At 42.6% G+C, this 144,179-nt stretch overlaps 3 protein-coding genes across 8 annotated transcripts in view; 2 read left to right on the forward strand and 1 right to left on the reverse strand.

Annotated features, from left to right (window-relative positions):
* Positions 1-13,336: 13,336 nt before the first annotated feature.
* On the forward strand, positions 13,337-64,958 carry LOC133460129 (junctional adhesion molecule 3B-like). Its single transcript, XM_061740676.1, has 10 exons — positions 13,337-13,453; positions 51,865-51,930; positions 52,050-52,163; positions 54,002-54,154; positions 55,020-55,128; positions 55,572-55,665; positions 59,968-60,067; positions 60,208-60,337; positions 62,095-62,149; positions 63,267-64,958. Exons 1-10 carry the CDS (start codon positions 13,372-13,374, stop codon positions 63,300-63,302), a joined length of 939 nt encoding a protein of 312 aa, XP_061596660.1. The 5' UTR covers positions 13,337-13,371; the 3' UTR covers positions 63,303-64,958.
* A 25,799-nt stretch (positions 64,959-90,757) lies between these two features.
* LOC133459407 (interferon-induced very large GTPase 1-like) lies at positions 90,758-99,996 on the forward strand. Its single transcript, XM_061739302.1, has 3 exons — positions 90,758-90,827; positions 91,630-91,857; positions 95,218-99,996. The coding sequence occupies exons 1-3, from the start codon at positions 90,758-90,760 to the stop codon at positions 99,936-99,938; spliced, it is 5,019 nt and encodes a 1,672-aa protein (XP_061595286.1). The 3' UTR covers positions 99,939-99,996.
* Positions 99,997-112,841: 12,845 nt separating this feature from the next.
* The window catches only part of arhgap32b (Rho GTPase activating protein 32b), a 69,147-nt gene continuing 37,809 nt past the window's right edge, over positions 112,842-144,179 (reverse strand). For 5 of the 6 annotated variants that reach the window (XM_061740653.1, XM_061740652.1, XM_061740654.1 and 2 more), the window contains 11 exons: positions 140,955-141,057; positions 140,700-140,844; positions 139,755-139,837; positions 135,406-135,513; positions 134,730-134,872; positions 126,751-126,952; positions 123,913-124,061; positions 122,590-122,664; positions 121,904-122,509; positions 117,532-118,244; positions 112,842-115,943 (listed from right to left, as the gene is read on the reverse strand). In XM_061740653.1, coding sequence (XP_061596637.1) covers positions 113,697-115,943; positions 117,532-118,244; positions 121,904-122,509; positions 122,590-122,664; positions 123,913-124,061; positions 126,751-126,952; positions 134,730-134,872; positions 135,406-135,513; positions 139,755-139,837; positions 140,700-140,844; positions 140,955-141,057 — 4,574 coding nt within the window. In that variant the 3' untranslated portion in view covers positions 112,842-113,696. The remainder of the gene's footprint in view (positions 115,944-117,531; positions 118,245-121,903; positions 122,510-122,589; positions 122,665-123,912; positions 124,062-126,750; positions 126,953-134,729; positions 134,873-135,405; positions 135,514-139,754; positions 139,838-140,699; positions 140,845-140,954; positions 141,058-144,179) is intronic. The other variant, XM_061740651.1, reaches the window with a different exon arrangement.

A 144,179-nucleotide genomic window follows, 5' to 3' on the forward strand; every position in this document is an offset into this window, starting at 1 on the left:
GCTACCTGCTAGTCCTGCTACCTGTAGCTGCTAGTCCTGCTAGCTGCTAGTCCTGCTAGCTGCTAGCTGCTAGTCCTGCTAGCTGCTAGCTGCTAGTCCTGCTAGCTGCTAGTCCTGCTACCTGCTAGTCTTGCTAGCTGCTAGTCCTGCTAGTCCTGCTACCTGCTAGTCCTGCTAGTCCTGCTAGCTGCTAGCTGCTAGTCCTGCTAGCTGCTAGTCCAGCTACCTGCTAGTCCTGCTAGCTGCTAGTCCTGCTAGCTGCTAGTCCTGCTAGCTGCTACCTGCTAGTCCTGCTACCTGTAGCTGCTAGTCCTGCTAGCTGCTAGTCCTGCTAGCTGCTAGTCCTGCTAGCTGCTAGCTGCCTCTCCATCAGGGCCCAAACATTAGGAGATTCATCCTGGCTTTACGTTTGACCTCAGGTTTATTAAACCCTTCATGAAAAAGTGTTAACATGGAACAAAAACCAGAAGTTTAAGAGTTTGTTCGGTTCCAAACGGATCAGATCAAATGTAGTTAGCACATATCTCCTGAGGGACGTTAGCAGACTGTTAGCAGGCTGTTAGCAGACTGTTAGCAGGCTGTTAGCAGACTGTTAGCAGGCTGTTAGAAGACTGTTAGCAGGCTGTTAGCACGGTGTTAGCAGACTGTTAGCAGACTGTTAGCAGGCTGTTAGCAGAATGTTTCTGCTCATCCAGAGTTTTCATCCAGACAGTAACCGTGAGTTAGCTGCAGGTTGCTAACAGAACTCTGCTCCAAACTCAGGGTGTAAATAATTGTATGTATTTATTTCAAGTTTACTTTTGTTTTTCAGTGACCCTCTAACACAGACGTTGAAGTCAAAACACAGAAGTTTAAGTTTCATTCTACAACCGGTCAAGGGCGTAAATAGCTTTCTTTTGTTCTGTACTAACTTTCTGTTTGATGTTAATAACACCGAGTGTTTGGGTGAAACGTTAATTTGCATAACAATAGTTCGGTTGCATTTCATTACTGTGCAGCTAGGTATTTTGCATTATAGGCTATTGACACATTAGCACATAAGCCACTTTAAATGCTAATTGATCACTACTTGAGAAGTTTTGGTTTGTTCATTATTCACTACAAGAGTTGAATTTCACTGCAATTGATATATTGAGCTAACCGTGTATACAGTATGTTTACAATTTGAATTCTTACTGCTTACTAGGACATTTGTATTTTATAGTTTGGAAAGGAGTAACAGGTTTTAGGATTTACATTTTTAACTAAAGAAAGTAATGTTTAGAGGTTAATGTAGCCTAATTGAGTTTCATTTATTTGAATATGTATAAATCTGCCGTCTGTCATGACAAATATTCATTGAGATTTTATTTATGATAATGTACACTCAGAATTTCAGAATAAACAAAGAATTTCAGAATAAAGCAACTAACTAAAACTGACTTCCTTCCTTACTCCGTTGTAAAATGGGAAACATCAGATATCTTTGGCTGATTGATTTCTTTTCTTTTCCTCTTTGTGACATCACTTTTAAACATAAGAGACATTTATGTCACTTTAGTATTAACCAGGTTGGGTTTAATCAAAGCTGATTGATTAAACTGGTTTTTGAAGGTAAAAGTCACTTTGAGACTAATCGTTTTGACGACCTCAACTTTCACATATTGTAGTAAAAAACTTGAATATGTTAATCATTTAACTTTAAGCACCAGAATCCGTTTAAGCAGAGACTAATAGAAATGTAAAGTAGGACTAGAGCGTTAACTGGACCAGTGTTTCCCAACCCTGCTCCTCCAACACTGTCCTGCATGTTTTAGATGTTTCCCTTCATCGTCACACCTGATTCTAATTAATGGTCCTAATTAGCTCGTCATCCAGGTCTGGACAGTTCTGTTGATGACACACGGTGTGCTGAAGCAGGAAACATCTCAAACATGCAGGACAGTGGATCGAGGAGGGTTGGGAAACACTGAACTACAGGAATGTTTCCGGAGCAGATTCCAGGCCACGCCCGCCGGGTCACCCGGCTCCACGTCTTTATTTACCAGCATCGTTGGCTGCTGCCGCGGCGCTGCGGCATGCTAACATCCCACAACCACCTGCTGCAGCAGAAAAGCCTCAGTATACCATCATCTCTTCTGCCGGAGCTTCAGATTTCTGAGTTTCTGTCTTTCCTGGTTTGAAACTTCACTCACTGCAAAACCTCAAAATCTTACCAGTAATATTTGTCTTGTTTCTAGTTAAAATGTCTCATTTTTAGTCAAAGAAATGTCATTACACTTAAAACAAGACTCATCACTGGAAAAAACAACAATTTTCACCTGTTTCAAGTAGATTTTGGGGCAAGATAAATCTTGCCCCACTGGAAGATTTTTCTACTTAATTTACTTGAAACAGGTGAAAATTGTCAAATAACTAATAGTTATTTTTCTGGTAATGAGTCTTGTTTTAAGTGTAATGAGATTTTCTGAATTTGGACTAGAATTTGAACTAAGAAATAAGACAAATATTCCTGGTAAGATATTGAGTTTTTGCAGTGTAGTTATGGGGACTGTTGGTCAACAGTGCTGGATCTTCTGAAAATGGAGAAATGCTTGTCATGGGTGCTCAACCTGCTCCTTCCTTGACCTGGCAACCCATGGAGGGCTTTACCCACTTACTGCCATGGCCGTTCCCATGGAAAATCCAGCCTTACCATCCAAACTACCTCAACTATTCAAATAAACTCCTGTTTAGTTTTAGTTTTTTCTGCTGTGGTGCATCTGTAGCGTGAAAGTGTCCCTGGTTCCACACAACTATGGCTGGACTGCATGTTTGTCCTCCAGGACGGCTGGCGTCCTGCCGGATGCAGCTGAAGGATATCGCCGTCCTCCGGCCACGTACCGAACCTCCTTCACTAACTGCCCCACTTGAAACTCTTTAGTAGTTAGTCTACATACAAACAATACAAAAAACAATATAGAGAAGAAGGAATCAGAATAATTCCAGGCGATGTGTTGGCGGTGACGCGGTACGAGTGCTAACCAGCTCACAGGAAAACTACGTTAGGAGGAAACAGAGAAGAAACACTTAAACTGTATCGTGGTGTTTCTCCGTAGGAGTATGGGTCAAATCTGCAGGTAGTAATAATTATAATAATAATAATAATAATTAAAGCTGCAAGCAGCGATGAACAGGCCCTCACGCCCTGGCTGACTTCCTGTTGGGTTTGGGCCATGGCACCAAGGACTTTTCTTTAAGTTGTGACATGATACAGGTTTGTACCGATTTTCGTGCATGCACGTCAAACCGTATTGTGGTGCTTGAGGCACAAAGTTTTCTAGGGGGCGCTGTTGAGCCGTTAGGCCACGCCCATTAATGCAAACCATCAAATATCACCAGGCCTGGCTTGGTGCAAAATTTGGTGACTTTTGGGGCACGTTTAGGGGGAAAAAAGGCCCTCATTTAGTCAGAAGGAAAATTAGGAAAAAAATTCCTACAGATACAATAGGGCCTTCGCACTGTCAGTGCTCGGGCCCTAATAATACTAAATAATAAAATAATAATTTTATTTGGAGGTGCCTTTTCAAGTAAATCAAGGTCACGTTACAAAGAATACAAGCTTAACATACAAGCATATAATGACAACAAAAAGCATTATTAAACCAAACAACATCAGCTGAAAAATATAGCCATAATATTATACTTATGGTTTTGTATAAGTTTTAAAAACAATTATTTTAGTATTCATTTCTTGTAAATTGTCTCATGTTCCTATGTTGTTTTATGTATTTGTGTCCAGCACCTTGTTTCAGTTGTGTTAAAGTGCTTTATAAATAAAGTTTAGTAAATGGCTGTTTGGAAAGTAAAACTCAACAAAGCCAGACTGAGTTTTTATACCAACAAACTGAGATGTTTCCTGCTCAGACACCGGTGTTGACGGCGTCTCGGCCGTGATTCTGAGCAGATCGTTACCCAGAAAACACTCCAGCCGAGCCAACGACGCGAGAGCAAAAGCCAACGGATAAAATTAGCAAACAGCCTGCAGCAGAAATAAGAAACAAACACGTGAACGAGGACAGAAGCAGAACCAGGAAGAGGAAGCTGGTGGAACTGCAGAACTGGGGGCTTGAAGAGATCGACTACGTTTCCATCAGTACAAATTGGGGTTCAGGTCAATATTCCGGTTCCTGAAACATTGACTGTGTTTCCATCATCAATAACCCTTTTAAAACCAGAATATTAGCAATAACCTGAATTTGCACGGCCATGTAAACATCAATAACCCCTTTGAATAACCAGAATTTGCTCATATTCCGGTTTTTAAAAACCCCAATATGAGCCCTGGGTTACTCCTTTTCTAACCTGAATATTGGGTCATGTAAACGTAACAGAATATCCCCATCAAACGGAACAGGAAGTTGTTTTCTGCACATGCTCTGTTCACAAGGAATCCTGGTCTTTTGAGTCCAGGAAGTTCTTCTAAACACGGAGAAACCAAGACCAGGAGGAGACTAATCACTTCATAAATGTAATGAAGGATATGAACATTTCTGCATTTGTAGACGGTAGAAAGTACCGGGATAGAAGATTTACAAGAAGGAGAGAGAAAAGTTGAAGCAGCATTTGTTTTGAATTTGGATCCAGGAAGAAGAAGCAGAAATGACGGGAATTGTGTCATCACGTTCTCCGTGCGTCGCTGGTTTGATCCAGATATCCTGAATGATTAATTACCATGGAAACGGAATATTCACAATGTTTCAGTAACCGGAATATTAGCAATAACCCCAATTTAGACTGCATGTGAACGTAGTCAATGGGAATATTCCGTTTCCATGCTGAGCTAACAGGGTTATCCCTGTAAACATGGTGATCAATCATTTATCTGGATTTAAACCAGCGACGCACGGAGAACGTCATGGCGCAATTACCGTCATTTCTACTTCAAAATCCTACAAATCCTGCTTCAACTTTTAGCTCACCTTTTAGTAAATCTGGCTATCCCGGTACTTTCTACCATCTACAAATGCAGAAATATTCATATATTTAATTCCATTTATCAAGTGATTGGACCTGGACTAAACTGGACTAAACTGGACTAAATTAAACCTGGACTAAACTGAGGAAAACCAGACAAGACGCAACAAAAATGCTGGTCATGTGACGATAACGATGATTAAATATATAATGCATTATTGTAGAGGAATAAAAAACCAGACTAAAATGTAGATTACAAAATAGAAACTGCTAAAATGTGTCTTCATTTTCGTTGACCAAAACGAGACGAAATGTTCTACCAAAGATCCTTAATGTCCAACTTTTCTCTCACCTTCTTGTAAATCTTCTATCCCGGTACTTTCTACCGTCTACAAATGCAGAAATGTTCATATCCTTCATTACATTTATGAAGTGATTAGTCTCCTCCTGGTCTTGGTTTCTCCGTGTTTAGAAGAACTTCCTGGACTCAAAAGACCAGGATTCCTTGAGAAAAGAAGAGAAAACAGATTCCTGTTCCTTCTGATGGGAAACCCCGTTAGACTAAACATGACCAAATATTCAGTTAGAAAAGGAGTAACCCAGGGGTCATTTACAGGTTTTTAAAAACAGGAATATGAGAAATTCCGGTTATTCAAAGGGGTTATTGGCAGGGGTGGCTGGAGGAGCCAAAAATTGTACTCAAGTAAAAGTACTGTTACTTCAGAATAATATGACTCAAGTAGAAGTAAAAAGTAGTCACCCAAATAATTACTTGAGTAAAAGTAAAAAAGTACTTGGTGAAAAAACTACTCAAGTACTGAGTAACTGTTGAGTAACGTCTGATTTATTTTTTTAACACAACCATTCAAACAGACAAAAGTACAAAATAATCATCTTCAGGCAAATTAAATCAATAAGATAATGAAATAAATTAAAATTAATAAAAAACCAAAAATAGCTTAAATTAAAATAATCAAGTACTTTAATAAATAATAAAATAAAGAAAATAATAACAGAATAAAAAAATAAATTAAGCACATTTAACAATTATATATTTAAAATATCTTTACACAAATGTGTGTATCATGCCCTTAAACTACTATGTACACTCTTATTTTAGTATTAACAACCTCCATTTCTGTGAAAAAAAACAATATTAGCTAAGAACTACATTTACCTAGAGTCATGCTATACAGCTTTATGCTAATCAGCGCCATATTTGTAGTCACATTGGTTTGGTTAACCCTAACGTATAAAAACGTTTTAAAAAACATATCAATTGAATATATCTATTATGTAGTGCATCTGAAATAGTAACTACATTTTATAGAGATGATGTATGTTAAGGAATTGTAAATATGTTTGTTTATTTAGGATACTTTATTTACTGTAACGTCATGTAACTGACTGATGTATTCACAGTGATTCAATATAAGTTGTAAATGTACCTGTGTACGGTTTATTTTAATATTTACTGTTCAAAAGCACAATATATTTAACGGTTTACTTCCTTTTTTTTGTATGACACTTTATTTCAAAACTGTTTACTTCCACGTCCATAGCAAGAGTAATCAATGACCACAGATCCGCGATCGGGGCACTCGTCATGTGATCAGGATCTCTGCTCGTCACTCTATGACGTAGCGGGGATGCCCAGGGAATTCCCTGTGGTTGACGAAATGGGAGAATGTTTTTTTTAATTTAAATATCGCCTGTCTCTACTTCCTGGTTCAAAAGCAATTAAAAATGATATTTTGTGGCTGGACGACACTCTGGTTAAGGTCTGGTTAGGTTAATGCACCACTTATGATTGGTTAGAAGTAGGAAACGCTTGTGATTTTTGCTAAAAATAATAATTTCACATCACTTACGCCACCTCCGTCGTCATGGCGACTGCAAACAACATGGTTAAATACTCAAATTTACGTTAAATACTAGAAAACACAGTTAAATACTCGCCGTCAAAATACTGTTAAAAATCATCAAAACACCATTAAAACACTGTTAAAACAGCGTTAAAAACATGCTTTTACAAACTGAGAGTAACAAACAGTAACTTAAAAACTCAAAACTTAGCCATTATAATAAAGAATAATATATAAATAATAATAATGTAATAATCCGTGTATATATCACGACAACGGATCCCATTGACTTCGCATAGTACAATATCCGTGGTGCTCACACAGAATTATACCAATCACCCAGTGATGTCATGAGATTGACGCGTACGTGGATAAAAGGGATAAAAGAAAAGTAACAGCTCAACGTAGCCTAATGTAGCGGAGTAAGAGGAACAGTTTCTGCTTCACAAATCTACTCAAGTAAAAGTAATGGAGTAAATGTAACTCGTTACTACGCACCTCTGGTTATTGGTGTTTACATGGCCATGAACAGACGTCTGAATTCAAGACTTCAAAATGTTGAATGACTTCTGTTGTGGAACGTAAACGTTGGTCTAAAGCCAGAGACTTGAACTCAACAAGTAAAGAACGCTGGATCTGTTCTGGATCACTCCAATCCTCCAGACCTCTACACAAACTGGAACCCAAATATAATATATATGTATATATTATGGTCTGTTAGAGACGACATCATTCACCGCTGCAGAGAAACAGCCCTTTGCCAGTTACACGTGCTGCTTTCTGTCAGTTTTTTAACCTTTTTAACCTAACACTCTCTTACCTTAACTTACTAGCTCTAATTATGTTGTGAAATCTTTTGGTTAAATTCCCAAAGTGACACCCGGATGACTTTGTGTAAAATCTGCAGTAAAGATCATATTTGAGCAGCGACTGCGGTTTATTTCTGACCCGGTGTTTGCTGAGTCAGCAGTAATCGGAGCTTAACGGCTGCAGAGTTCGTTGACAGAATCACATCTTTGTCTGTCGTTTCTTCCTTTTATTCTTTCCCATGATGCTCTGCTTCTACTCGCTCATGTCAGGTTCATCTCTTCACCTCCTGTCAGGTTCATGTCTTCACTTCCTGTCAGGTTCATGTCTTCACCTCCTGTCAGGTTCATGTCTTCACCTCCTGCTCATCCAGTCCTGCATCTGTTCTTGTCAAAGCTCCGTCTGTCTGGGTTTGTTTCTGCTGACTCGTCTTTCTCTGTGTTTTAACCGGGTTGTTTTGTTTCTGCAGCTTCCGAGTCACTTTATTCCTCCTGTGGTTTGCATTTGTGTCTTTTCATATAAAAACATCTTTGCTTTCAGCCGTCGTTCCTGAGCAAAGTCACAACTGGAGTTTCTGCTGTTGCTGTGAACGAAAGTGTCTCTTGGTTTGCAGGGAAACAATCAGCATTGAGAAGCAAACTATAACTATACATGGTTTGAATTTGTTGAAGTTATAAAATTTATGAATATGTATTGTTTTTATTTATATTTAAATTTTAAACAGAATTACTTTTATTTTTTTCTTTATTAGTAGTACTATTAGTAGTAGAAAGTAGGAACTATCAAATATGGACCAATCAGATGAAGGGTGGGCACGCTTTTTGGCGTCTAGCGTCGCCACGGTAATGCATTTGACTGAGCAGCAGCACAAGTACTGACAGGAATTAGCAGGAGAGACCACGTCTCTCCAGTGTTAGCGTCGCTCCATTGGTTACCCGTAAAATTCAGAATCCAATTTAAAATTTTATTACTTGCGTATAAAGCCCAAAACGGCTTAGCTCCGCAGTATTTACAAGACTTGATAGTGCCTTATGTTCCTGGCAGAGCTCTCCGCTCTCAGAGTGCAGGTTTACTCGTAGTTCCTAGAGTATCTAAATGTAGATTTGGAGGGCGGGCGTTCTGCTATCAGGCACCACTACTATGGAACCAACTTCCAATCTGGGTTAAGGAGGCTGACACCACCTCCACCTTTAAAACTAAACTTAAAACCTTTCTGTTTAGTAAAGCCTATAGTTAGTGTTTAGTAAACCTCTAGCTGGTGTTGGTAAATCTCTAGTTAGTGTAAACTCTAGTGTGTTAGAGTCAGTAGTCATAGTTGCAGCTATAGAACAAGACTATAATAGTTAGTCTCAAATATAGCTTGGTGGTAGATATGCTGCTATAGGCCTATGCTGCAGGGGGGACCGACATGATCCAAAACGTACGAAAAAACGTACAAAAAAACGTACGAAAAAACGTACGAAAAGACGTATGAAAAAACGCATGCTATCAGGCACCATTACTATGGAACCAACTTCCAATCTGGGTTAAGGAGGCTGACACCACCTCCACCTTTAAAACTAAACTTAAAACCTTTCTGTTTAGTAAAGCCTATAGTTAGTGTTTAGTAAACCTCTAGCTGGTGTTGGTAAATCTCTAGGTAGTGTAAACTCTAGTGTGTTAGAGTCGCTCCTGTAGTTTCTTGTGCTGGCCCCCTTTTCTTCTCTTTTTTCTCTTTTGTTCATGGTGCAGCATCCTCTGCCGGTGGCGAAGAGCATCTCTGAATGCACAACACCGGATCCTGCAGTGTGGGAAAGACACGATTAATTTAAAATGGCCGACTTCCTGTTGGGTTTCGGCCATGACCCCAAGAGACTTTTCTTTAAGTTGTGACATGATACAGGTGTGTAGCGATTTTCGTGCATGTACGTCAAACCGTATTGTGGGGCTTGAGGCACAAAGTATTCTAGGGGGCGCTGTTGAGCCGTTAGGCCACGCCCATTAATGCAAACCATTAAATATCACATTTTTCACCAGGCCTGGCTTGGTGAAAAATTTGGTGACTTTTGGGTCACGTTTAGGGGAAAAAAGACCCTCATTTCGTCAGAAGAAAGAAAGAAAAATAATAAAGAAAAAAAAAATTCCTACAGATACAATAAGGCCTTCGCATTGTAAGTGCTTGGGCCCTAACTATAAACTATAAAGTGATTAAACAGCTTAATACGATGTAAATGCTTGTTTTTTCTTCTTTCCATTGTGCTGTAAACTAAGAGGTTTGTAGGGCAGGATTAAGTCGGGATGACAGAAGATTCCACTGGGACGTCGTGAGACTTTAACATCTGCCTGGATGATCCACGGACAAATAAATATGAAGCAATAAACCAACCATGCAGGAGATTTGGAGAAAAACATCCCATCGTTCAGCTGAACGTAGAAGCTGAGAGGGAAAAAGCATTTCAAGGTGTTTCTGTCACGTAAAGTAAAAGCTGAGTCAGACCTGACGACTGAAGAACAAATAGTTTCTTGATGAATCCGACTCGACGTCGTCCACGATTCACTGGAACTGAGAGAAACCGTCTCCTGATGTGTGTAATTCCCCCTGAAGCCGAGAGAGAGAACAGCAACGCCCTCCGGTCTGGTTCTGTTTCTGAAACAACAAAACACTCCCAGAATCAGAGTTATCTCCAACAGAGAAACGGCACAGAAACAGCAGAGAAACGGCAGAGAAACAACAGAGAAACAACAGAGAAACGGCAGAAAATCAGCAGAAAAACAACAGAGAAACAGCAGAAAAAGAGCAGAGAAACGGCAGGGAAACGTCAGAAAAACGTCAGAAAAACGGCCGAGAAACGGCCGAGAAACAACAGAGAAACAACAGAGAAACGGCAGAAAAACAGCAGAGAAACAACAGAGAAACGGCAGAAAATCAGCAGAAAAACAACAGAGAAACAGCAGAAAAAGAGCAGAGAAACGGCAGGGAAACGTCAGAAAAACGTCAGAAAAACGGCCGAGAAACGGCCGAGAAACAACAGAGAAACAACAGAGAAACGGCAGAAAAACGACAGAAAAAGAGCAGAGAAACAGCAGAGAAATGGCAGAAAAACAGCAGAGAAACAACAGAGAAACGGCAGAAAAACAGCAGAGAAACAACAGAGAAACAACAGAGAAACAGCAGAAAAAGAGCAGAGAAACAGCAGAGAAATGGCAGAGAAATGGCAGAAAAACGACAGAGAAACAGCAGAGAAACAGCAGAGAAACAACAGAGAAACGGCAGAAAAACAGCAGAGAAACAGCAGAGAAACAGCAGAGAAACAACAGAAAAAGAGCAGAGAAACAACAGAGAAACGGCAGAAAAACAGCAGAGAAACAGCAGAGAAACAACAGAAAAAGAGCAGAGAAACAACAGAGAAACGGCAGAAAAACAGCAGAGAAACAACAGAGAAACAACAGAGAAACAGCAGAAAAAGAGCAGAGAAACAACAGAGAAACAACAGAAAAAGAGCAGAGAAACAGCAGAGAAACAACAGAGAAACGGCAGAAAAACAACAGAGAAACAACAGAAAAAGAGCAGAGAAACAGCAGAGAAACGGCAGAGAAACGGCAGAAAAACGGCAGAAAAACAACAGAGAAACGGCAGAGAAACGGCAGAAAAACAACAGAAAAACGGCAGAAAAACGGCAGAAAAAGAGCAGAGAAACAACAGAAAAAGAGCAGAGAAACAGCAGAGAAACAACAGAGAAACAACAGAGAAACAACAGAGAAACAACAGAAAAAGAGCAGAGAAACGGCAGGGAAACAACACAGAAACGGCAGAAAAACAGCAGAAAAACAGCAGAGAAACAGCAGAAAAACGGCAGAGAAACGGCAGAGAAACGGCAGAAAAACAACAGAAAAACGGCAGAAAAACAGCAGAGAAACGGCAGAAAAACGGCAGAGAAACGGCAGAGAAACGGCCGAGAAATGGCTGAGAAACGGCAGAAAAACAACAGAAAAATGGCAGAAAAACGGCAGAAAAACGGCAGAGAAACAGCAGAGAAACGGCCGAGAAATGGCCGAGAAACGGCAGAGAAACGGCAGAAAAACAACAGAAAAACCGCAGAAAAACGGCAGAGAAACGGCAGAGAAACGGCCGAGAAACGGCAGAGAAACGGCCGAGAAATGGCTGAGAAACGGCAGAGAAACGGCCGAGAAATGGCTGAGAAACGGCAGAAAAACAACAGAAAAATGGCAGAAAAACGGCAGAAAAACGGCAGAGAAACAGCAGAGAAACGGCCGAGAAATGGCCGAGAAACAGCAGAAAAACAACAGAAAAACAGCAGAAAAACAGCAGAGAAACAGCAGAGAAACAACAGAGAAACGGCAGAAAAACGGCAGAGAAACAGCAGAGAAACAACAGAGAAACGGCAGAGAAACAGCAGAGAAACGGCCGAGAAATGGCCGAGAAACGGCAGAAAAACAACAGAAAAATGGCAGAAAAACGGCAGAGAAACAGCAGAGAAACAACAGAAAAACAGCAGAGAAACAGCAGAGAAACAACAGAGAAACGGCAGAAAAACAACAGAGAAACGGCAGAAAAACGGCCGAGAAACAACAGAGAAACGGCAGAAAAACGGCAGAACAACAGCAGAAAAACAGCAGAGAAACGGCAGAGAAACGGCAGAGAAACGGCCGAGAAATGGCCGAGAAACGGCAGAAAAACAACAGAAAAATGGCAGAAAAACAGCAGAAAAACAGCCGAGAAACAGCAGAAAAACAGCAGAGAAACGGCAGAAAAACAGCAGAAAAACAGCAGAGAAACGGCAGAGAAACGACAGAGAAACGACAGAAAAACAGCACATAGATAGTCAGTTAGTCAGTTAGATAATTAGTTAGTTGTTGGTCAGTTATTTAGATAGGTAGATAGTTTGTCAGTTAATTAGGTAGTATGTTAGTTAATTAGTTGGAAAGATAGATAGTTGAGCTCAGCATGACCCATTTTTGCCAAACGTGTGTAAACTGAACTAAAGTGTAATCTTATCTTAAATCTTCACATTCAAGTCTTTAATGAGGTGATGTCATCAGTGATGTCATCAGTGATGTCATCAGTGTTGTCCGCATGTTTCTCGTCACGTGACTGGAGTAAAATCCAACGTTACTAATAAAGTTAAAGACGTTTTCATGTTTTATTGTTCACATTAAAGTCAATTGTGTCTGGATCTTCTCTCTCCTCCTTATGTAACATCATATCTGTGGTTTAACTGTAACTGTAAAGTCTGTTGTTGTAACTTTACATCAGCCCTGAATTCCTGTCCTATTAGTTAGTTAGTTAGTTAGTTAGTTAGTTATTTAGTTAGTTAGTTAGTTAGTTAGTTAGTTAGTTAGTTAGTTAGTTAGTCAAACACGTCTGGATCTTCTCTCTTCTCCTTATGTAACTGCATATCTGTGGTTTAGTAACTGTAAAGTCTGTTGTAACTTTTTTAGTTTTTCTTTTTTCTTAATTTAGTTTAGTTTATTTCGGTCATGACATCACAAAAAAGAATAAAACAATAAAAAAAACTTTACATCACACCCCCCCCCCCCCCCCGCCCTGAATTCCTGTCCTGTGAGTGATGCTCCCGGTTACCATGGAGACGGTTACCCTGCCCCCCCTCTAAATACCCCCCCTCCCTCTAATACCCCCCCTCTCTAAATACCCCCCCTCCTTCTCTAACTGCCCCCCCCCCCCCCCAGCCAGGTCTCTCCAAAGCTTCACTTTTGTGCGCATGTCCCGCTGCAGTTTCGGAGCAGCAGCCGCTTCAGCAGCAAGATGGCGAGATCCCGTCCTGCTTTCCCTCTCCTCCCTCCTGCTGGTCCTCTCCTGGCCCTACTGGCTCTGATCTCAGCCCTGTGTGAGTGTCCCGACCCCCGGGTCCCAGCCCGGGCCGACCCGGGCCAGAGTTCCGCCCGGATCCGCCTGGAAACCCGGTGGAAACGCGCAGAGAGCCGCCGCGCCGCGACGCGCAGAGCGAGGGTTTATGGTTCTGCGTTAAACCGACGGCGTAGCCTACGGCGTAGGGTTACGCGTCGACGCGTACCTACGCCGTAGGCTCTGCGTCGGTGTGACGCAGAACCATAAATCAACTCAACTCCGGAGCTTCTCTCCCCGAGCAGAACTCGGTTCGGTCCAGTCGGATCTTTGTTTTTCTAAATGTTCTGGTGTTTCAGGGCCGAACTGGACCGGTTCGGGTCAGAACCGGACCGGTTCGGTGTGTTAAAGGGCAGAAAGAACCGGGTTTTTTAGTTTGGAGCGTGTTTTTTATGTTTTTTATTCCATCTATCGGTAGTTTGAGCTTCTCTCCCCGAGCTGAACTCGGTTCGGTCCAGTCGGACCTTTGTTTTTCTGAATGTTCTGTTTGTTCAGGGCAGAACTGGACCGGCTCGGCTCAGAACTGGACCGGACCGGAGTGTTAATTAAGGGCAGAAAGAACCGGACCGGTGCGGGTATTTTAGTTTGGAGCGTGTTTTTTATGTTTTTTATTCCATCTATCGATTGTTTTTTATTGGATCGAGTCGGTTCCGAGTGAACGGAACCAGAACCGCGTGGTTTTCCTCACAGAACCGGGCCAGCTGGGTGATTTATGGACTTTAGTTCGGGTCGGTTCGGGTCGGTTCGGAGCGGCCACGTTGCGTGTTTGAGCGTCTGCGCGTGTTTTTGTGTTTGTCCTCGATCTGAGGGAGAAAAAGTTTCTTTTTGAGTTCGGACCCGGTCTGGTACTGGGTGTTGGGTCTAGTCCCGGGTTCTGGACCAGGTCCTGGTTCTGGACCGGGTCTGGACCGGGTCTGGATGAGGTGATGCGGATAACGGACTTTTCCAGGAGGAGCCAACGGTCATGCGGACAGAAACAGAAACTCCCCCTTTTACACTGTAAAACCTACAAATGTCTCATTTTAGTAAAAAAAATCTCATTCCACTTAAAACAAGACTCATCACTGGAAAAAACAACAATTTTCACCTGTTTCAGGTACATTTTCACTTGAAATAAGTAGAAAAATCTGCCAGTGGAACAATACTTTGCTTGTAATGAGAAGATAAATCTTGTTCCACTGGCAGATTTTTCTACTTATTTCAAGTGAAAATTGACTTGAAACAGGTGAAAATTGTCAAATAACAAGTTATTTTTCTGGTGATGACTCTTGTTTTAAGTGTAATGAGATTTTTTGACTAAAAATGAGACATTTGAACTAGAAATAAGACAAATATTCCTGGTAAGATGTTTAGTTTTTTCAGTGTGATCAAACATCAACAATCCAGTAAATTATCTAATGTTTAAATGAGAAAAAAGATAAAATAAAAATACAATAAACCAAAAAAATAGAAATAAACAGTGATCATCTTGGAACATAATCATCATCCTGGACCTCATGAAGGTTTTGCTGCAAAAACCCCAAATACCACCAGGAATATTTGTCTTATTTCTAGTTAAAATGTCTAATTTTTAGTAAAAGAAAATCTCATTACCAGAAAAATAACTTGTTATTTGACAATTTCCAACTGTTTCAAGTCAATTTTCACTTGAAATAAGTAGAAAAATCTGCCAGTGGAACAAGATTTATCTTTATTTGAGAGAGATTTATCAAAACGTTGAGCCAGAGTTGTTTCATCGTCTCCAACATCGCCCTGTAAAGATTTTATTCTTGGGGAACAAGATTTTTTTGCTTGTAATGAGATTTTTCTACTTATTTCAAGTGAAAATTGACTTGAAACAGGTGAAAACTCCAAATCTGACCAGGATTATTTGTCTTATTTCTAGTTAAAATGTCTTATTTTTAGTCAAACATTCCTGGTTTACATTCCTGCTCTCGCCGGCTCAAACTATTCCGGTCTGAGTTGATCTTCCCTCACACGTGTCGTCTCTGGAAGTTTGTAGAAGTTTGTAGAAGTTTGTAGAAGTTTGTAGATGTTTAGTTCATGCTGGAAGGAAAGAATGTCTGTTCACTGCAAAAACTCAAAATCTTAACAAGAATATTTGTCTTATTTCTAGTTTCTAGTTTCTAGTATTTCTAGTTCAAATGTCTCATTTTTAATTAAAAAATCTCATTACACTTAAAACAAGACTCATTACCAGAAAAATAACTTGTTATTTGACAATTTCCACCTGTTTCAAGTAAATTTTCACTTGAAATAAGTAGAAAAATCTGCCAGTGGAACAAGATTTATCTTCTTATTACAAGTAAATAAATCTTGTTCCACTGGCAGATTTTTCTACTTATTTTAAGTGAAAATCTACTTGAAACAGGTGAAAATTGTTGTTTTTTCCAGTGATGAGTCTTGTTTTAAGTGGAATGAGATTTTTTATTTACTAAAAATGAGACATTTTAACTAGAAATAAGACAAATATTCTAGTTAAGATTGAGTTTTTGCAGTGTAAACCCCTCTCTTCTTCTCCTCCTCTTCTGCTGCTCAGCCGTTTTTTCCTGAATCAGAAACAGAAACGTGGCTCTTTATTTATTTATTTACTGTTTCAGCCTCGACCTGCCGGAGGGCGGAGGTCACATGACCCCCCCGGGTCACATGACCCCCCTCCCGGGTCACGTGACCGCGGGGGGTCATGTGACCGCGGGGGGTCATGTGACCCGCGTTTGTCCCTCAGGTGGACCGGTAGATTCATGTTCCTCAGGTGGAACCAGAAAGGTTTTTATTCCTCTTTTCTTTCCTTAGTTGCTGTTTTCAATTCTTTTATTCTCTTTTCTGCCATGTCTTGACTTTTTATCTCTTTTATCTCTTATCTTGATTTTATTTCTGTTTCCTTTTAATTATCAACTATCAACATATCAATTATTATTAGTAGTTTTATCTCCCCCAGGTGGAACCAGAAAGGTTTTTAGTCCTCTTTAAAAAGTCCTCTTTTTAACCCCCACCCCCTCCGTCTCTTCTGCTGCTCAGCCGATTCTCCTGAATCATGAAAAGAAACTCTTTATTTATTTATTTACTGTTTCAGCAGCGTCATGTGACCCGGGGGGTCATGTGACCCGGGGGGTCATGTGACCCGGGGGGTCATGTGACCTGTAGGAGCGCCCGGGTCACATGACTGCGGGGGGTCATGTGACCTGCGTGTTTTGTCCCTCAGGTGGACCGGTAAATTAATGTTTGAACCGGTTAGGGCTGTGCGATGAATCGATTTTAAATCTAAATCGGATTTATTAAGACGATGTTAAAAAAAGGAAAATCGGAAAATCGATTTTTTTACTTTGTTTGGTCAAGAAGATCTTTAATCACTTTACTAAACTCACAGAGGATTTAAAGTTTTTTTCAGTTTCACTTCATTCCCAATACGGACATTTCTTTATTTTTCTTTCAAAATTAAGATAAAATATTTGAAACAATTTATTCCTTTGTCTTTTGTAGTTTTACCAAAAAAAATCGAAATCAAAATTGAAAATCGGGTTGACAGGAAAAAAAATCGTGATTTTATTTTTGTCCAAAATCGCCCAGAACCGGTAGTTTATGATGAAACCGGTAGGAACCAGTAAGAACATGTCAGGTATTGATGAAGACTGATCATAAACATTGATCCATGTATTGATCACAGTAATAATGTCCTGGTGGTGAATGTATCAGTTATTGATGACGGTAATTCTCACATGTATCAGTTATTGATGACGGTAATTCTCACATGTATCAGTTATTGACGGTTTATCTAGTTATTCCTGGACTTTCATGGATGTCTGTTGTATTTTATGTGATTGATTGATTGATTTATTTATTTATTTATTTATTTATTTATTTATTTATTTATTTATTTATTTTATTTTATTTTATTTTGTGCATGTAAAACACAACAATTAGTTTATGTCCCTCAGGTGGAACTGGATCATTTATCAATATGTCTCTCTGGTGAGTCCGGACCCGCGTCGGTGGTCCCGGTGGACCCGGTCTGGTGAACCCGGGTCGGTGGTCCCGGGTTGGTGGACCCGCTGGACCTGGTGGTCCCGCTGGACCCGGGTTCACCTCCAGACCTCCAGGCTCCACTGATCCTGATGATGTTAATCATTAACATCAGTGTCTGTAATTAGAGAGATGTTTGAAAAGCTCTGGTCCAGATTTACAGTTGGTGCTGGTGAGAAGGATTCTGGGGGGGGTTCTCGTTCTGGTTCTGGTTCTGGTGAGGGGGTTCTCCCCCCCGGTCCGTCCGTCAAACGTCGTCACGGCAACAGATACGGCCTCTCGTCTGATCATCAGAATCACCTGACGGAGACGCATCCATCCGGGCCTTTACCCAGAACCAGAACCAGCAGAACCAGAACCAGCAGAACCAGAACCAGCAGAACCAGAACCAGCAGAACCAGAACCAGCAGAACCAGAACCAGCAGAACCAGCAGAACCAGAACCAGCAGAACCAGAACCAGCAGAACCAGCAGAACCAGAACCAGCAGAACCAGAACCAGCAGAGGTTTGTGGAAGTTCTGGAGCCCCCCCCCGTATCTGCATGGAGGAGATTAGCATGAAGCTGCTGCAGAAACCATGCCGAGAGTGCTGGTACTGGGGATGGGCGGTATGGACTAAAATATTTATCCCGATAATTTCTGACATTTATCCCGATAACGATAAAAATTAGGATAAAAAAATACCAATTCAACTCCATCTTTGTAACTATAAATCTATCTCCACATTCAGTCTTTGGAGCCAAAACACTGCTGTAAAAGATACTAAATACTAAACTACACCAATTACATTGAATTAATAAAAACCAATTAAACGAGTTCCTTTCTTTCTTTCTTTCTTTCTTTCTTTCTTTCTTTCTTTCTTTCTTTCTTTCTTTCTTTCTTTCTTTCATATATTATTAATGTATTAATATAATATAATTATATAATATATATTAATATAATATATTAATTAATGTATATTATTACATGTATAGTATTACATATATTATTAATGTATTAATATAATATAATTACATCATATATATTAATATAAACATCCGTGGAATGCACGGACACGGCTGTGACGTCAGCCGTGACGTCACGCCCAGAAAGAGACTTTTCTTTGACTTTTCTGGCCGTTATAAAACATTTTTGACAGATATAAAGTCCATGACTTAAAAATATAGAATACAAAGATTAGTATTAGCCGGTGATTACAGCTGGAGGTTCCTGTGAACAGTTTTAGAGGACGATCTTTTACTATTGCGGTCTATGGGAAAAAAGGGATTTTCTGTTGCAGTACCGCGGCTGGACACTGGGGGAAACCGGCGCTGCTGAGTGGAGACCGGGGGGCTGGTCCAGATAGACTAGCGTCCTATCTGGGGGTGGTTACCATGGTGACCACCTGTTACCGCTACAGAAACCGGAGATAAACACGGGCTCTTTGGGCCACGAGGCTCGGATCGGACATACTTCTGGTGGCCCCGCCCCCTGAGCCGGGGGGGCGGGGTCGGGGGGGCGGGGCCTGCGTGGCGTTACAGGCGGGTCCAGAACCCCCCCCCCCCTGATCCCCCACCGGGCTCCTTCATGTGGAGAACAGGTGATGGTGATTGTTATTCTGATCTCCAGGTTTGTGTTTCTGCTGCACGTGTTTCCCATCTGGAGTCTGGAATCTGGAACCTGGAATGTTGCATTTGCTGCCACGCCGCCAGATCAGGGGGGGGGGGGCAGGCCTACAGACGAGGGTGTGGTGGTTTGTGTTTTTAACACGGAGAAGAATCCACCGCCGTCACGTTTGGTGCCGCAGAGCTTTAACTGGAGACTCAGACTCAGGATCAGACTCAGAGCAGCTTCCTGTATCATGACCAGACTCAGGACCAGATTCAGGACCAGTTTCAGGATCAGGATCAGTTTCAGACTCAGACTTCAGAGAACCAGAGCAGCTTCCTGTACCATGACCCCTCCCCCCGTGTGATCAGCTGATCAGCTGATCAATAGGTCAAAGCCGCACGGCATTGATCAGCTGGTGTCAGCGAGGGTCGGTAGGGTTGGGAGGGGGTCGTTATCGTTTGGCTTTTACCCTCCTCTACTCCAACACAAGAGCAATTAGTGTCTAAAAATATCTGCAGGGCTTTAATCTGCCGTCCCAGGTCCTGGTTTTGGTTCTGGTCCTGGTTCTCCTGGTTCTGGTCCTGGTTCTGGTTCTGATTCTGGTTCTGGTTCTGATTGTGGTTCTGGTCCTGGTTCTGGTTCTGATTCTGAGTGGTGACTGCAACATGGAGTGGTGACTGCAACATGGAGTGGTGACTGCAACATGGAGTGGTGACTGCAACATGGAGTGGTGACTGCATCATGGAGTGGTGACTGCATCATGGAGTGGTGACTGCAACATGGAGTGGTGACTGCATCATGGAGTGGTGACTGCAACATGGAGTGGTGACTGCAACATGGAGTGGTGACTGCATCATGGAGTGGTGACTGCAACATGGAGTGGTGACTGCAACATGGAGTGGTGACTGCAACATGGAGTGGTGACTGCAACATGGAGTGGTGACTGCATCATGGAGTGGTGACTGCAACATGGAGTGGTGACTGCAACATGGAGTGGTGACTGCAACATGGAGTGGTGACTGCAACATGGAGTGGTGACTGCAACATGGAGTGGTGACTGCATCATGGAGTGGTGACTGCAACATGGAGTGGTGACTGCAACATGGAGTGGTGACTGCAACATGGAGTGGTGACTGCAACATGGAGTGGTGACTGCAACATGGAGTGGTGACTGCAACATGGAGTGGTGACTGCAACATGGAGTGGTGACTGCAACATGGAGTGGTGACTGCAACATGGAGTGGTGACTGCAACATGGAGTGGTGACTGCAACATGGAGTGGTGACTGCATCATGGAGTGGTGACTGCAACATGGAGTGGTGACTGCAACATGGAGTGGTGACTGCAACATGGAGTGGTGACTGCATCATGGAGTGGTGACTGCAACACGGCTGGGGAACTGATGTTCCACCAGCAACTGCCCGTGTCGTGCAGACATCAGAATGTCTGCAGATGAAGTTCTTCCTGCAGGAGCTGCCAGATATATATATTTATATAAATGTAAATAAACTGCTACTCTTCTAACAGACAGGAAGTCCAACCGTCCTGAACTCTGCTGTTAAACTGTTTAACCAAAACAGACAAATGTGTTTAAGTCATGTTTATATCCAGAGTCCAGAAGCTGCGTCGTAGCTGCGATTGATACCTGATCAATACCTGATCGATACGTGATCGATACCTGATCAATACCTGATTTATACCTGATTGATACCTGATCGATACCTGATCGATACCTGATCGATACCTCCCAGAAGCCTCCAGTGCTGACAGCCTTGCCCCCCCACGGGACAGGCTAGCAGGCTGTTAGCAGGCTGTTAGCAGGCTGTTAGCCCCCCCCCCACATGCCAGGACCCCCAGGCTCGCTGGTAAACAGGTTGACGTGAGACGCCCCCCTGTCCCGGGTTCCTGCCGGACCTACCGGGTCGCTGAGAGCCTCGGATGTTTGTCCGGATGCCAGACATTCGCAGAGAGCTGGTACCGGGGGGTTGGTTGGAGTCGGGGCTCCCAGGGAAGTGAACATGCGGTTCTGGATCGAGCTGATCCAGAACCGCTGAAACCCACCGCTGAGGCGAAGATGGATATTTGTAACTGAGCCCGTCTTGCATTGACATTCTTTGGCGTGCTGCTTTCACCACTTGGTGGGATTTTCAAGTTAAGTTTCTTTCAAGTCCAGCACCCACCGCCCACTTCACTGGCAGCAATCAGAGGAAGCGCTGCCGTCTTCTCCTACGTTGTAAACAATATATTACAATTATCCAATTAGGCAGTTTATCATTCCTGCATTTAGTGTAGTGTATTAATGTGGACGTACAAGAGAGTGAACTGTCAGATTCCCAGATATTTATGGAGTACTGATCCGTCCAGGGAGGAGGTTTGAAAGGTCATACGTATAGGGCTGGGCGATTTTGGACAAAAATAAAATCCCAATTTTTTTTCTCTGAAAACCCGATTTTCGACTTCGATTTCGATTTTTTTGGTAAAACTACAAAAGACAATGGAATAAATTGTTTCAAATATTTTATTTTTATTTTTAAAGAAAAATAGCAAACAAATTTCCCTATTGGGAATGAAGTGCAATTGAAAGATCCTGTAAATCCTCCTTGAGTTTTAGTAAAGTGACAACATTTACAAAGACGACTAGACGAGCTCCGTCTGTAATGCAGCTGCAGAAAAGGAAAATCCATTTTCCCATTTTCCTTTTTTTAACATCGTCTTGATTAATAAATCCGATTTAGATTTAAAATCGATTAATCGCACAGCCCTACGTGGTAGATTCCGGTTGAATATCATCCCTGTGTTTCGTTGGTGTTTAAGTGACGGTTGGAGGAAGTTTGTTGGAAATCGTTGACGTTAGTTTACTAGGAAGTCCAGTCATCGTCCAGGGAGGGACTGGTGTGAACAAGATGGTATCGTCGGCGTAGAGATGGATATGTAGATGGATGTGGGAACCGCCTGCAGCAGAAACAACGTTGTTTATGTAGATTTAAAACAGGGTTGGACCAGAACGGATCCCTGAGGAGCCGGTTACACCTTCAAAGTCAAAGTGGTGAATATATTTATAAACCATTAAGAGACTCAAATCCTTCCAGAACTTCCTGTAGCCGTCGTGCAGCCAGACGACGGCATGTTTTAAAATGTTTGTTTATTCTCTACATCCTCGCGTTAAACGGCCGTGTGACGGATTAAAACCAGAGCTGGTGGTTAAAGAATCTGCTATTTATAAAATACCCTTGGTACATGACAGAGTTATCGGGACGACTGTATGAATGCTTGTATGTATTTGTACGTTTGATTGTCTGTGTTGTAATGTCTACTGTTTTCATATTCCTCACGGTACCACATTGCATTGTAAACTTAATTTTTCATCCCAAAGCTTTCAATATCTTGCTTTGGGGAATTCATCCATTCATACATCCCAAAGGACCATTATAGACGTGATTGGTCTCAATTGTATACGTTTATCTTAATGGCTATGAATCAACTAAACTTGAAACTTGAGGGGTCCCGCCTCACTGCAAAAACTCCAAATCTTACCAGGAATATTGTCTCATTTCTAGTTAAAATGTCTCATTTTTAGTTAAAAGAAAATCTCATTACACTTAAAACAAGATTCATCCCTGGAAAAAACAACAATTTTCACCTGTTTCAAGTAGATTTTCACTTGAAATAAGTAGAAAAATCTGCCAGTGGAACAAGATTTTTTTGCTTGTAATAAGAAGATAAATCTTGTTCCACTGGCAGATTTTTCTACTTATTTGAAGTGAAAATCTACAGGTGAAAATTGTTATTTTGCTGGTAATGACTCTTGTTTTAAGTGTAATGAGATTTTTTGACTAAAAATGAGACATTTTAACTAGAAATAAGACAAATATTCATGTTAAGATTTTGAGTTTTTGCAGTGCAAGTTTCAAGTCGATGCCAGACGAGAGAGAAGACGACGACTAACCGTTGCTCCGACACGTCTGACCTTGTTTTCCGGTTGTCTTCAGGTTGTTTTCAGGTTGTTTTCTGGTTGGTTTCAGGTTGTTTTCAGGTTGTTTGTGACTTCAGATTGTTGTTTATCCTGCAGAGTGAATCTCGAGAAACCTGGAACACTGAGAGCACAAACCAACGGCTGCTAAAATATTCAGGGAACAAAAGAACGAGCCAACAAATAATTCATCAAGAAAATCTAAAATAACAACAGCAGAACAAAAGCTGGCGGGATAAAAGGTTTTCACTTCCAATAATGGCTTTTGTCTCGTGTCGGGGGGCGTGTTCTCCTGCGTTTTGTTCGTTCGTTTACACGAAAACGAAGCTCAAAGTCTCCAAAAACCATCATTTCTGAAATCTCCGGCCAAAGTGTAGATTTTTAAAACCTCCGTCTTCACGTTTGCTTGTAAACGGAGAGAAACGGACATTTATTCTTCAGAACGTCACATTATGAGACAGAAACGTCACCAGCGTCATGAGTGACACCTGTGGTTACAATTAGTTTGTAACCGTCAATATTTTCTTGTATTTTACCTGTTTTATATTCTAACGTCACACTTAAAAGTAACTCCACTTCTCTGTCACTCCAAACCAAAGACTCTGGTTCATCTTGGAAGTAACTGGAAGTTACTCCGCCGGTGTTCTGTCGATTTCTGCTGCTTTGTCCAAAAATGCTACCTAATGGTTTTCTACCTTTGCAGATCTACAATGTTACCGGGATTTACTCCCTAAACCACTTCCTTTACCGTGTTTTACTCCCTAAACCACTTCTTTACTGTGTTTTACTCCCTAAACCACTTCCTTTACTGCGTTTTACTTCCTAAACCACTTCCTTTACTGCGTTTTACTTCCTAAACCACTTCCTTTACTGTGTTTTACTCCCTAAACCACTTCCTTTACCGTGTTTTACTCACTAAACCACTTCTTTCCCCCATATGGGTGCTTGTCATTGTAAATAGAAACTGTTTCTGATCCTTCCTGTTGACTCAGAGATGTTTGATTCCGGCGGCGTTGGCCCATTAGCACCGGTCTTATCAGGGCGGGTCTCCGTGGTCTCCAGACCCCCGGGGGCCGGTGGGACCCGGGGGGCCCAAACCCCCCCCGGGGTCCCGGTGGGGCCAGACCAGACCAGGCCCGGCGGTTCCCAGGCTGCTTTATCTCGTTTGTTCTTCCTGAAACCATTTAAATGTAGAAAATAAGGTGCTTCCTTTGTCAAGCCCCCCGTTGCTAGGAAAGCCCCGCCCCCGTTGCTAGGAAAGCCCCACCCCCGTTGCTAGGAAAGCCCCGCCCCCGTTGCTAGGAAAGCCCCGCCCCCGTTGCTAGGAAAGCCCCACCCCCGTTGCTAGGAAAGCCCCGCCCCCGTTGCTAGGCAAGCCCCACCCCCATTGCTAGGAAAGCCCCGCCCCCGTTGCACGTTTGTTTATTTACTGTTGCTACTTTTAAATCTGGATACAGAGAGCGAAATAACCAGTCAAACTCCTTGTCGGACCAATGTTCAAACTTGGCCAATAAAACTGATTCTGATGCTGATATTGATGCTGATATTGATATTGGTATTGATGCTGATATTGGTATTGGTGTTGATGCTGATATTGATGCTGATATTGATGCTGATGCTGATATTGATGCTGATATTGGTATTGATGCTGATATTGATGCTGATATTGGTGTTGATGCTGATATTGATGCTGATATTGGTATTGATGCTGATATTGATGCTGATATTGATGCTGATGCTGATATTGATGCTGATGCTGATATTGATGCTGATATTGATGCTGATGCTGATATTGATGCTGATATTGATGCTGATGCTGATATTGATGTTGATGCTGATACTGGTATTGGTGCTGATAGTATTGATGTTAATGCTGCTGATGCTGATATTAATTCTGGTTCTGATGCTGATATTGATGCTGATGCTGATATTGATGCTGATGCTGGTTCTGATGCTAATTGTGGTTCTGATGCTGATGCTGTATCTCATGCTGATGCTGATATTGATGCTGATGCTGATATTGATGCTGATGCTGATATTGATGCTGATGCTGATATTGATGCTGATATTGATGTTGATGCTGATACTGGTATTGGTGCTGATAGTATTGATGTTAATGCTGCTGATGCTGATATTAATTCTGGTTCTGATGCTGATATTGATGCTGATGTTGGTATTGATGCTGATGCTGGTTCTGATGCTGATTCTGGTTCTGATGCTAATTGTGGTTCTGATGCTGATGCTGCTGATGCTGGGTCTGGTTTTGGTACTGATGCTGATTCTGGTTCTGATGCTGATGCTGATATTGGTATTGATGCTGATGCTGATGCTGGATCTGATGCTGATGCTGATATTGGTATTGATGCTGATGCTGGATCTGATGCTGATGCTGATATTGGTATTGATGCTGATGCTGATGCTGGATCTGATGCTGATGCTGATATTGGTATTGATGCTGATGCTGATGCTGGATCTGATGCTGATATTGGTATTGATGCTGATGCTGGATCTGATGCTGATATTGGTATTGATGCTGATGCTGATTCTGGTTCTGATGCTAATTGTGGTTCTGATGCTGATGCTGTATCTCATGCTGATGCTGATATTGGTATTGATGCTGATGCTGATATTGGTATTGATGCTGATATTGGTATTGATGCTGATATTGGTATTGATGCTGATGCTGATATTGGTATTGATGCTGATATTGGTATTGATGCTGATATTGGTATTGATGCTGATATTGGTATTGATGCTGATGCTGATATTGGTATTGATGCTGATATTGGTATTGATGCTGATATTGGTATTGATGCTGATGCAGATATTAGTATTGATGCTGATGCTGATATTGATGCTGATGCTGATTGTTTGGGTTGTGGCGACCAATCTACGTTATCTTTCTCTCCAGGCGATCGGAGGCCTGATGATGCTGCATGTTAACTCAATAAAATCCATATTCTATACTTTATCTATCAAGACGTTCTTCCAATCAAAAAAGTTGAAATGTCGAAATTAACGTTGAAATACAATTTCAAGAATAAAGTCGAAATTTCATCTTTTTTCCTCAACATTTCAACTTTATTCACGACATTTCAACCTTTTTCTTGACATTTCAACTTTTTTCTTGAAGTGCATAATGAAAAAAAAATCTTCCTCCTCTAAAATATTATTTTTAATTTTCTCCTGCCCTGATACTCTTCCGTAGAAAACTGTCCCTTTGTTTCCTGTCTAGTGGCGTATGCAGACGACTCTATATTGTATCTGATTGTACTGATATATAATGGAGTTTTGATTGTAAAACCTTCTATATTGAAAACAGAAGTGCAGCAACATTCATTCATTCATTCATTCATACATTCATTCTGTCCTCAACTTTTAACCATCGTAGACAGAAGTTCAGCTATTGATACTGGTGTTATATGGTGTTATATGGTATTATATTGTGTTATATATGGTGTTATATGGTGTTATATGGTGTTATATGGTGTTAAATGGTATTATATGGTGTTAAATGGTATTATATGGTATTATATGGTGTTAAATGGTATAATATGGTGTTATATGGTGTTATATGGTGTTAAATGGTGTTATGGTGTTATATGGTGTTATATGGTGTTAAATGGTGTTATGGTGTTATATGGTGTTATATGGTGTTATATGGAGTTATATGGAGTTATATGGTGTTATATGGTGTTATATGGTGTTATATGGTGTTATATGGTGTTAAATGGTGTTATGGTGTTATATGGTGTTATATGGTGTTATATGGTGTTATATGGTGTTATATGGTGTTATATGGTGTTATATGGAGTTATATGGTGTTATATGGTGTTATATGGTGTTATATGGTGTTAAATGGTGTTATGGTGTTATATGGTGTTATATGGTGTTTATGGTGTTTATGGTGTTATATGGTGTTATATGGTATAATATGGTATTATATGGTGTTATATATGGTGTTATATTGTGTTAAATGGTATTATATGGTGTTATATGGTATTATATTGTGTTATATATGGTGTTATATGGTATTATATGGTGTTATATGGAGTTATATGGTGTTATATGGTGTTATATGGTGTTATATGGTGTTATATGGTGTTATATGGAGTTATATGGTGTTATATGGTGTTAAATGGTGTTATGGTGTTATATGGTGTTATATGGTGTTTATGGTGTTATATGGTGTTATATGGTATAATATGGTGTTATATGGTGTTATATGGTGTTATTTGGTATAATATGGTGTTATATGGTGTTATATGGTGTTATATGGTGTTATTTGGTATAATATGGTGTTATATGGTGTTATATGGTATTATATGGTGTTATATGGTGTTAAATGGTGTTATGGTGTTATATGGTGTTATATGGAGTTATATGGTATTATATGGTGTTATATGGTGTTATATGGTGTTATATGGAGTTATATGGTGTTATATGGTGTTATATGGTGTTATATGGTGTTATATGGTGTTATATGGTATAATATGGTGTTATGGTGTTATATGGTGTTATATGGTATAATATGGTGTTATATGGTGTTATATGGTGTTATATGGTGTTATATGGACACTGGAGAACAAGGCCTTGTTCTGAACCAGCTGGAGTTTATTTACATCTCTTTTAGTAGCATTCGTCCATAGAGACATCCATGTAGCAGGTTGTGTGTGTCATGATGGTAAACATGCTCAGAACGTAAGTGGTTGTTTCCTGCACCTGAGCGGAGGCTAGGCTAACGTCCACCTCCCCCAACGTGGAGCCGGGCTGGTATTTCCCCCGGACCAGGGGATTCCTCCCCAGCAGGTGATGGTGTAGCGGGTCGGCGGCTCGGGGGGTCGTCGGGTCGTTTGGGGGCTCAGACGGTTTCCCCGTCAGCTGCTGCTTCAGCAACATTCCTGCTTTACATTCCTGCTCTCGCCGGCACAAACTATTCAGGTCTGAGTTGATCTTCCCTCACATGTGTCGTCTGCAGCCGCTCGTCTGTGGACGTTTGGTTCCTGCTGGACGCCTGAACCGTTGTGATGTTCAGGAAGGAATGTTCTCAGGGGGGTTACCACGGCAGATACCCCCCCTTTAATAGAGATGCCCATCAGGATTTTGAGGCCAATCAACAATCTCCAAAAGCAGTATCTGATCCCGATATCACCGATCACAGCGTTAAATCCATAAATTCTTCAATATTATTGTCTCGTGTAAAACACTGACATCGTATTATTAGGTATAAATATTAGGAGGTGAGAAAGTATCATAAATTGTCTGTTTTATTGCAGACTGATGTGTAATATTTCCCTCTAGAGACTCTTAGAGACTCTGAGGCCACGTTTCCACGTAGCCGGGCATTTACAAAAGCTGATACTTCCCCCTCTACGTTTAGAAAAATCCCATCATTTCCAGGAACCTGCATAAATATCTGTTAAGGTGCTATGAGCAGCCAAACCTACAGGGGGCAGTGTAACGAGAAGATAAAGTCATGCTAGCCAATCAGAATCCTGGAAAGAAACATCAACAAATGACACGAGTAACTTCCAGTTACTTCCAAGATGAACCAGAGTCTTTGGTTTGGAGTGACAGAGAAGTGGAGTTACTTTTAAGTGTGACTTTAGAATATAAAACAGGTAAAATACAAGAAAATATTGACGGTTACAAACTAATTGTAACCACAGGTGTCACTCATGACGCTGGTGACGTTTCTGTCTCATAATGTGACGTTCTGAAGCCTAAATGTCCGTTTCTCTCCGTTTACAAGCAAACGTGAAGACGGAGGTTTTAAAAATCTCCACTTTGGCCGGAGTTTTCAGGAATGATGGTTTTTGGAGACTTTGAGCTTCGTTTTCGTGTAAACGAACGAACAAAACGCATGAAAACACCAGCGTTTCTGCTACGTGGAAACGGTGCTTTAGGAGATGATTTAGACTCGTGTAGTTTATTAGCTTCAGCTTCCTGTGGTAATAATTATGTACAACATGTGCAGCAACACAGACAACAGCAGACATCACTCTGTTAAAGTTGATACAAGACGTCCAGCCAGTCCCCTGAACTTGCTTGTCAGTTTTCCTGAAGGGTCACACGGTCGTCCTCTTGGTTTACTCGGTTTACTTGGTGCTAACGGTGGTGCTAATGGTGCTAACGGTGGTGAAACGGTGCTAACGGTGGTGAAAGGCTTGAATACCTTCCCACACGATTCTCCAACGAGGCCAGCTGTCGTACTGAAAGCAGTTGCTGCGAAGGAAATCTTCATCAGAGAGAAGGATCGTAGCCTACTAGCATGATTAGCACTGAAGAATGTGCTCGTGTTTATTGACCTTTCCCCTTTCTGCCACAAAGTCAGTCGGCATCTCCATCTTCTCGCACCGTTTGAGCTACGATCGAACGTTTGGTTCCACTTCCAAGTCCTTGGACGGAATTTGGAGTTTATCAGTGACGACTTTTAACATCGTTTACGAAGATCGCCGTGTTCTTTTGGTTATAAAAGCTCGTAAGATCTTTCCCGGAGCGCGGAAGCAGCTTTCACCGGCCTCAGTATAAATAATACAAGTCTGACTAATCTTTTGAAAGAGCAGAAACAGTTTACGTTGTACTTGGAACGGTGGCAACGCAGTTCTTTCCAGTAAATGGAAGAAATAAATGATGTTACTGTGTCTCTCCCCGATCAAACATGAGTTCCGTCTGGCTGCTGCGTTTCTCTTCCTGCGTTCATTCTCCCCCGCCACAACCACGGCTTTTGTTCGGGAGCGAAGACAAAGGCCGGTTAATAGCCCGGGCTGTGGGAAGCTTTTGTAGCAGCAGTAGACTTTAGAAATAATGGGATTTTGTGCCGGACCTCTTGTTTCCGAGTCGATAGCATCTTGATGACTGAGCTGAACCGGAGCGGCGAGGCCCCCGTTGAAAAAAGGACATTGCAAGCTTTCTGCTTCCATTTCACCATTCCTCTACCCCTCTACAACCCTTCCTATAACCCTAACCCTTCCTCTAACTTTAAACCTTCCTCTATCCCCCCTCTAACTCCCCCTCTACCCCTTCCTATAACTCTTTCTCTAACCACAACTCTTCCTCTACCCCCCGTAACCATTACTCCCCCAACCGTTCCTCCAACCTTAACCCTTCCTTTTAACCCCTTCCTATAACCCTAACCCTTCCTCTAACTTTAAACCTTCCTCTATCCCCCCTCTAACTCCCCCTCTACCCCTTCCTATAACTCTTTCTCTAAACACAACTCTTCCTCTACCCCCCGTAACCATTACTCCCCCAACCGTTCCTCCAACCTTAACCCTTCCTTTAACCCCAACACTTCCTTTAACTTCCTCTAACCCCAACCTTTCCCCCAACCCCAAACTTTCCTCTAACCCTTTTTTCTAACCCTAACCCTTCCTCTAACCCTTCCTCTTCCACAACAATTTGCAGGAAATATTTTAAAATGTTCAAAAGCCACTAACAGTTTTTATCAAATCATGAACTCTGAACCATGTTTGTACAAATGATCAGTCATGTAAGATTTAACAAAAGTTGACTCCTTTTAAAATAAATGTTGTTGTACTGAAGTGTCTCCACGTTGAGCCGCTTAGCCGTCGACACAGTCGCAAATGAGACACACAGTTTTCTTTCACGTTAGTGAAAAAGAACTCTCTCTCTCCCGTTCACTGTGAAAATTATACGTTTTCGTCCTTTTTCCTGCCATGTTTTTGTCGGTAGAAACCACTTCCGTCTCCTCGTCTTTGCAGCATCTCAGCAGAGCTTTGGTTGGTCATGAAACTAGACCGACCTCTGACCCCAGACCACGTCAGCGTTTGGATATGAAACCTTTTTCATGATTTATATATATATATATATATATATATATATATATATATATTTTTTTTTTAACGTTTTGATGAATTCGTTTTTTAATTTACATCACTGTGAATGTAATTTAAAAAGAAAAGCAACACAATTGAATACAGTTTTAGACAGAGCTAGATCGTGATTAGTGCTATTTTTAGAACTGGCCTGCGGGCGACCTGGTGGCCACGGGTTGGTGACCCATGATCTAACCCTTCCTCTAACCCCAACCCTTCCTCTAACCCTAACCCTGCCCAGCATGGTATAAATCAAGTCACGGACGCAAACTGGACCCTGTCCTCAACGAGACCTGCAGGATAGTGACTGGATGCATCACAACATCCCCCAACACCTCCATCTCTGCATCACAACAACCCCCAACACCTCCATCTCTGCATCACAACAACCCCCAACACCTCCATCTCCGCATCACAACAACCCCCACACACCTCCACCTCTGCATCACAACAACCCCCAACACCTCCATCTCTGCATCACAACAACCCCCAACACCTCCATCTCCGCATCACAACAACCCCCACACACCTCCACCTCTGCATCACAACAACCCTCACACACCTCCACCTCCACAAGCAGAGCAGCAAGCAGGCCCATGACAACCTGCACTCACTGCACCAACACCTCGCCCCCCAGAAACGGCTCACGTCCAGAAGCAGCTTCCTGGATACCACTCCAGAACTGGAGCAGCTTCCTGGATACCACTCCAGAACTGGGAGCAGCTTCCTGGATACCAGTCCAGAACTGGGGACCATCTGTCGCCAGGACCACTGAGTGGCAGAACCAGGGGAACAGCCTGGGCAGCCAGACAACCCAATGGACAGAGAGAGGCATCATCCCAGATGAATGTCTTGCAACTGGCCATGACCAACCATGGGCTATCTGGAAAACCCTAAACCGTTTGCGGGTCGGTGAAGGTGCTGCAAGGCGTCCATGAAAAAATGGAAACTAACATGCTCTGATGCATGAATGCGAGTGTGGGGAACCACAAACCCTGGACCACATCATGAGATGCATATCTGCCCCACAATGCACTGGAGAGGACCTGGCCGAACCCAACGCCGCTACACTCACCTGCGCCCCTATTGGAAGGACATGGTATAGAGGACGGCCAGACACGAAGAAGAAGACCCCAACCCTTCCTATAACTTCCTCTAACCCCAACCCTTCCTCTAACCTTAACCCTTCCTAGCTTTGTGGTTTTCTTTTGTTCAGACAAGGATAAGAGGTCTTACCTTAAAACTTTTCTGACAGTTTTGGCAGAGCTTCCGCCTTCCTCAGAGAGTGTCACTCAACGTGAGATACAAAAGAAAACCACAAAGCTATCAACACTGAAGACCTAATGAACACAATACAACTTAACCCTTCCTCTAACCCCAACCTTTCCTCTAACCCCAACCTTTCCTGTAACCCCAACCTTTCCTCTAACCCTAACATTATACACCAGACTTCACACAGCAGCAGAACCTTTGCAGATTCAGATATGACCCTGTGTTTAAGTCACTGTTAAACATTGTTGTGGCATTAATGCCGGTTATTGTTATTCAGTTTGTTCAGTTAAAGAGAAACTGGATGAGATTATTCACTTTACCCCCCCAAAAAAGCATAAAGCTAAACAGCCCTATCTGTTTGTAGAGGTGTGTAGTAAGATTGTGTGTGTATAAAAGTCAGCCGGGTTATAAAAGCCGTGCGGCGCCTGAGGGCTGAACTGCATTGTGGGTATCTTGGTGCCTGCAGGCGCCTGAGGGCTGAACTGCATTGTGGGTATCTTGGTGCCTGCAGGTGCCTGAGGGCTGAACTGCATTGTGGGTATTCTTGGATCCTCCAGAGAGGCAGAGCCGACCTTTGGGTTCTGCTAACGCTAAGTCCACATGTTTCTGCTGTGTTGGTTCGTGCTTTTGTTGGATTGTCAGTTTAGCTAACTCTTCACTGCTAGCTCGGATCTCCGGCGTCAACAAAGAGATTATCTGCTAAGCTAGTGGGCCGACCCGCTAACGCTAACGCTGCCCCGACCGCCGGGCAAGGCACGTCAGTTCAAAGAGCTTTACAGACATTAAAACATCATCGTATGGTATTAATATTTGTAATGTTACTGAACTGTTAAAATGTATTATTTTTGCAGATGATACAAATATGTTACTGTTGTGGGAAAAATGTAAAGAAACTTCTGTCCTCAATTGAAAGGGATTAAAAATTCTTAAAACTTGGTTTGACGTCAGTAGGTTGTCACTTAACATTAAAAAAACAAAGTTTATGGTTTTTGGAAACCAAAAAGAAATGTATGGGGATATTACATTAAAAATATGGGATTCTGAAATTGAAAGAGTATCTGATATAGAATTGTTAGGGGTTGTTATTGATTGTAAATTAACATGGAAACAACATATTAGATACATAAAAGGAAAGATTGCAAAGTCAATAGCAATCCTGTATAAGTCCAGAAATATATTGAATCATAAAGCACTACATTTAATGTATTGTTCACTAATATTACCTTATATATGGTATCGTGTGGGAGTGTGGGGCTCCACGTATAAGACAACAGTAAATGCTATAGTCCTCTTACAAAAACCAGCCATACGTATTATTAATAGGGTGGGAAACTATGAACATACAAATCCATTGTTTATAAAATCCCATGTTATGAAATTTTATGATTTGGTTTATTATAAAATAATGCAAATAATGTATAAAGCTAAATTAAAGTTACTCCCTGTCTGTGTACAACGCTTTTTCCCAATACATGAGTCAAAATATAATTTGCGTGATGTTTGTAAATTTGTTGTAGAGAAAGCTAAAATGTTACAATGTTTGTGTTGATAATGTTTGTAGTGAAATGTGACTGAATAAATAATTTCAAACAAAAACAAACAAACAATCATATGGTAGAAAAAAAGACAAATGAAAAGAATGATGCCAATTTTAAACAGAAAGAAAGAAAAAGAAGAACTGATAGAAACAGTAGTTTTGAAACTGGACCTTAAAGGCATCAGTGCAGATTCTAAACTTTATCCAGAGAACAGAACTGGAAATCCAGCATCCAGATTACATGTTTCTGGATCTGTGTATCTCGTAGGAACTTATTGGTTTAAAGTGCTGATGTGTGTTTTCTAGATCTGAGTATCTTGTAGGAACTTATTGGTTTAAAGTGCTGATTATCAGCGGGTTAATGAGCATAAATGCATTAGCTACAAGTCAAACTGATTCCTGTCCCCAGTTGGACTGGAATTTAATCTCCCATGGAGTATTTGTGTTTGTCGCGGCTGAAAAGGGCCGGGCTGGGAATTGCATTCCTAATTAGGATTAAGGACGGGCTTCGGCAGCCGGACAGAAATGTGAAGCATCTGAGCGTCGAAGCATCTGTGAGCTGGAGCTAATTCTGGAGCGAGTGTGGGACGATTTCAGACTCTGGAAACACTTCAGCTCAAACATGCGATGACGACTCCGTCCTGGACAAAAACTCTGCTGTTTCACGTTGAATTTACCACAAACCTCGGCTTTTAGTGTCGGATATAAAGCGGTTTCAGAGTCCTGGATCCGGCCTGGGACTGAAAAAAATCACTTTTCCGATTCTAAATCGATTCTTATATTAATTCCTGAAAATCGATTCGTATGTCCAAAGATCAATTAAAAAAAAAAAAAATGTTATTATTATTTTATTTTTTTATTTTTTTCTTCTTCATTAGCAGCCTTTTCTTTTTTTATTTTATTTTATTAACATACAGTACAAACAGCGACAAAAGACGACATCAAGTTACAATGATATGTATCTAGATGTGTGTGTGTGTGTGTGTGTGTGTGTGTGTGTGTGTGTGTGTGTGTGTGTGTGTGTGTGTGTGTGTGTGTGTGTAAATAATATAATGAAAGTAGATAAATAGATTAAGAATATTAATTTGAAAATAAATTAATAAATAAACAAATAAATAATTATCATTTAGAGTGATGTAATATAAATGTATGTAATACTACAATAGCATATAATAATATAATAATATCCTAATATAACATAATAATTTTTAAAATATTATATTATATTATATTTTTTTCATTATTACATTTTTGCCCGGTGAACTTTAATCCCGGTACTCACGTCATTTAATTCACGCATGCGCTGTTGAGCTGTAGCAATTTCCTTCTCTTTTTGCACTTTAAATGGATATTGAAAGGCATATTTGAGTTGTTTATTTCTTAGTTATTTATTTCATACAAATAACTTTTGGAATTTTTGTTGTTTTTGCCCAAAAAAGGAACGTTTTGTTGGACACGAGAATAACTAGTGCCATGTTTTTACCTTTTGAATATGTTTAAAGGTATGAAAACACTAATGTTTTCAGTTATAATTGCATAAATTGTCTATATTGTATTACTTTATATACTTTATTGGGCTTATACATGAGCTGATTGGTCCTTACAGCATCATTAGCTGCTAATACTTGCTGTTGAATCTCAGACTCGATGGAAACGGTTCCGGCTCAAACTTTCTGACTCTCGTCCGGGACAGAAACTCTGTTGTGCCCACATGGGTTTAGATGTGCTTTAGGCTGACGCCGCGGAGTCGCCGATGACCTACGACCCTCTCCCGGTGTATTTGGACATGCTACACGTTTAGCCTGACGGATTGTTCACATAGCAGGAATGCTGAGCCAGACGAGGCTCAGCCTCCCGCCCTTCAGCTCCGTCTGTTTGGACCAGGTTTTCCCCCTCAGGAGGCCGACCTTGGCCGGATTAAGTAAAGACAGTTATTTCATCATAAAGAATAAAGAAAGAAAGCTCAAAGTTGCCTGAAAGAAAGAGTTTCCCCCGCTAGTAAACTGCAGGTCTTCTGTTGGCGTCTCACGACTAAAAATAGTGTGTGAGCATTTTTTCACGAACCCATTAGTTAAGAAAACACCACGAGTGTCGGATGCTGCTGGGGGTTGTTTCACTCACTTTACTTACGTACTTACTTTACCAACGTTGTTATTGCTGCATCTACATCCAGCAGATCTCAGTTTGAAACCCCAAGAACGTAAATGTATTGAATTTGCTGTATTTGCAGGCAAAAAGGATTATTGCTTGCTCAATTCAATTTTCAATTCAGTTTTATTTATATAGCGTTTAATACAACAAAAGTCTCCAGACGCTTTCCAGAGACCAGAACCAGAACATAACCATAAACATAAACCCCCGAGCAGTTATTACATAAACAATGGCAGGTAAAAACTCCCCTAGTGGGAGAAAAACCTTAAGCCAAACAGTGGCAAGGAAAACTCCCCTTTAGGAGGAAGAAACCTGGACCAGGACCAGGCTCATAAGGGGGGACCCTCCTGCCGAGGGCCAGACTGGTGGGTCAGGGACGTCAGCAGCACAGCAGGCAGGTGGAAGCAGCAGCGGGATGACCAGGGGTGGGGACCGCAGGCCAGCATGCAGCTCCCGAAGCTCCGGCCCAATCAGCAAGTCCCAATTTGGGGTGCAGGGTCAGGAAAAGGTTGAGAAGGGACAGGGCCAGGGAGAGGAGTCTTGCTGACTTGCTAACAGCCCTGGGAGTAACAGTCATGGTCAGACTAGGTGCTAGTAGGTACTAGTAGGTGCTAGTAGATGCTAGTAGGAGCTAGTAGGTGCTAGTATGTACTAGTAGGTGCTAGTAGGAGCTAGTAGATGCTAGTAGGTGCTAGTAGGAGCTAGTAGGTGCTAGTAGGTGCTAGTAGGTGCTAGTAGATGCTAGTAGGTGCTAGTAGGAGCTAGTAGATGCTAGTAGGAGCTAGTAGGTAATAGTAGGTGCTAGTAGGTGCTAGTAGGTGCTAGTAGGTGCTAGTAGGTGCTAGTAGGTGCTAGTAGGTACTAGTAGATGCTAGTAGGAGCTAGTAGGTGCTAGTAGGTACTAGTAGATGCTAGTAGGTGCTAGTAGGTGATAGTAGGTGATAGTAGGTGCTAGTAGGTGATAGTAGGCGCTAGTAGATGCTAATAGATGCTAGTAGGTGCTAGTGGAAAAGCTCCATTAGTGAATCAGAGTCCAGTGAGATTAAATGCTGTCAGCGTTAGCAACAACCAGAGTAGCAACCACCTCCCTCCTCGGTAGTTCGGTCCGGTGAGCTAGTCATGCTTAGCTCCAGGTTAAAGTGAGAGCAGCCAGACGCTAACGCTGACACAACGTGACAAGGGCGTTCAATGACGCCGTCGGCTCCTCTTCCACCCCGACTCCCTCCATCTTCTCAGCGGTTGTGGTTTCTGACGCACCTCCATCAGAGCGTTAGCGGTGGAGAGGCACGTTAGCGGCCCGGGGCTAACCGGTCAGGGCTGCAGCAACAGAATATTTAAATCCAGAATATTTAAACTCAGGGAGGCCTGGAGGGCAGAGCCTAGCTTAGCCTAGCCTAGCGTGAGACACCTGGACATCAACTGGTTTTGTTGGTTTCTTTAGCATCTTAATATTATTATTATTATTATTATTATTATTATTATTATTATTATTATTATTTTGTGTAGCCTCATGATACTTAATTGGTTCTTTTTGCATAATCTATTATGTTAAAAGGCAAGATAATCTTTCTGCTTCAAGCCCAGACCTTTTCGGTCAAAATAATCACCATGTTGACCAAAGAAAAACCTGTAAATGTGTATTATCTTGCTTATTGACTTTCCTGCTTGTAATTGACTGAAATAATAGCAGGGTTGCTGGTCTGATTCCCCTCCACGTGTCACGGAATCAGATGCATGTTTCACATTCACTCATAGTTAGCTGTGTGTTGGAGCGTAGCGTTGCTCCAGAGGCTCCAGCGAGGGTTTAAGGCTACGCCTGGCTCTAGCGGGCTAGTTAGCCTTGTGTTTGCTCTCTTGGTTTTCCTTCCAACACTTCTACTTATGCCGCCTCCTCGTCGGTGTTGTGATCCACGAGGAGCCGCGTAGCTCCTTATGAATCCTGGGATGTTGTAGGAACGAGACGACTCTGCTGTAAAACTGATCTCACACGAAACTTCAATTCTTTTGTGATTAACATTTTTTATTTCCATTATTCCAACAATACAATAACAACATCTACCACTGAGCTCCTTCATTTACAGCTAATACAGGTTCACTGTTTGTATTAATGTAGACTTAACAACATAACTATACACGAATCCGGCGACCGGTTTGTGTGTGTCTCCATCTTGCAGCGGCGCCATCGCTGCGGTGACAGGTGTCAATCAATCATGATGCTGTTATTGTAACCTGACGCTCTACAGCATCATTATAGCTGGATTGATGATGTTAGACAGTCCTCCCATAACTAATGAAGGTTTCTTAAATTAATGCTGATGTTCATTTATAAATAATGATTTGTTTGAGCGATAAGCAGGAAAGAATAGAGGAATAGGGAGATAAGGGAGTGTATGATTAAACACTGTAATATAGCATACGTTACGTGTGACGTTAGCAGCGCGAAATGTAATCATTATGGAAAGGCTACGTGATTTAAAAAAACAACAACAACAACACCTGTTTATGTTTTGTTTTATTTTAGGTATCCAAGAATATTTTAATGATCGCCTGGCGTCCGATGACCAAAAAAAACGCAATTACAGGTCTCTAAATGAAGGGCAGAACTATCTCAGCTCCGGATGGGTCGGGCAAATTCTGCACCACCATTTAGATGAGAATCGTGTCATTTTGAGGGATCAGTGAGACACTCGCAGCCTCACTGTCTCCATGATGTGGACGGAACAGTGAGAAGGGAGGAAGTTAGTTGTGACTGCATGGCGAGCAGAGGGCGCTGCTGCAGCCACACCGCAGCTCATTTTGACATGGAGAGAATGACAATTTGTAAATACTTACCGTACTGTTTTTATTTGGGACAAAGTCCTTTCTGTGGATGTTTTGTATCCACCTCTGGCGAACACCTTGGTCCTCGGCACGCCCAGGAAATCGCTGTAATCCGTACGGTCTGGCACAAGGACAGTCTTCATTTGGTAATGGACTGTGTGTTTTGCATAACGTCCTTTTTCCAGATTTGTAATTTCCCACTGCTGTTTGAAGAGCCAAGAACGGCACAAGTCCTCCCCGAATTCCGAGACATTTTAAACTTAAAGCACTCCACTTTTGGGGACCCTTTCATTCAAAAGCGCTGAAATACAAATACATTAAGAGCCTGGCAGGGAGCCGCCACCGCAGTAATGGCGGCCACTCGACCTCCGGTTTTTGCTGGATTCGTGTATAACAAAGATTGACAGAGAAAATAAATCCTATCAAAGTCAATACATCAAATACGTAAAGTAAGCGCTACATCAAAGAGATAAATGGTTCACAGGAAATAAATAGAAACTTCAATTTTTAACCAATCGTGTCGTCTGTAGGTGAAGTTATCTGGACAGGAAGTAGTTAAAACAAGGACGTACAGAACAAACAGCAAAACAAAGCTCTGAGAATGAAAACACAGAGCTGCTGCGTCTCACGCCGCCGTCGTCCTCCAACCGCTAGAAATAGCCGGGGGGGGATGGATGGAATCTTATCCAGCGCTTAAGGCCTCATGTAAAAACCTTTCAGATTTGCACCTTGACAGCCTGGACGTCCCTAACGTTGTAAAATCAAACACACTCCTGGATATAAGGTGTAATAAGTGATTTTTAGACAGTTATCTAAAGTCGTACCTTGATTTAAACGGCTCCAGGTGAAGGTCTGAGGTAGAAGCATCAATAGAAATAAGGTGCGTTTGAACAGGTAACATTTGTTAGCATCAGTAAAGCATTGACTAGCACTAACTAGCTAGTTTCCATCCACCACCAGTTCCTCCCCAGCATGTTCTTTAGTTTGTTTACATACGTTCCCCAACATTGAACTGGAAGCTTCTGGACGTCAGGCCGGTTATTCATATACCGTTAGCTATGTAGCATGCGGCGTATGTTAGCTATGTAGCATGTGGCTCCTCATGTGGGTTCAGCTCTGCTGAGCTAACGGGGAGAGTTTAAAACACATGAAGGTTTCTACAATGCTATATTACACTGCAAAAACTCAAAATCTTACCAGGAATATTTGTCTTATTTCTAGTTAAAATGTCTCATTTTTAGTCAAAAAATCTCATTACACTTAAAACAAGAGTCTTTACCAGTTTTCACCTGTTTTAAGTAAATTTTCACTTGAAATAAGTAGAAAAATCTGCCAGTGGAACAAGATTTATCTTCTCATTACAAGCAAAAAAATCTTGTTCCACTGGCAGATTTTTCTACTTATTTTAAGTGAAAATCTACTTGAAACAGGTGAAAATTGTTGTTTTTTCCAGTGATGAGTCTTGTTTTAAGTGAAATTAGATTTTTTTTTTCTAAAAATGAGACATTTTAACTAGAAATAAGACAAATATTCTTGTTAAGATTTTGAGTTTTTTGCAGTGTAATAATCCTCTCAAAATGTAATAACTTATTACATAATGCGGCAACATTTATTACAAGATGCTTTTGGGCAGTTTATGTGGCTCAACCAGTCCTGACGTCCAGTAATATTCCTCTGTGCCGAGTATTTATTCAGTCGTAAAAGGAGAGTTGTATGTATTCTCATAAACGGAGAGTTGGATTTATTCTCGTAAACGGAGAGTTGGGTTTATTCCCATAAACGGAGAGTTGGGTTTATTCCCATAAACAGAGAGTTGGGTTTTTTCAGTCGTAAACGGAGAGTTGGGTTTATTCCCATAAACGGAGAGTTGGGTTTATTCTCATAAACAGAGAGTTGGGTTTATTCCCATAAACGGAGAGTTGGGTTTATTCTCATAAACAGAGAGTTGGGTTTATTCCCATAAACAGAGAGTTGGGTTTATTCTCGTAAACGGAGAGTTGGGTTTTTTCAGTCGTAAACGGAGAGTTGGGTTTATTCCCATAAACGGAGAGTTGGGTTTATTCTCATAAACAGAGAGTTGGGTTTATTCCCGTAAACAGAGAGTTGGGTTTATTCTCATAAACAGAGAGTTGGGTTTATTCCCGTAAACGGAGAGTTGGGTTTATTCCCATAAACAGAGAGTTGGGTTTATTCTCATAAACGGAGAGTTGGGTTTATTCCCATAAACGGAGAGTTGGGTTTATTCCCATAAACAGAGAGTTGGGTTTATTCCCATAAACAGAGAGTTGGGTTTATTCTCATAAACAGAGAGTTGGGTTTATTCCCGTAAACGGAGAGTTGGGTTTATTCCCATAAACGGAGAGTTGGGTTTATTCTCGTAAACAGAGAGTTGGGTTTATTCCCGTAAACGGAGAGTTGGGTTTATTCCCATAAACGGAGAGTTGGGTTTATTCTCATAAACGGAGAGTTGGGTTTATTCCCATAAACGGAGAGTTGGGTTTATTCTCATAAACGGAGAGTTGGGTTTATTCCCGTAAACGGAGAGTTGGGTTTTTTCAGTCGTAAACGGAGAGTTGGGTTTATTCTCATAAACGGAGAGTTGGGTTTATTCTCATAAACGGAGAGTTGGGTTTATTCTCGTAAACGGAGAGTTGGGTTTTTTCAGTCGTAAACGGAGAGTTGGGTTTTTTCAGTCGTAAACGGAGAGTTGGGTTTATTCCCGTAAACGGAGAGTTGGGTTTTTTCAGTCGTAAACGGAGAGTTGGGTTTATTCTCATAAACGGAGAGTTGGGTTTATTCTTGTAAACAGAGAGTTGGATTTATTCTCGTAAACGGAGAGTTGGGTTTATTCTCATAAACGGAGAGTTGGGTTTATTCCCATAAATGGAGAGTTGGATTTATTCTCGTAAACGGAGTTTGGGTTATGAAGGAATTACACCAAGATTACTAGAATAGCCTGAGCCATGGCAGGAACAAAGAGGAAGATTAAAACAATGCTTTAATGCAGATTTACAGATTTACAGATTACCACGTCACATCTGGGTCCTTTCAAGGAGGAAAAGTTTATGTAGGTCGATGTGTTTTAACGTCTAATTATCTACGTCTCACTATAGATCAGGGTCTGCAACCTTTTTATCCCTTGGATGAGAGAAAAACAGAGCAGGAAAAATCTGCTTTAATTCTGATTTTTTACCTTCTTTTTTAATGTATGAAGTTTTAAGCCTGGTTTATAATGACTTTTGAATGTGTTTTATTCTGCTTATTTCACCTTATTAACCAATTCCTGACTGGGTTATTAGCCTACATGTGTTAATTGATAAAATTAAATTAATTGATTGAATTAAATTAATTGATTGAATTAAATTAATTAATTACTTAATTCATTAAATGAGTAAACCGAATTTTATGATTTGACCGTTCTACCTTTTGAAGATAAAGAGCTTCTTTTGTCCTCCGGCTGAGTTCTTGTGATTTCCTCTAACGGACAGTTTCCTCCACCAGAGAGGTTTCGTGCTGTTGCTACAACCGAACGTTGTGTCAGTTTACGTCACGTCTGGTTTCATGCATTATTTACTTTGCATTATTCGTCCAGCAAGTCTGTTTTCACTTAAGAAGGACATAAACTGTTCTCTGCAGTTTAATGCGGGGGGATTAACGTTCGTATGATCCTGCAAAACGGGCAGGAAAAGATAATCCACACGACAAATAAGTTCCCTTTGGTCATCAGTGGATTTAGACGATTTTCAAGTCTTTTCACTTGTGTTGCTGTTTTAAAACAGAGGCAGGTCAAAGACGTGTTGTAATTTGAAATTAAAGCTGCAAGCAGTGATGAACGGGCCCTCGCGCTTGCAATTTCCACCAATAAAAGCCAAGGGTTAAAAACCGAGTCCGATGACTCCACCATGACTCTTTATGTCAAACCATTCAAAAGTTATGGCAGAAAGAAGGAACTATCAAATATGGACCAATCAGATGAAGGGGGGGCACTTTTTGGCGTCTAGCGTCGCCACGGTAACACTTTTGACAGAGAAAAGTAATGCGCGTAGTCGCAGGATGGAGACGCACATTTTGATGTATAACACACCTGGGGGCACGTTACGGTTCGGGCGAAGAAGCGGCCGAAGAAATGGCATAAATTATGCCAAAATGACAAGATTATGAAAATGGCCGACTTCCTGTTTGGTTTGGGCCATGGCGCCAAGAGACTTTTCTTTAAGTTGTGACATGATACAGGTGTGTACCGATTTTCCTTCATGTACGTCAAACCGTATTGTGGGGCTTGAGGCACAAAGTTTTCTAGGGGGCGCTGTTGAGCCGTTAGGCCACGCCCATTAATGCAAACCATTAAATATCACATTTTTCACCAGGCCAAACAAAAACGAGAATGAGAACAATTCCTACAGATACAATAAGGCCTTCGCACTTTCAGTGCTCGGGCCCTAAATATTGAAATTAAAGGTGATAATTAAACTGAAGGTGACGTGTTGTCTCTGGTTGGTCGGGGTTTAGGCTGTAGAAGAGGAACTTTCCTGGACGGTTGTTTCCACAACAGTCGTCTCAGGTTGTTTTTCTCTAATCTGCAGTTCAGCATCAGTTCTGCGTCTAATCTGCTTAAATATTGGCTGAATAACGGAGGGTACAGACTTAGGGGCTCTCTAGCCTCAGCAGATAAACAGAAACTCATGGCAGCTAATTGACTCTAGAATAGTTTATTTTTAACTATTTTGACGGAGATTGAGCTGCCGGCGTTGAGGTCACGTGACGCTGCGGTTCACGGTTCAGACGACACAATCCTGCAGAACAAACCTCTGTCAGAGAACTTAGTTCAACTATTTATCAGGTCAGCAGATATTAAAGAGACCTACTTTACACTTCTCTCTCTCTATATATATATATCCTTTATTTAACCAGGTAAAAAAACTCTTTTCCAAGAGTAACCTGGCCAAAGAGGCAGCATAAAAACAATAAAACAATACTTACAAACACAGACAGTCAGTCACACATTCGGGGGAAACAATAGTAAAACAATAGTAAAATTTACACAACGGGGCAGACACAAGAACCGAGAGAGATAATTTCTCTGTCTTTTAAAATTGATTTGAATTCACCCAAGGATACAAGCAGTTTCAAGTCCTTCTCTCATCATTCAGGTTGACGGGGCAGAAAACTGGAACGCCTTTTTACCCAGTTCAGTTCTGGCTCTCGGGACCTGCAGTTTAATAAAGTTCTGTGAGCGCAGGTTCATAACGGCCAACGTTTCTACACATGTGCACGCACAAATATGTAGGGAGACGTCCCAAAATGGATTTGTAAATAAGAGTCAGCCAGTGGGAGAGTCTGCTGACAGCGCGATCGGACACGGTTTGTCGGGCCGTTCAACCAAGCCGTCGGCAGGACTTGGAGCTCTCCAGTCTCCCGACGGCTCTGGTTGGACGGCCCGACAAACCGTGTCCGATCGCGCTGTTTTCTTTACCGAGATCACAAGAAAAGCAGAACAGTGATCTCCTCTTCATCCCGTATTGCTGTCTTGTTTATTTATTTTCTATCCATCAATTTGAAATATTGAATCACTTTTCTAAGCGAACGGCGCTAAACCAGTTCAAACAGCAGGTGTATCCGCCCCTTTAATCTGATTGGTTTAGAGTAAATCTTCCCCCACGTGGGGTCCGCTCTTATGATTGGCTGGAACAAAGGAAGACATCTGATTGGTTGCAGATCCTTCCGTGTTAAAAAAAAACGTATTTGTGGATCGAGTTTGAGTTTGAGTTTATTTTATTTATAACAGGGACAATACATATTAATGAACATATACATGTAAATATGCAAGATTATAGCCAATGGCTAATTTTCATCTTTAGTCCCTTCGGCAGGTTAATGTCAACAACATAAAATAATAAAATCAATAAAACAACAGTAACGACAAGTAGAACTAGTCACGTCAGGAGAGTCTCAAAAGTCCCACGCAAATCCAGCGCAGCTCACAGACAAAAAAACATTTGTAAATCAGGTTATATTTGTGTGTGCATCAAAAATACATTTGTGTATCTTGTTCTGTGCATTTGTGAAACTTGTCCTGTGCATTTGTGAATCGGTGTGTGCATTTGTGAATTATGAGACTGTTCTAGCTCCTTACAGAACTGTTACTCCTGCCCTCAAGGTGTTAATGACATCATTGAGGCCATTGACTGTAAAAACATTTGTGTTGCACTATTCATTGACCTGTCAAAAGCATTTGATACAGTTGATCATAGCAGACTGATTGATCATAGCATACTGATTGATCATAGCATACTGATTGATCATAGCAGACTGATTGATCATAGCAGACTGATTGATTATCGCATACTGATTGATCTGCTGCACCACATCGGTGTGTCTAGGCAGCAGCATCTTGGTTTGCCAACTATTTGTCTGCTAGAACACAATGTGTTCAGATGTTACGATCTACCTCTTCCCTTTTGACTGTATGAAAGGGCGTTCCCCAGGGTTCTGTGTTAGGACCTGTACTGTTTTCCATTTATGTCAATAACCTCTACGAAAATGTATCAAATGCTATGTATTGCTTTTATGCTGACGGTACTATTATTTATCGTTGTGCGTCATCTATTGTACAGGCCTTTGACTTTTTACAATCTGCGTTTGACGTTTTACAGTCTGCAGTCTGCAGAAGCTAAAATTGGTTTTAAACTCAGACAAAAACCAAATTCATGCTGCTTTCGAATGCAAGTGAGCTGCCACTAAATCTTCCTAACATCTGAACTTTTCAAGGAAAATAAGTTGAATCAGTGTCAAGTTATAAGTTATAAGTACTTGGGCTTTCTTCTTGATCGCCAACTATCCTTCAAATCCCACATTGCAAATCTGGTCTCCGAGCTCAGGGTGAAGTTAGGATTCTTCTTTGGAAATAAAGCTGCTTCTCCCTCAACGCTAGGAAGTTTCTGGTAACATCAACATTCCTGCCTCTGCTGGATTATGGTGATGTGTTGATGAATTATGGTGATGTGTTGTACATGAATGATCTGCTGGATTATGGTGATGTGTTGATGAATGATCTGCTGGATTATGGTGATGTGTTGTATATGAATGATCTGCTGGATTATGGTGATGTGTTGTATATGAATGATCTGCTGGATTATGGTGATGTGTTGATGAATGATCTGCTGGATTATGGTGATGTACATGAATGATCTGCTGGATTATGGTGATGTGTTGTACATGAATGATCTGCTGGATTATGGTGATGTGTTGTACATGAATGATCTGCTGGATTATGGTGATGTACATGAATGATCTGCTGGATTATGGTGATGTGTATGAATGATCTGATGGATTATGGTGATGTGTTGATGAATGATCTGCTGGATTATGGTGATGTGTTGTACATGAATGATCTGCTGGATTATGGTGATGTGTTGTACATGAATGATCTGCTGGATTATGGTGATGTGTTGTACATGAATGATCTGCTGGATTATGGTGATGTGTTGTACATGAATGATCTGCTGGATTATGGTGATGTGTTGTACATGAATGATCTGATGGATTATGGTGATGTGTTGCTGGATTATGGTGATGTGTTGATGAATGATCTGCTGGATTATGGTGATGTGTTGTACATGAATGATCTGCTGGATTATGGTGATGTGTTGATGAATGATCTGCTGGATTATGGTGATGTGTTGATGAATGATCTGCTGGATTATGGTGATGTGTTGATGAATGATCTGCTGGATTATGGTGATGTGTTGTACATGAATGATCTGCTGGATTATGGTGATGTGTTGATGATCTGCTGGATTATGGTGATGTGTTGATGATCTGCTGGATTATGGTGATGTGTTGATGATCTGCTGGATTACGGTGATGTGTTGATGATCTGCTGGATTATGGTGATGTGTTGATGAATGATCTGCTGGATTACGGTGATGTGTTGATGATCTGCTGGATTATGGTGATGTGTTGTACATGAATGATCTGCTGGATTACGGTGATGTGTTGATGATCTGCTGGATTATGGTGATGTGTTGATGAATGATCTGCTGGATTACGGTGATGTGTTGATGATCTGCTGGATTATGGTGATGTGTTGTACATGAATAATCGGCTGGATTATGGTGTTGTGTTGTATATGAATGATCTGGATTACGGTGATGTATTAATGATCTGCTGGATTATGGTGATGTGTTGTACATGAAGCATCAGTGTCTGCGGTCGCTTCAAACTCTATCATTGTGCCTACAGATTTGTTTCTGGCTGTAAACATCTTACTCACCACTTGAACTCGTAGGCCAAATCCACTCTGCCATCTTTATACGTACGAAGGCGTTTGCATTGGTTGCGTATTATTTATAAAACCGTTCCCTGATTGGTCTCTGCTACCTATGTTCATATCTCCATAGAAGCCAAAGCCATTACGACCTGCGCTCCCATGATGCTTTGCACTTCATTGTTCCGCGTGTTCGCACTGAGCTGGAAAAAGAGCTTTTAAATTCCCCCTTTGCTTGGAAAACCTTTCAGAAAGACTTAAACTGACGGAGCTGAAATGTTTCTTGACGGAGGGACTAGAGCGTGGAAGCTTTAGTGTCTCTGTACCTGATGGTAGTTCTGTCTCCTAAACATCTTTATATGATTGATGTGATTATGTACTGGTAACTGGCTGTGACTCCTAAACATCTGCACTTTATAAGATGTGGTTTTATCATTTTACTGCTACTTTGTCTTTTAACCTTGTGATTTTATTAGTTTTGACGTGCTGCTCCTTCCTGGCCAGGTCACCCTGGTGAAGGAGATCCTTGATTTGACAATTTGTTGGTTTTAAACCATTTGGAGATTTTTTTCCATTTCCTCATTAACAACTTTCATAATTACATTAGGATTTCTGTTTGAGTAAAACAAACTAGTATCATCAGCAAATAAAATGTTAGATAGCTAATCTGATACGTTGGGCAAATCATTAATATATAACTCACAGCTGACGACTGTTAGTGTTAGCGTGGGCGGGGCTTGAATGTTAGTGTGGGCGTGGCTTAGATGTTAGGGTGGGCGTGGCTTGGGTGGGTGTGGCTTGTGGAGGCCTTTCAGCTCAGTAAGGGGAATGGATGAGCTGAGCTTGGTGGACGTGAGCAGCTCCTGACATCCATCCATGCTAAAGCTGTCAGCAGCTAGGCTAAGCTAGAGCCTGTATCTGGTCCTGATCTCCAGAAATCCCTGGTAGCCTGATGAGCTGATGAGTTTACTGACGCCACCTGCTGCAGCAGGTGACGCCGCTACGCCGGGTCCAGATGGCCGTGGGGGGGTTAGCTTATCTCCTTAAACCTCTAACCGCTAATTCAGACGCCACTGTCCACCCTGTCGTTGGCCGGTGCTGAAAACAGGGTGGACTAGAGCTGAGGGGGGGTGTAGCTCCTATAATGTAATAACTTCACCAATAATGTAATAAAATATCCTGACGGATATTGTGATAACATTTTTACCAATAATGTAATACCTTATTATTTTATTTGGAATTTATTACATTTGCAGGTGGGTCTTTTTTTTCCAAAACTGATAATGTAATACTTGACAAATAATGTAATTTATATGTTCATTTTCAGTCCGGAGTTCTAAGTATCTAAGAATGTTTTATACGCTGGATTTGAAACACCAGAATGAATATTGGGTTAAATTGCAGACTTTGAGTTCCATGTAATAAATTACCAATTCTGTGCAAAATTTGGTGACTTTTGGGGCAAAAAGTCCCTCATTTCATCGGAAAAATAAAAATTAAAAACAAGGGAAAAAAAATAAATAAAAAATATCATCAATATATATATATATTGATATATTGATGGTTACCATCAACCCCCACTCAGTAAACCCACCGTAACCAAGGTAACCATCAACCCCCCCCTCAGTAACCCTCCTTGCAGACTTTAGCCAGGTCAGCAGTTCTGGGGCCTCATTTATCTACAGATTAAACTCCAAACTTGTGATAAGATTGAGTTTCCACCAGAGAAGCTAAACCCCCCCCAGACGTGTTGATGTTCCTGGTCCTGGCTCCTGGTCAGGAGGAGGCCCCGCCCCCGTCCATAGGCCCCGCCCCCATGCTCAGGCCCCGCCCCTCAGATCTTTCAGCACTGCAAAAACTCAAAATCTTACCAGGAATATTGGTCTTATTTCCAGTTAAAATGTCTAATTTTTAGTCAAAAAATCTCATTACACTTAAAAAAAGAGTCAGTACCAGAAAAATAACTTGTTATTTGACAATTTTCACCTGTTTCAAGTAAATTTTCACTTGAAATAAGTAGAAAAATCTGCCAGTGGAACAAGATTTATCTTCTTATTACAAGCAAAAAAATCTTGTTCCACTGGCAGATTTTTCTACTTATTTTAAGTGAAAATCTACTTGAAACAGGTGAAAATTGTTGTTTTTTCCAGTTATAAGTCTTGTTTTAATTGTAATGAGATTTTCTTGACTAAAAATGAGACATTTTAACTAGAAATAAGACAAATATTCTTGTTAAGATTGTGAGTTTTTGCAGTGTGGGCTCCTTCTGCATCATTAGTCCAGAGAAAGGGGGGACTGAAATACCGGCCTGGGAACTGGCGCTGAAAAGGCCCATGATGCATCGCTGCACAATTACCCCCTGAACAAAGAAACCCCCCCCTTAAACCCCCATTAAAAGAAACACCCCCCCTAAACCCCCAGAATGGTTTAATCAGCTCAGGCTGCAGCTTCACAGATGGAGCTTCAGGTCCTCACTAGGCCTGTGTTGATTCTCATATTCATTCCTAAAAATCCATTCGTATGTCTAAAGATCGATTTTCATTCATCATTACAACTTTTGGTATTTTTTTGTTTTTGCCCAAAAAAGAAATGTTTTGTTGGAAACGAAGGGCATTTGTTTGTGACATTTTTGTGAAGATTAGCCTTTTTGAGGATGATAATTTGAAGGACAGAAAGTTGAATGCTTGAGAAGAAAAAAAATCTGTTATCAACTAGGCCTGTGTTGAAAAAAAAACGATTTTCCGATTCTAAATCGATTCTCAGATTAATTCCTAAAAATCGATTCATATGTCTAAAGATCGATTTTTTTTTTTTTTTTTTTTTTTTTCCATCATTACAACTTTTGGTATTTTTTTGTTTTTGCCCAAAAAAGAAATGTTTTGTTGGAAACGAAAATAACTAGTGCCATGTTTTTGCCTTTAAATCTGTTTAAAAGATATGAAAACATTAAAGTTTTCAGTTATAATTGCATAAGTGTCTATGTCTTTGCTTTATATACTTTCTTGGAGTTACATTTGCATAAAACGCTAAAAAAACAAACTCTCCAAATTCTCCCTGGGAGCTGATTGGTCCTTACAGCATCATTAGCTGCAATACTTGCTGTTGAATCTCAATATAATACTAGTAGTAATATGTTGCAGAACTACAGTCATATAATTCATGCAACAGCTGAAAAAACAGTTTTATTAACACTAACCCAAATCAATATCGGATCAAAGCGTGATAATCGATTCTGAATCTTAAGAATCGGAATCTGAATTCGACCAACAAATAATATTTGTGCTTTGGCGTAATGTAATTTACTGAAGAAAATCAGTGCATTATTATAACCGTCCCTCGTCTTTTACCAACGGTTCTAGGTGTTTTTTTTATTTTGCTTGTATGTTTGGAATACTTTGTATATACATTGTATATACATTATGAGTACTCTGTTCATTCTCTAGTGGATACATAAACTTTCTGTGGATTTCATGGTAAATGGTGGAGGAAATTAGCATTGTTGGTGTCGTCATGAATTGTCCATCTTCTGCTGTGTTTTGTTTTTTCTGTTTTATTTTTTTTTCTGTTTTATTAGGGCCAGATTTTATCTGTAGCAATTGTTGTATTTATTTTTTTTTTGTTTACCATTTTTTTTTTTCCAACGAAATGAGGGTCTTTTTTCCCCTAAACGTTCCCCAAAAGTCACCAAATTCTGCACCAAGCCAGGCCTGGTGAAAAATTTGATATTTAATGGCTCAACGGCGCCCCCTAGAAAACTTTGTGCCTCAAGCCCCACAATACGGTTTGACGTACATGCACGAAAATCGGTACACACCTGTATCATGTCACAACTTAAAGAAAAGTCTCTTGGCGCCATGGCCCAAACCCAACAGGAAGTCGGCCATTTTCATAAGCTTGTAATTTTGGCACAATTTATGCCATTTCTTCAGCAATTAATACGGCCCGAACCGTAACGTGCACCTAGGTGTGTTATAGATCAAAATGTGCGTCTCCATCCTGCAACATTACTTTTCTCAGTCAAAAGCGTTACCGTGGCGACGATATTTGCCAAAAAGCGTGCGCCCCCTTTCATCTGATTGGTTTGAACTTTTGAATGGTTTGATACTGAGCTTACTCACTCATTTTAAAGAATATCTGAATAAAATTGATTGTCAGAATCTGCCGGGTTCTGTGTTTCTCAAGATCTTTTTGTTTTTCTGGTACGAGCTACGGTTTTCTCACAAATCAGAGTTATTTGAGACCTTGTCAGAAGCCAAAATCTGGGTTTTTCTCACAACCAAACCGGAAGGTTCTGAAGTCGAGGTTCTTGTTTCAATGGCAACCGGAAGTCACTGCTGACTGATTGACTGAGCCAGAACTGGTCACATGACTCAGTCACTAAAGCCTTCATGTACTTTAACCTGTAAAATGGAGACGCCTCAAAGAATTCTGGGAAATCTGACCCCTGACCTTTGACCTTAGCCGACCCCCAGTCCTGCAGCCTCTATAACTTATATGCTATATATATATATATATATATATATATATATATATATATATATATATATATATATATATATATCATGTCATCGGACTCGGTATTGAGTCCTTGACCTTCATTGGCATCATTTAGCCCCGCCCCTTCTTCTGATTGGTTGATATTTGATACACCCTATTTTTTGGCATAACTTTTACATGGTTTGATAAAGTCGTGGGTGGTGTCATCATACTTAGTTTTGAGTCCTTCACCTTTATTGTTGAAAAATGCAGCAATGTACACAAATGGGCAGCAGCCCGCCGTGGCACTCTCGAAATTTCTGCGAGGAAATTTTTCTAGTTAATGTTGTTATAGTTCTTATTTTTTGTTGTGTTTTATTTTCATTTCCTTTTTTGTTTTCTTTAATATAAGAGGTGGTGCTGAGGGTTTAATTCTTTCCTTGTGGTTGTTTCAGGCTGCTGCAGCGTCTCCGTGGTGCTGAGAACCAGCGACGAGTCGCCCTGGACGGACGAGTTCGACAGTAAGGAACATTAATCCATCGAACCTGCAGCCCTGAAGCCGAGCTTCTCACCAGACGTGTGTTTGCTCTGCAGACGTCTTTATTCTTTATTTATGTATTTATTTTGTCTTTATCTGCAGACGTGGAGTTGACGTGTCTCATCGAGTCCATCTCCACCAAAACCCCCCGGATCGAGTGGAAGAAGCTGACGAGAGACGGACCGAGCTACGTCTTCTTCGACGGAAAGATCTCAGGTACGACGGCGACGTCTCAGTCAGGAGTTCTCTGCTGCCGCTCCACTTTCATTTGATTTTGATTGGATTTTTATCTGTGTCAAACATGCACAAGCATAAAACCAGGCAGGTGGAAGCACTAACGGGATGACCAGGGGGGGTGGGCGCAGGCAGGTGGAAGCAGCACGCATCTCCTGAAGCTCCGGCCTGCAAACATGCACAAAAGAGAAAAAAGGGGGGCCGGCACAAGAAACTACAGGAACGATGGACAAAAATGATAGCTATGAGATATTTATAATAAATAAAAATGGTAATGGAGAAGAGAGGAAGGGAAGAGGAGAGGAGAAGAAGGGTGAGAGGCACCGCCCAGCGGATCATGTCGGTGCCCCCCTGCAGCATAAGCCTATAGCAGCATATCTACCACCAAGCTATATTTGAGACTAACTATTTCTTGAGCTTCTTGAGTTAAGGCCGAAATATGGTTCTGCGTCAAAACTGCGCCGTGCCTACGGCGTGTGGTTTTCGTGCACGCAGACCACACGCCGTCACTGACGTCACCTCCCGAAAATTGTAACTACGCGTCGAGCGACGCAGACCACACTCAGACGGAGAGGGCTGTGATTGGTTCGCTTGGGAGCAACGCCTTTCCGGTTTCCAGTTTGAAGCAGCCGTGAACTTTCAGCCTCTTTTCTTCGTTTATGTGTGATTTTTTTTTATTTTGGTTTTTTGCACAATAGTGGTCCTTATCTCTTTGATTCACTGTGACTGGAAAAAGTTGGATAAACCATTCAGAAAAAGATCGCGTTGGTGTGACGCAGAAGCTTAATTCAGCCTTTAAGCTGTTTAAAATTACGATTCCCTCCTAAACTGTATGTTCCCCCTCTAACCACGGCCGTTATCTGGATGTTGCCTGGTGACCATTGATCCCAGACTTTACCCTGATCCCTCCAGGTAAACATTGATCCCAGACTTTACCCTGATCCCTCCAGGTAAACATTGATCCCAGACTTTACCCTGATCCCTCCAGGTAAACATTGATCCCAGACTTTAACCTTATCTAGGGCTGGGCGATTTTGGACAAAAAATAAAATCCAGATTTTTTTTTTCTGAAAACCCGATTTTCGATTTCGATTTTTTTGGTAAAACTACAAAAGACAATGGAATAAATTGTTTCGAATATTTTATCTTTATTTTTAAAGAAAAATAGCAAACAAATGTCCCTATTGGGAATGAAGTGCAATTGAAAGATCCTGTAAATCCTCCTTGAGTTTAGTAAAGTGACAACATTTACAAAGACGACCAGACGAGCTCTGTCTGTAATGCAGCTGCAGAAAAGGAACATCCATTTTCCCATTTTCCTTTTTTTAACATCGTCTTGATTAATAAATCCGATTTAGATTTAAAATCGATTAATCGCACAGCCCTACCCTGATCCCTCCAGGTAAACATTGATCCCAGACTTTACCCTGATCCCTCCAGGTAAACACTGATCCCAGACTTTACCCTGATCCCTCCAGGTAAACATTGATCCCAGACTTTACCCTGATCCCTCCAGGTAAACATTGATCCCACACTTTACCCTGATCCCTCCAGGTAAACACTGATCCCAGACTTTACCCTGATCCCTCCAGGTAAACATTGATCCCAGACTTTACCCTGATCCCTCCAGGTAAACATTGATCCCAGACTTTACCCTGATCCCTCCAGGTAAACATTGATCCCAGACTTTACCCTGATCCCTCCAGGTAAACATTGATCCCAGACTTTACCCTGATCCCTCCAGGTAAACATTGATCCCAGACTTTACCCTGATCCCTCCAGGTAAACATTGATCCCAGACTTTACCCTGATCCCTCCAGGTGACCTGGAGCAGCGAGCCGTCATCAGGGACCCGGCCACACTCTTCATCACCAACGCCACGCGCTCCGACACGGCGCGCTACCGCTGCGAGGTGACGGCGGCCGACGACCTCAAGTCCTTTGACGAGATCGTCATCGACCTGGTGGTGAGAGGTAATCAGTCTGATTGATCACCTACCAGTGGATGCTATGGAACCATTACGGCCCAGAAACCAGTCGTAATCGTGCCCTCCAAGGCCTGACATTGTTAGCGCGCCGCAGGGCGGATGCTGTAAACTGAAACCGGCCCTTTGGCACGCGAGGATGTTGTGACCCGAACTGCAGGCGTGAGCGGCTAAAAGAGGAAACTCCGAGCATCTGCTCCGAACCGCCGGCTAAAGAAAGCAGCGCTGCGTGTTCTGGTGGCATTTTCTGGCACCGACCAAAACCCGTGTTCTTACGTGCTTAACGTTCTTACGTGTTCTTAACTTTTATATGTATCTGTTCAAGAGATGTTTCTTTACTAACTATTTGAATCCTTTTATGTTAATAGTTTAGAGAGTTTGGGAAGTGTGTTCCATTTAGACGAAGCTTCTTTTACCATCTTTATTTTTGTCAGTAAAGTTTCCTCTGAGAGCACGTCTTCTGCTGTTACTAGGATTTTCTGAACTGCAACATAATCTTTTGTATAGAACTTGCAGGGTTTTTGATATGGACACATTACTTACAAATATTAATAACGAATAAAGTAATCTTTTCTTACCATTAACCAGCTGAGAAAATTCCCTGCATTTTAAATACATTTGTTCTGGAATCCCAACCCAGGACCAAGCGATCTGCTCTATGATAATGAAATAGAGTTTAGGGGGTAGGATTTAATACGTTTTTACTTCTTCCTGCTCCTTTTCGAGCATCTTAATTATGATGGATGCATGTTTCTATTTATTTTTTTTTTTTTCTTATTTACATTTATTTATTATTGATTATTATTGCTTTGTTTTGTTTTGTTTTCACTACCGTTCCATGTTTGTGTTTCCAGTGAAGCCGGTGGCTCCAAAGTGCAGCGTTCCCAAGTCGGTGCCGTTCGGGAAATCAGCGGAACTTCGATGTTTGGAGGAGGAAGGATTTCCCAAGTCCCAGTACACATGGTTAGTTAGTTAGTTAGTTAGTTAGTTAGTTAGTTAGTTAGTTAGTTAGTTAGTTAGTTAGTTAGTTAGTTAGTTAGTTAGTTAGTTAGTTAGTTAGTTAGTTAGTTAGTTAGTTAGTTAGTTAGTTAGTTAGTTAGTTAGTTAATCTTTGTTTCGGTCAATTATAAGCATGAAAATCAAAAACCTAGATAATAAACCTTTACAGGTTTTTCTTTGGTCAATATGGTGATTATTTTGACCGAAAAGGGCTTGAAGCATAAAGCTGAACTTGCACATTTTAACTAATTTAGATCAAGTTTTAGTAATGACTCTTGTTTTAAGTATAATGAGATTTTTTTACTAAAATGAGACATTTTAACTAGAAATAAGACAAATATTCTTGTTAAGATTTATAGTTTTTGCAGTGTAATGTTTGTTTGTTCTAATGTGATGTTATTGATCAGGTTCAAGGACCGGGAGGAAGTCCCCGACGACCCGAGGGCCAACCCGCGGTTCCTGAACGCCTCGTACTCGCTGAGCGCCGACACCGGGACGCTGGTCAGTAAACGCAGCATTAGGGTTTCCACCTTTCAGAAATAGAAATAAGGGACGCCCCGATTTCAGCAGCTCAGGCGACAAAAAAAGGGACATCCCCAAAACTTCTAAACAGCATAGAAATGTATTTATTTTATATGAAAAAACAAAATTCTTTGATTTAAAGTTTACAGTGCTTTAATAGCATTGAACTTTCATGACTGTACAAACAGACAACCATGTAGCAACTGAATTAGCCTCCTATGCTACGTACGTCCACATCAGCCCAGGTGTATAATATTGCTACAGGTGAAGAATATGGTGTAAAAGTTAATTTATTTCAATATTTCAATGCAGAGAAAGAATTTCCCCATTGTGGGATTACTAAGGGAATTTTTTTATTTATTTATTTATTTATTTATTATTAAAAGGTGAAACTAATAATATAACATAGTCTCATTACATGCAAAGCAAGATATTTTAAGCCTTTATTTGTTATAATTTTGATGATTGAATTGTTTATTGATTTCATAATATAGAGATTTTTTATTTGGGGTTTTCATAAACTGTGAGCCATACTCATCAAAATTATAACCAGAGGGGGGGGGGCTGCAGGCAGGTGGAAGCAGCAGCAGGATGACCAGGGCGCAGGCCAGAACGCAGCTCCCGAGGCTCCGGCCTGCAAACATGCACAAAAGAGAAAAAAGGGGGCCGGCACAAGAGACTACAGGAACGATGGACAAAAACGATAGCTATGAGATATTTATAATAAATCAAAATGGTAATGGAGAAGAGAGGAAGGGAAGAGGAGAGGAGAAGAAGGGTGAGAGGCTCCGCCCAGTGGATCATGTCGGTGCCCCCTGCAGCATAGGCCTATAGCAGCATATCTACCACAAAGCTATATTTGAGACTAACTATTATAGCAGGGGTGGCCAACCCTGGTCCTCGAGTGCCACACTCCTGCATGTTTTAGATGTTACCCTGCTTGAGCAGACCTGATTCTAATTAATGGTCCTAATTAGCTTGTCATCAAGGTCTGCACAATTCTGTTGATGACACAGGTTTCATGGTGTGTTGAAGCTGGGTAACATCTAAAACATGCAGGAGTGTGGCTCTCGAGGACCAGGGTTGGCCACCCCTGTAGTATAGTCTTGTTCTATAGCTGCAACTATGACTACTGACTCTAACACACTAGAGTTTACACTACCTAGAGATTTACCAACACCAGCTAGAGGTTTACTAAACACTAACTATAGGCTTTACTAAACAGAAAGGTTTTAAGTTTAGTTTTAAAGGTGGAGGTGGTGTCAGCCTCCCTAACCCAGATTGGAAGTTGGTTCCATAGTAATGGTGCCTGATAGCAGAACGCCCGCCCTCCAAATCTACATTTAGATACTCTAGGAACTACGAGTAAACCTGCACCCTGGGAGCGGAGAGCTCTGCCAGGAACATAAGGCTCTATCAGGTCTTGTAAATAATGCAGAGCTAAGCCGTTTTGGGTAATAAAGTAATACAATTTTTAATTGGATTCTGAATTTTACGGGTAGCCGATGGAGCGACGTTAACACTGGAGAGACATGGTCTATCTATCTATCTATCTATTTATCTATCTATCTATCTATCTATCTATCTATCTATCTATCTATCTATCTATCTATCTATCTATCTATCTATCTATCTATCTATCTATCTATCTATCTATCTATCTATCTATCTATCTATCTATCTATCTATCTATCTATCTATCTATCTATCTATCTATCTATCTATCTATCTATCTGTCTGTCTGTCTGTCTGTCTGTCTGTCTGTCTGTCTGTCTGTCTGTCTGTCTGTCTATCTATCTATCTATCTATCTATCTGTCTATCTATTATAACAAATAAAGGCTTGAAATATCTCACTTTGAATGTAGTGTGAAATAATATATGTGTTTCACCTTTAGTTGAATTTACTACGAATGAAGTTTTTCAATATATTAAAATTTTCCGACCTTCACCTGTAGATTATGACATCAATGAATAAGAGCATAATATATATCCGTATTGGTTCAAAACGGAACGCAGGTTTTAATTCCCAATTACGTAACGATTCAGTATTTCAAGGGACGGGTGGCGACGCTATGTGCAGCAGGAGCGGCCGGTCGGGGCGGGGCAGAGGTGGCCCGGTGCCCGGGGCGCGGGCATTTATTTTGGGGCGACAGTTGATGGTGCAAGATGCTGCCGGAGCTCCAGGAAGAATGTGCTCTCCTCGTCTGCACATTCCTCAAATCTGGCCAGCGTTGCAGCTAGAGTTGCCAACTCCCTGAAAAATAAATAAGGGACGCCTCATTGGTGCCTTCACCTCCCTAGGGGGGGGGGTTATTTTAGCCCCTTTTTTGTGAGTGGAACGATTTTTTAACTATTTGACTCAAACCTGAATTGAATTAGATGCATATTTTTGAATGTCATTTTGAATCACAATGACAAACTACTATCCAGCAATTCACTTTAATACAAAATAATAAAATGAACTGAATAAAATAAGTACCTGTCCTGCTTAACTTAATAATAATAATGGACTCAAAACCGAGTCAGATGACACCACCCTCGACTCTTTATGTCCAACCATTCAAAAGTTTATGGCAGAAAGTAGGAACTATCAAATATCGACCAATCAGAAGAAGGGGCGGCACTAATTTGCACCAATTATATCGTCTATCGTCGCCACGGTAACGCTTTTGAAAGAGAAAAGTAATGTGTGTCGTCGCAGGATGGAGACGCACATTTTGATGTATAACACACCTGGATGCACGTTACGGTTCGGGCAAAGAAGCCGAAGAGATGGCATAAATTGCGGCAAAATTACACAATTAATTCAAAATGGCCGACTTCCTGTTGGGTTTGGGCCATGGCTCCAAGAGACTTTTCTTTAATTTGCGACATGATACAGGTGTGTACTGATTTTCATGCGTGTACATAAAACCGTATTGTGGGGCTTGAGGCACAAAGTTTTCTAGGGGGCGCTGTTGAGCCGTTAGGCCACGCCCATTAATGCAAAGCATTAAATATCACATTTATCACCAGGTCTGGGTTGATGCAAAATTTGGTGACTTTTGGGGCACGTTTAGGGGGGAAAAAGGCCCTCATTTCGTCGGAAGAAAAACGAGAAAAACAATTCCTACAGATACAATAGGGCCTTCGCACTGTCAGTGCTCGGGCCCTAATTAGGAGAGTGGATGCCTAAGACATTTTCAAGGCAAGGCAAGTTTATTTGTGTAGCACAATTCAACACAAGGTCATTCAAAGTGCTTTACATCAACATTAAAAGCAGAGTACTCTCCTTTCAGAGCCTGGCAGAGTTTTTCATAGCAGCCTCTGGTTTCAGGTGGAAGGGATTTTATAAAAACACAGACGCTGTTGGCTGTAGTTTGTCAGAGCAGCTTTACTTTTTCTCTGGATGATGCATGAGACAAATCCCGGAGGCCACGCTGAACCTCGCAGAGATAATTCTCAATGTTTGACCCTGGATTATGCGGTCAAAGTGTTCACTGTCTCTGGCCGGGGAGTCGAGGTAACGGAGAGAGACGTGACTGGCCAGGATCGTCTGGTTCACCAGAACATTGCTGGTACAGATCTCTGTACCAAGAAGAATAATTAGTTCTCCTATGATGTGGAACAGGAAGGTCAAGGTGGGTTTAAACCACTTGACACAAGCTTTTGTCCAGCAGTGAAAGGTTTGGACGACTCACAGCCTTCAGGTTTCGACTCTCACTGTTTTGGACTCAGTACTTCGTCTCAAACGCACATAGCCGTCGGCCTGAGGGTGAACGGGTGAACACTTTGAGTTGCCACGGTTACGCCGTTAAACGCAGTTGCTGGCCAGCTCTCTGCGCTGCGATTAACCCCAATCTTCAGATAAAACTAGTTTGTTGAGGAAAAAATATTAACTCTATTTGTAACTGCAGAAGAAATAAATAATCCCACGAGGAAAGAGAGGAAAGAGAGTAATACAAAACATGTACTGTATGTTGTACATTTATAGTAATTTATTGAAACACATGGCGAGTCAAACATTTACCAAAGCAGCTGCCAAACACTCCTAAACGAGGTAGCCGAAGACGTGGGTTGTGCAGTAAATCCTCTGATCTCACCTGTCTCCTCTGGTTCCACCTGTCTCCTCTGGTTCCACCTGTCTCCTCTGGTTCCACCTGTCTCCTCTGGTTCCACCTGTCTCCTCTGATCTCACCTGTCTCCTCTGATCTCACCTGTCTCTTCTGATCTCACCTGTCTCCTCTGATCTCACCTGTCTCCTCTGATCTCACCTGTCTCCTCTGGTTCCACCTGTGCAGAAGTTCCTGGCCGTGAGGAAGGAGGATGCAGGCGACTACTTCTGCCGAGCCAAGAACGACGCCGGCTACGCCGAGTGTTCCGCGCAGAAGATGGAAGTCTGTGAGTGTGACCTGTGTGACCTTGAGAGGACGCGTGTCCTGCACTGGTGTCTGACGTGTCGTCTCTCGAGAGGACGCGTGTCCTGGTGTCTGACGTGGGCGTGTCCTGCGCTGGTGTCTGACGTGTCCTCTCGTCCTCAGACGACATCGACGTGGTGGGCATCGTGCTGGGCGTCCTGGTTGTCCTGGTCGTCCTGCTCTGCGTCTCCGTCGGCGTCTGCTGCGCCTACAAGCAGGGCTACTTCAGCGTGGAGAAGACGACGGGGAACAAGTAAGAGACGGGACGCAGACGTTTCCTGTCTGAGCGACGAAAACTACTGTCTATACCAGGGCTCGGCAACCCACGGCTCTTTAGCGCCGCCCTAGTGGCTCCTGGAGCTTTTTCTAAAATGTTTGACCTTTTTTTCCTTTTTTTTTCCTTTTTTCTGTTTTTTCTTTTTTTCTTCTTCCTTTTCTTTTTTCTTTTTTTCCTTTTTTCTTCCTTTTTCCTTTTTAATCTCTACATTTCAACTTTTTTCTGAAGATTGTACTTCAACATTAATCTTGACATTTTGACTTCCCCTTCTCCCCCCAGTTCTAACTAATATAGAAACATGCAGCATGTGTTTCTTCATTCTAATTCTGATACAAAACTTTTCATTTTTTGCGGCTCCAGACATACCGTATTGGCCCGAATATAAGACGGTGTTTTTTACATTGAAATAAGTCTGAAAAAGTGGGGCTCGTCTTACATTCGGGGTCTAGACGTTATACCCATTCACACCACTAGATGGCGCCAGATATCTTTAAAGCGAATGTTGAACTTAACTCCCCAGGACAAAGGAACCCCTGTCACAAAGAATAAAAATAAAAAATAGTATAAGAAAAAAAGAGAAGAAAATAAGAGAAGAGATAACAGAAAGTGGAGAAACGTAGCGACAATCTGGAGAAAAGAGGGTGGAAGATCGGCAGGTGAACCGGCAGCTGAGGAGAAGTTAGGATACAAACTTCAACATGATGATTTCAATTAGGCAAAATAACAGGCTTTTTCTCTCCAATATATTGTTATAATCATTTGTTTCAGATGTACCTTAATTATTTTCTGTATAAAAATTGAATTTGGTGTTCAAGTCTTTCTTCAAACTTGAGTCTTGAAAAAAAGGGGGTCGTCTTATAATCGGGACAATACGGTATTTGTTTTTTGTGTTTTTGGTCCAATATGGATCTAAAACATTTTGGGTTGCTGATCCCTGGGTTAGCGTCTCACTAATGTCTCACTAATGTCTCACTCGTGTCTCACTAATGTCTCACTAGCGTCTCACTAATGTCTCACTAATGTCTCACTCGTGTCTCACTAATGTCTCACTAGCGTCTCACTAATGTCTCACTAATGTCTCACTAATGTCTCACTAATGTCTCACTAGTGTCTCACTCGTGTCTCACTAGCGTCTCACTAATGTCTCACTAATGTCTCACTAATGTCTCACTAATGTCTCACTCGTGTCTCACTAATGTCTCACTAATGTCTCACTAATGTCTCACTAATGTCTCACTAATGTCTCACTAATGTCTCACTAGCGTCTCACTAATGTCTCACTAATGTCTCACTCGTGTCTCACTAATGTCTCACTAGCGTCTCACTAATGTCTCACTAATGTCTCACTAATGTCTCACTAATGTCTCACTAGTGTCTCACTCGTGTCTCACTAGCGTCTCACTAATGTCTCACTAATGTCTCACTAATGTCTCACTAATGTCTCACTCGTGTCTCACTAATGTCTCACTAATGTCTCACTAATGTCTCACTAATGTCTCACTAATGTCTCACTAGTGTCTCACTCGTGTCTCACTAGCGTCTCACTAATGTCTCACTAATGTCTCACTAATGTCTCACTAATGTCTCACTAATGTCTCACTAATGTCTCACTAATGTCTCACTAATGTCTCACTAATGTCTCACTAATGTCTCACTAGCGTCTCACTAATGTCTCACTAATGTCTCACTAATGTCTCACTAATGTCTCACTCGTGTCTCACTCGTGTCTCCAGCTACAAGGTTCCAGCCAAGGGGGACGGCCTGGACTACGTCAGGACGGACGATGAGGTTAGTATTCCTGCTAAATCAACCCTAGATCAGTTTGGTGAATGTTGATCAGCCCGGAGCCGGGGACGGGGTCCGGTCTCCTCGGGGTCTGGTCTTCTCGGAGTCGGGTTGTTTGGGAATGCAGCCCAAAGCGGGTGCTAAACTCCATCTAATGCTAAATACCGGCACGAGATCGATAAGTACCTTAAGGGAAAGTTGAAAAGAACTTTGAAGAGAGAGTTCAAGCGGGCGTGAAACCGTTAAGAGGTAAACGTTTGGGGTCTGAGCCGTCTCCGCCCGGGGGATTCACCTCGGCGGGTCAGGGACGGTGCTTGTGTTGTCAGCGGTAGATATCGTCCCTCCTCTCCAGAGTTTTGCTGCACATCATTTGCATTTTGCATTTGTTTTCATTGCTTTCATTTACCTGGAAATACTTCCACACTGCTGACATAACTCCTCGCTGCCGCCTTGCAGTCAACTGCAGTCAACTGCAGTCAACTGCTGTAAACTACTATAAACTGCGCGCTTCCCTAAAGTGGTATCGGTGGAAAGTTTATGAGTACGAGTAGTTATGCCCGATATCGGACCGATACCCTATCCCTAATTAAAACCAAACAACATCAATTGAATGGATTTGAAGGTTACGATGGAGTCTGAAAGTCTTATGTGTGGGGGGAGGGAGTTCCATAGTCTGGGTGCCGAGCAGCTGAAGGCTCGGGCACGCACGGTGCCCCATGTTGCCCCATGATGCCCCTTTGGTGCCCCATGGTTCCCCATGGGGCACCATGGGGCACGATGGGACACGATGGGGCACCAAAGGGGCATCATGGGGCAACATGGGGCACCGAAGGGGCATCATGGTGCCCCATCGTGCCCCATCGTGCCCCATGGTGCTGAGGTGTGATGTGGGGATAGTAAGTAGTCGGTAGATGGTAATTAGCCTCGGTAGTCGTCGCTAGGTCAGGTATAGAAAGTGTTGATACCGCGCTGGCAGAGACGTAACATTAGACACTCTGACTGGCTCATTCGGCGTATTTCGTCCACATCACGGCCGTTGATCCGGTTCTGAAGTAGTTCCTGGTTTTGCTGAGAACCAGCCGGTACCGCCCGTCTAACCTGTGAACTCTTCTCTCCACAGGGGGATTTCCGACACAAGTCATCGTTTGTGATCTGACCGGGTCGGAGGGCGACGGGGAGCTGACGGAGGACGAGACCCGCGGGTTCGACCGGAACCGTTGGAACTGTCAGAATCCGTCGGAACAGTTGGAATCCGTCAGAATCCGTCGGAGCCGCCGGTTTCTGCTCGGAGCTCGACTCAAATCCAGCAACTGAAACTCAGCTCGACTGAAATCCAACTACTCAGATTTGCCAAAGGTGACCGGAGCTTGAAGGAGGATCAGGGGTCAAAGGTCAGGGGTCAAATGTCACGGTTGGGGTCAAAGGTCAGAACAACAGTATGTAAAATAAGACTAATTTGCTCAAAGGGACTGAAGACCATTTCACTTTTCACTCCGGATCAGATTATTTGCTAAATTATGGTTTTTCCGTCACCGTTTTTTCTTTACTTTACCAGTTTTTGCATGTTTTTAAAAGCCCTCGCTGAAGCGGAACAGGAAACTCTGCTCCTCCGGGGACGAAGGACGACGTTTCCTACGACGTTTCCTACGACGTTTCCTACGACGTTTCCTACGACGTTTCCTCCTCTTCATCACCATCACCACTTTCTTCTGTCAAAGCATTTGTTTTTTCTTTTTCATTTGTATAAGTTTTTTTTTTCTACTGTTGAGATTTTGCCAGACTATTTTTGATGGAATATGTTTTAAAATGCCTAGAGATAAATGTTTACTTTTTTAAACATTTGTAAAATACTAACTTTTGTAGAGTAACAGATGAACCAAGCTAACCGCGTTAGCGTTGTTGTTGTAGTTGGCACCGACTCGTCCGCTGAACGATGGCGAACTCGGACTTTAGTCGGAAATCATTTACATATTGTTGCCCCAATGGTTTTAACCCCAATATTGTTACCGCCGAGTCTCATGCTTTTCTTGCTAAATCTACGCTAGTAGACTACTACCGCAACTACCACTGTTATGGTAGTTTTTCAGTGATAAATACAGCGATTGTTCAGTATTCAACTAAAACCAGAGGAAAGACGACAGGAAGACGAGGTACGTTAATATTTACAAGGGAAAACTCTTTATGTTAATAATGTAACAGCTGAACGGAGTTATAATAGTTACAGTTAAAGGTACCTGTTCTCCGTTCAGTCCGTTAGTCCCGGTCCTTTCAGTCCCGGTTCGTTAGTCCCGGTTCGTCTCCAGCGGATCTCAGTGCCAACTGCAACACAATTGTGATGTAATAAGGACTTTGGTTTGGAAATGAATGTTTTTGTTGTTGTTTTTTCTGCAACCACGCCGAACGGTACCACCCTATGGTACCACCAGCGGTACTGGTCCGGTACTACCCTACGGTACTACCCGGTACTACCCGGTACCACCAGCGGTACTGCCCTACGGTACCGGTACCAGTAGGGGTCAGTGGTCGTGACTGTAAATAGATTGTGTTTGTTTTAACTCCAGATCATGTAAAGTGACAGATGGAACCAGAATCGAGGCTGATATGAAACTCTGTCCACGTGAGAGACTGAGGCAGGTAACATTCCAGAACCGGGTCTGACCCGGGTCAGAACCGGGTCTGACCCAGGTCAGAACCACCCGGGTCCGGTTTGGAATGTTACCTGGTTCTGGTCGTGGAAGAGACGACATGCCTCACGTTTGCTCATCATATCCTGGTGGAGGTTCCTGGAGCAGGGTACCAGGGTACCAGGGTACCAGGGTACCAGGGTACTAGGGGCAGGAGGTGGTGTATGTATATATGTATATATATATGTGTATATATATATATATATATACACATATATATATATATATATATATATATATATATATATATATATATATATATATATATATATATATATATATATGTGTATATATATATATGTGTATATATATATATATATATATATATATATATATATATATATATGTATATATATATACATATATATATATATATATAAACTACGGCTGTTGGGGTAGTTTTTCAGTGATAAATAAAGCGATTGTGGTGGTGGAGGTTCCGGGGTACCAGGGGCAGATGGAGGTTTTCCTCTTAAGTGCCTTAAGCGCCTCGTTCAGGTTCCTGGGGCTAAATAAATATTTCAGAGGGGAAGATTTTTCTTTTATTGTGCACTTTGAGAAAAAGGTCGAAATGTCGAGATTAATGTTGAAATACAATTTCAAGAAAAAAATCGAAAATTCGCCTTTTATCTCAACATTTCAACTTTTTTCTCAACATTTTAACTTTATTCACGAAATTTTGACTTTTTTCTCAACATTTCGACTTTTTTCTCAAAGTGCATAATGAAAAAAAAATCTTCCTCCTCTAAAATATTATTTTTATTTTTCTCCTGCCTGGTCCCAACACTCTTCCGTAGGGGTGGCCCGCAAATGTGTAGCCCTGCCCCCCCAGGTTCCTGCCCCCCCAGGTTTTACCCCCAGGTTCCTGCCCCCCCAGGTTCCTGCCCCCCCCAGGTTTTACCCCCAGGTTCCTGCCCCCCCAGGTTCCTGCCCCCCCAGGTTCCTGCCCCCCCCAGGTTTTACCCCCAGGTTCCTGCCCCCCCAGGTTACTGCCCCCCCCAGGTTCCTGCCCCCCCAGGTTACTGCCCCCCCCAGCTTCCTGCCCCCCCAGGTTTTACCCCCAGGTTCCTGCCCCCCCAGGTTCCTGCCCCCCCCAGGTTTTACCTCCAGGGGTTTTTTTTCCCGTCAACAAACGTGGCGTTTGAGAGGAATGATGTCACTGCAAATGTTCCGGTTTTCCCTACTTTACATATCTGTGTATTTGTACATAGATTTAAAGCTGTAGTACATGTTGAAGTAGAACTTTTAAATACTAGTGCCTATATATATATATATATATATATATATATATATATATATATATATATATATATATATAGTTGGACATATTTTTGCTAAAGACACAAAGTTCAGGCAAACCGAACCCGAGACCCCGAACCCTCAAAGAAGTTCCTCCTGCCCTCCGCCGCCGCTGAGCTGCTTTTATTTTGAAACCCGGCCGCTGCTCAGAGATGAATGCAGTGCTTTTATTTTGAAACCCGGCCACTCCTCACAGATGAATGCAAAGAGCGGCAGTGCTTTTATTTTGAAACCCGGCCACTCCTCACAGATGAATGCAAAGAGGGGCAGTGCTTTTATTTTGAAATCCGGCCGCTCCTCACAGATGAATGCGGTGCTTTTATTATTTTATTCGGGTTCGGTTCTGCCTGCTCTGGTCCTGGTTCTGGTTCTGGTCCTGGTTCTGTTTTATAGCCACTATTGTGATGAATAAACTCACTTCTTATTGGATGAAACTGGTGTGGTTTATTTGTTGCTGTGACGTCACAACTTTGGTGTCAAAGTTTCTGCTGGTTTTAAATGTCATTTTCCATAATTGCTTCTTCATGAGAATATTATTAATAATTGATGTTAATTATTCCCGAGGTGAAGCAGAGACCTATGGAAGCCCATTTCAGTAAAAGTTAAAGTAAAAGAAAATAATAAGATGAAATCTTAGCCTTAAAAGTAAAAATATCCCCAAGTAAGTCATAATTATGAGATAAAAAGTCTAGATAGAAAGTCGAAATTATGAGATAAAAACTTTATTCAAAAATATACAAACTCTCAAAGAGAATAATGGACAAATACCAATTTAAATTCAAGAATGAAGTCGAAATTTGCCTTTTTTCTCAAAGTGCATAATGAAAAAAAAATCTCTCTCCTCTAAAATATTATTTTTATTTTTCTCCTGCCTGGCCTAAAACTCTTCCGTACAAATCTGCCTTCAGGCCTAAAAAATAAAGGTTGGTCTCCGTTCGGGAGAAACATTTTGATTTATTGCTTTTCTTGGACATTAAAGTCTCACATCTGTATCTTAACTGTTACTTAACTGGAGGAGCAGATGAATGCAGTTACGTTTATGTCCACTAGAGGGCAAATAAATGCATTTAAATGCAGTAACTTATATACTACTGGTTAAGGCTGATTTATGGTTCCGCGTTAAATCAACGCAGAGCCTACGGCGTAAAGTACGCGATGACACGCACCGTACGGAGCGCGTTGCCGCGTACCTTACGGCGTACCCTACGGCTTAGACTCTGCGTCGATTTAACGCAGAACCATAATTCAGGCTTTAGTGTACGTCACTCATCTCCGTCCAGCCAGCGCGCAGTTACCTGCACCAGCAAGACGCTGCTGCACCATTAACAAAGCAGTAACAATGGATATTCGTAAGTGGTTCAAGCAAAACCAAGCCATTAAATTAGAAGACGGTGGTCATGAATCATGGACTCAATCTCAAATTGACAACCAGCCGGATGAGTCGTCCGGCTGCTCACTCCTGCCCGAGCCGCTGCCGCCGCATCCCCGCCTCCCTTCACCCCATGACCCAGAGCAGGCGCCCGGCCCCGGCCCACCCGACGACCTAGGTATGGAGGAGCCACTTCAGGTGCGTTTACAGAAGTATCCATCATCATTTTTTGGAGGATTAAAGCGTTCCTTTTGCAGCTCATGGTTTGATAACAGAGAGTGGCTAGAATATTCCTGCAAAAATGATTCAGTATTTTGCTACGCGTGTAGAAAGTTTGGATTTGGCCATAGTAAAAGAGATGCCTTCACCACAACTGGCTACAACAACTGGCGCCATGCTCTTGTCCGCGATAAGGGACTGGCAAGGCATGCAGCAAGCAGAGGACAAATGACATCAGTGGCGTTGTGGCAGGATAGGATCGGAAGAGAAGGGACTAAGACTGAGGTGTCCACGCTTGTGAATGAAGACCAGCTTGAGAGAAACCGTACTTATGTGTCATCTATTGTGGACATCATTCAATTCCTGGCTGTAAACCAGCTCCCTTTCCGTGGTCTGTTGAGGCTTTGGATACAAGAGGTGAGACAAGTGGTGGTCTTTTTTAAGCCATGATGGATTACACACTTAAAAAGGACAAGGAGTTTAAGAAGATTTTTGATACCATCCCTGCCAATGCTACATACACATCAAATCATATACAAAATGAAATAATTGAACTAATGAGCAAAATCATAACTGAGGAAATTGTAAATGAAATTGGAGATGTTTGGTACACATTAAAAGTGGACGGCACCAAAGACCCCACAGGATGTGAAAATATCTCAATAGTGCTTTGCTTTGTGGATAAAAATAACAGTGCGAAAGAGAGACTTATTTCAATGCCAACCAGTAAACACTGTGATGCTAAGTCTCTAACTCAACTCGTTTTGTCACAGTTGGAAGATACTGGATTAAATACAGGGAAGATTCTAAGCCAGTGCTACGATGAGGCAAGTGTCATGTCAGGTGTACATGGAGGAATGCAGAAACTCAGAAGGAAAAACTACAGAGGGAGGTGCCTTATGTGCACTGTTTTAATCACCAGCTTCACCTGGTGGTAGTGAATGCCATGCCATCTGATAATGCATTGGAGAACTTCTTTGGTGTATGTAACTCTCTCTACAAGTTATTAAGGAAACCTACAGTAGCTGCAGTCTACACAGGAGAGAAGTTGAAGCGGCTGCTTGAGCAACGGTGGACTGGCCATCTGGCCACAGTGAAAGTGATCATGAACAGCTGTGACGACATTGTCCACCTTCTACAGGAAATTGAAGGCATCCTGACCATTGGAGCAGATGAGCGAATTGAAGCCACATGGCTTTTGAAGGCCATTACCGAGCCCGGTTTTCTGTTCATTGCCTGTGTGACACATCAGATATTGGGTTTGCTGGATCCCCCCAATACTGCACTCCAAGCAAAATCCACTGACCTCTACACTGGTGTCCGTCTTGTCCAAAGTGCACTTGAATGTGTGGAAGAACTTAGAAGTGACAGTCAGTTTGATGCACTTTGGGAGAAATGCACAAAAGAGAGAGAGATGAAGGAATCTTCTGCTGCTATGCTCTCACAATCCAAGCGACAAAGAGAAAAGATGACCAGTTACTTGAAAGACTTTGTGGTGGAAACACCAGTTGGTCACCGTCACAAAGCAGTGGGAGAGAAGACAGAGTGCAAAAGGCTGTATTTCAGTACTCTGGATGTAGTAGTGGGAGAAATGACTGCTAGATTTAATGAAAGAAATAGCCAACTAGTACAGGCGCTGTGTGCCGTACACCCAGAGAGTGAATATTTCATGGATGTCAACAAAGTTAAGCCTCTGTTGGACTTGACAGGGATAGATGTTAAAGAAGCTGAGTTTACTGTGGCAAAGCGCTTTTTGAAAGATGAAATGGCCAAATCTGACAAACACAAAAGCTGGACAACGCAGGACATTTTGAAAACATACAGCACGTCTCTGGCAGCTATGCCAACTGTCATAGAAACACTGAAGCTCAGCTTAACCTTTGGTGCATCAACTGCAACATGTGAAAATTAATTCTCAATGTTGAAGAATGTGTTCAGTGAACACAGAAGGAGCATGTTGCACGAAAGAAAAGCCCATCTGATTCAGATTGCTGTTGAGAAGGACCTCACCCAAACGTTCACTGGAGAGTGGAGAGAGAAACTGCTGAGAAGATTCAACACATCATCAAGGAGGCTGCAGCTCTACTAAGTAAATGTATGCTGTTCCTCTATGTGGGCCTATATTTTAAATAGAATTCTGTTTTACTGTGTCCTATGTTCTTTGAGCTTAGTTTAACCTTTGTCATCTCTCTCTGCCCAACAAGGGTCCTCTGCCCCCTGGTGGTGTCAGTGTGCCACTATCCTGGAAGTGCCTACACAGAAGAGTCTCCAGTCCCATAAAACCTGCACCTTTTGCTGTGGTATGGTGGTTTCTGCCAGATTGAATGGACCACACAGGTTATATTTATGTTTGTTATTTATTTTTCTTTGTTTTATTTTCTGTTGCTATATTGTCTGATGGGTGAGGTAGCCCAGACTAAATGTACCATGTTCTTTGTTCTGCAGCATTATTACTGCAATAAAGGTTTGAAATACACTTTAAATATTCTTGTTTTGCTAGTATCATTCCGCTTGAAATTATGGGAAAATGCATAATTTAGTGTTGAATAAGGTGCCAGGCATGTGCACCCCCTCTGATCTGAGATGCAGCCTAGTCATCATTTTCTAGACCCGGCCCTGCTGGTACTACGACTGGTACTACAACTGGTACTACAACTGGTACTACAACTGGTACTACTGGAACTAGTACTGGTACTACAACTGGTACTACAACTGGTACTACTGGAACTAGTACTGGTACTACAACTGGTACTACAACTGGTACTACAACTAGTACTACAACTGGTACTATAACTGGTACTACAACTGGTACTACTGGAACTAGTACTGGTACTACAACTGGTACTACAACTGGTACTATAACTGGTACTACAACTAGTATTACAACTGGTATTACAACTAGTACTACTGGTACTACAACTGGTACTACAACTGGTACTACTGGTACTACAATTAATACTACAACTGATACTGCTGGTACTATAACTGGTACTACAACTGGTACTACAACTGGTACTATAACTGGTACTATAACTAGTACTACAACTGGTACTATAACTGGTACTATAACTGGTACTATAACTGGTACTATAACTGGTACTATAACTGGTACTACAACTGGTACTACAACTGGTACTACAACTGGTACTACAACTGGTACTACAACTGGTACTACTGGAACTAGTACTGGTACTACAACTGGTACTACAACTGGTACTACTGGTACTATAACTGGTTCTACTACTGGTACTACAACTTTTATTACAACTGGTACTACTGGTACAATAACTAGTATTACAACTGGTACTACTGGTACTACAACTGGTACTACAATTAGTACTACTGGTCCCTGGTGGTGAGCACGTCCTGAGCTGCTGCCCTAAGACCAGGAAGGTCGACTTAGGGAGACAGCTCAAGTGACCATTGCAGTGACCACACTCAGGCCTGACATGATCCTAGTGTCAGAGTCAACGAGACAGCTGGTCCTGCTGGAGTTGATAAGTTCAGAAGACCGGATGGAGGAGCCTTTGAGAGGAAGAGGGCCGAGTACGAGGAGATGGCAGGTGAATGCCGAAGCAAGGGATGGAGAACCGATGCAACCCCATCCAGGTCGGTTGCAGAGGATTTGCCGGCCAGTCTCTTAGCAGGGAACTCCAGATGCCGGGAGTGAAGGGACTGCAGCACAGAAAAGCCATCAAAAACATCTCTGACGCAGCAGAGAAGGCGTCCAGATGGCTGTGGATCAAGCGGGGCGATCCGTGCACCACAAAAGCTACCTAGACACAAGCTGGATAACCCCGGCTGGGTCACCTGGACGACGGTGTCTGTTGTGAGACCCGAAACACCCCGTGACCCCAGGATACAACACTGATGATGTGTCTAGGTTGCACCAGAAGGTGTACATTAGAACGTAATGCTCTCGCACAAGTAGGCAAAACTAGAAAATGTTATGATATAGCAATTCAACTGCAACAGTAAGAACAGTAAGATCTAAGATCACTAAAATAATGTAAGTAAAAATCAGTTCTGTCCACAATGAAATGTCTCTGAAACACAATTTAAATGAATATATGCCTGCAGTTGTAGTCATAGGTACCTTACATTTTCCAAAACCTGATGAAAGAACTTTAACAACACGTGGCCCGAGGGCCCCCAGTCATTCAGGTCTGAAACCCCAGATATTTTTGAACAGCCCTGGATCTGGCGTCTGCAACAGCAGATTGTTGCATATTAAGGATTAGCAACAATGATCAAATAAGGCTGAATTTGCACTTCTAAAATAGACAAAGGCCTGCACATCAGACAGTTTCCCAGCACCTACCACCCCATTTTTTTAAAGTTCACCATGAGGTAAAGACATTCTCACTTTTTTAAGATTGTGTGGGAGGTTTTAGCCAACTGTTTTTGCTAATTCATGGACGTCCTTCATTTAGTCATGAATTCTTCCTGTATGACACGTGTCATGGAAAAATTCCAACACTGTATGCTTTTTAACGAAAGGTCAGACATCCACTGCCAATCCAGGAAGCAGGAACACATGGAGGCCTCACGTCAAGCACTCGAAATCTGCAACAAAAACCACAAACGAAACACAAAATCGACACGGAGCCGACCAAAACACGAGCAGTGATCGACCCAAATCTCGAGATCTGATCACAGTCTGAGCTAAGCTAGGCTAGGCTAAGCTACCGCTAACTAACCCCAAAAACTACAGAGCAAGCATGCAGGACAAGCCAGTGTATATATCTATGTGTGTGTGCGTGTGTGGTAATCTCAAGCTCACCAATGTTGTGTTTTGTTAAGGATCTGTACTTGACTTGTGCAATTAATAAAATTGCCACAACAACACATTAAGGTGGAATTTGCAGGACTTTTTCTACTTTTTTGTCTTTGTAAATATGTATGATAGCGTTGAGGGCAGTTGCTTACATGCTGAAATATGTTTATATGAACTTACACACTCTTTTAGCTCTTCCTATATATTCATTTTTGTTCTGCCATCAAAATCACTGCATTACCGACCCATTCCTTACAGAGAATATTTTTTACTCGAATGTAAACATGAACAACTCTATCCTGAACGTTCCAATATTAATTGGTAGACTCTGCTTGCAATAGCCCCAAAAGTATTATGTTAGGTTTAAATCAACATCAAAGCCACTCTACCCACTCTACCCTGACCAACTGCCTCGCTGAAATCAAGTCATGGATGCACTCGAACTTCCTCCAACTCAACTACAACAAATCGGACATGCTCATCATCGGCCCAAAATCCCTCACCAAAACCGCTCACAACTTCACCCTCACCATGGACAACTCCATTCTGTCTCCCTCCACTCACATCCGCAACCTCGGAGTTATCCTGGACAACAACCTCTCCTTCCAACACCATGTCAACCACATCACAAGGACTGCTTTCTTCCACCTCAAAAATATTGCCCGTCTCCGTCCATCACTCTCCTTCTCTACCGCTGAAACCTTGATCCACGCCTTCATCACCTCAAGACTCGACTACTGCAACAGCATCCTCTACGGTTCAACTTCCAAGGTCCTCAATAAACTCCAATATATTCAAAACTCTGCCGCCCGCCTGCTCACCCACACCCGCTCCAGAGACCACATCACCCCAGTCCTCCAGAAGCTCCACTGGCTCCCCATCCCTCAACGGATCCACTTCAAAATCCTTCTCCTCACCCACAAAGCCCTCCACAACCAGGCCCCCTGCTACCTCACCGACCTGCTCCACCGCTACACTCCCTCCCGCAGCCTCCGCTCCTCTGACGCCAACCTCCTGTCCCTTCCAGTCAGAACCAAGCACCGGACCTGGGGCGACAGGGCCTTCTCCATCGCTGCACCCTCTGGAACTCCCTCCCCAAACACGTCCGTGACTGTACAGACCTCCCAGCATTCAAATCCCATCTCAAAACTCACCTTTACAGAACTGCTTTTAATGTGTGATTAATGTCCTGTCTCATGTTGTGTCCTTTTGTACTGTCCTGTGTAATTGTAATTTGTATTATGTGTTTTGTTTTAATGTAAAGCGTCTTTGAGTGCCCTGAAAAGCGCTATATAAATAAAATGTATTATTATTATTATTATTAAAGCCAGTTTGTAACGAAGGAAGACACCAAAAGACTGTTGGAAATGATTTTTAAAATGCGCCTCTGCGGAAGGGGAAGCAAAGTCGGAGCTTTGCAGAGCAACACCGCTCTCTATGGATGCTCCTCCTGACGAAATGTTTTTGTAACCGGGGTTATTTTATTATTTTATTTTTGTATTTATTTTAATTCATTTGCTAGGGTCCTTAAACACACACACGCAAGCACAAGTGTTGTGTACGATGTGATGCTAGAAATTCCCACTGTCCTTGAACGCACCTCGTGCAAAGACGTTAGCTGCCTGCCAAATAAGGTCAAACAGACACAGAAACTCGTCTCTCTGCAAGCTGCAAGCTGCGCAAGCAGCACGGACAGAGAGGAAGTGCTAAGCAGTCAATTAACTGTGGAAGTGAACTCCATGCGGAACCTTAATTGGTGTTTCCATCAAGATATCCTGGTGAGTTAGCCACCTAAAAAATTGTTGGTTAGAGTCAAGTTGGTGTCACAGATGATTAAGTTGTGTGTTATTTTGCAACATGATGTGTAATGAAGAAAAAACAGTCCTCAGACAGTAACACGGAGAAAATATGAAGACATAAGTTTTGCTGATTCATGCTGTCGGCCAAACCACGGCCTAGAAGCTAAGCTAAGACCTGCTAAGTCTTTGTTCACGCAGGTGGAAGGTTAAAGGTGAAGGTTTATATATTTTAAATGTGAAAGGCCTTATTGTATGTGTTGTGCAACTCATAGGTAGCTTGGCTGTCCAGTTATCAAGGCTAATGATAATTCTATTAAAGAATTATTAATAATTAATAAAGTTGACTATTTATCAAATTGTATTATCAAAAATGATCATTCTCGTAGGGGCACCACCGCCGGGGCCTTACTTCCGGTGGGATTCGATAACTAACAGCAGAAAATCAGTCTCATTATGATTTGAATTATCCTGCAGAACAGCAAATCTTACAGAATAACAGTGAAGGCGTGATATCCGAACACTAGGCTCTGCTTAAACAAATCAATTTGTGACCAAATCTTGCATGAAATAACACAACCACTCATAAAGAAATCAATCAGAATTTATTTACATACGGGTATCAAAAGAGATGTAAATAAGTACCCGAATAAATCTGATGGCACACGACATTATTATAAAACCATTAACTAACAAGGAAAACAACAATCAATAAAATGAAACATAAACGTTAAATGCATGGAATGAAAACAAAAAAAGAAATCAAGCAATAATAACGAAGATACAGAACATCTACAGTTCAAACGGGGCTTCTGTGGTCTTTTAAAGATGGACGCGCCCTCTGGGCCACGTGCAATCGGACCGGATGGCGAACGCAGCATTTAAAACGTGCCTACGGCAGAAAACAACGACTACCAAATAATCAGACATGATAATGATAACAATGATGATGTAATCTCAACTCTGAACACAGATTTAGCTCTGTAACACGTTCTTAAGTTACTGATAAACAGAGATCCCGACTTCACACGGTTCTGAACCGTTCTTAGTCCTACTGATCTACCGTTCCCGGGCTCACGTTTCCTCGGGGATCCGGATCGGATGCCTGCGGGTTCTGTGACTGGGCCGTCCCTTCCCCTGAAACGGATTAGACAGCGGCGGGGCCGCCTCGTGCCGGGCCGTGGTTCCGGACCAAACGGAGGCTCACACGCATTCCTAGGCGCGGCGGGGGGACCGGTCTCTCCTTGCCGTGCTTCCCTCTCTGCGCCGGTCGCCGACGCGCGGCCGTCCGGGCCCCGGGAGAGCTCACGCCGGGCGAGACGCCGGCCGTCCGTCCCCGATCCCTGCGCCGGTTGGCAGACAGGGGCTCAGAGCGGGGAGGGGGGTTCGGTCTGAGTCGCAGCTGTGTCCCGATCTGGTTGCCGGGAGCGCGTGGGCGTCGGAAGCTTGGATCTGTGAACTTAGAGGACAGAGTTAGTGGAAGCCGGAGGCTCCCCGGGGGACCGCCGCTTCAACGACCGGACCCCGCAGGGCCCGGTCCGGTGCGGGCCTCCTGCCTCCCCCCAGCCCGGGGGGAGAGAGAGGAGATGGGATCCTTTGGCCTGGCCAAAGATCCAGCGCCGATGAGATGAAGTTGAGAAGAGAGGAGATGGGGGCGGCTCCGTGCACCGCGGCTTCAACGGGCTGCAGGTCCAACGGAGCGGCCCGATGGGGCCTTACACCTCCCCCCAGCCGGGGGGAGAAAGGGAGATGGGATCTTGGCCCAGAGCCAAACGATCCAGCTCGGATGAGAGGGTGATCGGAAGAGAGAGAAAAAGGAGCAGCGGCAGGGGTTTTGATCCTACGCGCGCTGCGGTGACGTCATCGGTGCCTCATTGCGATTGGATGCGCGCCGCTTGTAGGCGACACTCCCCCCACGCAAGGCATGCTGGGGGTTGTAGTTCAGGCAACAGCGGCCATTTTATGAGGCACATTAAAGCGGAAAAGGGGGGGTTCAAAGAAGCAGTACCATTTTGAGGTCTGGTTTTGGGGTCCGCTGCATCCGGCTCCCCCCCAGGGGGTGTCGTAAATCCCCAGGGAGTCTGTTTCCCTGGCAGAAACTTTCCTTGCTGGCTTTGATCTGTTTTGACCCCCCCTCTTGGGGTCATAAACTTGCTATCTCGGGCTAGGCAGTGGGGTCGCAAACGGACTATCTCGACCCAGGCCGAGATAACCAGGAGTTAGCAGCAGGGGGTCGCAGGACTTCAGGAAGAAGGGGCAAAGTCTGGTTTTACAGGTCCTCATAATCACAAAATATTCATACATTTATAAGTCCAGATGATCACTGGGTGCGGCCCAACATATGTTAAATTTCTGTTGGAAATGAATAAGAGACAATTAGAATAGTGTGTTTCAATAAATTTGTGTCTTATCACATTTTCTTTTAAAGGTATTGTGACATCATTTTTAACATGCTTTTAACACTATTAAAAGTCTTGGCCAACATCCCTCAAATGTGTCTAAAAGGCTGTAACAAGAAAAACTTCACTCTAGTACTCCATTCCTGGCTTTTTATTACAGTGTTTTTTTGCGCCGTGAAAAATGCTTCCTTTCCCCCCTTTCCTGTCAATCATTGCTCCGCTCCTCCTCCAAACCTCCTCCTCCTCCAGCCATACGCTCACAGCGGCGTCGGAGCGACAGGCGAAGCATGCACGGAAAAGCAGCAGGGCGAACCACAGCAAACAATCATAAAAATAAAGGCATGCAAGCAGCACTGTCCCCTTATCTTAAGTCCAGTCAGTGGCCGCGGGTCTTCTTAGCAGTTTTCCTCCGGTGATTAGAACAAAAGAGGCTCTAACCAGCTCCGTGTTAAGCCTCATTTATGGTTCCGCGTTAAATCGACGCAGAGCCTACGCCGTAGGGTTCAGCGTACGGTGTAACGCGGAACCATAAATCAGCCTTTATGGTGCGCTGGAGAGGAGAGGAGGCAGGGAGCTGGGTGGAGGGGGCGGTGATTTAGCGGATCGTTACGTAACGATCCGCCACCAAACCAGATGCGCCGTTTTTGCACAGTTATGCGGAAAATCCCAGAAAGCACACAATACACTGAATGTTAAAAGTTCGTTGTTTTTTGGGTGTAATTGATGTCAAGACACCCAACAAAACACAAAAAATCAAGAAAAATGTGTTTTTCATGTCACAATACCTTTAAAGAAGTGGTTGAGTGTGTTTTATGTGGGCTGGAGTTCTTGAATTGCTACTTCCAATCTCCCTTCCTGAACCTGTGATTAGCTGTTGGTGTTTTATATTTTTGAAGATGATGATATTTTTGTAGATTAGATATTAAACGCCAAGATCAAGGGTATAGAATCCCTACTAAAGGGGACTACAAGATACAGGTTACACTTTGTTAGTTCCTCTTTTGCATCAGCTTTTTATTGAGGATTTTTAGACAGATACTTGATCGTTTGTACACAGTGTGTGTGGGAGAAAACAGACATCGGGGTTAAAAGGTAAATCATGACATTTTTAGTTAAAGAAGAACTTATAATTTCCATGTCTGGTGGACAGAAGTTTAAAGTTTTAAAAAGACAAAAGGACAATGGGGCCCCCCGACAAAAACAGGAAGTCTTCAACAGCTGCACCAGGCTAACCTTTAGTTAACCTAATAATTATCAATATTTTTTGCTGATAATTTTTTTTTTTTACTTGATTTCAGGAGTGATGTACTTCATCATAGACTTAGTCCCTAAGAAGAAGACTCTCTTCTGGCTTGTGCTGTGTTGGCTCAGCACTGCTCTGTGACCCACCAACGTTGACCCACCAACTTTGCTCCTAGAAAGTTATAATAAAAGAGGATCCCTCCCTTATCTGTCCAGCAGATCCAATCCAGCACAAGATCAGAAGCTGTACTGGTCCTGCAGGCAGTGGCTTTAACTCATGGTTGATTAGGGAAATTAGAAAATACATTTGCAACCGTTGCAAAACAGATTAAAAATAAAGGACATATAATGGAGAAACAGGGGGCTATTAAGATGATATGTAAAATCATGAATGAAAATAGCAGAGTGCTCAGAATCCCCTGATTACCGTATTTTCACGACCATACGGCGCACCGTACGAAAAGGCGCCGCCTGCACACACATACGGCGCACCGCCTTACAACACACACACACAAGCATACAAGTGTGTGTATTTAAAAATAAAGCGGAAGCAAAACTGAGTTTGATTGTGCTTTATTTAAGTCTTTATTACAATCATTATTGCATTAATCAAACTCATCGAAGTCTCATCCTCCGTTTCTGAATTAAACAGCTAAATAAAATGAGCCAGTTCCACTTTCTTCACTGTCAGACTCACTCTCCGTGCCGTGCGGCCCCTCGGCAATGATGCCGGCTGTTGCGAAAGGTGGAAGAACAGCAGACATGTTAGCCCATGTTAGCCCACGTTAGCATCTACAATCCATCCGCAAACTGTGGCGTAACTTGCCCGGCGCTGCCTGCCTTCCACTCTTGGTGAAACTGTGGTCTCCATCGGTCATCCTTCGTTCCCACGCCGCTCCTCACATTGAACGTCCGGTTCACACCGACGTCCAGCGGTTGGAGTTCCTTTGTCAGACCTCCCGTCAGGACTCAGCCCATCGGGCTGAGACCAGGAGAACATCTGAGCGCGTGGCCAGAGAGCTGCGCGCTCAGCAATGGCACGAGCTGGTGTGCTCCGACGCTACGGTGCTCTGAACTCTCAGCTGCAGCGCATTAGTTCATTTGTTTATGGGAGTTAAATAGAGGGACTGCAAACAACTTGTCGTGAGTTCGTCCTGGCTACGTTAGAGAGTATGGTTACTGTTATTTGAAATAAATAAATAACAGTAACCATACTCTCTAGCTGTTCTCCTGGTCTCAGCCCGACGGGCCGAGTCCTGACACCTCCCGGAATAACAGCAAGCTCAGCATTCATTTGTTTCACTTCTTTTTTCACATCGGCTGTGAGACGAGCAGCATAGAGTCACAGATCAACAGCGATGGTGATGCGTGGAAAAAACCAACTGGTCGTTCTCATGCTGGCCTCAACTACGTCCGCAATTACGCCCATACTTCCCCTTTTAACGTTCTCATGGTGGCCTCAGTTACGTCCACCTTACAATAACAACACCAGGAGAACAGAAACTGATGATGTGAGGGGGCTATAAAAGATGTAGATGCAGATTTTGTAATGCATGTCTTCCTCTGAGAGAACTAGCAGCTATGTGTCGGGTGCAGAGGGCCACCGTGAACTTGAACAGGCCTTGAATGTCTTAAAAACAAGCTTTTGATTGTTTTTGCTAAATAAATTAGAAATTCAGCCTCTGATCCATGTCTTTATCTTCCCATTCTCTAACCTCATTATCTATGCAGGATTCTGAGTGGGCGGGGCTATGATAATGAGGCTCTGTGCTGATTGGCTGCCTGAATGACGCGATACACCGCTACGAAAAAATTAAACGAGTAAGTTGTTGTTCCAGAGTAGTTAGTGGTTTCACTATCGCTCCGTGGTTCCATAACTTTGGGGATCAGAATCTTATTGGCTCGTAGATCCACATCACACTGGACGATCATCCGGGCGGCTGTACAGACTCTGCAGAATCTGGTTGTTTCCTCCTTCTCTGAGTTGCTGAGGGGAGACCACTTTATATATGTTAAAGCAAGAGAAAAACTGGTTTTCAGAATAGGTCCCCTTTAATACTACAATACTACAACCTTTCCCTTTTTTAACCATTCATTTTTGTTCTGCCATCAAAATCACTGCATTACCGACCCATCCCTTACAGAGAATATTATTTGGGGTAATGGTTCTGCCACTATAAATAGATTTTGCTTTTATTTTTTTTGTATGTAGATATATGTATATATAGATAGATTTAGATATAAATAAATATGTGTGTCTATCGTGTAAGTTTATTCATATGTATATACTGTATACGTATATGTGTGTGTATGTATGTATGCACATTTGTATGGAGCTAGAACAGTCTCATAATTCACAAATGCACAGAACAATTCACATGTGCGTAGGACAAGATACACACATGTATTTTTGATGCTACACACAAATATAACCTGATTTACAAACGTTCTTTTGTCTGTGAGCTGCGCTGCATTTGCATGTGACTTTTGAGACTCTCCTGATGTGACTCGATCCACAAATACGTTTTTCTTAAAGGGGACCTATTCAGAAAACCAGTTTTTCTCTTGCTTTAACATATATAAAGTGGTCTCCCCTCAGCCTGCCAACTCAGAGAAGGAGGAAACAATCAGATTCTGCAGAGTCTGTACAGCCGCCCGGATGATCGTCCAGTGTGATGTGGATCTACGAGACAATAAGATTCTGCTCCCCAAAGTTACTCAACCAAAATGCAAACCACGCCCACAACTATAAAACCGTGCAACTGCATGAGCGTCCCACTATCGTCCGACTATCGTAGCACTGCGTGACATCGTCTCTCTGTCCATCTCCCTCCAGCAGCTGAACTTTATTGAGGTTTTTGTAGTGAAATGAGGAGGAATCATAGAGATAACTTCTCATTTCAACTAACTGGACCAGCAGTTCCTCATCATGACTGTTTCCTACAGCGCTTTCAACCGGCTTTCAACCGGCTTTCAACCGGCTTTCAACCTGCTTTCAACCGGCTTTCAACCTGTTTTCAACCGGCTTTCAATCTGCTTTCAACCGACTTTCAACCTGCTCAGACAAAATTCTGAGCCAGGTTTATGATGGCGCATCACTCATGTCTGGCAGGCATGGTGGAGTGCAGAAATTGCTCCAAAACAAGCTGGGTTGCAACATACCATATATTCACTGCTTTAATCACCAGCTTCATCTGGTTGTGATTCATGCTATGTCCAGTGAAGCTGGCCACTTGGCAACGGTCAAAGTTGTGGTGAAGAGTTTTCAGGACATTTCACATTAATGACCGAGGTGGAGAACACACGAGGCCTTGGAGCGGAGGTACGCGTCGAGGCAACAGGGCTGCTCCGTGCCATTACGCAGCACAGTTTTCTGTTCATTGCGCACCTTGTCATGAAACTGTTGTCACTTTTTGAGCCGCCAAACAAACTACTACAGGCCAAAGATATGGACTTTTTCACTGCAGTGACACTTGTTAATAGCGCTTCTGACTGTGTGAAGACACTGCGCACAGAAAAGGAATTTGCTGCGCTATGCGATCTCTGCGCTCCTCCAGTCACGGCCAGCGAGGCTGTGCCAGTGACCGGCCCCGGTCCAAGCAAGAGAAGACGCACTGTCAACAATAACCTCTGTGAATTTGCAGTTGAAGAAACCATTGGTCAAGCACAGAGTGACATAGATGAAAAGACCGAGTTCAAGATGTTATTTTACAGTGTCATCGATGCTGTGCAAGGAGAGATGGATGCACGTTTTGGAGAGCGCAGCAGCGAGCTCATAGGCGCACTGGCTGCTCTGGATCCAGAGGCCGAGAATAATTTCATGGACCCATCAAAGGTAACCCCTCTACTGGAATTAGCTGGAGCTTATGTGGTTGAATCTGAATATGCTGTGGCCCGTGAGTTTTTGGCGATGAAAATGACCGACACCCCGGTCCCCCCCGAAGATGGAAAATGGACAATAGCCAATATCCTTCGCACATTCAACTGTGCTCTCCAGGCTATGCCGACTGTGGTCACAGCATACACCCTTGCCCTAACTTTAGGAGCTTCCACAGCAGTATGTGAAAACTCAAAAACGTGTTCTCGGAGCATCGGCGCAGTATGCTGCACAGACGCAAGGCCCAGCTGATTCAGCTCGCTTTTGAAAAGGACCTCACTCACAGGTTCAAGTCCCAGTGGAAGGATTCATTGATGAGGAGGTTCAGCTCGGAGAAACGCCGCCTCCCGTTGTACTGACACAGGATGGAGTAATAACAGGACAGCGCTGCCTCAACTAAAAGTGGGATCAAAGTGCGTGTGCCTGCAGGACTGTTTCAGAAAATTAGAATATTGTGATTTTCTGTAATGCAATTACAAAAACTTTACAAATCAACCGAAATATTGCAAGCCTTTTATTATTTTAATATTGCTGATCATGGCTTACAGCTTAAGAAAACTCAAATATCTTATCTCGAAAAATTAGAATATTCTGGGAATCTTAATCTTAAACTGTAAGCCATAATCAGCAATATTAAAATAATAAAAGGCGTGCAATATTTCAGTTGATTTGTAATGAATCCAGAATGTAGGACATTTTTTTTTTTTTAATCCCATTACGGAAAATAAAGAACTTTATCACAATATTCTAATTTTCTGAGGCAGTCCTGTATGTGTGCGAGCGCGTAATGGAAATGCATATCCCTCTGTTGACTGTTTTAAAATGCACCCGCCGTGGTGCTTTTTCAGTTTGAGAGACTATTCTGGTGTTACATATGTTGCATAGTCAAGTGTTTTGTGGATATTGCTTCAATGTTTTTGCTTCAATGTTTTGTGGATACTGTTTTGATGTTATGATTAAAATTGCGAGGAATGATGCTATAGCTGGTCATATTTGCTGTTTGTTATGTTTAACGTGATTGTTGGAACCAAAATACTTAGATTTATTTTGTTTTATTTAAACTGAATCTTTAATTGTCACCCCCTTTATGGTGATGTCATGTTTAGCCTGTCAATCAGCCAGGTGGGTGGTTGTCATGGTACCCATTATAACCTTCCTGGGTGGTGATTGCACGCAGGTGCGACAGGGGGAAGACAAACAGTTTTTGACCGTGCAAGGTGTGCAAAGAAGACAAGACGTGCAAAGGCGTTCTTGTTAAGTTTATGTTAATTTTAAACAGTGGAATTAAGTTTGTTTTGACTACTGCTGAATACGGAATAAATGGATTGGCATATCCGACCCGGATTCTAAGTCTGAGCGTTTGAATCAATTTGAAGCACGCGTCCAAACAAAACCAACCCTGTTGCCCTGAGTATAGCCTATTGGTACAGGCTCTACAGTGATGGTTACGTGTATCAGTGCTGCGCGAATATATGGCTGAAGTAATGGTGCCCCCCCCATGCAGTTGATATGCCCCCCTTAAGACTGAGGTCTGGCGACGAGTCTGCTTTCAACCGGCTTTCAACCGGCTTTCAACGCGAGCGACAGTAAGAAAATAGAAGCAGGGCGTCCGACAAATGTTCAGCTCAAAACGCTGCGTCGCTGCGTCCAGTTAGGACAGTCCAATAGAAAATAAAGACATGGAATTGATTTTGTCGCTGACGCTCCCTCGCATGCAGTTATCACACGGTCTAAATCCGCCGGCCAGAGCTTCCGCCATTTCTTCGTAGCGGTGTATCCGATTCAGATTCAGATTCAGCTTTATTTGTCCTTTGCAAGGAAACTTGTTTTCACCCCCGTACGCCACACACAACCTCAAGATACATAAATACATACATTACATCACCCACCCATACACATTAAACAGGAACACACATTTAGTGACGCAATCTATTTAGTTCTGTTATAGCAGAGGGGACGAAGCTTCGGCTGAACTTGACCCTCTTCCAGGTCAGGGACCTGTACCGGCGGCCAGATGGAAGCAGCACAAAGTACGGGTTTAGGGGGTGACTGGGGTCCTGGGTGATGGTGAGTGCTCTGCGTGTTATGGCTATGGTGTTGAGGTCAGAGAGGATGGGGGTGGGGAGGCCAATGATTTTGGCAGCTCTGTGAGTGATTTGTGTCAGTCTTTTGTGTTGGGGGATGACAACATGTTGAAGAAACAGGAGGAGCAGTAAAGGAGGGTGGGCTGAATTATGCTCTTGTACAGTAACAGTAGGAGGTGGGGGGCCACTGAGAGGGCTCTCAGTTTTCTGATGGCAGAAAGTCTTTGTTGGCTGCGTTTATGGATGTCATGGATGTGTGATTCAAAGGTGAGTTTATTGTCTATAATGAATCCCAGGTATCTGAAGGTATCTATCACCTCTACGGCTTCTCCGTTGATGCTGATGGGGTTGTGGGTGGGGAGGGGGGTTGACTTGCTTGTGCTTGGGGAGGTGATGACCAGTTCTTTGGTTTTGGACACATTGAGGTGCAGATGGTTGTCAGAGCACCACTGTGTGAGGTGAGAAATGGAGTTCTGGTATTCTGTGAGTGAAGTGTCTAAAAGTCCAACTACGACAGTGTCATCTGAGTATTTGAGATATGTGTTTGTGGGTGAGGGGCTGATGCAGTCATTAGTGTAGAGGGTAAACAGGAACGGGCTCAGCACACAGCCCTGTGGGGAACCGGTGTTGGTGATGGCGTATGATGATGTCACGCTGCCCACTCTGGTGGATTGTGGTCTGTTGCTGAGAAAACTGTGAACCCAGTGGATGAGGAGTGATGGGATGTTCAGGTGATGGAGTTTCCTGATCATCAGGTGGCACTGGACGGTGTTGAAGGCGGAGCTGAAGTCGATGAAGAGAAGTCTGGCGAAATTACCGGGGGTTTCAAGGTGTTGGAGGAGTGAATGAAGGAGGCATGCCACAGCATCCTCTGTTCCCCTCCTCACTTTGTATGCAAACTGGCATGGATCCAAGTGTTGTTCAACAGATGGGAGGATGATGTCAAGAACCAGTTTCTCCAGGCATTTCATCGGAATTGAGGTTAGTGCAACTGGACGGTAGTGGTTGGGCTCTGAGGGGCGGGGTTTCTTGGGCACTGGGATGATGATGGATGTTTTCCACAGGGTAGGTACTGTGGCCGTCCTGTAGGACTCCGAGAAGAGGGAGTGCATGATGGGGGCGAGCTCCGTGGCACACTCCTTCAGCACCCGCCCCTGGATACCGTCTGGCCCTGGGGCCTTGCCAGGTTTACATCGGCCCAGCTGCCGACGTACATCCTCCACCCTAAAAGGAGCTTGATGCACTGGCTCCGAGAGGGGGAGGGTCTCCAGCAGCGCTTCACACTCCTCTGAACAGTCCATGGTGTCGAAACGGGAATAAAAAGTGTTCAATGACTCAGCAAATGTTGTAGGGTCATTTATTGCAGCTGACTTGGGTTGTGGGTCCAGGCCCGTGAGTGTTCTCACCTTCTGGAAAGCTTGCCGGGTGTTCATGGAGCTGAATTCTAGTTCCAGTTTTTCTTTGTATCTGAGTTTTGCTTTGTAGATTTCATTCTTTATCTGTCGTGTTATGAGTTTAACTGAAACCCAGTCCTGTTGTTGAAATGCCTTCTGCTTTTACTTAAACCGGTGCTTGATATGTGGCGTAATCCAGGGTTTTGAATTTGGATATTTCTTGAGGACCTTTACTGGAATTGTTGTGGAAATGCAGAATTGAATGTAGTCCGTGATGACAGAGAGCCTTTCATCCAGGCTCCCACCAGAAAAGACGTCCCAATCTGTGCAGGCCAAGGAGCCCTGCAGCTGTGTGATGCTGTCCTCCGACCATTGGGGGGCGCTGTATGTCTTGGGCTTGAGCCTCTTCAGTTCGGTCCTGTAAACAGGAAGCAGGATGATGACGTTGTGATCACTGTAGCCAAGCGGTGCCTGGCAACGGAAGATGTATGCGTCCGGGATATTCCCATAACACAAGTCCAGTATGTTATTCCTTCTCGTCGGTAAGTCCACGTACTGGTGGAATGAGGGCAAGACTTTGTCCAGTCTGCAGCTGTTAAAATCACCAGTTTTGAACACCGGAGCGCTCGGGTACTTCCCCTGCATGTCGCTAGTCGTACCAGCAACTATCTCAGCTGCTTTATTAGCATTAGCGCTAGGTGGAATGTACACACAGCTGATGACAACAGTGGGGAATTCCCGAGCCAGATGAAAGGGACGCAAGGACAGGGTCAACATCTCCACGTCAGGAGTGCAGATCTTGCTGTGTGTCTTGATGTTCTTACACCACCTGTCATTGACGTACATGCAGACCCCTCCACCTCTCCCTTTACCGGATTTCTTCGTGCGGTCAGCCCTGATGATGGTGAAGTTTTCCAGGTCCACCTCAGCGTCTGGTGTCGCCTCGTCCAACCATGTCTCTGTCAGGACTATGACAGAGGCTTCCTCGTAGGTTCTCTCCACTCGGCATTTGGCTTGGAGTACATCCATTTTGTTCCGGAGAGAACGAACATTGGACATGATGATCAAGGGGAGAGGGGGTTTAAACGGCCGCTTTCTCAGCCTAGTCCGGACCCCCCCTCGCTGTCCTCTCTTCCTTGGTCGAATTTCTGGATGCTGGATGGCTTAATCCCGCAGGGCAGAGAAGAGCGGATTTGAAGCAGAGCTTCCCTGGTGTAGGTGAGTCCATGATTGTCCCAGGACTCTGGGAGTAAAGCTCGGCTATTCCTTGTGATAATCCATAGGATGTATAGTACGATCACGGTCGCATTGTGTACTTTCACCCACATAGTGACAGCTTTGACACATAAAAAGAAAAACGTATAACAACCCAACAAAACGCCGACAGATTACTTGAGGTAGACAAACGTACGAGCGGTGTCGTCGCAGCCGGAGCATGCGCCGTAATTTGGCGCGAATGTATCATACATTCGCGCCATCACGTCATTCAGGCAGCCAATCAGCACAGAACCTGATTATCATAGCCCTGCCCACTCAGAATCCTGCATAGATAATGAGGTTAGAGAATGGGAAGATAAAGACATGGATCAGCGGCTGAATTTCTAATTTATTTAGCAAAAACAATCAAAAGCTTGTTTTTAAGACATTCAAGGCCTGTTTAAAATAGGTATTAGATCCATAATAGGTCCCCTTTAAGCAAATCCGTGGGCCAAATAAAATGTCATCAAGTAAAGTAGATAAGGTTTCCTTCACTTCTCATTAAACAGACAATGATGGCGCTTTTACACTAGTACCTACTCAGCCCGACTCGACTCGCCACGCCTTGCACTCGTTTGTTTTCAATACCCGGATCAGAAGTAGGTGGGTTGGAGCGAAGCTGCTGTGACGTACTCGACTGTGCGATTGGGCCAACCCCCCGACCAATCGGTGGCGTGTAGTGTGATGACTCAGATACAGCCGACTCAGCTGCTTAGAATAACTACAGAAAAAGTATCTCCACCCCTGGTGGGAAAGAACCAAACCGAGTGGAGGAGAGTCGAGTCGGGCTGAGTAGGTTCGAGGGGAAAAGGGCCATGAGACTACAAGTCCCAGCATTTTAGCAATTATGAACAATAGCCTTGCCTCTGGTGTCGTGTCTAAGAAGTTTAAGCACGCTGTTGTTCAGCCATTGATTAAAAAACCCAATTTAGACACTTGGGTACTTTCCAACTACAGACCTATTTCGAAACTTCCATTTTTATCCAAGATTCTGGAGAAACTTGTGCTGCAACAACTACAGTCTGTGGAATAATATTTTCTACTTCCAGTTCACTCGACCAGCAGGAATTTCAGAAAAGTTTCTTCCGAACTAGGTAACTCAAGGTCTGTTCTGTTACAGGATGGACCTCTTCGATTAGCATGCAGTGAACACCCGGTTAGCACAGTCTGCTCTCTGTTAGGTATGATAGCTGTCACGGTACAAACACATCAAGGACCGGGAAAAGCTCATGTTACGCAAAAGAAAGAACAAGTTATGAAAACAGAGTTGGTCCTGATTAATGCTGCAGTTAAATATTTATATTGTAATATTAACTTGCATCTGTAAATGAGTAGTTAGGATTGATTTCCTGTAACTGAACTTTGATTCATTGGCATTTCTTTGGAAATGGAAGTGAAAGTAACTTTGTTCTTCAGCATAAAAGCTGAGGCTCGATATTGTGCTGGCATTAGCAGGAGAATCGCACCCTTCTCTTCTTCTCTTCCTTGCTACACCCGCAACTTAAGAGAGCATATTTTGAGAAGTTTTTGTTAATTCCTCAGTTACAGGTATTTGCCACGACACGTCTTCAATGTGAAAGGTGTTTCTTAAGGTAGGTCATTTTTCAGTTTGTATGTTCTCCTTTGTTTGATCTTATCTTACAAAGGTTTAATTGACTTAATTACTGACAACTATGTACATTACTATTGATAATTATTTAATGATTTTTTTTTAATTTCTTCTTAGAGAAAGGTTTGAAAACAGAACAAAAGACAAAAATAAGACCCAGAAAAATGTTAGAATGTATTCCTTTCAGTTGAGTTAAAGACTTTTCTCAATTCTGAAGGAGGTCATGGATGCACAAGATGACACGAAGGAAGAAGAATCTAGATTGTTACAGCAACCAGACAGTAAGTATGACTGATTCAAGAAGAAAAGGAGAAATTCAAGAACGACATTTTTGTTACTAAAATCCTGCTGTAGCGTCAACAGATATTTGCTTTCCTGTGTTAGATGCCGGACAGACAACCGGAACAACAAAAACCACGGCTTCAACAACGGTCGAAACAAGTAAGAAAAACATCAACCTAATTCGTTTGATTAAACACTCGAAGTAGCTTTTTACTTGTTAGGAAAATGTTCATGAGGAAATAAATGACTTCATTTAAGAGGAAGAAAAGGAGCATGGTTTATGAACTAAAACTTAAGTTTTTGAAAATGTAAGTTTTCCACTATTGAAAAGAAAGACACTGTATTCACTTGCTTTGCTTTGTTTCAATAAGAACAAAAAGCACAACCTTCCAACACCCGAGGTTCATGAAAACACTTTCATGGATACAATTATATGAATCTTGTCAGAATACTTTAATCAGACTGTAAATCCAAAATAAGCGTGACGTGCGATCTTTATATATATATATATATATATAGAGAGAGAGAGCGCACGTCACGCTTATTTTGGATTTACAGTCCATATATATATATATATATATATATATATATATATATATATACATACTGTATATATAGCAAACGTTTTTTCTTTCCTTTTCAAGTTGATTGGTTTTCCTGCTGCAGTTTTTGTGTATTCAAATTCAAAAAGACTTGTTTTTTACCTGAAGGGACACTAATTAATTTGGAGGTATTATTTGGTTGTGTTATGTATATCATCATGAAGGGAAACAACATGTACAATAAAAAAATCCTCCAGAGGGAACAGAATTGGTCTCATAGCATACAATACATGACTTTCCTGATATCCTGAACAGCTTTTTACAATCAAGTTTCAGCTCAGTTCAGTCATATTTATATATTGTCTATTCCAATACAAATTGTAACTTGGTGCTTTTCAAAGACCTAGATTTTGGCCCACGAACAAAGAAACAATAGCAAGTAAAAAATCTAAACAAAAAACCTTTATTTTCATGCAAAGCATAAACAATTTGGAATTCAGATGAATTACAAAAAACAGTTTAGTTTAAATAATGGAGGTTCATGAAGCAATCAAATATTAGTTAAATATATTTAAAAGAAGCAAATAAAGAATTTCTTGTTGAAGATGTCATGTTATCAAGTGTTTTCTTGTTAAAAGAGGTTCTGTAACTGGCTTGTGCAGTCAGCTGCGTTCTCACCAGGAAAGTGTTCCAGCTGTGAATCTTTATTTACTTATTGTCAACTCTGGTGTGAGCCAGATCTTCTTCAGATTCACTGCTTCCACAAACACTTTCCAGTATGAAATTGAAGTTGGAATAGTGGTCAATTTATTTTCGGAAAATAATGCTTGCATTTATTTATTTCTAGAGGACTTATTTCCTGTAACTGAACTTTGACTGCTTCATTGGCATTTCTTTGGAAATGGAAGTGAAAGTAACTTTGTTCTTCAGCATAAAAGCTGAGGCTCGATATTGTGCTGGCATTAGCAGGAGAATCACACCCTTCTTTTCTTCTCTTCTTTTGAAGTTGAAGTTGAAATTGAAGTTGGAATAGTGGTCAATTTATTTTTGGAAAATAATGCTTGAATTGAATTGAATTCTATTTTCTTTGACCTTTAACCCATGCTACCTTTTTTTCTCTCAGTTATCTGCATATGTAGCGCAGAATAAACCTGAACTCCACGATACATTTCACATTTGATATTCCTGAACTGCATCATTTTGAAAAGGCTTATTTTCAAGTTTTACAGTAAATTGAATGAAATACTGTACATGGTTTTTTGAGGTAGACATATGAATTAAATATAACTTGCTTCATCATCTGCGCAATGTAATTACGTTATAATTACTATTAAAGATCTTAGAGATCAACCAAAGACAATCCTGGATTGACTTAAGTTTGTTTAATTGATCAAAGTAAACATTCTGTGAATGAGGAACTTTACTGTCTCTATATCAGTTAGGTTGGAAACATTCATAAACCCTGTAGGTTTATAAATTAAATATAAACACATCCCATACATACCCAGATACATATGTATAATTAAACATTGCTGCACAATTTTCTGTAAAAACTATTTACGTTGAATTAACTTGAAATAATAATAATAACAATCGAAAGATGTTTTTCAAGTTTAAAACACATCTTTCGCTATACTTGCGGGGTTTGGAGTCCACCTGAGGTGACGCGTGTACGCGTCCCCGCTGGTGGTTAAAATGGCAGTGGCTTCCCGAACCTCATCCTCTTTTCCTCCAGGCTTCCAAGCTCTTCCACGGATCTGTTCGTAAGCTATAAATGCTACATGCTCGTCAACACGGAGACAAGGAGAGACGAGGAAAAGCGCCGCTCTTCACCAGGGCCCCCTAAGGAGCGTAACCGACCAGCTGTTCACCAAGGAACGCTGTTCGCTCTCTCCGATACTCTCTCTCTTCGTGCTCCTCTCTCCGATTCTCTCCTCGTTCAGATAGTGCGGCCCAGAATTTTGTAAGCTGGGATGCCTACTACGGCTCCTCAGCTAGATGAACGGTTAGCGCAGAAATGATCCAGAAGGATCCTTGGCCAGGGTGTACAATACCCAGGAGATTTTGGTTCACCTCCTTCGACCGAGTCGTATCCGTCACCAAGCCTCAGGTAACAGGCCATTTCTCGAGCCGGAGCCCAGTCGGGGTTCTTGCTCTTTCTTTGGCCCACGGCCGAGAACTCTGTCTCCGCCCTACCGGGGAGAATGCCCCCTCCCACATTATGGGGGCCGTCATCACTGGGAAACTGAGATGATAAGAGCGATGGACCAGCCCTGACCTGCGGGAGGTTGAACGTTGCCTGCTTGACCTCCCGGGGGCAACCTCCTGGGAGAAAATGAAATTATTCTGGAAGACCACGGCCAGGAGCGTTCATGTATTCCTTGAAACCCTTCCACCCGGAACAAGCGATTGTTATTCAGCTCTCTGTCGGGCTCTGCAGGAGGAGTACTCCTTGTACACCGATCAGGCTTCTGCCACCCTAGGTGCTTTTGCCATCACGCAAAAGAGTTCCGAACCGCCAAGAGAATACTACTGGGGACTCCGAGCTGCCTACTTCCAGGGGCGTAGCGCGCCAGGGTTAGAGGAGGAACATGTTCCTCCACAACCTTCACGAAAGCCTAAGGTTTGATGTAACCATGTATTGTAAAACTAGGAACCTACCGATGCGAGAAATCAGAACTTAAGTACAACTCGTCTGGAACTAGGGCACGTCCAGCGAAGGCCCCTGAGAGTGGTCCCTGGGTGTTAGTAATCCAAAGAGGTGAGAACAGTCACTTAGAGCTTGAAGGCAACGAGATTCCCCACACCAAAGCTGGACCTGAACCAGGGTCTAGGAGTCACTACCAGACTCGCCCCTCAAACGGAGAGCAAGACCAGGGAAGTAAGCCCTGGCGCCAGCCACAAGTTCAGTCAGCATACCAATCGCAGAATATGGTACAGCAAAATAACAAGGGGGGACGTAACCACATGTTCAGACGGCACGTTAAGAATGAAAATACTGGTCTGAAGTATGTGAAAAAGGGTCATAAACAGGAAAAAGAGAAATAGCTTATAGAGAGCATGATCAAAGCTATGCGGAGACTAGCAAAATTGCCTTGCTCAGCCGCTCCACCTGGGTCCCTGGAGGACCGAGTTAGTTCGGCCGAGCAGTAAGCGACCAAATTTTCCCCTTTTTTTTTGCTTTTTGGCATCTAGCGTTGCCACGGTAACACTTTTCACTGACAAAAGTAATGCCCAACAAGGCACGATGGAGACGCATCCAACGATGTATGACATGCATGGGTGCATGTCGGGGTTCGGGCCGCATTAATGGATGAAAAAAGCATGCGGAATAATAATAATAATTCAAAATGGCCGACTTCCTGTTTGGTTTCGGCCATGGTGCCAAGAGACTTTTCTTTAAGTTGCAACATGATACAGGTGTGTAGTGATTGTCGTGCATGTACGTCAAACCGTATTGTGGGGCTTGAGGCACAAAGTTTTCAAGGGGGGGGTTTTGAGCCATTAGGCCACGCCCGTTAATGCAACCATTAAATATCACATTTTTCGCCAGGCCTGGCTTGGTGCAAAATTTGGTGACTTTTGGGGCACGTTTAGGGGGAAAAAAGGACCTCATTTCGTCGGAAAAATAAAAACGAGAACGAGAACAAGAACATTTCCTACAGATACAATAGGGCCTTCGCACTGTCAGTGCTCGGGCCCTAAAAACGTTGCTGAGCAGGATAAAAAATGGAACGGGAATATGAACAAGTAAACTGACAAGGAGAACATGGAGGGAGGAAACAGTACGGACCAGGGAGCAGGGAAAGACAAGACTAGAAATACACAAAGGATAACGAGACACAGGTGACGACGATCAGGGCAGATGGAAACACGAAGGTCAAGACAGAACTGAAACTCAGGGACATGGGCTACAAAACAAAACAGGGAAATGTCAAATCCTGACAAGTCGGGATATAGTATGCAGGTCAGTATTCCAATAAATTTGATCGAATTACAGTTATGATTACTACATTTATGGATGCAATACAAAATTGGAGAATGATAACATTGTTTGACATGATCAATTTGGAGGACTGGCTAATTAATTTAGCAGATGCAACAGTATTACTACGGGATTTTGTCAATTCAATTCAATTCAATTCAATTCAAAACACTTTATTTGTCCCCGAGGGGCAATTTAAAAGGCATAAGGAGCAGCATTAAAAGACAAATAGAACATCAACAACATAAAAACATACATACATACATACATACATACATACATAGGGTGTGCAGTTAAATCCAGGATTGTCTTGCTTGGTTTCTGAAAACTTTAAGAGTGATGACACTGAAATATATTTAAACAGGCAAATCCGCTCACAGGTCATAAAAAGTGTTTCATCAAATATGCCTATAGATACAGTAGTTTCCTACTAGAAATTGGGGCGGCAGTAGCTCAGGTGGTAGAGCGCGTCGTCCAATGATGGGAAGGTCGGCGGTTTGAATCCCCCTCCGTCCCAGTTGCTGACGTAGTGTCCTTGGGCAAGACACCTTACCCACCTTGCCCCGTGTGAATGTGTATGAATGTTTTTGGTGGTCAGAAGGGCCGTTTGGTCAATATGGCAGCCACGCTTCCGTCAGTCTGCAGGGCAGCTGTGGCTACAAAACTAAGTCTATTTAAAAATGATGGAAATCAATAATACAGGTGAGTACAGTACAGAATATAAATGATTCATCATTATTACTCGCTTTAATCCTGTTCAGAGTTTCTGGGTCTGCAGGATCAGATCAAGCAACCAAGCAAAAGGATGAGCATCAAGCCAGACAGTGATCCAGTTAATAACATCAAAAAAATATTTGATCAGTGGAGTTAAAACAATCAAGTATTTTGTTAACTGACTTTTTCAGAAAAAGTTGAAAGCTTTGGGAATTACCGTAAAGCTGCAGCACAAAGAATATTGTATTGGCTGTAATTGTTTATTTATTTATTCATTGTGAGCACACATGGTACCTGGAGCAGAAATCTGGGCCTTCGTAACCCAGTTAAAGGTAGTCAATGCAGTCCTCACCATCCCTGTTCCCATATTATGTATGTTGAGAACCAGCTCTCCGGGCTTTGTTGAACTGTATTGAACTTGGTTCATGGGTTCAGATAATCAACAGTTGTGTTTAATATTTATGGGGTAAGTGCTTGATTTTAAACACTAAGCTCCTCTTGTAACTAGGGATGGGAATTGATAAGATTTTTCCGATTCCGATTCCATTTTCAATTCTGCTTAACGATTCGATTCTTTATCGATTCTCTTATCGATTCTCATTTGGAAAAAAGGAGAACAAACAATTTTAGTATCAACTTTGTTTTATATCTTTGAACAAAAAATATAAGTGAGGTCTTAAAACACCCCCAGCCTTGGGCTCCTCCATGGTGCCAGGGGGGCCCCACAAAATTATTTGTAATATAAAATATGTATTTAATATAAAATAATAATAATAAAATAAATATTCTTCTGTAGAAATGAACTAAATACAACAAATTATTTTGTGGCAATTACACAAGAATGTCCAGTAACATGTTCAACACCACAAACTTAGTCACTGCTGGTAACATTCATCTATTCTGGCCTGATTCTCTTCCCTGCCTTGATGAAAGGAGAAGCTAGCAGTAGATGCTCTTTAACTTCTCCATAGATGAGCTGACGAGCTGCAACTGTTTCAGGAGCTCTGCTGTCCGCCGGAGCGCGCCCGGCACGTCCACGTCCGCGCAGCTCTTCTAAAGCATGAATTATGGTTCCGTGTTAAATCGACGCAGAGCCTACGGCGTAGAGTACGCCGTATGGTGCGTGTCACCGCGTACCCTACGCCGTAGACTCTGCGTCGGTGTAACGCGGAACCATAAATCAGCCTTACCACACGCCGGCTGACTCCGCGCTCCCAGCGCACCAGCCGGCCAAGTCCTAACAGTTTCCCCCCTTTGTTGAAATGTCCACATTGCAAGAATTGTCGCCCTGTTGTCGTCCTTTTTGGTAAAATGTAACCAAACTTTCGAGCGTTTATGCCGCTTTGTCCCCGTGTTTTCATGCTGGGCGCGAATGCGCACGTTGCGCAACGTGCTTGGTGACGTCATTCACGCCTACTGGAATCAATAATGGAATCGTTTGCGAAAAAGGCAAACGATTCCAAGGAATTGAAACACTGGGAACCGGTTCTCATCAAGAACCGGTTCTCGATTCCCATCCCTACTTGTAACTGGCAGTTTAAGGGCATGAGGCAATTATTTTTATATATATTTTCTGTATCTCTACAGAGACCGACCTGGAGAGCGTGCTGGAGGATCTGGGGTTGACGCCGTTCTACAGAGAGAAACTAACACTCAGCAAGATCCTGGAGATTGATGAGAAGACCATCACTGATGTTCCTGTCAAGAGTAAATCAGATCTCCCATGGTCTTTTATAAAGAAACTGATGATGGTTAATGTAACAGCTAGAAATATGAAGGGTTCATCAGCTTGTGAGTCAACGTATGATGATTCATCAGGGACTGAGTTAGATTTCAGTGATCTACTTGACAGTCCAACTACAGGTGACACAGTAAACCCTCTCGACATAATCACTGCTCTCTTTCTGTGTTCAGATGGTTTTGTACAACAAGAAATCGCACTAAAAATGTCGATGTGTCAGTTCTCTGTGCCTCTGCTGCTTCCCAGCTGTGATACAGAACAGTGTACACTCATGCTGTGGGCCATGAGAGACATTGTTAAAAAGTACAGACCTTCAGCTCTTTCACAATCCAAGGGTTTCATTGAAGAGCGAATAGTTGATTCTCAAGTTCCAATGATCTCTTTTGTGAGACTGGGTAACTGCTCCTTGTCAAAGTCAGAGATCCTCAATAAGCTTCTCAGCAATTCTCAGCAGTACCACGACACCTTTGTTCACCGCAACATGGAGGGAGGTGACAGTCCAAAAAGAATATCCAACGGACTGACAGAAATCACCTGGTACCTTCCTGGTGGGAACACAGACATCGACCTTTTCAATCAACCAGTGGCTGTTGCTAATCTTCATGGTGACATTGCTTCATTTGAAACACAGTACTCCTTTCTGTGTCAAACATCTGCAGCAGTTTTTGTTTTCTTTGACCATTTGGACACTGAGTGCAAAATTCTTACTAACCAGAACCAGAAAGCTCAGATCTTCTTGGTGGGAAACAGTGAGAGCAAGAACTTCAAACTAGAATCACTGAAAAAAGTTGCAACTGCTTTAAACTTGACTGCAAGCAACTGCATTTTAAAGAAAAGGCAGCAGAACATTGCAGATTTTATTAAACATTTGAGGAAAACAGTCAGTAATGTAGTTGAGAACCCACAAATGAAGATGCCAATAGCAAATATGGCTGACATTGCTCATGATCTGGGAATCTTGGTTGATGAAGACTCTACAGAGTGTCAGGCTGGAAAGAAGAGTGCAGATGGCATCACTGAAGAAATTCAAGACCTTCTTCAATACAAAGATGAACAACTTCCCCTGCAAGGCCAAATATGGAAGGATCTGACTCACTTAGAAAAAGAGGAATTTCGCCTTCAAAAACTTGGATCTGAGAACATAGAAATGTACAAAAGTCAACTTCAGGAGCAGAGGAAGGAACTCCGGAAAAAGCAGAACTCTTATGATTTGTCCCCAGCAATGGCATGCTTCATCAATGCAATATCCAGCCAAGGAATAGAAAGTTGTTATTTCCTGAAATGGATGCGAATGAACCTTGATAACATCTCTTGTTCAAAACTCTCCGCACTAAGAGATCTGTACAAAGAAAAGTGTAAAGATTCTGCAAACAAAGAGGAGGTGAAGGAAATTGACAGACAACTTTCCAACAGCTCTCTGGGGACTGAACATTTCTTCCGTGAAATGGGTCAGATCTATGAAGCTTCCCTCTCACTTCCAGAAACAGACCCATCACGTCAACAATTTCAACATCTGCCCAAACTCTGTGCACAGTTGTTGCTTGATGGGTTTCCTCTTGAACTTGTTGACGGAGATGCATCCAACATACCGCTGAGATGGGTGAGTGACGTTCTCACTCAGCTGAATCACTTGGTGTCTCCAAAGAACAAAATACTGGTAGTTACAGTTCTTGGAGTTCAGAGCACTGGAAAGTCCACTCTCCTGAACACCATGTTTGGAGTGCAGTTTGCAGTCAGCAGTGGTCGATGTACTCGGGGTGCCTTCATGCTGCTCATCAGAGTCAATGAAGACATTAAAAGAGAATTTGGCTGTGACTTCATGGTGATCATTGACACCGAGGGCTTAAAGTCACCAGAACTTGCTCAGCTGGAACACAGCTATGAGCATGACAATGAGCTTGCAACGTTTGTGGTGGGGCTGAGTGATATCACCATTATCAATATTGCAATGGAGAATTCAACTGAAATGAAGGACATTCTGCAAATAGTTGTTCATGCTTTCCTCAGGATGAAGGAGGTGGGCAAAAAACCAAAATGTCAGTTTGTTCATCAAAACGTTTCTGATGTTTCTGCTCATGAGAAGAACCTACGAGACAGGAAACTGCTCCTTGAACAGTTAAATGAGATGACCCAAGCAGCAGCCAAAATGGAAAAGAGAGAGGAGAACAAAAGCTTCACTGATGTGATGGAGTACAGTCCAGACACTGGGAACTGCTACGTTCCTGGACTCTGGAATGGAAACCCACCAATGGCACCAGTCAATGTGGGATACAGCCAGACTTTATACGAGCTCAAGAAGAACATCATCCAACAGCTGGGAGAGTGTGAATCATCTGCTAATGATGTATTGGAGTTTAAAGAGTGGATGACCAGTCTGTGGAATGCTGTGAAGCACGAAAACTTCATCTTCAGCTTCAGGAACAGCCTTGTAGCTGACGCATACATGAAGCTCTGCACAGAGTTCAACAAATGGGAGTGGGAATTCAAGAAAGCAATGTACAGTTGGGTTACCAACGCAGAAACGAAGATTTCGAACTTTGGTACAGTTGCTGCAAAGTCTCAAATATCTGATATGGAAGTATTCCTTACTCAGTTAAAATGGGAAGCAAACACAGAGCTGTCTAAATGGGAGAAGAAGCTCCTTGACAATCTGGAGGAATACTTCAAGCAGACAGATGGGCATGTCTATCTGGTTGCAGGATACAAAGAGGAATTTAAAAACAGTGCAAAAAACATTCGTCGAGAATTGGAAAATTCTGTCGTAAATCAGCTCACAGCAGCAGCTGATATCAAACGAGGACTGAAAGAAGTCGACAAAATAAAGGAGAATCATACAAAAGAAATAGAAAAAGCAGTGAGTGGATTGATTGCTGACTGTCGCACAAAGAATTTGCAAATGACAGACGAAGTGTTAAACGAAGAGTTTGATGAGATGTGGAGTGAAACACTGAAGAAGATGTCTTTCTCTGAACTAAAACGCACAGATGTCTTCACAGAAGTGAGCCACTATCTGAGAGAAAATGTTTCACACAAGGGAAGTCATGCATGTGAACTGCTGAGTAAAAAACCTCTCCAAGAGTGTGGGTTTGCAGCTTTCATACACAAACCTGAAGGATTTTTAAAAGACATGAAACACAGATTCAGGGGTTGGTTTAATCGTCAAAATCTTATGAAAGCCAGGCAAAAAGTGGCTGACAACATCATAGCTGCTTGCCAAGACTCTGTAACAGACAAAAGGAAAAGAAAAACCAACTACCACAATACCTACATCCAGGAGATCCTTCGCATCATTGATGAAATGCTCAACAAGACTGATGTTGACACAGACATTGAGTTTGAAGTTTCTCTAAAGCAGCACATCTGTGCAGATGCAGCCAGAAACTTTCAGGGAATGCAAGAAGACTTCATACAAGCAAATGACCCCAAGATCCTTCTGGATAAAAACAAGGAAAAGTTCTGTGCAGATTTCAAAGATGTTTTCCACAAACGAGACCAGTGCCAGAAGAAGGCTGAAGAGTTCACAGAACAATGTCTGAAACCTGCTGTTGAAGACTTTGTCTACCGTTGTCTGGGTCTGAATATCACCGAAGAAATGATGAGAAGTCAAGCGTTCAGCACACGTACCTCTTTCCAGTGTTCAGTTCTGCTGGATTTGCTGTCAAAGGAAGACTTCGACAGCTATCTGAGCTGCATTAACAATTATGAGGATTATGTAAAAACATGGACACTTGACCAAATAAAGAAGCACTTCTCAGATGCATCAAAAACATCTGCGTATGAGGAAGAACATCTTAAATCAAGTATCAAAAATATAAAGGACGCCATGGAAAAGCCCAAATCAGAGAAGAGTGCTGACCTGAAGACATTTGTTGAACACATGTGCAAAGAACTCGGTGATAAACTGGTCATTTTCCAGGATGCTCTTGATACCTTCATGATTCTGAACAATGCTAACCAGGAACAGTTTGCTGGTTGGTTAACTGAGTCTGTGGAGAAGATGGAAGAAACTCTTAAGAAGAAGTTTAAATGCACAACCTTTGAGAGAAAACTAGAACATCTCCGTGTGAATCCTCAGGCTGAGCTTTTCAACAGAGTGGTTGGTTGTGGGAAACAGTGTCCGTTCTGTAAAGTTCCCTGTGAAGCAGGAGGAGGCGAACATAAAGAACACCATGCTTCCCTGCATCGACCACAAGGTCTGGGTAACTACAGGTGGGACGATTCAAAAAAACTTATAGCTGACATTTGCACATCACTTGTGATCAGTGACGGCAGATTTCGCTGCAGTGAAACCAACATGGAATGGCATCCTAACAAGTCTTACAGGGAAATTTTCCCAGACTGGCACATCCCTCCTGATGGGAGTTTTGAGGCATCAGACTTCTGGAAATATGTGATGAACAAGTACAACAGGAACTTTGCTGAAGCAAATAAGGCAGAGCCAGCTGACATTCCTGAAACTTGGAAGGAAATTACAAAACAACAGGCAGAAACAAGCCTAAAAAAATCATTTAACATCTGCTGAGAGTGATAATATTCAACCTCCCTCTCTTTGATGGTGAAAGTGAACCTTCCACTGTGGATGCTGTGTCTTTTTAATGTTCTTAAAGTTTCTTTATTAACATAGGTAGGTTTGATAGGTTTTAACTTGATAGGTTTTAACTTGATCAACCATTTTATGTATGCTGATGATCTGGCCATTGTTTCTCCCAGTAGTGCAGGGTTCCAACAACTGCTTAATATTTGCTCTGATTATGGGGTTGAATTTGATGTAAAATACAATGCCAAGAAGAGCGTTGTGTTGATATGCAGGACTAAGGAGGACAAGCAACTAAACTTTCCCCTCTTTTATTTGTCAGGTCAAATTATTTCTGTATGTAACTCTACTAAATACTTGGGCCACATCATTAATGATGAGCTGGTAGATGATGCTGACATGTGCAGGCAACGGCGGATGCTGTATGCTCAAGCCAACATGCTTGTCAGGAGGTTTCACTACTGCTCTTCTGAGGTTAAGGTCAATCTGTTTAGAGCATACTGCACCCCTGTATATACAGCCCCCTTATGGGTGAAATACACTAAAGGGAGTATGCGAAAGCTCCAGGTGGCCTACAATGATGCACTCAGGATCCTGATGAAAGTTCCTAGGGGTGGCAGCGCTAGTGAGCTTTTTAAGGACCTGCGCTTACCCTCCTTTCAAGCCTTGCTGAGAATGCACATGTATAAGTTCAAGGGTCGCTTACATGCATCACAGAATGGTATTTTAATAGCACTGACCAACCCTCGCTACAGCTCGGTTCGCTACCAATCGCACATGTGGAAACATTGGTACGCATGCCTTTTATAGTTTTTATTGCTTTTATTTATTTTAATTGTGTTTTTATCTGTTAGCTTGATGTGTATTTATATTATCATGTATGTCTTGTGTTTGTTGTATTGTATGTTTTCCTTTACCCTCTTTCCCTGCTGACTACGGTCGATAATAATAAAGATTGAATAACAACTTCTAGTTTGGTAACACATATATACCGGAAATCAAAAAGGTTTAGAAATACTGATAGCCTATGGAAAAACTGATCGATGTGGTTTTCTTTTATCTGCATTTGCTTATAACAATAAAAAGTCATCTGATTTACTTTTTTGTGCAACTATTTCTTGTCATTAAATAATTTCTTACATTCTTACAATATTTAACAAATCAAAGTAAAGATTTTCTTTAGTTTGTAAATGTTGAATGACAAGTTTTATTTTTACTTTTTTTGTTAAAAACATTGTCTTGTGATTGAGTTTATTCTTCTTTTTAATCACTTTGGGAGCAGCAGAGGTTTTAAAAGTAAACAAGCTTTTTACTCAGTTGCATCTGAAAATACAGACTGATATGTAGTTCGGTGAAGTACATCACTATAAAGTGGACTTTACAGTATTTTGGAGAAATATCAAAGAAAACGTTCAAGAGTAACCAATGATGACTGTAAACAACCTTCATCACTTGTGTTTAAAATAAACCTTTTCACTCGTGAATATTTTACTCTTATTTGATTTGTCATAATGTTAAAGAAAATCACTAACTGATTTCTAAATGTCTGTTAAATATTGTCAGTATGTGTGAATACTTAATCATCAGAAGTAAATAACTAGTTAGTGTTCATCTTTACTTGTGTGTAACGTGACTAATAAAGGTTTATGCTTTCAGTCTAACTTTTGTTTTGTGCCGTCATTAAAAATAAATCATGTGTGGAATATTTCAACATATAATCTCAGTGTCTCACTTTCAGGGATCTCTCAGAATTACTCCACATCCGTGACGCCTCACAGCTCAATTTATTCAACAGTTGCAGGATTTAAAGAGTGTTAAATCTTCATTTCAGCACATCAGTCATGAGTCCTGACCTGTGACCTGTGTGTCACCTCCTTCTCCACTTCTTCATGTTACCAGCTTTAATCACAGATTACATAACGTTGAGCGACTGACTTAACAACACACTTCAAGATCACTGAGATCCGTTAGTTCAGCTTTGTTCGTCTGAGATCTGCTCATCCGTCCACATTACTGTGGAAATAAAGTTCATGACTCAATCCAACAGGATTTATTCAGCTGAGACCTTTTCAGTGTGACTTCATGATCATGCTGCACCTACAACTTTACTGTTATTACCTCAATTACCAGATTTGGTAGCTTAAAGAAACATACTTACTGTACAAAGTAGAACTGAGAGGAAAAAAATACCAAAGTAAAAAGGTTTCATAATATTCTCCAATAATTGTGTTTTGGTTGAATTGTTCAAATTCCAAGTATTTGCTTGAGTGACATATAAAGGATTACAGTAAAGTCAGTCACTGTTTCTTTGTTTGGGAACAATTCATAGATTAGATGATTTGTTTTTATCAAGATCGTTATTTATTATACAAAGCAGTTATATTGCTGCTGTCATAAGATTTATGTTTGTTTAGTATCAGTGCAGCTTTCACTCTTACAAATGAATAAACAATGGAAGAGATAGTAGAACAGGTCAACAGCCAAACCCACGCCCCATCTCCTGATCAGTTTGAAAAATTATATTTTATTTGGTTCTCAAGTATTTTTTTTCTGCATATATATTAATAGTTAATACCATGTTGGTAAAAAACCTAAGGCATGTATATATGATATCTATAACGATATCTGCAATGTGTCAAAGGTCTTGAAATATGTTCTTTTTGCTGATGATACCGCTGTGCTGTGCTCTGGAAAAGACTTGGTCGAGCTCCTGAATACAGTCCAAGAGGAATTAATTAGGTTAAAACAATGGTTTGACATTAATAAATTATCTTTAAACATAAATAAAACTAAATTCATATTATTTGGATACCGTAAACCTAACGACCAGCCACAAATTAAAATTAATAATATCAAATTAGAAAGAGTATATGAGAATAAATTCTTAGGTGTTATTATCGATTACAAACTATGCTGGAAGCCACATGTAAACCATGTCAAAATTATCCAAAGCCATAGGAATATTGTATAAAATAAAGGACATCTTTAACCAAAATTCATTACACCTGTTATACAGCTGTTTCCTAGTCCCGTACATTAACTACTGTGTGGAGGTCTGGGGACACACATATAAACCAATAACAAATCCGCTTTTTATTTTACAGAAAAGGGCTATCAGGATCATAAATAATTCAGATTATTATTCATCAACCAACAATCTATACATTAACTCACATACTCTTAAATTTCATGACCTGGTGGATTTTAAAACCGCTCCGTTTATGTTTAAAATAAATAGTAACACACTCCCTGACTGTGTTCAGAAGCTCTTCCAACGCAGAGTCAGTCATTATGAACTGAGAGGAATATGTATGTTTGTGAAAAGTAAAAGGAGTCAATCTGTGGAACAACCTTGATACCGAAATGAAACTGTGTAATACACTAAAATATTTCAAAAATATGTATAAAGATAAGATCATAAATAATTATAAATCATTGGCATAGCCACATTATGTAAATGTATTGCTAAATTATGGACAGAATTATGTGTGTATTATGTCTATGGAAGGATGTATGTATGTGAATGCTTATGAATGCATGTATGTGTAGATGAGTGCACATGTATGTATGTGTATGCAGGTATAGATAAGTGCATATATATGTATGTATGTATGCACAGCTATGTATATATAAGGGGGTTTGGTATATGTGGATGAATGTATGCACATCTTGATGCTGTTAAGCCGAGATAGGCCAGTTTGAGCAACATTATTTATTTTTCCTATTTATTTACTTTTTTCTTTCTTTATCTCATATGTATGTGGGTATGCATGTGTATGTGCATATGTATGTATATGTATATATATATATATATATATATATATATATATATATATATATATATATATATATATATATATATATATATATATGTATATATATGTGTGTCTGTGTGTGTGTGTATGTATAAATATATATATGTATGAATATATATATTTATTACACATAGTTATTTAGTTTTGTTTTTTTCAAATATTGCACTGTAGTGGTTATATTATGTTAAAAGGGTAGACAAAATAAGCTTTGGCTTCTGTCTACACCTTTTGGTCCTTGATCTACATGAAAAAAAAAACTTTGTATCGACAAATAACTTTACAACGTGACCAAATAAATATATCAATCAATCAATCAATCAATCAATCAATCAATCAATCAATATGCATTTTTAATATATCATATATATTTATTTTATTAATACACATATAAATATAAATTATTTTTTAAATGTGAAGGGGAGGGGGGGTGGAGGTGAGGGGTGACATCCGCTGCTAGTCTGAAACGAGGAAAACACAGAAAAACACAGGGAAATGCACAATGGACACACTAGACTTTGAGATCTGTAAGAGAAAAAACAAACACGAGAACAGGCAGAGACACAAACAGCAACCAGTCCCGGTCCCTGACACTGAATCAAAACAACCTCGCCCCCCGAGAGACCAGAGGGACAAGGAAGAACCCCAAACCCAGGCCACCAGCCGCCCCACAGAGGGCCGGAAAAAGAACGGGAGGAAACCCCCCCACCAGCCAGGTCCGCCCTCTCCCAGCAGCAACAGAGGGAAGCCCCGGGCCCATTACCCCGGGAGGAGGCAGCCAGGAAACCCACGGTGATGGACCAGGACCCAGCCGAGCTCCAACCACCCGGCATGGGCCGATCATGCGGCCATGAGGTCCCCACCCCCCAGGCCAACGACCCCCACCCGGCGAGAGGCCAGCCCGCCCGGAGAAACGGGGCCACCCTGACCGTCGACGCGGGCAAGCCGGGACCCGCCCGTATGAAAGTGGGCCCCCCAGAGCCAAAGGAGCGCCCAGCTGCGGGGGGAAAGGACACGGGCCCGGAGAGAGGGAACCCACCAACAGGGAGGGGGGGGGGGGGGGACCGGGCCTGGTGTGGACACATAAGTTTCTGCATTTAAATGCATTTTTTGGCAAACGACAGAAGACGACATCAGTATGTATGTGTGTGTGTGTGTGTGTGTGTGTGTGTGTGTGTGTGTGTGTGTGTGTGTGTGTGTGTGTGTGTGTAAATAAGATGATGAAAGTAAATACATAAATTGAAAATATTAATAGAGAGAGTAAACAAATAAATAATTATCATAAAGAGTGGTGTAGCATGATATCATAAATATAGCATAATAATATAGTAATATCCTAATATAACATAATTTTTATAGGTATTATATACGTATTATAACATATAACCAAATGATATCACCATACTATAAAATATAACAACATAATACTATAGTTTAACATCCCATGAGATTTCATAACTTAATATAATAATACACTATGAAACAATATATGATGATAATGCCAAGAATGATTATTAGAATTGGCAATTTATGTATTGCAATGAGGAGTGAGGTCAGACCGGGGCATCAGGGAAGCGAGCAGTAGGCCTTTAAATGCGGTAGCTTATGTGTCCACTAGAGGGCAAATAAATGCATTTAAATGCAGTAATTCATTTGTCCACTAGAGGTCAAATAAGTAATTTTAATGCAGTAACTTATATGTCCACTAGGGAGCAAATAAATGTATATAAATGCAATAATTTATGTGTCCACTAGAGGGCAAATAAGTAATTTTAATGCAGTAACTTATATATCCACTAGAGGGCAAATAAATGTATATAAATGCAATAATTTATGTGTCCACTAGAGGGCAAATAAATGCATTTTAAATGCAGTAATTTATATGTCCACTAGAGGGCAAGTAAATGCATTTTAAATGCAGTAATTTATGTGTCCACTAGAGGGCAAATAAATGTGTATAAATGCAGTAACTTATGTGTCCACTAGAGGGCAAATAAATGCATTTAAATGCAGTAATTTATGTGTCCACTAGAGGGAAAATAAATGTTTTTAAATGCACTTTTAAATGCATTTAAATGCAGTAACTTATATGTCCACTAAAGGGGAAATAAATGCATTTAAAAAGTTAATTTGTGTCCACTAGAGGGCAAAAAATGCATTTTAATGCAGTAACTTATATGTCCACTAGAAGGCAAATAAATGTTTTTAAATGCAGACATTTATATGTCCACTAGAGGGCAAATAAATGCATTTAAATGCAGTAACTAATATGTCCACTAGGGTGCAAATAAATGCATTTAAATGCAGTAATTTATATGTCCATTAGAGGGCAAATAAATGTTTTTAAATGCACTTCTAAATGCATTTCAATTCAATTCAATTCAATTCAATTTTATTTATATAGCGTCTAATACAACAGAGTTGTCTCTAGACGCTTTACAGAGACCCATACCCAGAACATGACCCCCGAGCAGATATTACATAAACAATGGCAGGTAAAAAACTCCCCTAGTGGGAGAAAAACCTTAAGCCAAACAGTGGCAAGGAAAAACTCCCCTTTAGGAGGGAAGAAACCTTGAGCAGGACCAGGCTCATCAGGGGGGACCCTGATGATTTAAATGCAGTAACTTATATGTCCACTAAAGGGGAAATAAATGCATTTAAAAAGTTAATTTGTGTCCACTAGAGGGCAAAAAATGCATTTAAAAACGTTAATTTATGTGTCCACTAGAGGGCAAAAAACTGTTTTTAAATGCAGTAATTCACATGTCCACTAGAGGGCAGAAAATTTTTTTAAAAACGTTAATTCATGTGTCCACTAGAGGGCAAATAAATGTTTTTAAATGCAGTAATTCATGTGTCCACTAGAGGGCAAATAAATGCTTTTATTGCAAATAAATGCATTTAAATGCAGTAATTTGTGTCTCCAAATGCATTCATTTGCCCTCTAGTGGACACATAAATTACTGCATTTAAATGCATTTATTTGCCCTCTGGTGGACATATAAATTACTGCATTTAAATGCAGTAATTTATGTGTCCACTAGAGGGCAAAAAAAGCATTTAAAAACGTTAATTTGTGTCTCCACTAGAGGGCAAAAAATGCATTTAAATGCACTAACTTATATGTCCACTAGAGGGCAAAAAATGCATTTAAAAACGTTAATTTATGTGTCCACTAGAGGGCAAATAAATGTAAATAAATGCAATAATTTATGTGTCCACTAGAGGGCAAATAAAATGCATTTAAATGCAGTAATTTATGTGTCCACTAGAGGGCAAATACATGTTTTTAAATGCTGTAATTTATGTGTCCACTAGAGGGCAAATAAATGTTTTTAAATGCAGTAATTTATGTGTCCACTAGAGGGCAAAAAAATGTTTTTAAATGCAGTAATTTATGTGTCCACTAGAGGGCAAAGAAATGTTTTTAAATGCAGTAATTTGTGTCCACTAGAGGGCAAAAAATGCATTTAAAAACGATAATTCATGTGTCCACTAGAGGGCAAATAAATGTCTTTAAATGTAGTAATTTATGTGTCCACTAGAGGGCAAAAAACTGCATTTAAATGCAGTAATTTATGTGTCCACTAGAGGGCAAAAAATGCGTTTAAAAACGATAATTCATGTGTCCACTAGAGGGCAAATAAATGTTTTTAAATGCAGTAATGTATATGTCCACTAGAGGGCAAATAAATGCCTTTAGATGCAGTAATTTGTGTCTCCACTAGAGGGCAAATAAATGTATTTAAATGCAGTAAGTTATGTGTCCACTAGAGGGCAAATAAATGTATTTAAATGCAGTAATTTATATGTCCACTAGAGGGCAACTAAATGCATTTAAAAACGTTAATTTATGTGTCCACTAGAGGGCAAACAACTGCATTTAAATGCAGTAATTTATGTGTCCACTAGAGGGCAACTAAATGCATTTAAAAACGTTAATTTATGTGTCCACTAGGGGGCAAATACATGCATTTCCATGCAGTAATTTATATGTCCACTAGAGGGCAAATAAAATGCATTTAAAAACGTTAATTTATGTGTCCACTAGAGGGCAAAAAACTGTTTTTAAATGCAGTAATTCACATGTCCACTAGAGGGCAAAAAATGCATTTCAATGCAGTAATTTATATGTCCACTAGAGGGCAACTAAATGCATTTAAAAAGGTTAATTTATGTGTCCACTAGAGGGCAAAAAACTGTTTTTAAATACAGTAATTCACATGTCCACTAGAGGGCAGAAAAAAAATTTAAAAAAGTTAATTCATGTGTCCACTAGAGGGCAAATAAATGCTTTTATTGCAAATAAATACATTTAAATGCAGTAATTTATGTGTCCACTAGAGGGCAAATAAATGTATATAAATGCAGTCACTTAGGTGTCCACTAGAGGGCAAATAAATGCATTTAAATGCAGTAATTTATATGTCCACTAGGGTGCAAATAAATGCATTTAAATGCAGTAATTTATATGTCCACCAGAGGGCAAATAAATGCATGTAAATGCAGTAACTTATATGTCCACTAGAGGGCAAAAAAATACATTTAAATGCAGTAACTTATATGTCTACTAAAGGGGAAATAGATGCATTTAAAAAGTTAATTTGTGTCCACTAGAGGGCAAATAAATGTTTTTAAATGCAGTAATTTATGTGTCCACTAGAGGGCAAAAAATGCATTTAAATGCAGTAACTTATATGTCCACTAAAGGGGAAATAGATGCATTTAAAAAGTTAATTTGTGTCCACTAGAGGGCAAATAAATGTTTTTAAATGCAGTAATTTATGTGTCCACTACAGGGCAAAAAATGCATTTAAATGCAGTAACTTATATGTCCACTAGAGGGCAAAAATGCATTTAAATGCAGTAATTTATGTGTCCACTAGAGGGTAAATAAATGTTTTTAAATGCAGTAATTTATGTGTCCACTAGAGGGCAAATACATGTTTTTAAATGCAGTAATTTATGTGTCCACTAGAGGGCAAATAAATGCATTTAAAAACGTTTATTTATGTGTCCACTAGAGGGCAAAAAACTGTTTTTAAATGCAGTAATTCACATGTCCACTAGAGGGCAGAAAAAAAATTTAAAAACGTTAATTCATGTGTCCACTAGAGGGCAAACAACTGCATTTAAATGCAGTAATTTATGTGTCCACTAGAGGGCAAATAAATGTCAATAAATGCAATAATTCATGTGTCCACTAGGGGGCAAATACATGCATTTCCATGCAGTAATTTATATGTCCACTAGAGGGCAAATAAAATGCATTTCCATGCAGTAATTTATGTGTCCACTAGAGGGCAAATAAATGTCAATAAATGCAGTAATTCACATGACCACTAGAGGGCAAAAAATGCATTTCAATGCAGTAATTTATATGTCCACTAGAGGGCAACTAAATGCATTTAAAAACGTTAATTTATGTGTCCACTAGAGGGCAAAAAACTGTTTTTAAATGCAGTAATTCACATGTCCACTAGAGGGCAGAAAAAAAATTAAAAACGTTAATTCATGTGTCCACTAGAGGGCAAATAAATGCTTTTATTGCAAATAAATACATTTAAATGCAGTAATTTATGTGTCCACTAGAGGGCAAATAAATGTATATAAATGCAGTCACTTAGGTGTCCACTAGAGGGCAAATAAATGCATTTAAATGCAGTAATTTATATGTCCACTAGGGTGCAAATAAATGCATTTAAATGCAGTAATTTATATGTCCACCAGAGGGCAAATAAATGCATGCAAATGCAGTAACTAATATGTCCACTAGAGGGCAACTAAATGCATTTAAAAACGTTAATTTATGTGTCCACTAGAGGGCAAAAAACTGTTTTTAAATGCAGTAATTCACATGTCCACTAGAGGGCAGAAAAAAAATTAAAAACGTTAATTCATGTGTCCACTAGAGGGCAAATAAATGCTTTTATTGCAAATAAATACATTTAAATGCAGTAATTTATGTGTCCACTAGAGGGCAAATAAATGTATATAAATGCAGTCACTTAGGTGTCCACTAGAGGGCAAATAAATGCATTTAAATGCAGTAATTTATATGTCCACTAGGGTGCAAATAAATGCATTTAAATGCAGTAATTTATATGTCCACCAGAGGGCAAATAAATGCATGCAAATGCAGTAACTAATATGTCCACTAGAGGGCAAAAAAATGCATTTAAATGCAGTAATTTATGTGTCCACTAGAGGGCAAATGAATGCATTTAAATGCAGTAACTTATATGTCCACTAAAGGGGAAATAGATGCATTTAAAAAGTTAATTTGTGTCCACTAGAGGGCAAATAAATGTTTTTAAATGCACTTTTAAATGCATTTAAATGCAGTAACTTATATGTCCACTAGAGGGCAAATAAATGTTTTTAAATGCAGTAATTTATGTGTCCACTAGAGGGCAAAAATGCATTTAAATGCAGTAATTTATGTGTCCACTAGAGGGTAAATAAATGTTTTTAAATGCAGTAATTTATGTGTCCACTAGAGGGCAAATAAATGTTTTTAAATGCAGTAATTTATGTGTCCACTAGAGGGCAAATAAATGCATTTAAAAACGTTAATTTATGTGTCCACTAGAGGGCAAATAAATGTTTTTAAATGCAGTAATTTATGTGTCCACTAGAGGGCAAATAAATGCATTTAAAAACGTTAATTTATGTGTCCACTAGAGGGCAAATAAATGCATTTAAAAACGTTAATTTATGTGTCCACTAGAGGGCAAATAAATGTTTTTAAATGCAGTAATTTATGTGTCCACTAGAGGGCAAATAAATGCATTTAAAAACGATAATTCATGTGTCCACTAGAGGGCAATAAATAAATAAATCCTCACAAATCTCCTTCCAGAACCTCTGTACCGGTGTACAGAACCATAAAGCATGCATATAATTATCTGGGGTGTTCTCTGTGCACTGTGAACAGATATTAGAGGTGACAAAGCCCATCTGAAACATCCTTTGTCCTGCATAATGTATTCTATGAAGAACTTTGTACTGTATAAGTTGTAAGTTTGGGTTTCTTAGTCATAGTGAAAGTATTTTAACATATTTGTGACCAAGAAAACTGGTCGGTATTAAGAGAGAGATCCGCCTCCCACTTGGAAGAGAGATTGAATTATCTAATTTAAACACTAACCTGTAAAGTTTTGATAACAACTTTAAAGTGCTTAGGTTCAATAATTATATTATCCTGGTGGGAAGTTGTAGGTCCAATTGGTTAAGTTCATATTTTTTATTTATTATGGCCTTAAGATGTTGGTTTTCTAAAAATGTGTTACTGCTAATTCCATATTGAACAGTGAGTGTATAAAAAGGTACAAACTGTCCTTCTATGATTACGTGATGTAAATACCGTATTCCTTGATCTCTCCATTGAGCAAGGTTTACCATCTTTTTATCATTTTTCAGGATGTCTGGGTTGTTCCATATGGGCGTGCGGTCACATGGAAAAAGTGAGACTTTAGCTTCTTTAAGGAATTCCCACCAGGCCACGATTATCCCAATAAGAAAAACAAGTCTTAACAGAGCAAGTGTTGAAATTTAATGACTTTATTTCTTCAAAGTAAGAGTTTGGGATGTCATCACAGTCATAGAGATGGAAGTCAAACTTGGAGAACTTTGATCCCAAAATCGCTGAAGCAGCGACGGAAACTCCTTCATAGTTTTATGTTCATAGAGTTTTATAGCGTCTGATATACGAGCTGCAAAAACTCTAAATCTTAAAATAATATTTGTCTTATTTCTAGTTAAAATGTCTCATTTTTAGTCAAAAAAATCTCATTAAACTTAAAACAAGACTCATCACTGGAAAAAAACAACAATTTTCACCTGTTTCAAGTAGATTTTCACTTAAAATAAGTAGAAAAATCTGCCAGTGGAATTAGATTTTTTTGCTTGTAATAAGAAGATAAATCTTGTTCCACTGGCAGATTTTTCTACTTATTTCAAGTCAAAATTTACTTAAAACCAGGTGAAAATTGTCAAATAAGTTATTTTTCTGGTGATGACTCTTGTTTTTTTTTTACTAAAAATTTTAACTAGAAATAAGAAATATTCCTGACGTGCATCAGAAACAACACACTCAGCTGTTTCTACTTCTTCCCTTTGGGAATGAATTACTAAGGTATTACTGAATTGAAAACCCAGAGATTGTAGTTATTCTAAACAGTTTTATTGATCTTATATCTGACTTTAGACACCTCTAGTTTGAGACAAGTGTTTCACATTCAAGTACACGTCGTCTTGACTCGACGGCTCTGCAACGAAATTCAGATAATAAGGCAAGAGGAGAAAAACCCGCAAGCATTTAGGATCCAACAATTAAAGAGTTCACCCTGGATTTAAAATTCATCTCCTCCGCTGGCCCAGAAGTGCTCGTTGTACAATAGAAGACAAATGTATATATAGTCATTTATAACTTGGAGAAAAAGGAAAGTGGTCCCAGGTCATCTTTTAAACAGAAAAAGAAAAAGAAATCCCTCCTCACGGTTATAAATATAATCCAGTTGAAATGGTACAAATCTAAAATAACCTTGGTGAATTAAACGACCTGTTGACCTAAAGAACAACATGACGACGGTGAACAAATATCTCCGGAACAGAATTAAGGCTCATCAGATTCAGACGCTTCACCGTCTGCTGGAGTTTTATCTCCGGCTCTGAAAGTACCGTCACATTTAAAAAGAAAAGAAACTTTCACACTTTGGAAGCTACAATAGTCGCACAGCTTCGGTCCTTCAGCCCGAAGGTGCAGAACTGAGTCTTTGGTCCCTGAAACAAAGACGAGAACCAAAACATTCCATCACAAAGTTAAGACACCAGAACCTCCGTCGACCGAAACTCCCATCATTCCTCAAAAATAGACTAACTTGTGCTGTAACATTCAACAGGAACAAAAGGATGAAGGACATGGAGTTAGTTCTGCTGGAGTGCATGCATTTCTGAAATGCAAAACTGAGTCCCACCTGATGTCCACGACCATTAACCCCCCATCGTTAAAACCCCCCCCCATTAATCCCCCATCGTTAAAACCCCCCCTAAACCCCCCCATCATTAACCCCAAAGTCTTTAACTAGTAATTATCTGTTTACATATATAGTTAGCATTTCTGCGGCTCCTGTTAAAGAACCTCCTGTCTTTCTCACCAAACACCCGATTGGCTGCTCTCTCGACCAATCAGAGGACTCGGGTACATTCATCACTTCCTGTATCAAGTTTTTACAATATTCTTTACAATTCATGAAAAATACAGACGAGCAAAAAATATGGAGGATTTAACAGTCCCTGTCCTGCAGAGGCTGTAAGCTAGGCTAGGCTAGGCTAACCCCCAGAGGCTGTTCCAGCCTAGCTAGGCTAGGCTAGGCTAACCCCCAGAGGCTGTTACAGCTAAGCTAGGCTAGGCTAACCCTGCCGAGGCTGTAAGCTAGGCTAGGCTAGGCTAACCCTGCAGAGGTTGTAAGCTAGGCTAGGCTAGGCTAACCCTGCTGAGGCTGTAAGCTAGACTAGGCTAGGCTAACCGTGCAGGCGCTGTAAACTAGGCTAGGCTAACCCTGCAGAGGCTGTAAGCTAGGCTAGGCTAAGCTAGGCTAACCCTGCAGAGGCTGTAAGCTAGGCTAGGCTAAGCCAACCCTGCAGAGGCTGTTCCAGCAAAGCTAGGCTAGGCTAAGCTAGGTTAAGCTAACCCTGCAGAGGCTGTTCCAGCGCGGCTAAGCTAGGCTAAGCTAACCCCCCTCAGTCTGTTCCACCACTGCTAAGCTAAAAGCTAAGCCAACCCCCCTCAGTCTGTTCCACCACTGCTAAGCTAAAAGCTAAGCCAACCCCCCTCAGTCTGTTCCACCGCAGCTAAGCTAGGCTAAGCTAACCACCAGAGGCTGTTCCACCACCGCTAAGCTAGGCTAAGCTAACCCCCCCTAATCCTTCACTCGGTGTGAACCGGGGCCTCCAGTCTCTGCAGGCCCAGCTCAGTCTGGATGAAGGCGCCCTGGCCGAGGGCCGTGGAGTAAGCTCTGCTGCTGAGGCTAGCTGGTACCGGGGCCGGGTACGAGCCGGGGCCTCCCTGTTTCTGTCCAGGAACCGGGGGTACCAGGGGTACCAGGGCCCCCTGGGGCAGCTGGTGCTGCTGGGGTACCAGGGGCACCGGGGCCTGAGGTCCAGGGTGGTAATCGTCCAGGTTATCGTAGTGGGACTGAACCGGTTTGGTGCCGGGTTTCTGGTAGGCGTAGTCCCGGTCCGGGTCCGGCTGGCTCTGGCCGTAGCGGTTTTCCTCCCGGACACTCTGCGACCGCTCCGGTTTGCAGCGGCCCGGCGGGTCGTCTGAGTCCGGACCGTCGTAGCGCGGCTGCAGGTTCCTCTGGAAGTCCTGCCGGTGTTTGGATCTGCTGCCGTCTCCGGCGTCGTGCCGGCAGCCGTCCGGCTGGTAGCAGCCGCCGCCGCGGCTCAGGCCGGCGGGAACCGAGTGTGACGACGGGCACTTCCTGGAGAGGGAGTCGGCCTTGCCGCCGTAGAGCAGCGTGTCGGGGTCGGTGAACGCAAGGACGTCGGGGTCGGCGTGTCTGCTGTCGTGTCCCGCTAGCAGCAGAGCTTTGCCGGGGTCGGATTTGCTCCGCAGGTGCAGCGTCTCGTAGCCCGATAGCGGCGGGAACGGGCCCACGTTGTCGTACTGCGAGAGGATGTGACCTTTGACCTTCAGCCGCGTGCGGCTCTCCCGGCGGAGCGAGTGCATCCGGAGCCGCTCGGCCTCCTTGGGGTCCCAGGTGAGGTACGACCCCGTAGCCGCGGCGGCGTTAGCGGCGGCGTTGCCCCGGCGACCCGGCGGCATGTCCCTGCTGACGAAGCTGTGCTCCTTCCCGGGCGGCAGGACGGAGCGGGCGAGGTAGTGGTAGCCGGTCGCCTTCCCGCCGGGCCGCCCGGCTCCGGCGGCGGTGGTGGCGTCTCGGCCGCCGCAGGACTGGAAGTGTCGGACCCGGATCGTGGCGAAGGCGTCGGCCTCCTCCGGGCCGGAACCCGAGTACGGGCTGTAGCGGTACTGGACCCGGCCGTTCTCGAAGTACGGCTGCAGCTGCGTGACGTGGTAGTCGGTGCCCTGCGCGGCCGGCGGCGGCGGCTGCTGCTGGTAGCACGGATACGCCGGCCGGTGGTAGAAGAAGAGCTCGTCGTCGGGGGGAACCTCGGTCCGCTGGACCGGCGTCGAGCGGATCGTTGGCGGGACGTGGAGCGAGTGAACCCGGCGGATGGTCGGGCAGCCGTGGATCCGGTCGTAGCGCCCCGGCCCGGCGGATACGTACACGCCCTGGGGGTTTCCTGCTAGCTTAACGGAGTGATGGTAGCTCCTGGGGCCCAAGGTGCTGTAGCGGTTAGCGCGGTACGGTAGCTGAGGCTCGGACTTGCACACGTAGGCGTGAGTCGAGACGTTGTCGGGTCGGTAGTGGTGCGGGAAGGACTGGGGGCCGACGGGAATCGGCCTCTGGTGGTAGCACGCCGCTAGCTGAGGCTCGGCTAGCTCTGCTTTAGCGTGGTACAGGTAGGCCGGCTGAGGCTCGGCTAGCTCTGCTTTAGCGTGGTACAGGTAGGCCGGCTGAGGCTCGGCTAGCTCTGCTTTAGCGTGGTACAGCTCGGCTAGCTCTGCGTTAGCGTGGTACAGGTAGCCCGGCTGGTGCGCTAACGGTTTACAGGGAGACAGAGGAAAATGGCCGCCCGGTTCGTCCAGAATCTGGTAGGAAACGTCGGCCTGGCTGAGAACGGCGGCCGCTAGCTTGCTCTCCAGGGTCCGGATGGGGGGCGTCGGCGGTCCGGGTCCGTACGGGTCGTGGTGTTTGGATCCGGTGCAGGGCTGGACCGGTTTAGATCCGGTACAGGGCTGGACCGGTTTAGACCCGGTACAGGGCTGGACCGGTTTGATGGCCTCCCAGGGCTTCTCCAGCGGCTCGGCGGACGTCGGTGCGACTCTGGCGCTGGCCTTGGAGACGGGGGTTCGGTTCTGGGGCTGCGAGGGCAGCAGGGAGGGAGGATGTGCCGGGAGGTGGTTCTGGTTCTGGTGCTGCTGCTGGTTCTGGTTCTGCTGCTGGCGGGTCGGAGACACCGCCTGCTGCTTGGGTTTCTGGGCCGCCGGCGGGGGATCTGGCGGTTTTAGGACGACCGGAGGAGCAGCGGGAGTCTCTGGTCTCACCTGAGGGGGGAAAAAGAAAAGAAGAGGAAAAGTTAAGATCTGTGGCGTTTGACCGCGACCAGGTCGGGGGTCAACGGGCCCAACGGACGTGAGTGCAGGGTTAGTTCCTCTGGGAACCAAGCCAAGGTCTAACTGGATCTGTGGTTGCCGAGACCTAAGCGGGTCAGGGTTTCATGGACACACTGCAAGGCCTTGAAGAGCACACCTAGGAGTGAGGACTAGGGTAGTTGTTAAGATCTGGTTAGGGTTAGGAGTTGGTTTCTTCTTCCGGCTCTCGGCGATCGCTTTTCTGCTCCTCTCCCTCATCTATCTGTCCTGCTGCTGCTTTTGTCCTGTCTCGTCTTCAGAGTCTCTTCTTTTCACTCCTCCCAAACTCTACAATCATGGAATTGATTAACCGGTCTCTCAGCACAATTGACCAAATTTTTGCGACGAGAAGTCAGGGGGTAAGGGAGCCCTCCTGCCCTGATGGGACATTTTTTGCTGGATACACAATGGATTCCTGGAAACATTGGAAACCGTTGTGTTTGGTGATTCTGTCTGTCGAGGACGTTGAAGATGCTTCATAATTGGATTTATGATAGCAGGATTTCTCTTGATCGGAGGAGGGGGATTCCTGGTCTACCGACAAACGCGTAAGTCGTCGACAGCTGTTCTGGCTCTTTCAGAGCTGCCGGACGTGGCTGAAGGATCAAGCAAGGTGATCAACACTCAGACTTTAACGCTGGGGGAGCAAAGCCGTAAGCTGGATGTGATTCTTGAACAGAATCGCAGGCTGGCGGCGTCTTTGAGCTCATTGGCAAGATGGAGAAGACCTTGGAGAAGTTGGAAGCTCGGCTTGGCGGGAATTGATCACAAATTGGTCTGATTGGAGTCGCCATTGATGAACCAGAGACTGAAGGCAGAAGGAAAATTACTGAGTCTGCCTGTTTTCAATATAATTGTTGATTCTATAATCTGACCTTGACAGAGCGGTTTTTTGCAGATCGCTCTGGTCACAATCTCCCTGGTGGAATGTAAACAAGGTGACTCTGCCCCCACTAACCCTCCCCTCTCACGAACATCTGTGGACCTGTTTCAGAACTGACCGAGCCGTCTGATAACATCAAGGACATTGGCTGAGGAGCAGCTCTGAGCGAAGTTCACGGACTTACCGCTACACACACTTACTGATAACCACCTCCCTCAACTCAACGCCTTGTCTTGTGATGATGATGTTAAATTTGTCATGTTGCTTTCTGTGCTGAGGTGTTTTTTTCACTGTGTATTTTATTATTATATTTCTTTATTTGGTATGGACATCACAATAACATAGGACAAACCAAATGCACTGTTTGAGTGTTTTAGCATACATGCTAATTTGCAACACTTGTCCACAGGAGGCTTTTTAAAAAAATAATATAAATACAATACAATAAGATATACAATAAAATTAGAGGATGACATAATATACATTTATACAAAGTGTGATGATGCCGCCCCCCCCCCAATGTCACCCTTTCTCTGCTTTGTATAGTATAGTATAGTATGTAATAGACAGTAATAGAGGGTAATAGACATAGACGGTAAAAGGCTGGACATCGTTTACCTCGGGAGCAGGCTGGAATGAGACTTCCCCGTCGTTGCGTCCGTGACCAGACGGGGGGGCCGAAGCACCTGAAGGGCTGGGGGGGGCAGGAACCCGTCCAGAGAGGGGGGGCTGCTGGTCTGGACCGGTCCTGGTTGACGGCGTCGGGTTGGTAGAAACAGGAAGTGGGACACGGGTCCGGGGAGGGCTGGTTGGTGGGGGGGGGGCCGCCAGGGGCGGAGCTTCAGCGTCCGGGGGCCTGGTGACGGAGCCGGGGGCCTCGGGGACCGATGTGGCGGGGTGTTGGGGTACCAGGGGCCCCCCCTGGGGGGCCAAGGCTGGGCCCTGGTCCTGGGGGGGCCAGGCTGGGCCCTGGTCCTGGGGGGGCCAGGCTGGGCCCTGGTCCTGGGGGGCCCGGCCCGGGTCCTGGGGGGGCCGGCCCTGGTCCTGGGGGGGCCGGCTCTGGTCCTGGGGGGGCCAGGCTGAGACCTGGGGGGGCCGGCTCTGGTCCTGGGGGGGCCAAGCTGGGCCCTGGGGGTGCCGGACCGGATCCTGGGGGGACGCGGGCTCCTGCGACGGCACCGGTGACCCCGGCGTGGGGGGGTCGGGGGCCTGCAGGGCCGACTCGGCCAAAACCAGGGCCAGCATGCGGGCAGCGCTCTTGGGGGGCGGAGGGGGGGGGGCGCCGAGGGGACGGGGGGGCAGGTCCTTCCACGGGTCGGGAATCGAGGCCCCTGAGAGGAAAACACAGTTATAATGGTGCACCAGGATCAAAATGGCTTTGTTCAGGGACGACAGGGATTTCATAATATACGACGAGTGCTTAACATTGTGTTTGAAAAGTCAGGCTGTGCGGACGCTGCTATCTTGTCATTGGATGCCGAGAAGGCCTTTGACAGAGTGGAGTGGCACTTCCTGTTCGAGGTACTACAAAGATTTGGTATAAAGGGGGAATTTCTCAGTTGGATTAGACTACTTTACGTTAACCCTCAAGCTGTAGTTTTAACAAATGGACTGTCTTCAGCACCTTTTAAGTTGTACAGGGGCACAAGACAAGGTTGTCCTTTGTCTCCTCTGTTATTTACCTTGGCTATTGAGCCACTTGCCATGGCAATTCGAAATCATACTGCTTTTACCGGCATAAGGATAGGAGACATGGAACATCGTATAGCCCTATATGCTGATGATGTAATCTTGTTTTGCTCTAATTTGAAACAGACACTACCAACTTTACTAGAAATATATCTAACTATTTTGGCACTTTTGCAGGATACAAAATAAATTACTCCAAATCTGTAATATTATTCATGGATGAAAAGGATCGACTAAACCCTCCAATTCGTACTCCTTTCACGGTTTCACACAATGGTTTTACATACCTGGGTGTTAATGTTGCTCCCAGTAACGACAAAATTGTTCCTAATAACTACAATACTTTAACAGATAAGATCACCCAACTTATAAATAGATGGAATCATTTGCCCATTTCAATGATTGGGCGAATAAATGTATTGAAGATGTCAATTTTACCTAAATTTATGTATCTGTTCCAATCTATCCCACTCGCTCCTCCATCCTCACTCTTTAATTCACTTAGAAAGCTTTTTTCTAACTTTGTTTGGAACAATAAGCGCCCCAGGCTTAAGCTCTCGCTAATGTACTTGCCATATGAGAGAGGTGGTTTACAATTACCAAATCTTGAGTGGTACTACTGGGCTGCTCAAATCAGGGCAGGAATATTTTATTTTGAGAGAAACCACCCCCCGGCCTGGGTTTCAATAGAAGCACATTCAATTAACATTCCTTTTAAACTTATATGTATATTCTGCCAACAAACAAGAACTACTCAAACATACTGAAAATCCTTTCCTCAGAAATACAGTACTAATCTGTTATAATGCTCTTGCATATCTGGGAGAAACAACTAAACTGTCTCAATTTTCTCCAATTTTTGGTAATAACGAATTCCAGCCTGGTAGAGCAGATCTAGGTTTTAAAATCTGGGCTTCCCAGGGTATAGCCAAGATAGCTGACCTCTATAATGAAAACACGATTCTCATGTCATTTGAGGAGCTCAAATCGAAATATGGGATTCCTGCAAAACATTTTTTTAAATATCTTCAACTTAGAAGCTTTATCCTTTCCAAACAGAGTAATAATTTGAATCTTCCTCCCCTATCCACATTAGAGGACTACTCTTTGAGGTTTTTACATTCTAGAGGGCAGGTTTCCTTATTTTATAAGCTTTTTGTAAGCAAGTCTAAAGAGTTATCACAAAACTTGTTTAAAGCATGGAGAATAGACTTGCAGGGAAATTTAACAGAGGAGGAATGGTCCAAAGCATGTTCTCTAGTCAGACTCAATCCATAAACACAAACACCAAACTGCTGCAATACAAATGGCTAAGCCCTCTATACATAACACCAGCTAAGCTACACCACTTTAATTCAAACATACCTGATACCTGCTTCAAATGCTAGGACCTAAAAGTACCTTATTTCACTGTATGTGGGATTGTCCACAGATACTTTCTTTTTGGAGGAAAGTTTTGGACCTTGCTAGCCGAATCACAGGTGAAGAGATACCACTCAGTCCTAAAATGTGTCTACTAAATCTCTATCCAGAGGACTTCACTACCTCCAAAAAAATTAGATCTCTTCTGAATATTTGTTTTCTAGAAGCCAAACGTTGTATAGCTTGCTCGTGGAAATCAGATACACCCTGTGCCACATCCCAGTGGTTGAAGGGAATTACTTTTTGCTTAGCTTTGGAGAGGAGAAGCTACACAATAAAGAACAGACTTGACAAGTTTTTGGAAATTTGGACCACATTCTATAACTTCCTTCAGAATAATAATATAGAAGTTGACGGATGGAAGCGTGATAAGATGGATTGAGGCTGAGTTTTTTTTTCTTTTCTCTTTTTTTTCTCCTTTGATTTAATCTAATTTGATTTAATAAAGTAATGATTAATTTATTTTATTTAATAATTTCATTGATTTCATTCTGCTTTCTTCCTTTAAACAATGTAATTAGTCAATGTAATCCTACAGACTGTATACTGTGTCACAAACAACTGGATTCTACACTTATCACTCTTCATTACAGATCTGTTTTTTTTTGTTTTTTATTATTATGTGCCTTGTTGTCTTGTTCTGTATTGTCTGTTATATGAACAAAATTCTTCATAAATAAATGTAAAAAAAAAAAAAAAACACAGTTATAGAGGGAGGGGGGGTTAAGGTGCTGCAGGGGGTAATAGACTAATAAATGGTATTAAACTGTAATAGATAATAATAGAAGGTAATCTGCCCTGCTACTGCTTTTGTCCTGTCTCGTCTTCAGAGTCTCTCCTTTTCACTCCTCCCAAACTCTACAATCATGGAATTGATTAACTGGTCTCTCAGCACAATTGACCAAATTGTTGCAACCAGAAGTCAGGGGGTAAGGGAGCCCTCCTGCTCCGACGGGATGTTTTTTGCTGAATACACAATGGATTCCTGGAAACATTGGAAACCGTTGTGTTTGGAGATTCTGTCTGTCGAGGACGTTGAAGATGCTTCATAATTGGATTTATGATAGCAGGATTTCTCTTGATCGGAGGAGGGGGATTCCTGGTGTACCGACAAACGCGTAAGTCGTCGACAGCCGTTCTGGCTCTTTCAGAGCTGCCGGACGTGGCTGAAGGATCAAGCAAGGTGATCAACACTCAGACTTTAACGCTGTGGGAGCAAAGCCGTAAGCTGGATGTGATTCTTGAACAGAATCGCAGGCTGGCGGCGTCTTTGAGCTCATTGGCAAGATGGATAAGACCTTGGAGAAGTTGGAAGCTCGGCTTGGCGGGAATTGATCACAAATTGGTCTGATTGGAGTCGCCATTGAGGAACCAGAGACTGAAGGCAGACGGAAAATTATTGAGTCTGTTCTTTGCAATATAATTGTTGATTCTATAATCTGACCTTGACAGAGCAGCCTGGCCAACTGCTCCAGTCACAATCTCCCTGGTGGAATGTAAACAAGGTGACTCTGCCCCCACTAACCCTCCTCTTTCAGGAACATCTGTGGACCTGGATCAGAACTGACCGAGCCGTCTGATAACATCAAGGACATTGGCTGAGAGCAGCTCTGAGTGAAGTTCACGACTTACGCTACACACACTTACTGATAACCACCTCCCTTAACTCAACGCCTTCCCGCCCCCCTCCTCTTATCAGGCCCCCCCAACGCAGTCTCCGGGTTTCGAGCGCCATGAAGCCGCAGCGATCACTTGGATGGTCATTTTTACTCATTTTAAATCGGATTTAAGTTTAATTTTGAATTAAAGAGGAATTAAACTTCCCATGTAACTGCACTTTTCACAACGAGAGACAAACCCTGATACTCCTGCCTCCTACCTGGGGGGTCGTGGGGGCCGTCGACGGCGGCCATCTTGGAGTGCAGTGTCTCCGTCGGCGACGGCTCGTCCACCAGGGCCGGCGGGTCCTTGGGGGTGGAGGGCCGCCCCGGCCCCCCCGGGGCGGCCCTGTCGGCCGTCTCCTCATCAGGGGCCCCCCCACTCTTGATGGGGGGGACGGCCTGCGTGGGTTTATCGGCGTAGGAACCGCCCCGTTTCAGGCCACCGGCCTTCGCCGGGGGGGGCGGAGTCCCCGGGGGGGCCGGGGGAGTCCCCGGGGACTCCTCCAGCCCCCGCGGGGACTCGGCCGCCCCCCCCTCCAAAGGGGCGTCGGGGCCGACGCTGCTGCACTGGAAGGACATGGGGTCGAAGTCCAGGGACGCCATGCCGACGTCGGGGGGGCTCAGGTCCACGTCCTCGCCGGCCCCGGGGCGGGGGGGCGAGATGAGGGCGGGGATGCAGAGGGGCCCGTCCCCGTCGTCCCCCTCGGCCCCCCCCGGGGGGGCCTTCAGGGCCTCCAGGCCGTCCAGCAGATCCCCGTTGAAGGACGCAGACAGGGCGTCGCTGCTGCTGCGCGGCCGCCGCGGACGGAACAGCCGGGACTCACCTGAACAAGACACAGGTGCGTTAGGACACAGGTGGCAGTCACCGATCCGTCACCACGGCAGCGGCGGGCCGGAGTTTTACCTTCCACGTTGTGCAGGGAGCTCAGCGACTCCTCGCTCTTGGCCGACCGCAGCGTCGCCGTATCGCCTCGACCCCCTGGAACAGGAACCAGATCAGTTAGGACTAGGGTAGGAGTTAGTACTACGAGAGACCACGTCTCTCCAGTGTTAGCGTCGCTCCATTGGCTACCCGTAAAATTCAGGATCCAATTAAAAATTTTATTACTTGCGTATAAAGCCCAAAACGGCTTAGCTCCGCATTATTTGCAAGACCTGATAGTGCCTTATGTTCCTGGCAGAGCTCTCCGTTCTCAGAGTGCAGGTTTACTCGTAGTTCCTAGAGTATCTAAATGTAGATTTGGAGGGCGGGCGTTCTGCTATCAGGCACCATTACTATGGAACCAACTTCCAATCTGGGTTAAGGGGGCTGACACCACCTCCACCTTTAAAACTAAACTTAAAACCTTTCTGTTTAGTAAAGCCTATAGTTAGTGTTTAGTAAACCTCTAGCTGGTGTTGGTAAATCTCTAGGTAGTGTAAACTCTAGTGTGTTAGAGTCCTGTAGTTTCTTGTGCTGGCCCCCCCTTCTCTTCTCTTTTTTCTCTTTTGTACATGGTGCAGCATCCTCTCCGGTGGTGAAGAGCATCTCTGAATGCACAACACCGGATCCTGCAGTGTGGGAGTGAGAGGGTCAGGGTAACGGCCCGGTCAGGGTAACGGCCCGGTCAGGGTAACGGTCCGGTCAGGGTAACGGCCCGGTCAGGGTGACGGCCCGGTCAGGGTAACGGTCCGGTCAGGGTGACGGTCCGGTCAGGGTGACGGCCCGGTCAGGGTACGGCCCGGTCAGGGTAACGGCCCGGTCAGGGTAACGGCCCGGTCAGGCGGGGGAGAGGTTTGTCCGTCAAGACTCCTCTCCCTGGCCCTGCCCCTTCTCAACCTTTCCCTGACCCTGCACCCCAACCTGGGACTTGCTGATTGGGCCGGAGCTTCGGGAGCTGCGTGCTGGCCTGCGGTCCCCACCCCTGGTCATCCCGTTGCTGCTTCCACCTGCCTGCTGTGCTGCTGACGTCCCTGACCCCCCAGTCTGGCCCTCGGCAGGAGGGTCCCCCCTTATGATCCAGGTCCTGGTCCAGGTTTCTTCCTCCTAAAGGGGAGTTTTTCTTGCCACTGTTTGGATTAAGGTTTTTCTCCCACTAGGGGAGTTTTTACCTGCCATTGTTTATGTAATAACTGCTCGGGGGTTTATGTTCTGGATCTCTGCTGGGTCTCTGGAAAGCATCTAGAGACAACTTTTGTTGTATTAGACGCTATATAAATAAAATTGAATTGATTTGAATTGACTAACCAGGAAGCGCCAGCGCCTTCAGCTCGCTGGGCTCACTCGGGTTCCGCTGCAGCTTCCTCTTGGAGACGGACGAGGACTTGATCCCCAGGTTGAAGAAGGAACGCCAGCTACCGACCGGGGACTTCCTGGACTTGATGGGAGCCCGTTTCCTGGAGACACGGGGGCACGGGGGGGAGGAAGAGGAGGATGAGGAGGATGAAGAGGAGGATGAGGGTGAGGAGGAGGATGAAGAGTTTCTTAGTTTAGTTTATTTTGTTTTGGTCATTTACATACGTTTGCATATACACACTGTATATGTACAGTATACACACACACACATATATATATATATATATATATATATATATATATATATATATATACATATATATATATATATACATATATATATATATATATATATATATATATATATATATATATATATATATATATATATATATATATATATATATATATATATATGTATATATATATATATATATATATATATATATATATACATATATATATATATATACATATATATATATATATATATATATATATATATATATATATATATATATATATATATATATATATATATATGTATATATATATACATACCAGGGCTCCAGACTAACTTTTTTCACTAGGAGCACAGTAGCCCCTAACTGAAAATTTTTAGGGGCACAATCAGAAATTTTAGGAGCGCACATCGTTTATCGACACGCTAACCAAATTTTTACATTTCTACTACATTTCAGTGTATTAGTAATACGTATTTCATAATAGATTAATGAATTCAGGGATTAAAGCAAAAAAAATATTTTTGACTGAAACATTTTTTTCAGGCCAGTTCATATTCCCCCTCCATCTATGGGCTGCACCACACTTTAAGAATGGACCCTTTTTTGCCGTGCGGTCGTTTCCCAAAGGTTTCAAGTAAAAAAGTTAAATGCTGTATTAGCCCTTCTGTTTTCTGTTTTTCATCACCATTTGATTCAATCCGATCCGATATTAATGTGGGTTAGTGTTATTAAAAATGTTTTTTGAGCTGTTGCCTGAATTATACGACTGTAAAATAACTAGTGAAATAATAATTTCACAATAATTATTGTGAAATAACTAAAAAATAAATAACTCAAATGGGTCTTTCAATATCCATTTAAAGTGCAAAAAAGAAGGAAATATCAACAGCTCATGCAGTAAACAAATAATTTTAGCTTGTCTAATTTATTCTGTCACCACACACACAGCTTGCCATGAAGCATCAGGGATTTTTCATGACAAACTGTGTCCAATAACAGAAGAAACCAAACAAGCTATGAACTTCATTGAACTTATATAACATTTTGAAATTTAAGCTGAAATATCCAAAACACTGAACACTGGTTTTGCACGGGTGGGGGTGTGTATGAGTGTGTCCTTGTATGTGTGTAACGTGCCTGGCGATTCAATGATCTGCAAGTTTTGCCCGCACACAGTTGACTGGACACGAAAAGATACATGCGAAAAAAGATCATGTACTTTAACAGCGACGTCTGTAGGTGTAATAATCATAATTATGTATTACAGTACGACGCGCTCTCCTCACGTGGAGCGCGAGAGCGGGGTCTGTTTCTTAACGCAGCTGGTTGTCTGTGTGAGCGGACATTAACGCATAAGGCAGCATAAACACAGACTCAAACAGCAATTAATTTCCAGCATTAACAGTGCTGCTCAGCCCGCTGTCTGTACGGAGTAAACTGTGGTTCTGTATTTTCTGCGCTGGTTTCTCAGGCGGCCGCTTCCACATGTTTGTTTTCTTCATGAGGGCAGCGGGGGCGGGCGGGGGAAAGAAGCGCAGTGTCCCCGGCTCTTAGCGACCCTTTTTTCAGCATTTTTTTAAAAGAAAACTTAATTTAGTTCGAGTTTTAAAAACCAGCGCTTTGTTAACGCTACCGCTGCTCTTTGACGCCGTGTTCATTGTTTGATAGTTTCACACCACGCACATATGTGAATTAAATGACGTGACTACTGGTCCCCCAGTCTCTGACAAGTCGTCTTCCCTGAGAGACGGGGGCGAACCCGCCCTCCTCTGTTTCTGATTGGCTGATGCCAAGGCTCTGGCTAGATTTATTGGTTTACAACAGCGTCAGTTTAATGTCCAACATGATTTAATTGGATAGTCTAACGGCTGATTTATGGTTCCGCGTTACACCAACGCAGAGCCTACGGCGTTGGTGTAACACTGGCAAATTTACTGGTCGCACGTGTGCGAGTGGACATCAAATTCAGTCGCACATACTCAAATTTTGGTCGCAAAATGCGAGCATTTGGTCGCAGTCTGGAGCCCTGCATACACACATTTCCTTTTTTTTTTTTGACCAAAAAGGTTTAGGCTGAAGCCTCATGGCTTATTTTGCCTCTTTTTTTCACCAAAGACAAACTTCAGAAACAGAAAGACACTAATAAGAAGAAAACGAAACAAACGAACAAAACAAAGAAAATGAACAAAGAAGAGAAGAAAATAAATGTGGTCATTCACGATTGAGGATAGCTGCAGGAGGAAAGTTGCATAATTTAGACAGTTTAATATGAAGATAATTTATATTAGTGTTCTATATTTATCTATTATTTTAGATTTATAATTTTTTTTAATTTGTAAATTGAGCTACTTTTTTTTAGTTCCTCATCCAGGCGGTTCCATAGTTTCATCTTCCACACTGATACACCTTGACATTTTTTTTGTTCTTGGCTCAAAAATGCCATAGCCCCTTAGGTTGTGCCTGCTTTCCCTCACCTGGAACAATCCAGGATACAGTGTGAGGATGAGGATGAAGAGTGAGGGTGAGGAGGATGAAGAGTACCCACCTCTCGGCCGGGAACTGGATCACCGTGTGGAACTTGCCCTGCAGCGCCGCCGGCCCCTCCCCCACCTCGATGTACTTGCTGTCGTCGGTGACGGGGGAGTTGATCTGGGCCTGGGTCCGGGCCTGGGCCTCCTCCAGGCTCAGCAGCCGCGTGGTGGGGGTGGAGACCAGCAGGGACTTGGGCCGGGCCAGGGAGGGGGGACCTGGGGGGGAGACACCGTTAGACCTGGGGGGGTGGAGCCGTTAGCAACGTTAGCCAGGGAGGAGGGACCTGGGGGGGAGACACCATTAGACCTGGGGGGGGTGGAGCCGTTAGCAACGTTAGCCAGGGAGGAGAGACCTGGGGGGGAGACACCGTTAGACCTGGGGGGGTGGAGCCGATAGCAACGTTAGCCAGGGAGGAGAGACCTGGGGGGGAGACACCGTTAGACCTGGGGGGGTGGAGCCGTTAGACCTGGGGGGGGTGGACCCGTTAGCAACGTTAGCCAGGGAGGGGGGACCTGGGGGGGAGACACCGTTAGACCTGGGGGGGGTGGACCCGTTAGCAACGTTAGCCAGGGAGGGGGGACCTGGGGGGGAGACACCGTTAGACCTGGGGGGGTGGAGCCGTTAGCAACGTTAGTCAGGGAGGAGGGACCTGGGGGGGAGACACCGTTAGACCTGGGGGGGGTGGAGCCGTTAGCAACGTTAGCCAGGGAGGAGGGACCTGGGGGGGAGACACCGTTAGACCTGGGGGCGGTGGAGCCGTTAGCAACGTTAGCCAGGGAGGAGGGACCTGGGGGGGAGACACCGTTAGTCCTGGGGGGGGTGGAGCCGTTAGCAACGTTAGCCAGGGAGGAGGGACCTGGGGGGGAGACACCGTTAGACCTGGGGGGGGTGGAGCCGTTAGCAACGTTAGTCAGGGAGGAGGGACCTGGGGGGGAGACACCGTTAGACCTGGGGGGGGTGGACCCGTTAGCAACGTTAGCCAGGGAGGGGGGACCTGGGGGGGAGACACCGTTAGACCTGGGGGGGGTGGAGCCGTTAGCAACGTTAGTCAGGGAGGAGGGACCTGGGGGGGAGACACCGTTAGACCTGGGGGGGGTGGAGCCGTTAGCAACGTTAGCCAGGGAGGAGGGACCTGGGGGGGAGACACCGTTAGACCTGGGGGCGGTGGAGCCGTTAGCAACGTTAGCCAGGGAGGAGGGACCTGGGGGGGAGACACCGTTAGACCTGGGGGGGGTGGAGCCGTTAGCAACGTTAGTCAGGGAGGAGGGACCTGGGGGGGAGACACCGTTAGACCTGGGGGGGGTGGAGCCGTTAGCAACGTTAGTCAGGGAGGAGGGACCTGGGGGGGAGACACCGTTAGACCTGGGGGCGGTGGAGCCGTTAGCAACGTTAGCCAGGGAGGAGGGATCTGGGGGGGAGACACCGTTAGACCTGGGGGCGGTGGAGCCGTTAGCAACGTTAGCCAGGGAGGGGGGACCTGGGGGGGAGACACCGTTAGACCTGGGGGCGCTGGAGCTGTTAGCAACGTTAGCCAGGGAGGAGGGACCTGGGGGGGAGACACCGTTAGACCTGGGAGGGTGGAGCCGTTAGCAACGTTAGCCAGGGAGGGGGGACCTGGGGGGGAGACACCGTTAGACCTGGGGGGGTGGAGCCGTTAGCAACGTTAGCCAGGGAGGAGGGACCTGGGGGGGAGACACCGTTAGACCTGGGAGGGTGGAGCCGTTAGCAACGTTAGCCAGGGAGGAGGGAGCTGGGGGCGGTTTAATGTCTGACAATATTTTCACGGCCCAATCTAAAAGGCATAGCTGATACATTTTTGGATCTTTGGAAAGCGTCTAGAGACAACATCTGTTGTATTAGACGCTATATAAATAAAAATCAAATAAAAAATAAATAAAATTGAATTGAATTGAATAAAAACTAAACGAAATGACAAGATCGGCATTAAAAACTGTGGTATTTTCTCTATAGTAATAATAATAATAATAATTAAAGCTGCAAGCAGCGATGAATGGGCCCTCGCACGTGCAATTTTCACCAATAAAGGTCAAGGACTCAAAACTAAGTCTGATGACTCCAGCATGACTCTTTATATCAAACCATTCAAAAGTTATGGCAGAAAGTAGGAACTATCAAATATGGACCAATCAGATGAAGGGGGGGGGGGGGGCGCCCTTTTTGTCTGCACATTCCTCAAATCTGGCCAGCGTTGCAGCTAGAGTTGCCAACTCCCTAAAAAATAAATGAGGGACGCCTCATCGGTCGCCTTCACCTTCCTGGAGGGGGGGATTATTTTAGCCCCTTTTTTTGTGAGTGGAACGATTTTTTAACTATTTGACTCAATAGTTTGAATTAGATGCATATTTTTGAATGACATTTTGAATCACAATGACAAACTATTATCCAGCAATTCACTTTAATACAAAATGATAAAACGAACTGAATAAAATAAGTATCTTTCTTAAACCTGTCCTTCTTAACTTCGACTCTTTATGTCAAACCATTCAAAAGTTATGGCAGAAAATAGGAACTATCAAATATCGACCAATCAGAAGAAGGGGCGGCAATAATTTGCACCAATTCTATCGTCGCCACGGTAACACTTTTGACTGAGAAAAGTAATGCGCGTAGTTGCAGGATGGAGACGCACATTTTGATGTATAACACACCTGGGTGCACGTTACGGTTCGGGCTGAATTAACTGCTGAAGGAATGGCATAAATTGCGCCAAAATGACACGATTAATTCAAAATGGCCGACTTCCTGTTGGGTTTGGGCCATGGCGCCAAGAGACTTTTCTTTAAGTTGTGACATGATACAGGTGTGTAGCGATTTTCGTGCATGTACAGGGAACATGCAGGGGTGTCCACCGGCTGGTGTCAGGAGGCTCTTGTGACTTTTGTAATGGGAAATTTTGGTATAACAATGTTTTTTGCTTTTACACAAATCCTGTTTTCAAGTGAACATTCCTTGGCTAGGTCATGCTCCTTTGACACAGAGACTAGCACGGTTGCCATGGGCGATATTTTGTCTAGTTCAGCGGTCAGCAACCCAAAATGTTTTAGAGCCATATTGGCCCAAAAACACAAAAAACAAATATGTCTGGAGCCGCAAAAAATGAAAAGTCTTGTATAAAACCTGAATTATGGTCTGCGTTAAATCGACGCTCTGCGTTGGTGTAACGCGGAACCATAAATCAGTCTTAAGAAGGCAACACATGCTGCATGTATCTATATTAGTTATAACTGCAGGAAGATTTTTTTCGTTATTCACTTCGAGAAAAATGTCGAAATGTTGAGAAAAAAGTCAAAATTTCGAGAAAAAAGTCGAAATGACGAGATTTATGTTGAAGTACAATATCGAGCAAAAAATCAAAATGTCGAGATTAAAAAGGAAAGGAAAAAAGAAGAAAAAAAAGGAAAAAAAAGGTCAAACATTTTGAAAAAGCTCCAGGAGCCACTAGGGCGGCGCTAAAGAGCCACATGCGGCTCTAGAGCCGCGGGTTGCCGACCCCTGGTCTAGTTGTTCCCAGCCTGTCCACTATAAGATAGCGTGTCTCTAAACATCTTCAGCTCACTCAGGACATACTGTTCGTCTGCTCAGTTGGACTGTGTGACTCCATTCATGAATGTTTTTCTCTTTTCATTAAAACTCCAGAAAGACAGCTGAGTGTGTCCTGACATTCATTTTTGAACACCTTTATTGAACGAACAACAATTTTTGCCACAACACTTTATTTGATGGTGCAGTGAAAGACAGACAAAATATGCCGCGACTGGAATCAAACCTGCGTCGCTGTACGTGAGTCGGAGAGTTTAATATATATATAATATTAATTAAATATTAATATTTGAGCAATATGTCACGACCAGTGTTGGGACTAACGCGTTATTTAGTAACGCGTTACAGTAACGTCGTTAGTTTTGCGGTAACTAATACTCTAACGCATTACTTTTTAAATTCAGTAATGCAGTTACCGTTACCAAAGGTGCGTTACTCCGTTATTTCTGGATACAGTGAAGCTTTTTCCCCCGCACGCGAAGACCGGAGGAAACGTAGTGTGGATGTGTGTGTGTGTGTGTGTGTGTGTGTGTGTGTGTGTGTGTGTGTGTGTGTGTGTGTGTGTGTGTGTGTGTGTGTGTGTGTGTGTGTGTGCTTTCAAAAACATGACGGTCATGGCGAGGCCGCGGTGAAGTTAGTTTTACGTTGGATATTCGTTGGATATTGGACAGAAATGCCCCCAGAGCGAACGTCTGTGGAATATCCAACATAAAACTAACATAAAACTCTTTTTTAGCAGCGGTTACGTTCCAAAAAGAACCTGTGGTAAGTGAAATTCTTTTTACAATTAAAAAGGCTTCAAATTGCGGAGATCAGCACGTATTCCACTGCTCTTCTGATGCTGCTGCATCCCGACTCTGTAGCGTCTTTTTCTCCTAAAGCTGCGGTGCAGGTGTGTTTTTACCAGAGAAGAAAATAGTTATGGGTCGTTTTGTCGCTGTTTTTTCATCTGGGCAAAAAGATTCTTATAAACCGACACCATGGATTATATCTGAGACTGTAATGAACGATTCATCAAAGGTCGTTCTTGAGCTGCTGCTGAAGCTCATTGGTCGTTCTCAGCTTGTTGCTAAGCAACCAACGTTATTGACACAGGAAGTGAAGAAGCGGTGAGACTGTTTAGAACAGGGGTCGGCAACCTCAGGCACGCGTGCCATGATTGGCACGCGGCGGCATAATCATTGGCACACTAAATCAGCCTTTATTCACCGCACTACCCGCCCGTGCGCTCATGAAAGAAACTCCTAAAATAAAGAGTAAAAAGACAAGTAAAAGATGGGGGATTACTTGTAATTTTCCTACGTTTGTAGTTTCTAAACAGAAAACAAGCTTGATATTGTGATATTTAAATGTTCTTCTATTTTCATCCTGCCGCTCGCATTGAAAGCCGGGGGAAAGCGCTGTAGGAAACAGTCATGATGAGGAACGGCTGGTCCAGTTAGTTGAAATGAGAAGTTATCTCTATGATTCCTCCTCATTTCAGCACAAAAACCTCAATAAAGTGGCAGAAAGAAATACTATCCTATTATCATATAGGTCCCGGAACATCGGGAGGGAGAGAAAAGGTCCTGTAAGTGGGGAAAAAAAACGTCGATTTAACGCAGTACCATAAATCAGCCTTCACAGACAGAGCCAGGACGCGGCAGCAGCAGAAATGAAGAGGAGCCGGCAGCTCAGTTTAAAATCCAGTTTTGCAGCGGGACAAAAAAGCAGCAGCACTGCTGTGTTGCAGGTAGGCTGTGCAGAGATGAGTGTGGGCTTGCCACCCGCCCCTTGAAATACGGAATTGTTACGTAATTGGGAATTAAAAGTTGCGTTCCGTATTGAACCAATACGGAACCCCTTTGCGCTCCGTTGACTAGTTAAGCCTCATTTATGGTTCCGCGTTAAATCGACGCAGAGCCTCCGCCGTAGAGTACGCGGCGACCCGCAATGTACGGCGTAATTCTGCGTTGGTCTGACGCAGAACCATAAATCAGCCTTTACCTCTCACTGCTGCTCACTGCACCGACACGCGCGACTTTAAACAAAAAAAAAGTCAAGTCAAGATGTCTCCAGAGGCTCCAGACACCCCACCTCGTCCTAAAGAGGAAACAGGTCTCTCTGAGGTGTGTCAGGCAGCATGCTGCAGGAACCTCCATAAACGTAATATAACATCCCAGAGGAACCAGGCATCTGTTGCACAGTTCCTCATACCTGAAACATCCCCTGAGCTTGATGTGGTGTGATACGGGACATATATTATGCTCTTATTTATTGGTCATAATATACAAGTGAAGGTCGGAAAATAAGAATATATTGCTAAACTTAATTAGTTTCAGTAAATTCAACTAAAGGTGAAACAAATATATTATTTCCCACTACATGCAAAGTGAGATATTTCAAGCCTTTATTTGTTATAATTTTAATGATTATGGCCCACAGCTTATGAAAACCCCAAATAAAAAATCTCAAAAAATGTGAATATTTTATGAAATCAATAAAGAATTAAATAATCAAAATTATAACAAATAGTTCAGTGGAGATCCTCGCACTGAACTTTGAGCAGATCTGTTCGGAGTTCCACACCACAGTTCTGAAAGACAAGGAGCTGCTTGTCTTTTGTCATTTTGTCAATTAATTTAGGTGTGAAAGGGGGATTCTGGCCATTGTAGAAGTTTAAGATATGATTATCTTGATTTCAAGATTTATTCATGCATGAAGCATTAGTCATGATGATGAACGTGTTATTATGTTATCAAAATGCATCATTCTTTGCAAAAATTCAGATTTTTTGTGTGTATTCTTGCATTGATAAAAGATGTGATTATGGAGCTTTGAGACCACCAGAATGCACCATTTTGAGTCTATTTTTCAAAATTTTCCGGGGGGGCATGCCCCCGGACCTCCCTAGAGGGTTCGGGCGCGTTGCGCCCTCACTCGTCCGCATCAAGAATTTTCCTCTTTTTTTAGGACAAGCTGTTCTGATGCCTGTAAAATATGCTTGCATGTGGCCTGTATAGAATATAATTCCAGGTGTGTTGGAAATGTTTTTGTATTTTGTGTCATACCGTAATGTAACTTTGTTTTAGCCTACTGTTGATTATGGCACATTCATTGACAAGAAATTTTCACACTGGCACTCCATGTCAAAAAGGTTGCCGACCCCTGGTTTAGAACAATGTAAATCCATACAGAACCTGCTGAAATGAAGGCTTGAGGGGATTAATGGGAACATTTAAAGTAATGTTTTTATTTAAAGTAACTCAATAGTTACTTTTCATAGTAACATTAGTTTTTGGTCTAAGTAACTGAGTTACTAACTGAGTTACTTTTTTAATGAAGTAACTACTAACTGTAACTAGTTACTATTTTTCAGTAACTAGCACGAGTAGCCCCTGACTGCAGGCCCGCAGACCCTCAATGTGGGCGGAGTTCAGCGTTGAAGGGGGCGGTGACGAATTTCCCTCTTGGTTGTTGTATTCTTGCCGTCTTGGTATCACAAATAATGGAAGTAAGTGTGACTTTTATAATATTGTTCATATAATTGTAGGTGTATCATTAGGTTATATGAATTAGCTGCACATGATGAGCTAATGACTGTATCTTTTGTTGTGGCACCGATGTGGCAGGCGGACTTTTGAAATGCAAGAAAATCTGGTTGCTTTTCAAATTGAAACTGCTGTCTGCGAGCGCTGGATTAAAATCACAGCACAACCAGAATGCAGACTCTTTGTATTTTGGCTGTGTTAATAATTACAATGAACATACTTTGGGTGGGGAGATAAATGTTGTCCCCACCGAGGATAAAAATAATTCAGCAGAATAGAGGGTAGGACGTGTACCGGCAAATCGCACCCTGGTTATATTTAAACTAACGTAATACTAACGTAATACTAATATCAGAGTGCATTCGGTGGTGTATGCACTGTAATGAGACTAATCATACTACAAGAAAAACATTCTATGCATAGTCAGTATTTTGTGACTTTATAATCATGTTTGTTTATTCTTTTTTATGTATAGAGACATATTACAGTGATCCATGATGGGGATAACCTCCCCAAATCCACAAATAGATGTCCGTTCTGCAAGTACAGTGGATCCGGCACTTATCAAGTGGACAACCACATTAAGGGCCTCAGTGAGGCACAAAGGTATTACTTTTGAAATGTATTTATTAAATACACTGTAATTAAGGGTTCTGCAATATGACCCTACTGCCCTTATCGTTCATACTTTATATTAACATGTAAAGTAAAAATGCTCTATGAATATACGGGTGACATTTTTTGTTGTTATTAAGAGCATATCTTGTCTTTTGATTTTAAAATCACATAAATCGTATAAAACTCAGAGATTCTGGTTCTGGTACCTCCGTCCCGGATCAGCAGGCTCAGCTTGCTGCTGAACAGAACCCCCCCCCCCGGTACCGGTACCGGTTCCACGTACCTCCGTCCCGGATCAGCAGGCTCAGCTTGCTGCTGAACAGAACCTCCACGTGGTTCAGAATAAACTCCACCACCACCGACTGGATCCGAACCTCCATGAAGGCAGCAGAACCGGAGAAGCAGGCCGACTCAATCTGTCTGGACCTGCAGAACCAGAGTACAGGTATTAACGATCAATCTGTCTGGACCTGCAGAACCAGAGTAACAGGTATTAACGATCAATCTGTCTGGACCTGCAGAACCAGAGTACAGGTATTAACGATCAATCTGTCTGGACCTGCAGAACCAGAGTTACAGGTATTAATGAGGGGGCGGAGCCTAAAACAGGGGGAGGAGCCACTAACGAGGGGGCAGAACCAGAGTACAGGTAACAGGTAGTAACCACTCTCTCCGTCTGGACCTGGGGGGACAGAGGGGAGGGGTTAGTGACGAGGGGGCGGGGTCTCACCTGAGCAGGTTGGGGGTTAGTAATTATGGGGGGCGGGGCCTCTAACAGGGGGCGGGGCCTCACCTGAGCAGGTTGGGGGTCAGTAACGTTAGGGGCGGAGCCTCTAACAGGGGGCGGAGCCTCACCTGAGCAGGTTGGGGGTTAGTAACGGGGGGGCAGGGCCTCACCTGAGCAGGTTGGGGGTCAGTAACTATGGGGGCGGAGCCTCTAAAAGGGGGCGGGGCCTCACCTGAGCAGGTTGGGGGCCCACACGATGGCCAGGTTCTTGCTGTGCATGTTGGTGATGTAGCTGAACGCTGCCAGGCGGGAGAGGTGCCGCATCAGGAACTCCAGGGTCCTAGAGGGAGAGGGTTACAGGTCAGAGGGGGCGGGGTCAGAGGTCAGAGGTCAGAGATTAGAGGTCAGAGGTCAGAGGCTAGCGGCGCTGCAGCCTCTGACTCCAGACCGCCGTCCAGAACATTTTTTTTTATTGAAAGACAAAGTGCAAACATACAATCCTCCACCAGGGGGAGACACTCACTCGGGAGGAAATCAGGACACAATGAAACAATAAACTATAGAAATACATGAAACAGAGACACAAACTTATAGAAATACATGAAACAGAGACACAAACTTATAGAAATACATGAAACAGAGACACAAACTTATAGAAATACATGAAAAAGAGACACAAACTTACAGAAATACATGAAAAAGAGACACAAACTTACAGAAATACATGAAAAAGAGACACAAACTTACAGAAATAAAGTAAAAAGAGACACAAACTTATATAAATACATGAAAAAGAGACACAAACTTACAGAAATACATGAAAAAGAGACACAAACTTACAGAAATACATGAAAAAGAGACACAAACTTACAGAAATAAAGTAAAAAGAGACACAAACTTACAGAAATACATGAAAAAGAGACACAAACTTACAGAAATAAAGTAAAAAGAGACACAAACTTACAGAAATACATGAAAAAGAAACACAAACTTACAGAAATACATGAAAAAGAGACACAAACTTACAGAAATAAAGTAAAAAGAGACACAAACTTACAGAAATAAAGTAAAAAGAGACACAAACTTACAGAAATAAAGTAAAAAGAGACACAAACTTACAGAAATAAAGTAAAAAGAGACACAAACTTACAGAAATACATGAAAAAGAAACACAAACTTACAGAAATACATGAAAAAGAGACACAAACTTACAGAAATAAAGTAAAAAGAAACACAAACTTATAGAAATACATGAAACAGAGACACAAACTTACAGAAATACATGAAAAAGAAACACAAACTTACAGAAATAAAGTAAAAAGAGACACAAACTTACAGAAATAAAGTAAAAAGAGACACAAACTTACAGAAATAAAGTAAAAAGAGAAACAAACTTACAGAAATACATGAAAAAGAAACACAAACTTACAGAAATAAAGTAAAAAGAGACACAAACTTACAGAAATACATGAAAAAGAGACACAAACTTACAGAAATACATGAAAAAGAAACACAAACTTACAGAAATAAAGTAAAAAGAGACACAAACTTACAGAAATACATGAAAAAGAAACACAAACTTACAGAAATACATGAAAAAGAGACACAAACTTACAGAAATAAAGTAAAAAGAGACACAAACTTACAGAAATAAAGTAAAAAGAGACACAAACTTACAGAAATAAAGTAAAAAGAGACACAAACTTACAGAAATAAAGTAAAAAGAGACACAAACTTACAGAAATACATGAAAAAGAGACACAAACTTACAGAAATACATGAAAAAGAAACACAAACTTACAGAAATAAAGTAAAAAGAAACACAAACTTACAGAAATACATGAAAAAGAGACACAAACTTACAGAAATAAAGTAAAAAGAGACACAAACTTACAGAAATACATGAAAAAGAGACACAAACTTACAGAAATACATGAAAAAGAAACACAAACTTACAGAAATACATGAAAAAGAGACACAAACTTACAGAAATAAAGTAAAAAGAGACACAAACTTACAGAAATAAAGTAAAAAGAGACACAAACTTACAGAAATAAAGTAAAAAGAGACACAAACTTACAGAAATACATGAAAAAGAGACACAAACTTACAGAAATACATGAAAAAGAAACACAAACTTACAGAAATAAAGTAAAAAGAAACACAAACTTACAGAAATACATGAAAAAGAGACACAAACTTACAGAAATAAAGTAAAAAGAGACACAAACTTACAGAAATACATGAAACAGAGACACAAACTTACAGAAATAAAGTAAAAAGAGACACAAACTTACAGAAATACATGAAACAGAGACACAAACTTACAGAAATAAAGTAAAAAGAGACACAAACTTACAGAAATACATGAAAAAGAGACACAAACTTACAGAAATAAAGTAAAAAGAGACACAAACTTACAGAAATACATGAAAAAGAAACACAAACTTACAGAAATACATGAAAAAGAGACACAAACTTACAGAAATAAAGTAAAAAGAGACACAAACTTACAGAAATAAAGTAAAAAGAGACACAAACTTACAGAAATAAAGTAAAAAGAGACACAAACTTACAGAAATACATGAAAAAGAGACACAAACTTACAGAAATACATGAAAAAGAAACACAAACTTACAGAAATAAAGTAAAAAGAAACACAAACTTACAGAAATACATGAAAAAGAGACACAAACTTACAGAAATAAAGTAAAAAGAGACACAAACTTACAGAAATACATGAAACAGAGACACAAACTTACAGAAATAAAGTAAAAAGAGACACAAACTTACAGAAATACATGAAACAGAGACACAAACTTACAGAAATAAAGTAAAAAGAGACACAAACTTACAGAAATAAAGTAAAAAGAAACACAAACTTACAGAAATAAAGTAAAAAGAAACACAAACTTATAGAAATACATGAAAAAGAGACACAAACTTACAGAAATAAAGTAAAAAGAGACACAAACTTACAGAAATACATGAAACAGAGACACAAACTTACAGAAATACATGAAAAAGAAACACAAACTTACAGAAATAAAGTAAAAAGAAACACAAACTTACAGAAATACATGAAACAGAGACACAAACTTACAGAAATACTTTAAACAGAGACACAAACTTACAGAAATAAAGTAAAAAGAAACACAAACTTATAGAAATACATGAAACAGAGACACAAACTTCAACGACCTCTGATTGGTGGAGAAACTAACGGTTCTGATATTTTCACATTTTATTTTCTCATTTGCAAAAATACAAAAAAAGAGGCTTTTTGATTAATATTACAGGTTTTGTGAATAAACCATTTTGCCAATAATATAGTAAGATTAATGATATAAAATAGATGGATAGTAAATAAAGCTAAACAATCCATGTTTAAAGCAAAAGGAGAAATATAGTTCAACACAAACACAAACACTAATTACAGATATTGTTCCATAATGTTTTAGTGAAAGATCAACTAAATAAATGAGAAACATCTTCATTGATCCTTCACAGAAACGACACAGCGTTGAAGAAAAACTATACCTGGTTAAACTCTCAATTATTAGTATATTAGGATGCTTTCACACCTGTGGCCCGTTTGTTTTGTTCCGTTTCAGGGGCTGAATCGATACAGTTGTTCCGTTTCTCGTTCGTGGGGTTTGTGTTCACAAGGCAAACGTCTGTACCGTTTCAAAGCTGATAACAAATGAACCAGCTGCTCTCTGATTGGTCAAATGAACGCGGAAGGAGTTTCCTCTTCCGTACTCCGGGATAAACGACACGCCCCTTTCAGTGCAGACCGCAGCCGTCGGCTTTAGGCTGATTTATGGTTCCGCGTTACACCAACGCAGAGCCTACGGCGTAGGGTACGGCCTAGGGTACGGCGTAGGCTCTGCGTCGTTTTAACGCGGAACCATAAATCAGGCTCATGCGCTCGGCGCAGAGCGGAGCCCGGCAGCGGACGAGAGGCCGCTGCCGCAGCCGGGTTTGCGCTGCTGTTCAATTCGGGCAGGGTTTGCAGCTTTGCGGCGCTGCGCAAACCCTGCCCGAATTGAACATTGTTTAATTTCATACAATGTTTAATTTGTGCCGCGCTGGGAAGACATCTCTGCACGTCCAATAGGAGAGAAGGTGCTGGAGGCTGCACAGACTCTTCTTGCGCCGCGGTCGCACATACGCATGAATGGAGTTGTATCGGTTGCTGTGTGGATTATGTTCTCACTCCAAATTAAAAAAATGAACCGTTTCAGGTCTCGATTGGAGACCACCTCTCCTAGGCGATCTCGGAACGCTTGTTTTGTACCGTTTCAGAGCGCGATTGCTGTGTTCACATGTACCAAACGTTCCGATCTTTAGGGGGAAACGTTCCCTGTATCGGAACAACTGCTTGAAACGGGACAGGTGTGAAAGCACCCTTAGATACTTCCTTTAATTTATTAGTAATTAAGTATTTTGCAGCGCCGTCCAGATCATGTGACATCAGACCAACATAACTGCAGGAGAAGATGCTGGTGACCTTTGACCCCGCGGGGGGGGGGGGGTCACCTGTCTGTAGGGGGGGTCACCTGTAAACGGGGGTCTCACCTGTAATGGGGGGGGGGCAGCTGCTGGATGACGTCATGGATCTTGATGAGTCGCTCCTCATCCGTCGCCGCGGAAACGGCTTCCTGGAAAACCAGGAAACCAGAGTCAGGTAGGGGGCGGGGCTAGACATCAGGCCACGCCCCTGCAGCTCTAGCCCCTCCCACTCACCAACCACTGACTGTGACTTTAAATCTCAGTTAAAGACTCATCTTTTTTCCTTCACTTTCAATTAGTGTCTTTCTATATCGTCTTATCCAGATTTTGTCTTTTAGCCTTTTTCTTTCTTATATTTTTTCTAAATGTCCCCTTTTATGTCTTCTCTTTTAGCCGTTAAGCACTTTCTGTGAATCACTTTGGTGGCTCAGCCGTTTGTAAATGTGCTGTACAAATAACAATTTTTTATGTTTATTTTCTTATTTTATTTTAATTTTTATATTTTTTTGAGGCATATATGATGTGATATAGTGAGGAACCAGGACTAAACCGGCATTATTTTGCTTCCTGTTTCCTCCAACACGTTATTCTGTTGTTCTTTATTTCTGGATCAGACTGGTACATTGTTTTTTTTTGGGTTTTTTTTTTTTTTAATATTTTGATGCTTTTAATTTGATGGTGATTCTTTGTTTTTCCAGATGAAGCCAACAATAATAATAAACAATAAACTGTTTATAGTGTGTTATTACTTTTCTATTGTTGCCTCTTGTTTTTGCACTATCCCCTTTGCTGCTGTAAACTGCAAATTTCCCCTCTGTGGGACTAATAAAGGATTATCTTATCTTATCTGCAGCCGTTAAACTTGAGGGGGTCCTGCAGGTCCCCCAGGTCTTGGGGGACCTGCAGGACCAGGAGCAGGACCTGGACCAGGACCAGGACCCGGAGGACCTGCAGGACCAGAGACCTGGACCAGGACCAGGAGGTTCTAAAGGGACCAGGACCAGGACTCACCGAGAACTTGTCGTAGAGCTGGTAGCTGAGCAGCGGGTTGGGCAGCTCCCTGAAGTAAAGTTTACACAACGATCCCACACAGTGGATGTCCTGCACGTAAACGTCCTTGGTGAGATCGGGGACCTGCTCCGAGTCAAACTCGTGTCTGCAGACCGAGAGACGGAGACGGGGGGGGGGGTTAGGGTTAGAGGTGTCTCCAGATACCTGGAGTTCCTGCAGGTAACTACAGATATCTAAAGATACCGTCGTTCTTACCGCAGCTTCTGGATGTTGGAGGCGATCCCGGAGAGCCGGTAGATTCCGTCCACCACGCCGTGTTTCTCGATGAACTCAGTGCAGCTCTTTAGGACCTGGGGGACTGCAACCACAGGAGAGAGGGGCGTCAGGGGGGCGGGGGGTCCTGGGGGTTTCTGGGGGTTCCTGGGGGGGGCTAAAGCCTGGATTATGGTTCTGCGTTAAACCAACGCAGAGCACACGCCGTCACCGTGACGTCGTCGTGAACCTTCAGACTTCTCCGTCACTCCATTTCTCTGTGGTGCAGTTCCCCCCAGACCGCTAGTTAGCGATCTTTTCCTGAATGGTTTATCCGACTTTTCCGGTCACAGTGAATCAAAGAGATAAGGACAACTATTGTGCAAAAAAGAAATAAATCAAAAAATCAAAAAAAAAAAAAAAAAAAAAAAAAAAATACACACACACACGAAGAAAAGAGGCTGAAAGTTCATGACTGGTTCAAACCAGAAATGTGTTGCTGCCAAGCAAACCAATCACAGCCTCTTGTCTGCGTTGGGTCGTAGTTACAGTTTGTGGGAGGAGCTAGCAGGCTAACGGCGAAGCTACGGCGTCGATTTGTTGCCGTCTCTGTGTTTGAGCTTCCGCCCTAGCCGACCCGCTCCCGCGGTGCTAGCTAGCTCACCATCGTATCCAGAGTTCAGCAGATGTTCTCCAGGTTTTAGACAGATGTTCTCCAGGTTTTAGTCAGATGTTCTCCAGGTTTTAGACAGATGTTCTCCAGGTTTTAGACAGATGTTCTCCAGGTTTTACTCACCATCGTATCCAGGTTTTAGTCAGATGTTCTCCAGGTTTTAGTCAGATGTTCTCCAGGTTTAACTCACCGTCGTATCCAGAGTTCAGCAGATGTTCTCCAGATATTCTCCAGGTTTTAGTCAGATGTTCTCCAGGTTTTAGTCAGATGTTGTCCAGGTTTTAGTCAGATGTTCTCCAGGTTTTAGTCAGATGTTCTCCAGGTTTTAGTCAGATGTTCTCCAGGTTTTAGTCAGATGTTCTCCAGGTTTTAGTCAGATGTTCTCCAGGTTTTAGTCAGATGTTCTCCAGGTTTTAGACAGATGTTCTCCAGGTTTTAGACAGATGTTCTCCAGGTTTTACTCACCATCGTATCCAGGTTTTAGTCAGATGTTCTCCAGGTTTTAGTCAGATGTTCTCCAGGTTTAACTCACCGTCGTATCCAGAGTTCAGCAGATGTTCTCCAGATATTCTCCAGGTTTTAGTCAGATGTTCTCCAGGTTTTAGTCAGATGTTGTCCAGGTTTTAGTCAGATGTTCTCCAGGTTTTAGTCAGATGTTCTCCAGGTTTTAGTCAGATGTTCTCCAGGTTTTAGTCAGATGTTCTCCAGGTTTTAGTCAGATGTTCTCCAGGTTTTAGTCAGATGTTCTCCAGGTTTTAGTCAGATGTTCTCCAGGTTTTAGTCAGATGTTCTCCAGGTTTTAGTCAGATGTTCTCCAGGTTTTAGTCAGATGTTCTCCAGGTTTTAGTCAGATGTTCTCCAGGTTTTAGTCAGATATTCTCCAGGTTTTAGTCAGATATTCTCCAGGTTTTAAACAGATGTTCTCCAGGTTTTAGTCAGATGTTCTCCAGGTTTTAGTCAGATGTTCTCCAGGTTTTAGTCAGATGTTCTCCAGGTTTTAGTCAGATGTTCTCCAGGTTTTAAACAGATGTTCTCCAGGTTTTAGTCAGATGTTCTCCAGGTTTTAGTCAGATGTTCTCCAGGTTTTAGTCAGATGTTCTCCAGGTTTTAGTCAGATGTTCTCCAGGTTTTAGTCAGATGTTCTCCCAGGTTTTAGTCAGATGTTCTCCAGGTTTTAGTCAGATGTTCTCCAGGTTTTAGTCAGATGTTCTCCAGGTTTTAAACAGATGTTCTCCAGGTTTTAAACAGATGTTCTCCAGGTTTTAGTCAGATGTTCCCCCAGGTTTTAGTCAGATATTCTCCAGGTTTTAGTCAGATGTTCTCCAGGTTTTAGTCAGATGTTCTCCAGGTTTTAGTCAGATGTTCTCCAGGTTTTAGTCAGATGTTCCCCAGGTTTTAAACAGATGTTCTCCAGGTTTTAGTCAGATGTTCTCCAGGTTTTAGTCAGATGTTCTCCAGGTTTTAGTCAGATGTTCTCCAGGTTTTAGTCAGATGTTCTCCAGGTTTTACTCACCATCGTATCCAGGTTTTAGTCAGATGTTCTCCAGGTTTAACTCACCGTCGTATCCAGAGTTCAGCAGATGTTCTCCAGATATTCTCCAGGTTTTAGTCAGATGTTCTCCAGGTTTTAGTCAGATGTTCTCCAGGTTTTAGTCAGATGTTCTCCAGGTTTTAGTCAGATGTTCTCCAGGTTTTAGTCAGATGTTCTCCAGGTTTTAGTCAGATGTTCTCCAGGTTTTAGTCAGATGTTCTCCAGGTTTTAGTCAGATGTTCTCCAGGTTTTAGTCAGATGTTCTCCAGGTTTTAGTCAGATATTCTCCAGGTTTTAGTCAGATATTCTCCAGGTTTTAAACAGATGTTCTCCAGGTTTTAGACAGATGTTCTCCAGGTTTTAGTCAGATATTCTCCCGGTTTTAGACAGATGTTCTCGAGGTTTTAGTCACCATTGTATCCAGGTTTTAGACAGATATTCTCCAGGTTTTAGTCAGATATTCTCCAGGTTTTAGTCAGATGTTCTCCAGGTTTTAGTCAGATGTTCTCCAGGTTTTAGTCAGATGTTCTCCAGGTTTTAGTCAGATGTTCTCCAGGTTTTAGTCAGATGTTCTCCAGGTTTTAGTCAGATGTTCTCCAGGTTTTAGTCAGATGTTCTCCAGGTTTTAGTCAGATGTTCTCCAGGTTTTAGACAGATGTTCTCCAGGTTTTACTCACCATCGTATCCAGAGTTCAGCAGATGTTCTCCAGATGTTCTCCAGGTTTTAGTCAGATGTTCTCCCAGGTTTTAGTCAGATGTTCTCCAGGTTTTAGTCAGATATTCTCCAGGTTTTAGTCAGATGTTCTCCAGGTTTTAGTCAGATGTTCTCCAGGTTTTAGTCAGATGTTCTCCAGGTTTTAGACAGATGTTCTCCAGGTTTTAGTCAGATATTCTCCAGGTTTTAGTCAGATGTTCTCCAGGTTTTACTCACCGTCGTATCCAGAGTTCAGCAGATGTTCTCCAGGTTTTAGACAGATGTTCTCCAGGTTTTACTCACCGTCGTATCCAGAGTTCAGCAGATGTT

The sequence above is a fragment of the Cololabis saira genome, chromosome 14, assembly GCF_033807715.1.
Source record: "Cololabis saira isolate AMF1-May2022 chromosome 14, fColSai1.1, whole genome shotgun sequence".
Lineage (NCBI taxonomy): Eukaryota > Metazoa > Chordata > Actinopteri > Beloniformes > Belonidae > Cololabis > Cololabis saira.

What these genes read in the sequence shown, in the direction of transcription:
- LOC133460129 (XM_061740676.1), top strand. Translation starts at nt 13,372, where the DNA reads ATGGCGAGATCCCGTCCTGCTTTCCCTCTCCTCCCTCCTGCTGGTCCT. An exon ending in GCGCCGACACCGGGACGCTG is followed by an intron (nt 55,666 to 59,967) that starts GTCAGTAAACGC and finishes CCACCTGTGCAG; the next exon opens with AAGTTCCTGGCCGTGAGGAA. An exon ending in ACGTCAGGACGGACGATGAG is followed by an intron (nt 62,150 to 63,266) that starts GTTAGTATTCCT and finishes TTCTCTCCACAG; the next exon opens with GGGGATTTCCGACACAAGTC.
- LOC133459407 (XM_061739302.1), top strand. Translation starts at nt 90,758, where the DNA reads ATGCTCGTCAACACGGAGACAAGGAGAGACGAGGAAAAGCGCCGCTCT. An exon ending in ACCAGGGCCCCCTAAGGAGC is followed by an intron (nt 90,828 to 91,629) that starts GTAACCGACCAG and finishes TTGTAAAACTAG; the next exon opens with GAACCTACCGATGCGAGAAA. An exon ending in CGGAGAGCAAGACCAGGGAA is followed by an intron (nt 91,858 to 95,217) that starts GTAAGCCCTGGC and finishes TGGCAGTTTAAG; the next exon opens with GGCATGAGGCAATTATTTTT.